The following is a 144179-nucleotide window of genomic DNA, read 5'->3' on the forward strand; positions in this document are numbered from 1 at the left end:
GGGGGATGTCAGCATGGATGGGACTGCAGCCTGCACCGGTCCATGAGAAGGGAGATGTCAGCATGGACAGGGCAGCTCCCCGGACTGGTCCATGAAAGGTGGGATGTCAGGTTGGATGGGACGGCAGCCAGCACTGGTCCATGAGAAACTAAATGTCAGCATGGATGGGACAGCAGCCTGCACTATTCTATGACAAGAGGGATGTCAGGATGGATGGTACAGAAAGCCCATTCTTGTCCATGAGAAGGGGCATGTCAGCATGGATGGGACACCAGCTTACACTGGCCCATGAGTAGGTGGATATCAGCATGGGTGAGACAGCAGCCTGCACTATTCAATGAGAAAGGGGATGTCAGCATGGAGCGGACACCAGCAGCGCTCTGGTCCATTGGTAAGATGATGGCATCACGGATAGGACAGTAGCCGGTGCCAGTTAAGGGGAAGGAGTTTATCAGTATGGATGAGACTGCAGTCTATGCTGGCCAATGAGAATGCAGATGTCTGCATGGATGGGACAGCAAGCCCGTTCTGGTCCATTGGTAGGAAGATATCAGCATGGGTGAGACAGCAGCCTGCACTATTCAATGGGAAAGGGGATGTCAGCATGGAGCGGACACCAGCAGCGCTCTGGTCCATTGGTAAGATGATGGCATCACGGATAGGACAGTAGCCAGTGCCATTTAAGGGGAAGGAGTTTATCAGCATGGATGAGACTGCAGTCTTTGCCGGCCAATGAGAATGCGGATGTCAGCATCGATGGGACAGCAAGCCTGTTTGGCCCATTGGTAGGAAGAGGTCAGCATGGATGGGAGAGCAGCTTGCACTAGCCCATGAGAAGGTGGATATCAGCACGGATGAGACAACAGCCTGCACTAGTCGATGAGAAAGGGGATGTCAGCATGGAAGGGACACCAACATCTCTCTGGTCCATTGGTAGGAATATGTCAGCATGGATGGGACAATAGCCAATGCTGTGTTATGGGAAGGAGTTGTTCAGCATGGATGGGACAGCAGGCCCATTCTGGTCCTTAAGAAGGGGTTTGTAAGCATGGATGGGACAGCAGCATGCACTAGTCCATGAGAAGGGGGATGTCAGCATTGTGCCTTGCAACATCTGAGCATGAGGTTCAGCGCCCCCTCTCTCCCTGCTGCTGCACCATGGGGACGGTGCCTGTCATCATGATACTCATTTAAGGTACTTTTGGTCTGTGGCGGTTCCGCTAAAACGGAATTTCTGCTGTTGTTTCAGCATTTCTTGGAGAAAAAAAATCAAACACTGCTTGGAACCAAATTGTGCCTTTTCAAACACATAAAATATTGCATAATCAGCACACAATTTGCAAATTGTTTTGCCTTGCTAACGAGACTCTGCATTGATCAGCAGCCTTTGAGACATTCTACAGCTAAATACTTTTCTGTCCATGAGCCATTTGCAATATGGCCAACGGTTTTGTTTGCTGGTGAGAGGCCACTTCAGTGCCCTCCTTCTGTGCCTCCTGCCTTCCCCATTGGCTAACTGACCTTTAAACTCAGGATTCCGTGACTGGCAGGCTTTAGCCAGCCCATATCCAAGGCCCAATTCTAAGGCCCCTGTCTGCTTCCCTGTCCATTACTGGGACGCTACATGAAGTTACCACTACAACCCGAACCTCCCTGGCGCTGCCAGTTCACTCAGCCATGACTTTGGACTACCAAAACTCTTGTACTTCCCTCTCCATGGGTTAGTTTCCCTCCTTCTGCCTACCCTTCCTTTTTCCCTTCATTTTCTTCCCTCTGCTCGCTCCAACTGGTCACCCTGTATGCTATCAAATTTCCACGTCTCAGCTCCTGCCTCTAACTCATACCTCATCCCTTTTCCCATGTTGCCTTACCATTGCCTTTGTTATTGAAAAGTGGGTGTGTTTTGTAATTGAAATGTGGGTTGTTTTTCAAAGTCAAATCTGGGTGTGTTTTGTAATAGAAATTTGGTTTGTTTTTGAAAGTCAAATCTGAGTGTGTTTTGTAATTGAAATTTGGGTTGTTTTTGAAAGACAAATCGGGGTGTGTTTTATAATTGAAATTTGGGTGTGTTTTTGACAGTCAAATCTGGGTGTGTGTTGTAATTGAAATTTGGGATGTTTCTGAAAGTCAAATCTGGGTGTGTTTTGAAATTGAATTTTGGGTGTATTTTTCACATTACTTTGGCCCTCAATTGTAACCTGCTAGCCCAGTCACTGCTACTTACCACTGTTCTTGCATATTTCTCCTACTGCCTCTGCTCTTTATTTGTTCATGGCATTATCTGTTTCTCCTATCTACTCTAACTGCTTCTCTATTCACTATCCTTCTCTTCTCACTAAGTCTGGTAAGGAGAAATTCAAAAAGGATATATTGGCTTCCAACCTAGGTCTCCCCATCACTGATACCTATTACAGCACCTCTGCCAGACACACCCTCACTGACATCCTCTTTTTCGTTCATTCGGAAGATCTCTGGAGCCCTTATATGATCTTTGTGCTCTGTCCTGTCTCTTCCTCTCCCATTAATGGTGGCAGCCACTGGGAAGTCCTCATGGATTTAGTTGACTCCTCCAGAGTCATTATTAATGTCTACCTGAATGGCACTATCATGGTGCAAGGCCCTCAGGCTGATCTCCTCCTCTTTGGTAGACGGTTCCCTCACCTCATGAACTTTCTCTCATCTCCAGCTGTCCCCTACTCTCCTCCCTTGGCTACCTTGGCCGCCTTTCCTTCAGCCTCTGCCCCATCTCAAGCTCCCTCCACACCACCGCAGGGCATACCTCTGATTTGTAACCCTCCCCAGAAGGTCTTTAAGGCTGCCAACCTTCTTCATCTGGCCACTCCCAACTCTCGCTCTTCTTTCAAAAACTCCTCTGACATCTGCCACCTCCTGGAAGAACTTGACCTTGATGTCCTCGGTCTTACCGAGACTTGGTTCACAGCCAGCTCTGTCCCGAATGTTGACACTCTCCTCCCTGATGGCTACAAAAGCCTCTCCACGCCCAGATCCAATCAGCCTGGAGGAGGTGTAGCCCTGATCTTCCCTGAGTGGATTCCTGCCTCTATCATCTACACCCAGTCTTACTCTTCTTTCAAATGCCTTGTCTGCAGGCTCTCTCTCTCTCCTAAACAATCTCTCACTGTTACTACTCTCTACCGGCCCCCTGGTCAAATTACCTCTTTTCTCTCCAAGTGGGCAAGTTGCCAGCATGGATGGGACAGCAGCCTGCACTGTTCCATAAGAAGGGGGATGTCAGCATGGATGAGACAGCAGCCTGCACTAGTCCATAAGAAAGGGGTGTCAGCATGGATGAGACAGCAGCCTGCACTAGTCCATTAGATGGAGGATGTCAGCATGGATGGGACAGCAGCCTGCACTGGTCCATGAGAAGAGGAATGTCAGCATGGATGAGACATAAGCCCATCCTGGTTCATGGGAAGGAGGATGTCCGCAAGGATGGGAAAGCAGCCCCTGCCAGTCCTTAAAAAGCAGGAGTTCAACCTTTTCAATTTGAAGTCAGGAGTTAGTTTAAAGGAGACATTTCAGTGATTTCAAATTCTCTTTTATTCGCAGTTCTTGCATGAGCACAGCAGTAAGATTTCTCCACAAGGTCATCATATAGAAATACAGAAAAGTGAATCATCGGGTTCATTAGAAGACATTTCGTCCGAACTGAACAGGAACTCACGGGGAGACACGTTATTAATGGGGAACTAGGGAATAATAGGTTGTACACAATAAAAGACAGACACCAAGCAACATACAAATAACTACCAAAAAGGCCTGTGCTGTTACCTCTAAGTAAATACATTATATGACGTCATTGTGACAGTGGAGGGTGTGGGTAAAACAGTAATATCAACAATACCTTTAAGCATTCAATACACATGCACATATGTAGAATAATGTGCCAACTACACATGATGGTTTAGTGAGCCCCAACTACTTCTGCAGGGCATTGCGACTCTTCCTGGTTCTTGAGTGTACAGAAGTGAGAGAAGCATCCAGAGAGAGGCCGGCAGTGATGGCGAGGATAGGCCCCCAGGAGGAGAAGCAGCCAGAGAGAGGCAGGAAGTGATGGCGAGGATAGGCCCCCAGGAGGAGAAGCATCCAGAGAGAGGCCGGAAGTGATGGCGAGGATAGGCCCCCAGGAGGAGAAGCATCCAGAGAGAGGCCGGAAGTGATGGCGAGGATAGGCCCCCAGGAGGAGAAGCATCCAGAGAGAGGCCGGAGGTGATGGCGAGGATAGGCCCCCAGGAGGAGAAGCAGCCAGAGAGAGGCCGGAGGTGATGGCTAGGATTAGCCCCCAGGAGGAGAAGCAGCCAGAGAGAGGCCGGAGGTGATGGCGAGGATAGGCCCCCAGGAGGAGAAGCATCCAGAGAGAGGCCGGAGGTGATGGCGAGGATAGGCCCCCAAGAGGAGAAGCATCCAGAGAGAGGCAGGAAGTGATGGCGAGGATAAACCCCCAGGAGCAGGTGCATCCAGCAAGAGGATGGAGGTGATGGCTAGGATAGGCCCCCAGGAGGAGAAGCAGCCAGAGAGAGGCAGGAAGTGATGGCGAGGATAGGCCCCCAGGAGGAGAACCATCCAGCGAGAGGCCGGAGGTCATGGCGAGGATAGGCCCCCAGGAGGAGAAGCATGCAGAGAGAGGCCGGCAGTGATGGCGAGGATAGGCCCCCAGGAGGAGAAGCAGCCAGAGAGAGGCCGGAGGTGATGGCGAAGATTAGCCCCCAAGAGGAGAAGCAGCCAGAGAGAGGCCGGAGGTGATGGCTAGGATTAGCCCCCAGGAGGAGAAGCATCCAGAGAGGCCGGAGGTGAATGGCTAGGATAAGCCCCCAGGAGCAGGTGCATCCAGCAAGAGGATGGAGGTGATGGCTAGGATAGGCCCCCAAGAGGACTCAGTGCCATCTGTCATTGTTGATAACAATGCACCCCTATTTCTCCCACATGCCTCCTATAGTTAGGTGCTGGGTAACCAGATGGTGCGTGGGAGAGCTAGAAAACCACAATCATCCGGTTTGTTAAAGGGATCTGTCTGACTCTGGACCTTTTCTCCCTCCTAGGGGGCCTGCCAGCAACCCTAGTATGTCCAGAGAAGGGTCACCATAGCAAGCATAGTATGTCCAGGGAAGGGTCGCCATAGGACTCTATGGGGAAACACAGTGAGCAGGAAAGGTGTTCATTACTCACCATCAGTTGACAGGCATGTCCACTCTGTATTACCACATCATTATGCCTGGACAATCAGCTATTACCGAGATAATCACGATTTCTGGGCAGGCCTGGGAAGGGTCTCCCATGAAGTTTGGCTTGCATTGATTCAGTCTGATTTGTAGGAAGGGAATTGCAGCCTCACAGGAGCTGATTTGTAGGAAGGGACTTTGCAGCCTCACGGGAGCTGATTTGTAGGAAGCGACTTTGCAGCCTCCTGGGAGCTGATTTGTAGGAAGGGTCTTTGCAGCCTCACAGGAGCTGATTTGTAGGAAGAGGCTTTGCACCCTCACAGGAGCTGATTTGTAGGAAGGAACTTTGCAGCCTCGCGGGAGCTGATTTGTAATAAGGGGTTTTGCAGCCTCACGGGAGCTGATCTGTAGGAAGAGGCTTTGCACCCTCACAAGAGCTGATTTGAAGGAAGGAGCTTTGCAGCATCGCAGGAGCTGATTTGTAGGAAGGGGCTTTGCAGCCTCACGGGAGCTGATTTGTAGGAAGGGGCTTTGCAGCCTCGTGGGAGCTGATTTGTAGGAAGGGGATTTGCAGCCCCACAGGAGCTGATTTGTAGGAAGGGGCTTTGCAGCCTCACAGGAGCTGATTTGTAGGAAGGGGCTTTGCAGCCTCACGAGAGCTGATCTGTAGGAAGTGGCTTTGCACCCTCACAGGAGCTGATTTGTAGGAAGGAGCTTTGCGAGCCTCGCAGGAGCTGATCTGTAGGAAGGGGCTTTGCAGCTTCACGGGAGCTGATTTGTAGGAAGGGGCTTTGCAGCCTCGTGGGAGCTGATTTGTAGGAAGGGGCTTTGCAGCCTCGCAGGAGCTGATTTGTAGGAAGGGGCTTTGCAGCCTCGCAGGAGCTGATTTGTAGAAAGCAGCTTTGCAGCCTCACGGGAGCTGATTTTTCTAGGAAGGAGCTTTGCAGCCTCACGGGAGCTGATTTTTCTAGGAAGGAGCTTTGCAGCCTCACAGGAGCTTTGGGCTGTGGACCTGCGGGGGTTGAAGTCATCTTGGTGAGTCTCTGTGAGTTGGGTTAGTCCTCAGAGTTTTGGGAGCTGAAAGGAATGGACTTATTCCAGGATTACACATTAACGGACAGGCTCTTTATTAGCACTGCATACTTGGAAGCTCATTGGTTGGCCTCAACAGATATGCTGGGTGTGTCACTTGGGCGAGGTGTGTCTTTAAATGGCGGATGCTGTCTCAACATGGCTCACATTATAAGAGTCAGGAAGCAAACCGGAAGTGGATTGTGCTCATGGCGCATCTGGCAGCCCTGGCCACAGCACAGCATTCATCCTCTCTGCTTTTAGACAAACTGCTACTCTGATGGCCATTGGAAAGAAGAGCAAATGAAGAAGAAAGAGAGGAACACATGAAAGGGGAGTAGAGAGAGGGGGGTGGTATCGGATTAGGGAAGAGAAGAGAGTTGGCACAATGAGAAATCAAAAAAGGGTGGATCAATAGTTGAGGGTAAGATTAGGGTAGCTGTAAGAAGAGGGGTCGGCTACCTGCACCTCACCATATATTTTCGGGTATGACTCCCATAGCCCCTGACGGTTGACTATGCTAGCTAGTAGGGCTGATGGTAGCTGTAGTCCAAAACATACAGGGAGCCCCATATTGAGCAAGAGCAGGCATCAAGTAAAACAAAAGTGGGGAAGAATTGCAATACAAGGAGTTACTGGTAAGGAGGTGCTGTCCAGTCATTAAAACAAGGCCGGATGACAATGCATCTGGTAGGAAGTCACTTTAAAGGAGCTGTGACTTTTTGCTATATAACGACCTGTAAACTGTGGGGGGGATCATGAGAAGGGACGGATGCAATTTCTGAGACTTTGAGGGAGGCTTTGGGGGGATGCAGGTAATGCATTTTTGAGGGTACAGCTGAGTGGAAGAGATGATAAGGTTTTGAGAGTGTGTGTAGGATGTGGCTGAGGAGGCTACGAGGCTGACACTATGAGGGTGCAGTTACAGTGTTTGTGAGGGTAAAGCTGATTGGAAGGGATGATAAGGTTTTGAGATTGTGTGTTGTATGTGACCTGGGAGGCAACTTGGCTGAGATTGTGAGGAGCATTTAATGCGTTGTTGAGGGTAAAGTTGAGTGGTAGAGATGATGAGGTTTTGAGAGTGTGTGTAGGATGTGGCTGAGGAGGCTACGTGGCTGACACTATGAGGGTGCAGTTACAGTGTTTGTGAGGGTAAAGCTGATTGGAAGGGATGATAAGGTTTTGAGATTGTGTGTTGTATGTGACTGGGGAGGCAACCTGGCTGAGATTGTGAGGAGCATTTAATGCGTTGTTGAGGGTAAAGTTGAGTGGTAGAGATGATGAGGTTTTGAGAGTGTGTGTGGATGTGCTTGAGGATGCGATGTGGCTGACATTTTAAGGATGCAGTTGATGTTCTGAGTTTGAAGCTAAGAGGATGTCTGATAGGGCTGTGGGGTAATTTGAGGAAGTGGGCGAGAAGACTTAATGGGTGACATTATGAGGATGCCCACGAGGATCCTGATTTGAAGATGAGAGGATATCTGATAAGGTTTTGAGGGAGACTCGAGGATGAGACTGATAAGTCTTTATAGGTGACAGAGATGATCATCCTGAGTTTGAAGCTGTGAGGAGGTCTGATAAGGTTTTGAGGATGATTTAAAGGTGTGGGTGGTGTTGACTTCTATGTTAGGCTGTCATGAAGGGCTTCTGACAGAAACATGTCTTTTTATGGAGAGGTGATGGACTAGGTAACAGCGAGATGGGAAAAGGTTACATGGTGGTGGGATCCAATCTTCACACGGCATTTACCACTAAGGATGCCTGCACTCAGGGCAGTAACTACACACACAGCTATTCGCAGTAATGTTGTGATCATTAATTTTAGTGTTATTATTAGTGCTGTCATACACCCGCAGTGTGCATGAAATGAGAGGGATTGCAGAAGCAAGTGGCAGAAGAGCCTGAAGCGAGAGGGGCCACTTCCGTCGCTCCTAATCAGGTCAGAGCGACACAAGAACCTCGCAGAGGCGTGGGGTTCGTGGCCAGGAGCCGTGCACAGCTGGGGGGTGGGGTGGGAGGTGGCCTCCGTCACCCTCTCGCCTATGCCAGCCCCGCCCCCGAGCTCCCTGCTCACGGTTTGGGATAAAACTTATAGTAATTGTTGATGGTATCATTGATGTAGCCGCACGTGTAGCCCCAGTTCTCGGTTGGCACCATCATTTCTGGGTGTGCCGTGATTATCACGAATGGGAATATAGCGTCCCAGGGGTGGCAGCCCGAGATGTTGTTTGCGGGGAAGTCGGTGCTATTTTTGTTGTGAATCTTCATCCAGGCGGCGAAGGCGCTGCAGAGAAAAGAGTAGAACAAGATGAGGGTGTATCACTGTCCACCCCCCCGCTCAGCCACCCTGCCACCCCAATGAACCCGCCATGCTCGCCCCCAGTCCTCCTCAGCCCCCCCGGACTGGGTAATTGTGTACTTGTTCTGCTAACAGCACCATGTGGTGCTCATGACCCGGGTCAATGCTTCGATTTAAACAGCAGGCGGCGCCAATATCAGGCTGGTAGCCCCCCTGCGCGCGAGGGACCCCTTAAGAGAAGGAGGCCTCCTGCGCGTGAGGGACCCCTTAAGAGAAGGAGGCCCTCCTGCGTGTGAGGGACCCCTTAAGAGAAGGAAGCCCTCCTCCGTGTGAGAGGCCCCTTAAGAGAAGGAGACCCTCCTGCGTGTAAGGGACCCCTTAAGAGAAGGAAGCCCTCCTGCGTGTGAGGGACCCCTTAAGAGAAGGAAGCCCTCCTGCGTGTGAGAGACCCTTAAGAGAAGGAAGCCCTCCTGCGTGTGAGGGACCCCTTAAGAGAAGGAGGCCTCCTGCGTGTGAGGGACCACTTAAGAGAAGAGAAGGAGGCCTCCTGCGTGTGAGGGACCCCTTAAGAGAAGGAAGCCCTCCTGCGTGTGAGGGACACCTTAAGAGAAGGAGGCCTCCTGCGCGTGAGGGACCACTTAAGAGAAGGAAGCCTTCCTGCATGTGAGGGACCCCTTAAGAGAAGGAGGCCTCCTGCGTGTGAGAGACCCTTAAGAGAAGGAAGCCCTCCTGCGTGTGAGGGACCCCTTAAGAGAAGGAGGCCCTCCTGCGTGTGAGGGACCCCTTAAAAGAAGGAGGCCCTCCTGCGTGTGAGGGACCCCTTGAGAGAAGGAAGCCCTCCTGCGTGTGAGGGACCCCTTAAGAGAAGGAGGCCTCCTGCGTGTGAGGGACCACTTAAGAGAAGAGAAGGAGGCCTCCTGCATGTGAGGGACCCCTTAAGAGAAGGAGGCCTCCTGCGTGTGAGGGACCCCTTAAGAGAAGGAGGCCTTCCTGCGCGTGAGGGACCCCTTGAGAGAAGGAAGCCCTCCTGCGTGTGAGGGACCCCTTAAGAGAAGGAGGCCTCCTGCGCGTGAGGGACCACTTAAGAGAAGGAAGCCCTCCTGCATGTGAGGGACCCCTTAAGAGAAGGAGGCCTCCTGCGTGTGAGGGACCCCTTAAGAGAAGGAGGCCCTCCTGCGTGTGAGGGACCCTTTAAGAGAAGGAGGCCTCCTGCGTCTGAGGGACCACTTAAGAGAAGGAGGCCTCCTGCGTGTGAGGGACCCCTTAAGAGATGTAAGCCCTCCTGCGTGTGAGGGACCCCTTAAGAGAAGGAGGCCCTCCTGCGTGTGAGGGACCCTTTAAGAGAAGGAGGCCACCTGCGTGTGAGGGACCCCTTAAGAGAAGGAGACCCTCCTGCGTGTAAGGGACCCCTTAAGAGAAGGAAGCCCCCCTGCGTGTGAGGGACCCCTTAAGAGAAGGAGGCCTCCTGCATGTGAGGGACCCCTTAAGAGAAGGAGGCCCTCCTGCACGTGAGGGACACCTTAAGAGAAGGAAGCCCTCCTGCGCGTGAGAGACCCCTTAAGAGAAGGAGACCCTCCTGTGCGTGAGGGACCCCTTACGAGAAGGAAGCCCTCCTGCATGTGAGGGACCCCTTAAGAGAAGGAGGCCTCCTGCGTGTGAGGGACCCCTTAAGAGAAGGAGGCCCTCCTGCGTGTGAGGGACCCTTTAAGAGAAGGAGGCCTCCTGCGTCTGAGGGACCACTTAAGAGAAGGAGGCCTCCTGCGTGTGAGGGACCCCTTAAGAGATGTAAGCCCTCCTGCGTGTGAGGGACCCCTTAAGAGAAGGAGGCCCTCCTGCGTGTGAGGGACCCTTTAAGAGAAGGAGGCCACCTGCGTGTGAGGGACCCCTTAAGAGAAGGAGACCCTCCTGCGTGTAAGGGACCCCTTAAGAGAAGGAAGCCCCCCTGCGTGTGAGGGACCCCTTAAGAGAAGGAGGCCTCCTGCGTGTGAGGGACCACTTAAGAGAAGGAAGCTCTCCTTCGTGTGAGGGACCCCTTAAGAGAAGGAGGCCTCCTGCTTGTGAGGGACCACTTAAGAGAAGGAAGCCCTCCTGCGTGTGAGGGACCCCTTAAGAGAAGGAGGAAGCCCTCCTGCGTGTGAGGGACCCCTTAAGAGAAGGAAGCCCTCCTGCGTGTGACGGTCCCCTTAAGAGAAGGAAGCCCTCCTGCGTGTGAGGGACCCCTTAAGAGAAGGAGGCCTCCTGCGTGTGAGGGACCCCTTAAGACAAGGAGGAAGTCCTCCTGCGTGTGAAGGACTCCTTAAGAGTTGGAGGCCTCCTGCGTTTGAGGGACCACTTAAGAGAAGGAAGCCCTCCTGCGTGTGAGGGACCCCTTAAGAGAAGGAGGAAGCCCTCCTGTGTGTGAGGGACCCCTTAAGAGAAGGAGGCCCTCCTGCATGTGAGGGACCCCTTAAGAGAAGGATGTTTCCTGCGTGTGAGGGACCACTTAAGAGAAGGAAGCCCTCCTGCATGTGAGGGACCCCTTAAGAGAAGGAGGCCTCCTGCGTGTGAGGGCCCACTTAAGAGAAGGAAGCCCTCCTGCATGTGAGGGACCCCTTAAGAGAAGGAGGCCTCCTGCGTGTGAGGGACCCCTTAAGAGAAGGAGGAAGCCCTCCTGCGTGTGAGAGACCCCTTAAGAGAAGGAGGCCTCCTGCGTGTGAGGGACCACTTAAGAGAAGGAAGCCCTCCTGCGTGTGAGGGACCCCTTAAGAGAAGGAGGCCCCCCTGCGTGTGAGGGACCCCTTAAGAGAAGGAGGCCTCCTGCGTGTGAGGGACCCCTTAAGAGAAGGAGGAAGCCCTCCTGCGTGTGAGGGACCCCTTAAGAGAAGGAAGCACTCCTGCATGTGAGGGACCCCTTAAGAGAAGGAAGCCCTCCTATGTGTGAGGGACCCCTTAAGAAAAGGAGGCCTCCTGCGTGTGAGGGACCCCTTAAGAGAAGGAAGCCCTCCTGCGTGTGAGGGACCCCTTAAGAGATGTAAGCCCTCCTACGTATGAGGGACCCCTTAAGAGAAGGAGGCCTCCTGCGTGTGAGGGACCCCTTAAGAGAAGGAAGCCCTCCTGCGTGTGAGGGACCCCTTAAGAGAAGGAGGCCCTCCTGCGTGTGAGGGACCCCTTAAGAGAAGGAGGAAGCCCTCCTGCGTGTGAGGAACCCCTTAAGAGAAGGAGGCCTCCTTCGTGTGAGGGACCCCTTAAGAGAAAGAGGCCTACTGCGTTTGAGGGACCCCTTAAGAGAAGGAGGTCTCCTGCGTGTGAGCTACCCCTTAAGAGCAGGAGGGTGCACCCACGCATCCGACGCCCCCCCCCCCAAGCCTCTCGGCTTGTATAAGGGTGCTGTCAGATGTGCCCCCAATCTCACAGCCTGGGCTCCCTGGAACACACACTCAGGATGCCTCTGTCGCCTGAACGTCCACGCGCCCGCCCCCCAACGTTCGGCCATCAGGATGAAGAGGCCCCCTCTTCTGGGTGAGCCTTCAAAGGTGCTCCAATTATTGCCTGGAACTCTGGGTGTCCTGTACTGGTGGGGCCAGGAGCAGAACAGCCAGGCGCAGGTCTGGGAAACTAGAATATACATATAGGCAATAAAGCAGCCGCTCCCACAAGGGACATTGCATGTTTCCAAGCAGTTCCTTCCTGGGGTCACCCGCACTCTCTTTGCAAAAGCACACTAGGGGGTATATTCCACGCCTTGTGTCACGTGGCCACCCACTTGAATAGCAGGGCTCTGGCTTCATGCAAATGAAGAGGTCTTCAATAGCCGATACATATCATCAATGTGCAACCTAAATGGCTGCACACACATGTGCATCAGCCGCTGTGCTGCACAAAAAGTACTTTAGGCGCTTTAATAACATGCATCTACACACTGTTTCCATGGCAACTGAATCCTAATAACAGATTACAAAGCACTGATTACAGACCAGTACTGATGTCACAACTACCCTGTAATATGAAACCTATTTACAGTCTTTTGTGGGGGGTGCAGGGGCCCACATAATGCGTGCCTCTATAATGCTCACTGCAGGATTCCTCCGGCTTCTAAGCTCTTTAATACGCATTATTATTACCCTGTTTTGGTGCTCCCGTGAGGTAAAACTAAGAAGAAAACTTATTGAAAAATCAACAGCGTTCTGCAGGTTGTGTAGAAATAAGGACCAAATCGAATCTGTCAAGCATGTGATGCTAACATGTCCAGCCTTGGCATCGAAACGCCACTCAGATATGGGAAGTTATACAAGTAATATCTGCATGGAAACTGAAGAGGAACACTGGGAGCGTCTACTAACAGTAGAAAGAGTTGGGCGGACACTTGACGCTCTAAAGTTTGTCGAATCCCTAAAGCTGGATCAGGAGGGAAGTGACACAGTAGGGATTCAGGACAGTATAGTCTGAAGGATTATCCTAGGGAATCCTGTTGAAGACCCTTCTAGGGATGAATGTTAAAGGTTTAACGTTGATTAACCAATAAAACATAATTAAAAAAAAAAAAAAAATACCCTGTTTTATTGTCATTCCAATTTTTGACCTCAGAAGGATGAACGGCTCAGTTGGCCCTGCCGCGGCATACAAACTTGACAACTAGAGGCTGAGCTCTGCACAAAGACTCCTTAACTCATGGGCGATCCACCCAGATGTGTGAGCAAGCCACCTAACATCTGGCGCTCGAGGGACTGATTACACGTAGCTGCTATGTCTCCAGAGTATTTGAAAGAGAGGTTGGCTAATGCCAAATAATGTAAACAGTCTGATGTGTACATACTTGGCAAATAAGCACCCAGTGAAGTGTGCGGAGCTATAAGCACCGGACTATTAACCTTTTGATCTGCTGTTGATTTCCTAAGCAACTCATGTTCCTCATTACATGTTCCTCCATTCTGCGATAAATGGTGATACTGAATGATCCCAAGACCTAGCCTGCAATACATGCCGAGCCTATATCATCCCCAGATCTAGCCTGCGATACATGTTGAGCCTGTATCATCCCCAGACCTAGCCTGCGATACATGCTGAGCCTGTATCATCCCAGATGTAGCCTGCGGTACATGGAGGGCCTGTATCAACATGGTGAGCCTGTATCATCCCCAAATCTAGCCTGCGATACATGGTGAGCCTGTATCATCCCAAGACGTATCCTGCAATACATGCTGAGCCTGTATCATCCCAGATGTAGCCTGCGGTACATGGAGGGCCTGTATCATCCCCATATCTAGCCTGTGGTACATGGTGAGTCTGTATCATCCCCAAATCTAGCCTGCGATACATGGTGAGCCTGTATCATCCCAAGACGTATCCTGCAATACATGCTGTGCCTGTATCATCCCAGATGTAGCCTGCAGTACATGGTGGGCCTGTATCACCCCCAGAACTAGCCTGCAATACATGATGAGCCTGTGTCATCCCAAGATGTAGCCTGCGGTACATGGAGGGCCTGTATCACCCCCAGATATAGCCTGTGGTACGTGGTGAGCCTGTATCATCCCCAAATCTAGCCTGCGATACATGGTTGAGCCTGTATCATCTGAAGATGTAGCCTGTGATACATGGTGAGCTTGTATCATCCCAAGACCTAGCTTGCAATACATGATGAGCCTGTGTCATCCCAAGATGTAGCCTGCGGTACATGGAGGGCCTGTATCACCCCCAGATATAGCCTGTGGTACATGGTGAGCCTGTATCATCCCCAAATCTAGCCTGCGATACATGGTGAGCCTGTCTCATCCCAAGATGTAGCCTGAGGTACATGGTGAGCCTGTATCATCCCCAGATATAGCCTGTGATACATGGTGAACCTGTACCATCCACAGATCTAGCCTGCGATACATGTTGAGCCTGTATCATCCCCAGATCTAGCCTGTGATACATGGCGAGCCTGTCTCATTCCAAGATGGAGCCTGTGGTACATGGTGAGCCTGTATCATCCCCAGATCTAGGCTGTGATACATGGTGAAACTGTATCATCCCCAGATCTAGCCTGCGATCCATGGTGAGCCTGTATCACCCCAAGAACTAGCCTGTGATACATGCTGACCCTGTATCATCCCCAGATCTAGCCTGCGATACATGGTGAGCCTGTATCATCCCAAGATGTAGCCTGTGATACATGGTGAGTCTGTATCATTCCAAGAACTAGCCTGCAATACACGATTAGCATGTATCATCCCAAGATATAGCCTGCAATACATGGTGAGCCTGCATCACCCCAAGGTCTAGCCTGCAGTACAGGGTTAGCATGTATAATACCCGGATCAAGCCTGCAATACATAGTGAGACATTTATCATCCCACAGTATAGCCTGAAATACACAATGAGCCTGTACCAGCCCACGACAGAGCCTGCAATTCATGGTGAGCCTGTATCAATCCAAGAAATAGCCTGCAATATATGGTGAGCCTGTATCTCTCACAATAGAGCCTGCAATACATGGTGAGCCTGTATAATCCCCAGATCTATCCTGCCATACATGGTAAGCCTGTATCATCCCAAGGAATAGCCAGTAATACATGGTGAACCTGTGTCATCCCCCTATAGAGCCTGCAATACACAGTGAGTCAGATGAATCCCATGAAATAGCTTGCAATACATGGTGAGCCTGTATCATCCCAAGAAATATCCTGCAATACATGGTGAGCCTGTACCATCACCAGGTATATCCTGTGATACATGATGAGCCTGAATCATCCCAAGACAAAGCCTGCAATACATGGTGAGCCTGTATCATCACCAGGTATATCCTGTGATACATGGTGTGCCTGTATCACCCCAGAACTAGCCTCCAATACATGGTGAGCCTGTATCATTCCAAGGAATAGTCTGCAATACATGGTGAGACTGCATCATCCGAAGATATAGCCTGCAATACATGGTGAGCCTGTATCATCACCAGGTATATCCTGTGATACATGGTGTGCCTGTATCACCCCAGAACTAGCCTCCAATACATGGTGAGCCTGTATCATTCCAAGGAATAGTCTGCAATACATGGTGAGACTGCATCATCCCAAGACATAGCCTGCAATACATGGTGAGCCTGTATCAACACCAGGTATATCCTGTGATACATGGTGTGCCTGTATCGCCCCAGAACTAGCCTCCAATACATGGTGAGCCTGTATCATTTCAGGGAATAGTCTGCAATACATGGTGAGCCTGTACCATCCCAAAATATACAGCCTGCATTATATGGTGAGCCTGTATCATCCTAAACATATCCACTCTAATGCTTGGGAATCCCACCTCTGCCTCTGATATACCACCCAATGCCTGGTGGTCCTCCCCCACCCTGGCGATATAGTCTTCAATATCTGGGGATTCTGATACACCCCATGAGATAGCATCATATGCCTTGTGATCATGAACCACCACATTTTAAAGCCTTCAATACATAACAATCTTGACCCACTCAATGACAAAGGCCTCACATACCTAGTGTTCCTGCCCCACCCTATGATTTAGCCTCCAATATCTAGAAATCTTGCCCCAATCGATGACGGATCATCCAATTACTAATGATTCGCAACCACTACATGACATAGTCTCCAGCATCCAGTGATCCTGTCCCATCTCATTATATAGCCCTTAACAACTGGTCATCCTATGCCACACCATGATATAGTCTCTCATATCCAGTGATCCTGTCCCATCTCATTATATAGCCCTTAACAAATGGTCATCCTATGCCACACCATGATATAGTCTCTCATATCCAGTGATCCTGTCCCATCTCATTATATAGCCCTTAACAACTGGTCATCCTATGCCACACCATGATATAGTCTCTCGTATCCAGTGATCCTGTCCCATCTCATTATATAGCCCTTAACAAATGGTCATCCTATGCCACACCATGATATAGTCTCTCGTATCCAGTGATCCTGTCCCATCTCATTATATAGCCCTTAACAACTGGTCATCCTATGCCACACCATGATATAGTCTCTCATATCCAGTGATCCTGTCCCATCTCATTATATAGCCCTTAACAACTGGTCATCCTATGCCACACCATGATATAGTCTCTCATATCCAGTGATCCTGTCCCATCTCATTATATAGCCCTTAACAACTGGTCATCCTATGCCACACCATGATATAGTCTCTCATATCCAGTGATCCTGTCCCATCTCATTATATAGCCCTTAACAACTGGTCATCCTATGCCACACCATGATATAGTCTCTCATATCCAGTGATCCTGTCCCATCTCATTATATAGCCCTTAACAACTGGTCATCCTATGCCACACCATGATATAGTCTCTCGTATCCAGTGATCCTGTCCCATCTCATTATATAGCCCTTAACAACTGGTCATCCTATGCCACACCATGATATAGTCTCTCGTATCCAGTGATCCTGTCCCATCTCATTATATAGCCCTTAACAACTGGTCATCCTATGCCACACCATGATATAGTCTCTCATATCCAGTGATCCTGTCCCATCTCATTATATAGCCCTTAACAAATGGTCATCCTATGCCACACCATGATATAGTCTCTCATATCCAGTGATCCTGTCCCATCTCATTATATAGCCCTTAACAACTGGTCATCCTATGCCACACCATGATATAGTCTCTCATATCCAGTGATCCTGTCCCATCTCATTATATAGCCCTTAACAACTGGTCATCCTATGCCACACCATGATATAGTCTCTCGTATCCAGTGATCTTGTCCCATCTCATTATATAGCCCTTAACAACTGGTCATCCTATGCCACACCATGATATAGTCTCTCGTATCCAGTGATCCTGTCCCATCTCATTATATAGCCCTTAACAACTGGTCATCCTATGCCACACCATGATATAGTCTCTCATATCCAGTGATCCTGTCCCATCTCATTATATAGCCCTTAACAACTGGTCATCCTATGCCACACCATGATATAGTCTCTCATATCCAGTGATCCTGTCCCATCTCATTGTATAGCCCTTAACAACTGGTCATCCTATGCCACACCATGATATAGTCTCTCGTATCCAGTGATCCTGTCCCATCTCATTATATAGCCCTTAACAACTGGTCATCCTATGCCACACCATGATATAGTCTCTCATATCCAGTGATCCTGTCCCATCTCATTATATAGCCCTTAACAACTGGTCATCCTATGCCACACCATGATATAGTCTCTCATATCCAGTGATCCTGTCCCATCTCATTATATAGCCCTTAACAACTGGTCATCCTATGCCACACCATGATATAGTCTCTCATATCCAGTGATCCTGTCCCATCTCATTATATAGCCCTTAACAACTGGTCATCCTATGCCACACCATGATATAGTCTCTCGTATCCAGTGATCCTGTCCCATCTCATTATATAGCCCTTAACAACTGGTCATCCTATGCCACACCATGATATAGTCTCCCGTATCCAGTTATCCTGTCCCATCTCATTATATAGCCCTTAACAACTGGTCATCCTATGCCACACCATGATATAGTCTCTCATATCCAGTGATCCTGTCCCATCTCATTATATAGCCCTTAACAACTGGTCATCCTATGCCACACCATGATATAGTCTCTCATATCCAGTGATCCTGTCCCATCTCATTATATAGCCCTTAACAACTGGTCATCCTATGCCACACCATGATATAGTCTCTCATATCCAGTGATCCTGTCCCATCTCATTATATAGCCCTTAACAACTGGTCATCCTATGCCACACCATGATATAGTCTCTCGTATCCAGTGATCCTGTCCCATCTCATTATATAGCCATTAACAACTGGTCATCCTATGCCACACCATGATATAGTCTCTCATATCCAGTGATCCTGTCCCATCTCATTATATAGCCCTTAACAACTGGTCATCCTATGCCACACCATGATATAGTCTCTCATATCCAGTGATCCTGTCCCATCTCATTATATAGCCCTTAACAACTGGTCATCCTATGCCACACCATGATATAGTCTCTCATATCCCGTGATCCTGTCCCATCTCATTATATAGCCCTTAACAACTGGTCATCCTATGCCACACCATGATATAGTCTCTCATATCCAGTGATCCTGTCCCATCTCATTATATAGCCCTTAACAACTGGTCATCCTATGCCACACCATGATATAGTCTCCCGTATCCAGTTATCCTGTCCCATCTCATTATATAGCCCTTAACAACTGGTCATCCTATGCCACACCATGATATAGTCTCTCGTATCCAGTGATCCTGTCCCATCTCATTATATAGCCCTTAACAACTGGTCATCCTATGCCACACCATGATATAGTCTCTCGTATCCAGTTATCCTGTCCCATCTCATTATATAGCCCTTAACAACTGGTCATCCTATGCCACACCATGATATAGTCTCTCATATCCAGTGATCCTGTCCCATCTCATTATATAGCCCTTAACAACTGGTCATCCTATGCCACACCATGATATAGTCTCTCATATCCAGTGATCCTGTCCCATCTCATTATATAGCCCTTAACAACTGGTCATCCTATGCCACACCATGATATAGTCTCTCATATCCAGTGATCCTGTCCCATCTCATTATATAGCCCTTAACAACTGGTCATCCTATGCCACACCATGATATAGTCTCTCGTATCCAGTGATCCTGTCCCATCTCATTATATAGCCCTTAACAACTGGTCATCCTATGCCACACCATGATATAGTCTCTCGTATCCAGTGATCCTGTCCCATCTCATTATATAGCCCTTAACAACTGGTCATCCTATGCCACACCATGATATAGTCTCTCGTATCCAGTGATCCTGTCCCATCTCATTATATAGCCCTTAACAACTGGTCATCCTATGCCACACCATGATATAGTCTCTCGTATCCAGTGATCCTGTCCCATCTCATTATATAGCCCTTAACAACTGGTCATCCTATACCACACCATGATATAGTCTCTCATATCCAGTGATCCTGTCCCATCTCATTATATAGCCCTTAACAACTGGTCATCCTATGCCACACCATGATATAGTCTCTCATATCCAGTGATCCTGTCCCATCTCATTATATAGCCCTTAACAACTGGTCATCCTATGCCACACCATGATATAGTCTCTCATATCCAGTGATCCTGTCCCATCTCATTATATAGCCCTTAACAACTGGTCATCCTATACCACACCATGATATAGTCTCTCATATCCAGTGATCCTGTCCCATCTCATTATATAGCCCTTAACAACTGGTCATCCTATGCCACACCATGATATAGTCTCCCGTATCCAGTTATCCTGTCCTATCTCATTATATAGCCCTTAACAACTGGTCATCCTATGCCACACCATGATATAGTCTCTCATATCCAGTGATCCTGTCCCATCTCATTATATAGCCCTTAACAACTGGTCATCCTATGCCACACCATGATATAGTCTCTCATATCCAGTGATCCTGTCCCATCTCATTATATAGCCCTTAACAACTGGTCATCCTATGCCACACCATGATATAGTCTCTCATATCCAGTGATCCTGTCCCATCTCATTATATAGCCCTTAACAACTGGTCATCCTATGCCACACCATGATATAGTCTCTCATATCCAGTGATCCTGTCCCATCTCATTATATAGCCCTTAACAACTGGTCATCCTATGCCACACCATGATATAGTCTCTCATATCCAGTGATCCTGTCCCATCTCATTATATAGCCCTTAACAACTGGTCATCCTATGCCACACCATGATATAGTCTCTCGTATCCAGTGATCCTGTCCCATCTCATTATATAGCCCTTAACAAATGGTCATCCTATGCCACACCATGATATAGTCTCTCGTATCCAGTGATCCTGTCCCATCTCATTATATAGCCCTTAACAACTGGTCATCCTATGCCACACCATGATATAGTCTCTCATATCCAGTGATCCTGTCCCATCTCATTATATAGCCCTTAACAACTGGTCATCCTATGCCACACCATGATATAGTCTCTCGTATCCAGTGATCCTGTCCCATCTCATTATATAGCCCTTAACAACTGGTCATCCTATGCCACACCATGATATAGTCTCTCGTATCCAGTGATCCTGTCCCATCTCATTATATAGCCCTTAACAACTGGTCATCCTATGCCACACCATGATATAGTCTCTCGTATCCAGTGATCTTGTCCCATCTCATTATATAGCCCTTAACAACTGGTCATCCTATGCCACACCATGATATAGTCTCTCGTATCCAGTGATCCTGTCCCATCTCATTATATAGCCCTTAACAACTGGTCATCCTATGCCACACCATGATATAGTCTCTCATATCCAGTGATCCTGTCCCATCTCATTATATAGCCCTTAACAACTGGTCATCCTATGCCACACCATGATATTGTCTCTCGTATCCAGTGATCCTGTCCCATCTCATTATATAGCCCTTAACAACTGGTCATCCTATGCCACACCATGATATAGTCTCTCGTATCCAGTGATCCTGTCCCATCTCATTATATAGCCCTTAACAACTGGTCATCCTATGCCACACCATGATATAGTCTCTCGTATCCAGTGATCCTGTCCCATCTCATTATATAGCCCTTAACAACTGGTCATCCTATGCCACACCATGATATAGTCTCTCATATCCAGTGATCCTGTCCCATCTCATTATATAGCCCTTAACAACTGGTCATCCTATGCCACACCATGATATAGTCTCTCATATCCAGTGATCCTGTCCCATCTCATTATATAGCCCTTAACAACTGGTCATCCTATGCCACACCATGATATAGTCTCTCATATCCAGTGATCCTGTCCCATCTCATTATATAGCCCTTAACAACTGGTCATCCTATGCCACACCATGATATAGTCTCTCGTATCCAGTGATCCTGTCCCATCTCATTATATAGCCCTTAACAACTGGTCATCCTATGCCACACCATGATATAGTCTCTCGTATCCAGTGATCCTGTCCCATCTCATTATATAGCCCTTAACAACTGGTCATCCTATGCCACACCATGATATAGTCTCTCGTATCCAGTGATCCTGTCCCATCTCATTATATAGCCCTTAACAACTGGTCATCCGATGCCACACCATGATATAGTCTCTCACATCCAGTGATCCTGTCCCATCTCATTATATAGCCCTTAACAACTGGTCATCCTATACCACACCATGATATAGTCTCTCATATCCAGTGATCCTGTCCCATCTCATTATATAGCCCTTAACAACTGGTCATCCTATGCCACACCATGATATAGTCTCTCATATCCAGTGATCCTGTCCCATCTCATTATATAGCCCTTAACAACTGGTCATCCTATGCCACACCATGATATAGTCTCTCATATCCAGTGATCCTGTCCCATCTCATTATATAGCCCTTAACAACTGGTCATCCTATGCCACACCATGATATAGTCTCTCATATCCAGTGATCCTGTCCCATCTCATTATATAGCCCTTAACAACTGGTCATCCTATGCCACACCATGATATAGTCTCTCGTATCCAGTGATCCTGTCCCATCTCATTATATAGCCCTTAACAACTGGTCATCCTATGCCACACCATGATATAGTCTCCCGTATCCAGTTATCCTGTCCTATCTCATTATATAGCCCTTAACAACTGGTCATCCTATGCCACATCATGATATAGTCTCTCGTATCCAGTGATCCTGTCCCATCTCATTATATAGCCCTTAACAACTGGTCATCCTATGCCACACCATGATATAGTCTCTCGTATCCAGTGATCCTGTCCCATCTCATTATATAGCCCTTAACAACTGGTCATCCTATGCCACACCATGATATAGTCTCTCATATCCAGTGATCCTGTCCCATCTCATTATATAGCCCTTAACAACTGGTCATCCTATGCCACACCATGATATAGTCTCTCGTATCCAGTGATCCTGTCCCATCTCATTATATAGCCCTTAACAACTGGTCATCCTATGCCACACCATGATATAGTCTCCCGTATCCAGTTATCCTGTCCTATCTCATTATATAGCCCTTAACAACTGGTCATCCTATGCCACACCATGATATAGTCTCTCATATCCAGTGATCCTGTCCCATCTCATTATATAGCCCTTAACAACTGGTCATCCTATGCCACACCATGATATAGTCTCTCATATCCAGTGATCCTGTCCCATCTCATTATATAGCCCTTAACAACTGGTCATCCTATGCCACACCATGATATAGTCTCTCGTATCCAGTGATCCTGTCCCATCTCATTATATAGCCCTTAACAACTGGTCATCCTATGCCACACCATGATATAGTCTCTCGTATCCAGTGATCCTGACTCTTCCTCATGATAAGCCTCCAATGCCAAGAAATCCTGCAGTCGATAACATAGCCTCCAAAAACGCCGCTTCACCCCGAGCACATGACAGAACCTCCAGCATCCAGTGATCCTGCCCCATTCTATGGCATATCCTCCAATATGTGGTGATCCTGCCCACCCACTTACATTGCCTCCGATTCCTAGTCATTTTGCCCCACCTGATGATATAGACTGAAATACCTGAATGTCCCGCCTCAACACAAGATAATGTTTGTCTAACAAAATGGTGATCCTGCCTAGACTATGATATAGCTTCCCATGCCTAGTGGTCCTGCCCCAGCCCAAGCAGTGTGCTCCAACACCTGCTGATCGTGTTCCAATCTATCATATCACCCCTGGTTCCTGTTGATCCATCCAGCCCTACCCCATAATACAGCCTCTAATATCTAGCAACAGTTTTACACCATATGATACACTCTCCAAACACAGGCACTCCTGCTCTACCACATAATAGCCTCCAGTGCCTGTTGATCCAGCCCCACCCCATGATAGAGCCTCTAATATCTGGCAACCATTTTGCACCAGTTTAAGGTAATGCCTTTTGGTTTAAAGAATGCACCTGCAACATTCCAAATGATGGTTAATCAAGTTCTGACCGGGATGGAGGGCTTCTGCATGGCATACTTGGATGACATTGAAGTGTTCCGCCCTACATGGAAAGAATATATTGATCACTTAGGATATGTATTGCAGGCTCTGGAACAGGCCCGTCTGACCATAAAGGCAAGTAAATGTCAAACTGGTCAGAGCAAAGTTGTCTACCTTGGACATGAGGTAGGAGGAGGTGAAATAAGGCCAATGCCTAGCAAAGTACAGGCCGTACAAGAATGGGCCACCCCTACTACTCAGACCCACGTTAGAGCCTTCCTAGGTCTCACTGGGTACTACAGGAACTTCATTGAGAACTATGGGTCCATAGCTTCTCCCTTGAATGTAGTCTCCTCACCCAAATTTCCTGAGAAGGTCATATGGAATGAGGAATGCAACAAGGCCTTTGATGGATTTAAGAAAGTCCCTTGTCAAGCTCCAGTCCTCAGAGCTCCTGACTACAACCAAACCTTCATTATGCAAACAGATGCTTCCAATACAGGTATAGGTGCAGTTCTGAGTCTGCTGGACGAGAAAGGTAGGGAGCACCCCATCTGCTTCATCAGCAGGAAGCTGAAGGAAAGAGAAACACGGTAGGCAACCATTGAACGTGAATGCTTTGCTATTGTGTGGTCACTGAAGAAGTTTAGACCATGCTTGTATGGATCTACTTTTGTGATTCAGACTGACCACCAACCCTTGAGATGGTTAATGCAGAAGAAGGGGGAGAATCCTAAATTGTTAAGATGGTCAGTCAGCCTACATGGGTTCAATTTTACCATTGAACACAGTTCAAGGTGTAATCACCAAAATGCTGATGGTCTCTCCAGAATGTTTGACCGACTGGAGTAAGGAGATTCATCCAGGGGTGGATTAAATACCTCTGTCCCTTAGTCTTGGGGGGGACGTGTGTTAGGGAGAATTCTCAAGAATGTGCTAATGTCCCTTACCTTTTGAGACCCCCAGCAACTTTTCTGGATTTCTAGGATTTTAATTTTCACCTGGAAAGAGTGTGAGCCTTTATTCACACTCTTCCATGTATTTTGATGTGTGTTTTACTTTTCTGTTCGTTGGATATGAAGTTTTAAAACAACTCCATAGGCATCATCTTTTTCTTGTGTGTCACGCAACACCTTCAGTGCAGTGGCACAGGGGTGTCTTTCAGACTCCCCAAGGTTTAAATACCTTCTCTGGAACTCACTACTGTCTCCCAGAGCATGTAAAGTTAAATTGACTTTACTAGTCTCTTTAAATTTACTGACCCAGCACACACTATCTTCTTATAGAGTGCTGGAGGGGTTGCCTAGCTTCCCCTGAGTCAAACACTCATGTAACAGTCAGAAAATAGCCTTTCCTACTTTAAATGGCTGGTGGATGTGGTTTAGATCAACTACTGGGATTTTTCCCAACCGCTAACAACGGTTGCCAAAAATTGGGTCAGCCATGTTTTTCAATATGGCGCCCAAGACCTATCTGTAAAAACAGACTCCGGTCAACTTTTTTCTCTGTTTCTTTAAGGAAAGGGCCTTCTAGTGTTTGTCTCTGTGCGCCAAACCAAATTTGGTCCCTTTGCTCATTGGCCTTTGGTGTGCTTCAGTGCTGAAGCCCTCCTCTGCCGCCTGAGTGCCTGGGGTGGACAGGATGTGAGGGAGTTGCCCGAAACTACCTGTGCCTAGTCTCCTAGGAGACCTGAATGCACTCTGGCGTGATTGGTCGGCTGGCTGTCCGGCAAGGACAGCCACCCTGCTAGGTGAGTGAAAGCTAGGCTGAAATGAATGGGGGAAAACTGTTCAAAAGCAGGCCTCTGGGACATGGAAAGCGGATTCGACCACTGGAACGAAAGAACCGAAGATGAGCTGAAGGAAAAGGACTGTTGCAACACCTGGACAACTGGTGAAGCCCTGCTGCAGGTCTGAATTGCCTGAAACTCCATGGACAGAGAAGCCCTTCAAGGTTACCTTCTGCCCTTGAGTTTGGTGGGAACAACCAACTCACAAGTCACCTGGACACCGTCTCTATACTGGTGTGCCTTTATTCCCAGTAAAAATCGCTTGGTGAAAGGAACATTTCTTGTGGAAGGAGTGTCTTCCAGCCTGCTGCTGCTGCATGCAAACCAGCGCTTGGAGTCACTAAGAACTACGCCGAACAACGCTCGCTTCCAGGAGGAGGCGGAGCTGCGATCACGTGACGCATCACGTGAATTTCCCTCGGCATAAAGCACTGCGCAATCCAGCCGAGAGGCGTGTGCCTTTATTCCCAGTAAAAATCGCTTGGTGAAAGGAACATTTCTTGTGGAAGGAGTGTCTTCCAGCCTGCTGCTGCTGCATGCAAACCAGCGCTTGGAGTCACTAAGAACTACGCCGAACAACGCTCGCTTCCAGGAGGAGGCGGAGCTGCGATCACGTGACGCATCACGTGAATTTCCCTCGGCATAAAGCACTGCGCAATCCAGCCGAGAGGCGTGTGCCTTTATTCCCAGTAAAAATCGCTTGGTGAAAGGAACATTTCTTGTGGAAGGAGTGTCTTCCAGCCTGCTGCTGCTGCATGCAAACCAGCGCTTGGAGTCACTAAGAACTACGCCGAACAACGCTCGCTTCCAGGAGGAGGCGGAGCTGCGATCACGTGACGCATCACGTGAATTTCCCTCGGCATAAAGCACTGCGCAATCCAGCCGAGAGGCGTGTGCCTTTATTCCCAGTAAAAATCGCTTGGTGAAAGGAACATTTCTTGTGGAAGGAGTGTCTTCCAGCCTGCTGCTGCTGCATGCAAACCAGCGCTTGGAGTCACTAAGAACTACGCCGAACAACGCTCGCTTCCAGGAGGAGGCGGAGCTGCGATCACGTGACGCATCACGTGAATTTCCCTCGGCATAAAGCACTGCGCAATCCACCCTTGCGGCGTTAAGCCCGACGGGGTAAAGGGCGCCGGCTGTTGTGCGGCTGTTGGGTGCTGGGGTGCACCATCCAAACTCGGGGAGACTGCGGAGATTTTATCTCTTTGATCCCCGCTTGAACGTTTAACAGTGCTATTCCAGGTAAACACACCAACAGTAAAGGTAACGAAATTCCAACAACAGAGACAAGAGATACCTTACGGTTCGACCTCAATTAGGCAACCACAAAGAGAGGCGGAGAAAAATGGCCTCGATAGTTTCATTATCGATTGACAACAGCAATACCTCAATCGGAGGGGCAACAGCCCGCCCACTAACAAGAGCTAACTCAAGACTTCCACTACAACAAAGAGATAAGCTGCGACACAGTCAAGAAACTCACAAAGAAAGAGGTAAGATTGGTGCCTTTCCTATACTCGCAAACATCGAATCGCCCAGAAACCTAGAAACCACAGAGATGGGAGGGAGTGAACAGAGGAGGCTTGCAACCAAACAAGACTTGAAAATCTTCCCACTCAAACCGACATCTTCATCTGCACTCACAAATACATTCACCCAAAATCAGGACGAAGGAAAGACTGTTTGTGAGAATTTAGATAAAGAAAGGTCAACTTCAGAGCGTGTAGATAAAACACAACCTTTATCCATAGGCAAAAACGCAGCAGCACTACAGTGTATAATTGTAAAGGAATCACACTGCGAAGACCCTGATCCAACAACACCAATGACAGTAGAACTTCTAAACGTAACAGACGCCGAACTAACAGATCTAGGTTTGCTGCTGGAAGCTCAGCAAAATGAAATAGAATTAAGAACGGAAGACGATGAAACGAGAGCAAACCTGCCCGTGGAAGAAAGGAATGAGGGCAGTCAAACATCAACAATCAGTGAACATGAGGGAGTACAGCCTGCAGAAACTCTGTTAGAGCAATATCCAAAAAATAACAAACAACTGATTATCAGAGAAACACATTGCACCAGTGCAAACAACACTGAATTAGTCACACAAGCGACCTGGACGAATCAGTGTATTCAGACGCGTCCGAAATACTATCAACAAGTGAAAAAGGAGAGAACCAGAAGAACGACAACAGCACAATCTCACATGATGTCTTGATTGTCGCTGAAGAACAATCAAACAACAAGACTCAAACGGAAGCCGGACCTAACGAGAATGATTACAAAAAACTGGAATCATTAATCAAGCAAAGCCTACTGAACAGTGGACCTAGTCAGAAAGAAGGGTTTGACCCACACAGACTGACAAATCAGTTTCTTCAGTCAGCAAAAAAAAAACTACATTCACCCTTAATTGGGAAAAGACCCTTTGTTAAAAATGGTGGTCAGGAAAACTCAATTGCTGAAGAGATCGGAGAACACGAATGGAGAGAACACTTTATTAAAACAATGGAAGGAAACACACCGAAGAGAACAACATCAGGTGTTAGATTAAAACATTGCCAGGAAAGCAGTCCCTCTCCTGGGAGATGCGAACCGAAAGACCTAGGATCAATAGCCAAAATAACGACCGGCGCCTATGGACTGCGACCTGAGAAGACCCCGTGTAGGGCTTTAAGAACTCAGTATTTTCTTAATTTTGTTGACGCTGACCTATCGACTTATTCACCAACCGACAAAAGATCATTGCATTCAACATTCGAAAAAAGGCGCCGTGTCCTTGACGCCCAAATGAAACAAGGGGACAAGATGGGCGAAAATCCCACGATGAGATGTAGCGCAACACAAACAGACGAACGCTCACCACAAAGAAAGACTCAAGCTACCACTAGCGCGCAGAGTAATGAAAAAAAAACAGGAAATACTAAAGAGAGCACAAACACCAACGAGGAAGTGGTTGTAGGTCAAACCTCATTCCCACATATAGGAACACAACTGCAGAATAATATAATGGCCGCACTAACAATCTCTCTAGCCCCATACATGAAACTGTACGAGTCCATCAGCGAAAACGTAAAGGACAACAACACTCTTGTAGCCTTAATGCTCACCAAGCTAACTGCTCAGGAAATAACAGCGTTGAAACTGGAAGCGAGGTTAAATCAAGAAGCAGAAACCTCAGCAGCATGGCAAAGGAGACTGTTCGATCTGGCAAGTGGAGACAGGCACGAAAAAGACATCTTGACTAATGCCTTATTAGACTCATTAAAATGGATGCGGAAATCCACTGAGTCTGCAGAGAGGAATAAAAATCTACCGAGCCCGGTAGATACCTCTAAACAAACAACCACGGCAGAAAATAGACACAACATAAGAAATATCGAGAGTATCGACAAAGAAAATCAAGAAGACCGCCCAGCTCTAACTCACAGTGTAAAATTGAATAAAGTTACGTCATCAAAAACAAGTGTGCTTGAACCAGATGAGGCAAGAATTCGACCAAGCAGCACCAGTGAAAACACGAAGCGAAAGGAATCAATAGCTGACGATCCCGTTGAAGATCCGAGAAACGACAACATGTCTAAACGAGACGTTGAGCTCTTAGTTGAAACAAGAGACATTGATCCTTGTAAGAAAAACAAATTTAACAAACTTGTACACTTTCCCGTGTTTGGGCCAAAACAAAGGCAGGTGAACCAACGCAAAATCACGGTCGAAGCCACAAATACATCAAAAAACATACTTGGAATAACCAAAACTGTAGAGGCCAAAGACAAGAGAACTCGGAAAAGCTCAAAAAAAGGAGAGGGATCTATAAAAGGCACACGGCCAATATTCAGGAATATAAATCAAAAAAGTGAAAAGGAAAACGTAACCTTAAGCAGCGAATCTGAACCTACATCTCGACCGTCTCCCAAACAAATGGGAAGGCATGTAGTGTTGATCACCGAGGATGAAGAAAGCAGCCTAGAGTCGGAAGACAACTCAAGAGATCTGATCGAGGATGTCTCCTTCTATATTGAAGAGGTGGAGGCAAAATACAGGCAAAACATATCGGAAGTGGGTGAGTCTCCATGTCAAGTGTTAAACGAAGTTAGTCCACTACGCAGGGGAGATAAAAAAAAGAACGATGAAAGTTCAAACTGGGACTCGGACGATGACGATTACCACGACAGCCCAGGATTTCTAACTCTCGATGAAAAAAGAAACAGAATGAATAGGGAAAAAATCTTGATTGGAAAAGCAAAGACCAAGAGCGATCTCACGGGAGAATCGCATAACTCATGGAACCCTAAGCACCCGAGACACAAACAGTTAAGTGATCAGGATTGCAAGCATACAAAAAATCAGCAAAACGAAAGAGTCCAGTCTCCAATAAAGGTGCTGGTGGAAAATTTGCTTGAGGAAAACGAAGGAAAAAATCTAAATCGGAAAAACGTGATTGCCCTGCTTCATTGTGTGGACAAATTGAGAAAGGTAAGAAACGAAGATATAGCGGTGGTCGAATACATTGACGAAGATCGTGTGGACAAAGTCGCTTTACACCTGAAATCAAGAACTCTCAAAGATTCAATCCTAAAAGACGGCAAAGAGTTGTTGAAACGAGGTTACGAGATTCGAGAAGTCTTAAATAACCTAAAACAAGTTGACAATATCGCAAAAGAGCAAATACATCGTGATCACAAAAGAGCCTCAAAAACTCCAGTACCACAAAAGGGAACAAACAGAATGTCAAAAGAAAATTTCAAAATAACAGTGACAAACAGGAAGAGAGAACTCGAAGAACTGGCGAAAAACGACGTCAGCATAAGAGGAAAAACAAACAAAGACAGAAAAGACAGTTTGAAAAGGAATGTTGAGCTACAAGAAGACTGGACTTGGCTAGCAGGCTCCCTATCCTCAGAGGGAAACGAACGATAGCCAAGACAGTTGGATGCAAAAATCGAGGAATCACTGTTATCTTGGAATACGAGGGGATTCAAGCACCTGATGACGAAGGAGAATCCACATCTGAACAATGCCACATTAATATGTTTACAGGAGACCTGGTTACGCGAATTGCCAGCATGCAGAAACTTTGAGATCGCCATGAACCCCGCAAAAAAAGAAAGAAACGGGAGACCCTATGCCGGCCTAATCACACTAATAAGATAAGGAAGTGGCTGGCGGATCAAGGAAAAAGGTAATGTAACCCACCTAATACAATGGACTCTGCTAGAAACCGTCAATGACTCCAAGGATGTGGAAACGGCCTCCTTATTAATGATAAACGTCTATTGGAATTCAAAAGGAATATCAACCTCCCAGTTCCTTCAAGCAATTACAGACATAATAATCAAAAGAAGGGAACAGAATTCCATCTGCCAAATAATCCTATGTGGTGATCTAAATATAAAATGTCTGACAAATAACGGACTCCCGCGGATAGATGATCTGCAGACGGGAAATTCCAATGTAGCCAGATGGGCACAGACGGCAAAAGGCCTCAACCTGCATATGTTAAATGGTCAAACGCGTGGCGATATTCCAGGGAAACACACGTGGTCGAATGGACAAGCATCTACAACAATTGATTACATTTGGGTCTCGCTGCCCCTGATGTTGGAAATAGAAAATTTTGAAATCCTACAACAAAATGTCAGTGACCATAACATCCTTAAAACTTCATGGAGGAGAGAGAAAATTACAAAATCTCAGGGAAACAGCTCAACTCTGGACTTAAATCCATCGGCAAATCGATTAAAGCTAACAACGAAAAATATCCTAAAGCTGAAAGAGAACTTCGTAGAAGCTGATAACAATGTGACGGGCCATCTCAACTACGAAACACTATTAGAAGCCTATAAAACAGCAAGGTCAGGTCTTAAATCCGATGCTTTAACATATAAGCATAAGTACAGTAGTGAACTAGTGGAAAGGAGGAAACAACTAAGAAAAGAAATAAGAGCTAGCAAAAAAAGCAAAAAAAATTCAAAAATAGATAAGCAAAGGAATATCAAAATACACCGAAATCAATATAAAAACTGGCTCACTGACTTTAAAACAAGACGACTTCAAGAACAAGGGGAATTAATGGTGAACTCCCTACAAAAGTCCAACACCAGAGAAACATGGGACCTAATAAATAACTGCACCCTGAACCATCGAAGTAGACTTATATGTGGGGTCTCCGAGAACGATTGGATTAAACATTATACTGAAGTCTTCTCTGCCAGAGCTGACGATGTAGATTTACCAGACGAGATCTCAACACTTCCTTGGAGGAACATGATGGATGAAGGGGAAATTGAAACTGCAATTCGGAAATTAAAAGATTCCTCCGCGGCAGGACCAGACGGGCTGACGAATATCCATTTGAAGAAAGATCCAAAATCATGGGCAGTGATAATAAACATCTTATTCACTAGCATTGTACTAAAAAGAAAGATTCCAGAAACATGGACAAAAAGTATAACAGTGCCTATATATAAAAAGGGTCAACGTGATTTGCCTTCAAACTATCGACCTATCTCGCTACTAGCAACAACAGGAAAACTGTTTGCAGCAGACTTACAGAAAAATCTGACAAAATGGGCAGAGACGAACAACATCATCGACCCGCGCCAAACAGGGTTCACAAAGCATACAGGAACGGATTTAAACCTATTTATAATATCCATGCTAAAAACCAACGCAATAGAATTTAAAAAAGAACTACACTTGGCTTTTATTGATCTAAGTCAGGCATTTGACTCTGTCAACAGAAGAAAGTTATGGGAAAAACTAAAATCCTGGTCTTGTCCTGCGGACTTACTGAACCCGATAAGGGCGTTACATCAAAACACGACTACCCAAATCAGAGTAAACGATCGAGGAGATTTGACGGCCAACATCAGTATTAACAAGGGAGTGAAGCAAGGCTGTCCGCTTGCAGCAACACTGTTCAAATTGTTCATAGCCGATATTCCAGAAATCACTTCATGTATAAGACACTTCAGTCCAAAAATTAATAATCAGGAAGTGGCGATAATATGCTATGCTGACGACATAGTATTACTAGATGAAACAAGAATAGGGCTGCAACGACTTATAAACAACCTACAAACCTACATGCAAAAAAATGATTTGACGATCAATGTGGGAAAATCAAAGATCCTGACTATAAACGGCAAGAACAACGCCATAAGAAAAAAATTTAAATGGCATATAGAAGGAGAACCTCTCGAACGAATACAGATGATAAAATACTTAGGAATTGGACTCAACTCCTCGACAGTGGAAAAGAGTTGGATAGAAACTCTGCTAGTAAAAGTCAGAAATCTAAGTGCACAAGGAAGGGTTCTGGACGGCAAATACGGAAAATTTTCACTGGTACCAGTAAGATTGTTCTATGTTCAAAAAGTCCTGCCCTCCTTAGCATACGGAAGTGAAGCTGGTCTGAATCTAACACACAAACTATGGTCGAAACTGGAAAGTGGGTTTTGGAAACCAGTATTGAAGCTTCCAAGGTGTACTCCGATAGTGGCGATTAGAGCAGAACTGGGCCTCGAGTCACTCGAAGCTACAATGAAATGGAAATCATTATGCTTATTGAGGAAAATATGTGAAACCAGTCCGGCCGATAGCTACAAACTACTGGCAACTAAAGGAGTAGACAAAAGCTCAATCTACCTTAATCATTGGAAAAGAGAATGGTCCCAGGTACTAACAAAAATGGACTCCTCGAAAGAAGAACTGATTACCAATCCCAGCAAAGTAAAAGAAAAGCTCATGAGACAGGACTGGATTGCTACAAGAGAAGCCAAAATGAAGCTATCGAATATAAACACCATAGCAGTCGAACATAGAAAAAGAAATATGCTTCCTGAGTACCTAGTAAAATTTCCATCATATACACATAGAGCAACACTACTAAAAATTCGATTAGGAGTCTATCCAACAAATGAATATAAACACAGAACTGGAGGAAGAGGCGTTAACGAGGGTCGCTGCAGGTTCTGCCAAGTAGAGTCGCAACTAGAGACTCCGGTACATCTCTTGATGAACTGCACCGCCGTTTCAAAGGACAGAAAGCGTTTGTTATCTAAATATATGTCAACAACAACCCAATGCAACGATGAGGAACGATGGGATTATTTTATCCAAGGACACAATCCACGTTTCTCATGTGCGGGTATAAACTTTCTGGATAAAATACTCAATGATAAAAAATAACGACCTAGCAGAGGGAATCCGCAATTCACCCGGTTGCATCAAGAGAGGAAAAGAAAGGAAAAGAGACGGACTGAAGTGAATTGGAAAGTGTGTTAAAAGTTTTAAATGAAACTAAAAAAACTACACTCTAAATAAAAAAAAAAAAAAAAAAAAAAAAAAAAATACTGGTTGAATTTTCTTCAGAGTGCTGTTGAAAACCGGATAGCCAGTGAGAAGGATACCAGTTTGTGGTCTTTAAGGCACTCACACCTTAACCCGACATTTAGCCAAGCTTGTGGCCTCTTCCCTGGGCAATGCAGAAACCTCCCGGCGTCCTTCTTCTTGTCCCCATGACTGAAGCTCAGGAACAGCAACATCTGCAGGAACTGCCAGAAACAACTGCCTCTGCTACAGCTCTTCTTCATTTAAAAGGTACTGTGCAAGTGCGGTCAAGAAATCCTTTCTGCCACGGTGAAAATTTGTGAAACTTTCCCAACTTTGAAGGCTTGTCCTTCCCTAAACTGACATATAACTTTTCGTCTGACCAACTACTTTTAAAACCATGGCAAAGACTTAACCGTTTACTACCAGAACTATGCTATCCTATCTAAGACTCTGAACGATTGACTTTGGCCCAGGCCTATTGAATTTAATTACTAGTTTTAGTGAACTGAAACTATTTGCCCTACCTCTGAAAGTATTTGTGCTTAAATTCTTTTAACCTTGTTTTTTTACCCATTTTTAAAGTAACAGAAGTGCCATTTTGCTCCCACTTCAGGGGAGCTGAACTTGTTCAGAAACTGATTGGTTGTGTATTGTAGTATATTAGATTGTGATATTGAGCTGCTCTTACTAGTGGAATGTTTTCCAACTGACTGTGTAAATAAATGTATATTCTTTTACCAAGAAACCTTGAGCAAGTGTTTGTTTGAATCACTGTGCTTGCTCTCCCTTTGTGTAACCTCCTGTTTCTGCTCACTTTACTCTTGAGATAAACTTGGCTGCTCAGCCACTGCTACCACATTACTGTGTAGTACAGTCTTGTACCAAAGGTGAAATTGTACTTACACTTGTGGTCTTAATTGTGTGTAGTGTTCCCGAGGGTACTGCATGTGATTCTGCCTAACACCTGCTGATCCAGTTCTAAATGCAAATATTTGACACAGGCTCTGCAGAGCTCACACTGATTTCAACACATTATTTACACATTAGTTTGTTGTAACAGGTCATAGCGTGAGAAGCCCACACTGTTCTGTACCAGTAGAATGTAGAATCATTGGCTTTATCTGTGTTTGGTTGTAAAAAGAGAATGTTCACAGAATAAAAACAAAACTGTACACATTTATATGACCATGACTTGAAAATCTACATAAAAAAGGACCTGCTGGCTACTTCCGCTTTGGAATATTTGTGGCTTGAGCTTTGCTTTGGGATGGCTCAGCTCTGGAAGCAGACCATATTTTCAGTGTTAGACAGGAGACACAAATAGCATCACTAATATTACTTTGCTCAATGTCAATGTTTTAGAACAATGTAAAATCTATGGTTAAGTGGCCAGCCAGCTGCTTTCAAAAGATCAGAACGATGATTAAGATACTGTTGCTCCCAGCTCAGCAATGGCAATTAGAAACATTGGCAGAGCTTAGATAAATCTTAGTCAGCCTATTAAGCAAAGCACAAAAGGAAAGCGCACCTTCTTCTTGAGGTTTCCTGTGAGAGGGTGCTACGTGGGCCAGCAGAGCTGGCAAGAAGAGATGAACCATAGAACTCAATAGATGTGTGACTGGCATAAACTATTTGGATGCATTTGCCACAGTAGATTACATTTGTTTTCTGGGAATAAAATAAGCACTTTGAAATGTTATCAATATTTTTATTATAGCTAGGGACTAAGATGTATTCCTGTTGGGTATGTCTCCAACTGTTCCCGAAGCCTGGGAAGACACAGAGTTGTGTGTGTGGCAAGGCTGGCCAAAGAGCTTTTAGAGACCTCTGCCCCTACTTGCAGTTTCATGGCCAGGGTACGTAGACTTACATATGGAATAGTGGAACCCAGCAGGCAGATTTCAACTACTTTAACCTGCATGTTTAATCCATCACTTTAAGTTGTTTTTTGGTGTTTGGCCTTATAAGCCAATGGCTTTTGATAGCATTTTTAAGCCCCTTTCCATTTAATGTGTTTACAGTGATTGGCATAGCCTCAACTGTCTTCTGTCTCGTCAATCCTGACCGCACTACTGTGAGTATAATTTAAGTAATACTGTGCCCTTTTTGAGATTGTTGTACACATTGTTGATTGGTTGTTGGTTTTTGATTCCTAAAAGTGAATAGAAGAGTAGGATGCAATGACTATATCCATGTACGATTCAATGTTTATATATCATCGCTACTCGAGAATAAGTATGCATAAATGTTAAACAAAAGAGTGAGAACATTATTTGTGATTTATATGCAGCACACTACATGATCTACGAGGAAGCTTTGACATGCTCCACTTGTCACACTCAACCCCCGATCCTACCCGTTTGTCCTTCGCCACTCTCTTCTTTGTGTGTTTCTCTGATTTCCGAGAAGTCCTGGACTTGAACAGGTACGGCCGGTGGTCCTCTATTTCCAGCGTGGAACGTGGATGGAGACAGAGGAAGAGTTCAGGATTCCAGGAAGCAAGGGTAGACTACGTTCAGGAATAAGCTTGGAACCAGGAAGGAAGTTACTGCTAGTAAGCTAAACAAGCAGGGTGTATGCATGGAGCAAGGAAGGGAGCCAGGAAGGTATGGGTGAGAGGCCTGGAAGAGGAGTAACCGCTCCAGGGTCCAGGAATGAAGGGAAGAAGGGTTAAGTATCGGAAAGCTGATACGAGGAAGGAACGCAAGGCACACTACCCGCTAACTAGTACAGGAGCGTTGAGACACGGAGCACCGCGGGGGTGTGTCCTTTTTGTAGGAGTCCATCGCACCGGCGTAAATGCTGGAGCGCAGAATGACTGATGTGGCGGCCATGTTGGGAGGAACACCGCCCGGTGGTATGATGCATCGTGGAGCAGGAGTTCCATAAGGGGCACGAGTGGCGGTTCATGACAGCATGCCCCCTCCTAAACCCCGATACACCGGGCTTGCCTGGGTGAGTCAAATGGAATTTCTGCACTAGGCGAGGGGCATTCATGTTGGAGACAGGTTCCCAAGTTCATTCGCTGGGAGGATATCCTTTCCATTCCACTAGGTACTGAAGTCAACCTCTTCTATATCTAGAGTCGCAGATCCTGGAGACCTCGAATTCAGTCTGCTCGTTGACTAGCACTGGATTGGGTCGGCGAGTTGACCTAGTGGATGAAAGGTAAGGTTTGAGCAGGGAGGTGTGAAAGACATGATGAATCCTTCTCCAGGAGTCTGGTAACTGGAGTCGATACACCACTTGATTGATGACCTCCTTGATAGGAAATGGCCCATAGAATTTGGGGGCCAATTTATTAGGATGTAGCTGTTGAGGTAGTAGTTTTTATGACAGCCAGACCTTGTCACCGATTCCATAGACAGGGGCAGGTCTCCGTCTGGCATCAGCATGTCTTTTGACATCCATCCTGGCCTTTTTCAAATGTTCTTTAGCATCCCTGTGCAAGGTGACCAACCTTTCAATCCAGGAATCAACCAACGGAACTGGGGTGGCATGAGGTAGAATGGATGGTAGCACCGATGGATGAAATCCTTAGCTACAGAAGAAGGGGATTGTTTTAATGGCTGAGTGATCAGAATTGTTATAAGCGAATTGTGCCACTGGAAGCAAGATTGACCAATCATCCTGGACTTTGGCTGAAAAGCAGCGCAAATATTGTTCTAAGGTCTGATTAACCCGCTCTGTAATCCCATTGGTTTGAGGGTGGTAACCTGAAGACAAGGCACGTTGGATGCCCAGCATGTGGCATAGGTGTGTCCAGAACTGAGAGACGTATGGAGGACCACGGTCTGAAATGATCTTGGAGGGTAGTCCATGTAATCTGAAGATGTGTTTCAGAAATATACTTGATAATTTATGTAATGGGGTGAAATTAGCCATGTGGGTGAATAGGTCGATGGTAAACATTATGGTGGTAAATCCTTTGGAAGGGGGCAGCTCTACGATAAAATCGGTAGCGATTATTTCCCAAGGACGATCTGGCAATGTAGGTTGATGGAGAAGACCAGCAGGTTTCCTATTATCTGACTTATTCTGACTGCAGACTGGGCAGGCTTGTACATACGCCTTTATGTCATCCTTCATGTTAGGCCACCAGAATTGTCTCTGAATATGATGAAGGGTGGAAGTAATGCCTCGATGCCCGGAATGGAAGGTGTCATGACAAAGGTTTATGATCTTGGTTCTCAACTTATTCGTGGGTACTGCCAACCTATTATCTTTGAAGAGGTAACCATCTTTTGTAATTAAAGACCATTGGTTCTTTCCGACGTAGCACTTCCACAATTCAGAGGATGGGGTTTCCGCTCTAAACCTTTCCAGCAGGGAGTTGGCTTGGGTGACAAACACTGTGTCAGGGAACATTTTTGGAAAGGCACGAGCATCCAAAGGCTCATAATCCAGGTGCCTAGAAAAGGCGTCAGCAATTACATTGTGAGTTCCAGGAACGTGATGAATGTGGAACTGATACTGTGCAAAGAAGTAAGCCCAACGAGCTTGATGACTGTTCCTGCATTCCAGGGATTGTAGAACCTGTAGATTTCTATGGTCAGTTTGCACCTGGACAGGAAATTTGGCACCTAGGAGTAAATTGCGCCAATCTGTAAAGGCTTTCCAGATGGCAAGCAACTCTTTCTCCAGTACCGAATAGTGGGTCTCACTGGGAGTTAAAATTTGAGATAAATAGGCAATAGGGTGTTCCAAGTTGTCCTCGAATTCTTGTTTCAGGACGGCTCCCATTGCGTGATCTGAGGCATCATTTTCTACCAGGAAGGGTCTGTCAATATCCGGTTGGGCCAGGATAGGACCATGAGTAAATCTTCATTTTAATTCCTGGAAGGCCGCTTCTTGAGCTTCGGACCAAAGGAAGGGAATGTCTTTCTTCAACAATACAACTATTGGCTGTACAACATCAGAGAAAGTGGGAATGAATTTCCGGTAAAAGTTGGCATGTCCCAGGAAGGATTGAATCTGTTTTACTGTGGTAGGGGCTGGCCAAGATAGGATAGACTGCACCTTGGAGGGATCCATTTCGATTCCCTTTGCACTCAGGACGAACCCGAGGTAATGGACTGTTTGGGTGTGGAATATACATTTCTCAGGTTTGACCAACAATTTATTCTCACGTAAACGTTGCAATACCGATGTCACATGTTTCTGATGTAGCTGAGGATCCTTGGAGTAAATCAAGATGTCATCCAAATATACTATGACAAAGAGGAACAACATATCCGAAAAGACACTGTCAATGAATCACTGAAACACGGCAGGGGCGTTTGCAAGGCCAAATGTCATTACCAAAATGCCCAAAGGGGGTCCGGAAGGCCGTCTTCCATTCATCGCCTTCCCTTATCCGGATGAGATGGTAGCCGCCTCTAAGGTCTAGTTTAGTAAAGATTACAGCTCCCCTGACTGCTTCCAATATGTCGGATAGCAGTGGTAGGGGATAGCAATCCTTGAGGGTGCATTGGTTGAATCCCCGAAATTCTAGGCAGGGCCGAAGTTCCTTAGTGTCTTTCTTGGGCACAAAAAACAAGGAGGCACCAGCTGGAGATTTGGAAGGTCGAATGGTTCCATTGGCAAGATTGGTATCCAGATAATCCCGCAAAGCCCTCTTTTCCGGCTCGATAGCACAATCTTGTGGTCGATGTGGTGGTAGTGATTGAACTGTAGCTGTGGAAAACACGTCAGAGAAGTCATGATAAATTTCCGGAACCTGGGAAATATTGGAGACACCGATAGATGGTCGTTGGGAAACCTGGGGTTCCATATCCACATTCTGAATCATGTTCTGGGGTAAACCATGGGACAGATAGTATTCATATCCTAGGAATAAGGACCCTGCCACCCAATTGATATATGGGTTGTGTTTTTGTAGCCAGGGCATTCCCAGAACCAAGGGGTAATGAGCTGCCTTGATGATATTGTAGAGGAGGTCCCAGAAATGGCCTGCACCTCTGCCCTCCATTTTGGGGTACCAGGAGTGTACTAGCCAAGGTATGTGTTACGCTCACCTGGACTCCACAGGGGCGTTGAACGAAGCTGGACTGCTGCGGTCTCCACCAGTGTGACTCGTAGTGAAGTGATGATCGACTGCACTTGTCCACTCAGTTTCGTCTGCCTGGCATGCAGGAATATTTTCCTAAAATCAGTAAATGGGATTAGCCACCTGTGGTAGAGAGGTTACACTAACACTATTTTCCATGAAAACTTCCAGTATTCCCCTTCATAAAGTCTCACCGTATTGTTTGGAAGGATGAACTCTCCATCCTGCCTGGGGGGGGTTGCACGGGTCCGTAGAAGTTCAGTTACTTCACTGATCCTAAGGATTTGGCAGAGTTCCGGACAACAATGACTCCGAGGTAAGTAGTGTGTAAACCGAATGTATAGTTCATTTAGAGTTCAAATGTCTGTTAATTCACTCTTGCTCCTTTCATACCTTTTCCCTTGCAGCGTGATCCAAGGAGTGAGTTTGCCTCGATGGATGAAGGTAGCGCTTAAGTAAGAGTCAGTTTGTACCAAGCACTGTCTAGCAAGTAATATTGTTCCAAATGTAATTAACCAATAGTTCTCTATCTTCTTTTCAGGTGCGGCGCCTTGCCTGAAATGTCTCACGTAGGATGGTGACCAGCACTGCATCCAACGGTAAAATTACGAGTAAGTATCTGGCGGTAAGTAAAAGAATGTCTTTGGCGGAACCCCGCTCACATTTTGTTTGTTCTTGTCTTTTCAGATGCTGATGTTTCGGGCGGCGATTCAACGGGTGCTGCGCCAATGATCTCCCTGTTTATGTTAAGTATAAGCCCGTGGCCCAATCCTTTGATTGGGCCACAGGCTTACAATTGGTTTGCTGCTGGCACAGATAAATAAATACACCTTTGAGAGACTGCATAAATGCAATAGATCATGTGACGATTGGGTGGCGAACCTGACGGGTCTAAAAACTGCATTGATGCATATGGACTGGATAGAAACCATAAATCAAATGCGGGGACTAGTCACAGCAAAACCCCTGTCACAATATAACAAACCATGTGGTTACCTTCCAAGATACCTGACATGCTTTCCCAACAGAAAAACATAGGTGGGGGGAGGGGGGGACTTCCTAAGGTTTCGATTAAAACTGATCATCACAGGGGAAATCCAAGCCATTAGGTACAAGTCCATAATCAGAGACAGCCTTACTGTGGGATGTGCAAGGAAATGGCCCTCCAATCCTTAAGGCATACATTGACCCACTTTAACAGTACCTTTGATCTGAGATGTTATATCTTGGACATATTTGTGCACAGTCCATGATGGTTGAATACGGATAGTTTTTGGGACAGGTTATCAGCGTGCCACGAAACTTGATTGACAATGCAGGTATTGGAGGTTCCAGGAATTTGGGAGGGCGGGGGGGGGTGTCTGAAAAGCAGTTTTCTTAATCATCCCCATTTCTTTTTAATTGTATTGTATATTGGTTGCAGAAACGTATTTTAAAGAATTGTATATTTTTTCATATGTTTTTGATGTGTGAAAAGTCGATTATCGGCTATGACACAATAAACAAAAAAATAAAAAAACAATGAACAAAAATAATCAAGCACTATGATACCTCCAAGTCTTGACGCTACATAAATGAAATAAATATATAACATTAATTAAAGATAAGGAATTCCACAGCGCTACACTTGCCAAGAGTTGGGAGGGGAGTGGGAGAAGGTAGTCAAGTTCATGTGGAGAGCTGCAAGCGTAACAGAGTTGTGAGGAGAGATGTAGGTTTCTGGGACAGTAAGAAGTGAATGTTGAGGAAGATGAGAGTCTAAGTGCTCAGGGGTGTAGGAAGACCTGATGCAGAGGGATCGTGCATTCCTGAGGCCAAGTGAAAGAGTGATAGGAAATGGGGCAGAGGAGTGGCTATGGGTCCCATCATGACTGTTAAAGAAAGAAACGGCCAGCCAGTGTGCTGTGAAAGCCATGCAGACAATTCTCTGCCCAGTGGTCTACATGTCCATGGATAAGTGGACTTCTTTTTGCTTCATGGACTGCTGTACTAGCCACCCTACTTTAGCCATAACCTCATTGAATCATTCCTGAACTACTTTGTGAGAGAAAAAACATCAACAGATACGTCCCAATGGAGATTGACTTTTGCCATAAGACACAGGAATCCAACTGCGTAGGGTCACATTAGGGTCAAGCTGGAATCGAGAAGGTGCTGCCTGCGATGGGACGTGTGATAACTTTTCACACGCTGTCCTGAACAAGCTTTGGAATGCCCTATGGGGGCTCAGATGGAAATGGGGAAGGTCCGGGCCTGGGTTCCTGGAGGGAGGAATTACCGGGCTCCAAACTCAGAATGGCCCGGTAATTCCCCATTCTGGGAACCCAGACCCGATTTCGGCAGCAGCCATGCGCCAATAGCGGCATGGCTGCTGCCGAAGTCGTAATGAGTCCCCTACTCGTTCTTCTCTCCAGTGAATGAATGCTTACGAGAAGGTTCTCCCAGGCCCACCTGGAAAGCACTGACTTATTACAAGATTGTTCTTAGCGTCTTGTTTACCTGGCATGGAAATACGTATACATGTGATTTGTGTTTTATTTGAAATGTCTTACCAATCAACGTTGCAATGGTGGTGCGTGAAGATGGGGTCGTTGAACGCGATGGTAGTCCAGTCCATGTTCCCTCCAATGCAAGAATGTACTGCAACATGCATGAAATTCCCAGCCCTATTTCCGTCTGGGCTGACATAACCTAAATGAAAGGTGGAAAACAAATGGAGAACACATCACCTGACAGAATCAGAACCACTGCACGGCTAAAAGGGTTACGCTTCTTTGCGTACAACTAGCATTCTGTTTTCTGTTTCATTATCTTTGAAAATCACCATATTGAAGTTTATTACCTTACACATGTATGCATTGCGTCATATTCAAAAGCAAGCATGTATGTCTGACATCCATTTTTTTTTCCTAAAACGTACTTTATCAAAGTTTTCACACGTTAACAGTAAAATCACAAACAAAGCGCCTAACAAAAATTCCCCACTAAACCTAGCCCTCCCCCAAACCCTACAAAAATATCAAATTAAGATGCGTGGGTGATCACATGACAATGGAAGCTAAACATCAACAATTTCTTGGTAGAGTAGCAGCAGAGTCTAAAACAAACAAATGGAACCACATCATCTGATCCCCGAGTCCCTTTTCTATACAGGGGTGGTTATCCTAAGCTAGGACTCCCCTCTCATTCTCCATTTAGTTTCTTTCAGTATTACTTCAAACGGGTCCTGATTTCACCTCCCCATCTCCTCTCCCCCCCCTTATGCCAGCCCATTCTCCCAAGTTCCCGAAGGTTCACACGCTCCAACCTCTCCCCGCCCCCTGTTGTATCGAGATTCCATTTCCTTATCAACAGGTCCCAGGTGAACATACACAATGGCAGCTCAGAGAGTGCACTCCCAATCAGGCCTGCCTGGCATTTCCTGTATTCTCTATTCCTGTGCACAACAATTCTGCCCGCCCTTATCATAGCCTCCTACATTCCTGGGGTCCTAAATGGTTCCCTATTCGCTGGGGGGGGGGGGGGCCTAATAACAACTGGAGGGTGTCCATTGCTAGTTCTTCTCCCATTAACTCTTTGATCCAACTCAGGGGTTTGCCCCAGTAGATTAGAATTGCTGTGCACTACCATCACCGATGCAAACGAGAAACAACATTCTGACCACACGCTCGCTCTCGGACATAGCTGGGATGTTCTTTGAAACATATTAAGCAGCGTCCCTGTGCTCTCCGTGCAACATTTAAAAATGATGCTCCATGACATATGTGAATAGGTTGACATGGAAGCTAACACCAAAAATCCTGCTCCATGTCTCCTCATGATATCGTCACCCACCAAATCGACCCGAGATTACTTAAATATTGACCTATTTCCGATCTAGGAGTGGCTTGTAGAGTTTACAAAGAATTCCTTTCCTATTGTCAGCATTGGCAATTACTTTCTCGAATCCAGTCATGTCGCTAGTCAGATTGTCGGCCAATTTCAGATCTATTAAACTCCCTTTGAATAATAAATAATCAAAAATAGAAAACGCTCCTCGGCCCAAACCCTCATGAAGGACTTCATAATCACTAAAGGAACCGTGGAAAATGAGCTATATAACCCTTTCCAGACCTCTATCCGACCATTCCTGGGCGTGAGGGTAAGCCTGGCGTGTAATGTCTAATGTAGGACACCATACTGAGGAAGGGGAGAGGGCCGTGTTGAAATGGACTTCTTCCAGAGGGACCACAATACTCCCAATTCCGGGTGGTCCTTCAACCTCTTGGGTATTGACCGCGATGGTTCCCAAAGTAGATCACTAATTGTTTGCGGGGGTGCTTTCAGATCTTCTTGGTAAGTCCAGAAATTACGTAAGTCAAACCTCATATGTTCCAAACAGACTCTCAACCAGGAGGCCTTCGAATACAAGTAAACCAAACCACCCGCCGCAGTCCCTCGGAAGTGTAAGTGTAGAGTGTTTGATTCTGCGGACCTTCTTTTGCCAAATAAATCTGCTTAAAGCTCCTTGGACCGCTCTAAAAAAGCTCATTGGAAGGATAGTGGGTAAAGCAAAGATAGGATATGAGTCTGGGAACAAGTTCATTTTTGCAGTTGTCATTTGGCCGTACCAGGAAAGAATCACTGGTGCCCATCTACTGAGCTCTCGTTTAATAAACTCTAGTATGGGTTGAAAGTTGATAGGCGCCAAGTCGGGGAGCTTCCTCAGTAGGCTGATCCCCAGATATCCAATCAATCGTTTCTCCACCATCATGCCCCAAAAAGTCTCACCCAAATGTAATTCTGTTCCCATTCCTTGAATACTATGATTGGATATATTTATCTTTAGCCCAGAGAAGAGCCCAAAAGTAGAGCTTGGAGAGAGTAGTGCTGGAAGCGAGCTGCGGATATCATCTTTGTAAGCTAGAATGGCAACTCACTTTCTCCACAATGGATCGCCTTATTCCCCTTGTTGGCATGAACGTCCATTGCCAATGTATCCAAAGATAGGGCATAGACCAGCGGGGAGAGGGGAGAGCCCTGTCTCTTTCCCCTCATCAGCGCTATAGGGGATAATAATGTCCCAATAACTTGAACACTCACGGTGAGGGAGCTGTAAAGGGCAGCTATCCAGCATTGAAAAATCTTTCCATACCCTATTTTTTCAAGACCTCCTGCCATATATCACCACTCCACCCTAGCAAAGACCTTCTCTGAGTCTGGCAAGACCAGTGCCACCTCTAGAACCCTCCTTTGTACAACATGCATAAGGTCGATGGTTCTCCTTATTTTGTCTGTGCTTTGCCTCCCTCTTATGAAGCCTATTTGGTCCCTGTGAATTAACGCTGGAGGAAACTCTCTATTCTGTTTCCCAACAGTTTGGCCAACATTTCAACATTAGTGTTTAGGAGGAAGATGGGTCTGTATGAGGCGCAGGAGTAGGGGACCTCACATGCCTTGTGAATAACCACTATGATGGTCCCTAACATTGTGTCCGGGAGAGATCCCCTCTCCAAGATATCATTAACAGAAAACCCATTGTCACCTTGCGTAGTACCCCCATTCATTCATTTGATTGTTTGAACTACCTCCGTCACAGGCCCATCGATCACATCTGCGTAGACCCAGGGTAGGGTGGGCACAGGAATCGAGTTGAGAAGCTCATGTATATGTGACCCATCGACATCGTATTGTGACGTGTAAAGTTGTTTGTAGAAGGTTCGAACAACATTGACTATGTTTTCTGGATTGTGAACTTGATCAACCCCCTTCCTTTTGATGCTTGCTACAAGGCTAGATTTGTATTCCCTACTCAACCTCCAAAGCCAATATTTTTTGCGGCTTTTCACCTTTCTAATGGTATCTTCGTTTTAAGAAGAGGAGCTTTTTCTCTGTGTCTCATAAATCATCCGAAGCTCACCAGAGGTTCACAGTTAGATCATCAAGAGAACATCAGAGAATCACCAGAAAATCATCAAAAGATCGCCAGAAGGTTACTGGAGGATCATCAGAAGCTCACCAGAGGTTCACAGTTAGATCATCAAGAGAACATCAGAGAATCACCAGAAAATCATCAGAAAATCGCCAGAAGGTTACTGGAGGATCATCAGAAGCTCACCAGAGGTTCACAGTTAGATCATCAAGAGAACATCAGAGAATCACCAGAAAATCATCAAAAGATCGCCAGAAGGTTACTGGAGGATCATCAGAAGCTCACCAGAGGTTCACAGTTAGATCATCAAGAGAACATCAGAGAATCACCAGAAAATCATCAAAAGATCGCCAGAAGGTTACTGGAGGATCATCAGAAGCTCACCAGAGGTTCACAGTTAGATCATCAAGAGAACATCAGAGAATCACCAGAAAATCATCAGAAAATCGCCAGAAGGTTACTGGAGGATAATCAGAAGCTCACCAGAGGTTCACAGTTAGATCATCAAGAGAACATCAGAGAATCACCAGAAAATCATCAAAAGATCGCCAGAAGGTTACTGGAGGATCATCAGAAGCTCACCAGAGGTTCACAGTTAGATCATCAAGAGAACATCAGGGAATCACCAGAAAATCATCAAAAGATCGCCAGAAGGTTACTGGAGGATCATCAGAAGCTCACCAGAGGTTCACAGTTAGATCATCAAGAGAACATCAGAGAATCACCAGAAAATCATCAAAAGATCGCCAGAAGGTTACTGGAGGATCATCAGAAGCTCACCAGAGGTTCACAGTTAGATCATCAAGAGAACATCAGAGAATCACCAGAAAATCATCAAAAGATCGCCAGAAGGTTACTGGAGGATCATCAGAAGCTCAACAGAGGTTCACAGTTAGATCATCAAGAGAACATCAGAGAATCACCAGAAAATCATCAGAAGATCGCCAGAAGGTTACTGGAGGTTCATCAGAAGCTCACCAGAGGTTCACAGTTAGATCATCAAGAGAACATCAGAGAATCACCAGAAAATCATCAAAAGATCGCCAGAAGGTTACTGGAGGATCATCAGAAGCTCACCGGAGGTTCACAGTTAGATCATCAAGAGAACATCAGAGAATCACCAGAAAATCATCAAAAGATCGCCAGAAGGTTACTGGAGGATCATCAGAAGCTCACCAGAGGTTCACAGTTAGATCATCAAGAGAACCTCAGAGAATCACCAGAAAATCATCAAAAGATCGCCAGAAGGTTATTGGAGGATCATCAGAAGCTCACCAGAGGTTCACAGTTAGATCATCAAGAGAACATCAGAGAATCACCAGAAAATCATCAAAAGGTCGCCAGAAGGTTACTGGAGGATCATCAGAAGCTCACCAGAGGTTCACAGTTAGATCATCAAGAGAACATCAGAGAATCACCAGAAAATCATCAAAAGATCGCCAGAAGGTTACTGGAGGATCATCAGAAGCTCACCAGAGGTTCACAGTTAGATCATCAAGAGAACATCAGAGAATCACCAGAAAATCATCAAAAGATCGCCAGAAGGTTACTGGAGGATCATCAGAAGCTCACCAGAGGTTCACAGTTAGATCATCAAGAGAACATCAGAGAATCACCAGAAAATCATCAAAAGATCGCCAGAAGGTTACTGGAGGATCATCAGAAGCTCAACAGAGGTTCACAGTTAGATCATCAAGAGAACATCAGAGAATCACCAGAAAATCATCAGAAAATCGCCAGAAGGTTACTGGAGGTTCATCAGAAGTTCACCAGAGGTTCACAGTTAGATCATCAAGAGAACATCAGAGAATCACCAGAAAATCAGCAAAAGATCGCCAGAAGGTTACTGGAGGATCATCAGAAGCTCACCGGAGGTTCACAGTTAGATCATCAAGAGAACATCAGAGAATCACCAGAAAATCATCAAAAGATCGCCAGAAGGTTACTGGAGGATCATCAGAAGCTCACCAGAGGTTCACAGTTAGATCATCAAGAGAACATCAGAGAATCACCAGAAAATCATCAAAAGATCGCCAGAAGGTTACTGGAGGATCATCAGAAGCTCACCAGAGGTTCACAGTTAGATCATCAAGAGAACATCAGAGAATCACCAGAAAATCATCAAAAGATCGCCAGAAGGTTACTGGAGGATCATCAGAAGCTCAACAGAGGTTCACAGTTAGATCATCAAGAGAACATCAGAGAATCACCAGAAAATCATCAGAAAATCGCCAGAAGGTTACTGGAGGTTCATCAGAAGCTCACCAGAGGTTCACAGTTAGATCATCAAGAGAACATCAGAGAATCACCAGAAAATCAGCAAAAGATCGCCAGAAGGTTACTGGAGGATCATCAGAAGCTCACCGGAGGTTCACAGTTAGATCATCAAGAGAACATCAGAGAATCACCAGAAAATCATCAAAAGATCGCCAGAAGGTTACTGGAGGATCATCAGAAGCTCACCAGAGGTTCACAGTTAGATCATCAAGAGAACATCAGAGAATCACCAGAAAATCATCAAAAGATCGCCAGAAGGTTACTGGAGGATCATCCGAGGCTCACCAGAGGTTCACAGTTAGATCATCAAGAGAACATCAGAGAATCACCAGAAAATCATCAAAAGATCACCAGAAGGTTACTGGAGGATCATCAGAAGCTCAACAGAGGTTCACAGTTAGATCATCAAGAGAACATCAGAGAATCACCAGAAAATCATCAGATAATCGCCAGAAGGTTACTGGAGGTTCATCAGAAGTTCACCGGAGGTTCACAGTTAGATCATCAAGAGAACATCAGAGAATCACCAGAAAATCATCAAAAGATCGCCAGAAGGTTACTGGAGGATCATCAGAAGCTCACCGGAGGTTCACATTTAGATCATCAAGAGAACATCAGAGAAACACCAGAAAATCATCAAAAGATCGCCAGAAGGTTACTGGAGGATCATCCGAAGCTCACCAGAGGTTCACAGTTAGATCATCAAGAGAACATCAGAGAATCACCAGAAAATCATCAAAAGATCGCCAGAAGGTTACTGGAGGATCATCAGAAGCTCACCAGAGGTTCACAGTTAGATCATCAAGAGAACATCAGAGAATCACCAGAAAATCATCAAAAGATCGCCAGAAGGTTACTGGAGGATCATCCGAAGCTCACCAGAGGTTCACAGTTAGATCATCAAGAGAACATCAGAGAATCACCAGAAAATCATCAAAAGATCGCCAGAAGGTTACTGGAGGATCATCAGAAGCTCACCAGAGGTTCACAGTTAGATCATCAAGAGAACATCAGAGAATCACCAGAAAATCATCAAAAGATCACCAGAAGGTTACTGGAGGATCATCCGAAGCTCACCAGAGGTTCACAGTTAGATCATCAAGAGAACATCAGAGAATCACCAGAAAATCATCAAAAGATCGCCAGAAGGTTACTGGAGGATCATCCGAAGCTCACCAGAGGTTCACAGTTAGATCATCAAGAGAACATCAGAGAATCACCTGAAAATCATCAACGGATCGCCAGAAGGTTACTGGAGGATCATCAGAAGCTCACCAGAGGTTCACAGTTAGATCATCAAGTGACCAGCCAAAGAAATCTCATGGGCTAACTGTAGGAACTGCTGTCTTGTCTCTAGAGGCACTACAGGTCTTCTGTAGTCCCCTGGGATAGACTCAGTTTTTCCCTGTAGAAGAGGCCATCTTCACAGTATAACCTGTGCTTCCCTGGCTCTTGCCTTTCCAACTGGGAAGCTGCCTGTTGGCGAAGATCTTTAAGAGTAAGACACTCCCTCTGACCTCTGCTGAAGTCTGCCCTACAGTGGCCACCTTCTGCCAGTAAAGACTGCAGCTCAGGATGATCTTTAGGATCCAGATCTCCAACAGGGGTAAGGTCTTCTTCCAGCTCTGAATCCTCAGCAGCTGATTCAACCTTTCCTGTGGCGGAGCAGTCAGAGGTGTGACTGGGGCCAGTCCTCTCGGGGATGTCCCTCTTGGTAGCACAGGAGTGCTTTCTGACTTTTTTCTTTGAGAGCTTGGGTTTCCCCTTTGTCTCAGTCTTCTTTGAAATTGCACTTAGTTGCTCCTCTGGGCTAGGTGTTATATATTCTTCTGTAACATCCTCTGGAGAGCCATCTAAGGTACTCTCCCTGGCCCTCCTTGTCTGCTCCTGTTTCCTTTTGCTGGGAGGCCTGGGGGTGCTTGATACAACTCCAAGAGTTTTTAAGTCATTCCCCAACAGGACTCTCCCAGGCACCTCAGTTTTTTACACTAACGGGCATCTTGATTGTCATGTTGTTGCACTGGATGAGAGCTGGTAGTCTAGGAAGCATTTGGACAGGGCCTCCAGCAAGCTTGGAGAGGCTTTTGGGTGCCTTAGCAACATCCTCAGCCTTGAAAGATTATTCATCCACTACAGTAAGGCTGGACCCATTGTCTCTAATGGCAGGGGCCTCCTGACTAGTTACAAGTACACTGTCCTTGTAATATTCTGGAATAGAGTTATACGTATCTAAATTCTGCTGTTCCCACAGATCCAGGGACACTAAAGAAACACTGGCAGAGACTCCAATGGGGTCTTCAGTCAGTACTTGAAAGTTACCACTGGTCACATGTACTTCTTCCTCTGGGGAGAAGGCTAAGGAGACAGTGTGGACCCCTGGAGGTTTGCCCTTGAATACAGGATCCCCGTTCACATGGCCAGTAGACCCACAAGCATACCATTTTTCAAATGTTTTGACAAATAGGGGCCTCTGCTGACCTCCCTCTGGTTTGGCACCAGGAGTTTCACTAGCCTGATTTGGTTTCCCTTGTGGCTTACCCTTCTTATGTTTGGGGCCCTCTTTTGGATGGAGGTATTGTAACGCTCACCTGGTTCCCACGGAGGCGCAGATCCTGGCTGGACAGTTACCGTGTCTTCAATTGAGAAGCGCAGGACTCGGATGGTTCTCTGGACCGGACCTCCTCTTATGGAATGTCTAACTTGTAGAGTAAGGTGTCTGCAGGCGGAGGAAAAAGGGATTAATGGCTGGTTGGTGGTTGAGCTTCTCCTCCTTATTCGTTCTACTCCCTGAGGCCCAAAGTCTGAATGAGCTCTCACCTTAGATATGTAAATGCTGGGCTCTCCATCCTGCGACTGATGCAGGGGCGCTGGGTTCCAGTTACTTCACTGGGACTGCTTTAAGTCTCTTGTAGCCTCGGAGGTTTAAAGCTGCTCAAGAAGCGATGCCGTCGTTTCTGCACGAGCGGATGCTGGTCGGTTTGAAAGTTCGAGAGCACCTTTTAATGAAGTCTTTGCCTTTATTTCTTAGGTGCCGAAATGCTATATGCTGAGCATACGGAAGCACGTAAGTATGAAGGTCCGTGCACGTGGAGGAGCACGTAAGTAATGTGCTTGCTGACAAGTTTATTCGCAAATGTCTTTTTTCTTGATTTGCAGGTGCGGAGATGCAGCAGAAGAGGAGATGGCGAGGAGCGCACAGCTCCGGTAAGTGAAAATATAATTGCGTCCAATTCCCCCCTTTTCTGCACTAACCGGAGTTCTTTGTCTTGCAGGTAGAGGCCGCGGGATTCGGAAGCTGCCGTGGGTTCAGGTAAGTAAGCGCGGCTGCTAAAACGTTGACCGGAGTTCTTTGTCTTGCAGGTGAAGGCCGCGGGATTCGGAAAATGCCGTGGTTTCAGGTAAGTAAGCGCGGCTGCTAAAGCGTTGCCTTTTGCTAACCTGATGTTCCTTTGCTGACAGGTGCAGCCGGAGACTGGATCCCTGGATGGTAAGTGAAGATCTGACTTGTTTTCACAGGCTGGAGCAGAAGATATCACCAGAAGACTGGAGCTGACTCGGTGAGCTTCCTGCTGCAGATGCAGAATAACGCGAAGCACATTCTTCCAATCGGGTGTGGTTTAAATAGTGTTGAGGTGATTAGGTGTCTTCCTCCTCAGCCTCGCCCAAGAGAAAAAGAGTTCCTGTGTTCCAGAGTCAAGGAGTGATGCCAGCCCCACCCAGGTAAGAAAGTAGTTCCAGATTCGGAAAAATAGTCCCACCCAGCAGAAGGCTGGGGCTTCATTTTGCCAGGACTTGTGAAGGTGAGTATGCAGCATGGTCTGCTACAGGTAAGTCCACCCAAGCACCTTTATCCAAAGTATGAGCCCGGCACCTCTGGCGCCGGGACTGGTGATTCTTATGAGCCTGGCGCCAACGGCGCCAGGACATGGTCCAGAGGGCCCCGATAGGGGTCGGTTGGGACCAGGGACGGGGGTTGTGAGCCTGCTTCCGGGGATGTTGGGCTTGTTCTGTCTCCTTGGAAACAGTGCTCATGACAGGTATTAGAATTCTCTTTGTCATATTTCTTTTGCTGCTTCCCATCATCCTTTTTCTGAGTTTCCCAGAATCCTTGTGAGTAGCCCTGTTGGCAACCCACAAGTCAGAAGTCTTTGCTAACTTCTTTGGATCAGGTTCCTTAGAGTCAGCCAAGTGATGCCTCAGCTCAGGAGAGCAGGCATCAAAAATTGATTCCAACAAAAATTGATTTCTCATTCCTTCAAAAGTGTTAACTCTGTAACCCTTTACCCAACCATCTATGTTTTTCAAACATTCACACACCAAGGTAGCCCAAGGGGTACCATCATACTTTTTGAGGGTCTTAAACCTGTTAACGTACTGGGAAGAAGTTTTCCCAAATCTAGCTATCAATGCTAGCTTCACATTTTCATACTCCAATCTTTCAAGTTCCCCCACCTCCATTACAGAATCAGTTGCTACCTGGGGGAGCATAGACAAAAGCCAAGGAATCAACTGATTACATTTGAAACCCTGAATCCAATAGTTATATTCAAAAGCAGCCAACCAATCCAGAATATCAAGTCGCTTACATACTCACAGCTTTTTTAGGCATGTGAGGCCTCTTAGAACTGGAAGACCTAGAAGACTCTGGGATAGAATTATTTTCAAGAGACATTTTCTTCAATTCAAGGGCATGATTGAACTCCATTTCTCTGAGCCTGAGCTCTTGATGTTTACTTTAAGTTTGCATTTTTAGCCTTTTGAACTCTAACTCAAGTCTCATTTTTTCAAGAGAGACACATTCTGGACCTGGTAGGGTCCCTGTGGTTATAGCTTGAGGACCTCAAGCAGGTCGAGGTGCAGTGGGGCTCACATCCTGAGACTCCTCTGACTCTCCTGACTCATCAATAACATCTGAGCCTTTGCTTAGAAACATTATCGTCCACATCAACATCATCCACATATGCTGAGGGGGTCGGGTTTACAACTCTACCACTCAGACGTTGATGATTCAGCAATTGCTCAATCAATTCAGTTATTTTGCCTTTAACAGAGAGATACCTGACTTTACACATATCTTTCAGTTGATCTACTGTAAGAATGATCAGGGATTCCTGTCTGAAGTTATCCATATATGGCATTATAAAACAATTGCTTATCTAGTGGTGTTTGAGTTAGAGCAGCACTCTCAATGTAACAACTATACTTTATCCTCACTGCTGTACACCAGTGTTATACAGAATTGCATGCAGTTCCCTCTGGGACCAACACATACAAGTAGGGCTACAGGTGTAAGCAAAAACCAGCCTTTGGTATAAGTCTGTACCACACAGTTTAGTGGTAGCAGGGCTGAGCAGTCAGGCTTATCTCAAGAGGGAATGTGAGCAGGACAAGATATTACACAGAGGACTTAAAATCACAGTGGTTCAAGTAGACATTTGTACTCAAGGTTTCTTGGTAAAACACGTATTAATTTATTTACACAATCATTTATAAAACATTCACTAGTGTTAGACAACATAATAATATACACAGATATACTTCAGTACTAAACCAATATGTTTCTGAACAAGTTAGGCTCCCCTGAAGAGGGAGCAAAATGGCACTTCAGTAACTTTCAAAAGGAGTAAAAAGGCACAAGGTAGCAAAATAAATTACATATACTTGGTAGATAATGCAAATAGTTTCAGTTCACCAGAACAGTTCAATTCAAGTCAATACGCTAGGCCAAAATCCATTGGCTAGTGTTCTGGATAGGAAAGAGAAGTTCTGGTATCAAACAGTAAAGTCTTTGCAAAAGTTCTTAGAAGTAGTTTTGGCGAAAAAGAATCATATGTCGGGTCACAAGCTGATTAGGCCTGCAAGTTGGGGAAGTTCCAAGAACTTTCACCAAGAGAGAGAGGTTTTCTCAATCGAATGAGCACAGTACCTTAGTTTGAAGAAACAAATGCTGCTGAAGTCATGGTTTCCTGGCAGTTCCTGCAGATCTCACTGTTCCTGAGCCTCTGTTATGGGGACAAGAGGGCGGACGTCGGGGGACTCCTGCACTGCACAGAATCATCGAAGAAAGCAAACAAGATGGAGTCACTTCAGTTTCCAATAGATGTAGATATAAGAACACAAGCTGGTGTCCCTCTCCCTGGTTAATCCTAACCAGCCCTGAGAATGGTGTCCAGGTGTCTTACGAGTTGATTGATCCCACCAACTCAACAGAAGAAGCCGTCCTTGAAGGAACTTCTCTGTCGAATGGAGCTTTGGCAATTCGCACCTGCAGCAGGGCTTCACCGGGCAAACCAAGGTCCAGGAGTTGCAGCAGCCATCCTCTTCCAGCTCGTCTTCGGTTCTTTCATTCCAGTGGTTGAACCTGCCTCCCAGTCCAGGAGACTCACCATTTAAACAGTTTTCTCCCATTCATTCCAGCCTAGCTGTCACTCACCCAGCAGGGTGGCTGTCCTTGCCGGACAGTCAGCCACCCAATCACGCCAGAGTGCATTTGGGTCTCCAAGGATACTAAGCACAGAGAGTTTCAGGCACCTTCCTCACTTCCTGCCCACCCCAGACACTCAAACGCCAGAGGTGGTCTTCACTCCTGAATCCCGCCAAAGGCACACGAACAAAGGGAACAAACCTGGTTTGGCACGCAGAGACAAACTCTAGAAGGACCTTTCCAAAAATGTCATGGTCACGGGACCCAAGTGACAAAACCACACAGGGGGCCTGGATGGACACAGTCCTGGCGCTTTTGGCGCCAGACTCATGAACAACAATGAACAGGAACACTTCATTTGGGCGCAAGAGTGCTTTTATTATTGGAACTTTCCATGTACTTTACTTTAGGAGCAGCCCCACGTGTATAACATGGGTGTGGCTGCTTCTCTGGGTTGCCTTGCACTTGCTGACTCAGGGAGTGGCAAGGTGTGGCAGGCAAGCCAGGCCTGGTGGGTATGTTCCACAAGCTCAGCTATATAAGGTGCTCCAATCCTAGAGGCCGGAACTTTGCGTTATTCTGCACTTGCATGCAGCGTAACGCTAACCGCCGCCTGGGTGCAGACTTACATCTTGCAATCCAGCTTCCTGCCTTCGCACTTACCTTTGGGGACCTGCTCTCATCTGCATGCATCTTCTGCTGAACCCGGCACTATTATTCCATCTTCATACCTTCCGGAACGCAGAATCTTGACCTCAACACCGCCGCACAACGCGCTCCTCATCCATGAAGACAACTTCTGCAAGGAAGACAAAGACAAGGTTAGACATTAAAAAAACATTCAGTTTGAGGTTGCGCTACCATCGGACCTCGCGCTCATCCTTAAACCACCACTTACCTGTTGTCAGATCATCACGGATTCATTCCTCTTCCATCCGGCTTCGTCTCGGGCTCCGAAGCTGCCGCTTGGTCGCAACTTCTCCTATTCGGAAGAAATCAAAAGAAAGACATTATTTAATGAGCGGATGACAGTTTTTGAAACAAGATTGGAATGAACAATACACTTTAAGAAAATAGCCGAAGAACAAAAGGCTAGAAGGGACAAGGGAAAGAACAAAGACACTCACCAACACGAAGTCGCATAGTCGCAGCTGGACTGGACTACCACATGCAAGGGGCCAGGGAAGGAACTTGGTCTTGTTGTGCAAGCGCCCCTGCCAGAAGAAGCAGGACGGAGAGCTCATCATCAATACTTACCAGGTGAGCTTCTGTGGGTCGGCGCATGCTCACACAAACCACACTTTGGGAAGAAGGGTTTGAGAGGGGAAGCAGTCACAGATTGGCAAACTCACCTCCTCTCACATTTCCTCAGGAGCAGTGCTACCACTTAGCGCAACCCACAGAATACTCACAGGGGGAGAAGCCGGACAGGGTGATCACATTCCAGAGAGGGCTGCAACTGTGCCCCAACGTCCCCGCAGAGACCAGGTGAGCGTAACAAAAAAGAAACAGCAAAAAAAGAAGACCGGGACCCGTTTAAACAAAGGGCCTTAAGGTGCCATCTTGACAAACATGGCTCCCGTGATTTTTAGCTACCGGTGTTTGTGGTAGGGAAATATTGTAGTTAGTTGTAAAACCATTGCCCCCAGCCTTTTCAATAGTAGAGGGTAGCATTTGACTGCTACATGAGTATTTAGACACAGGGGAAACTAGGTAACCCCTCGAGCACTCAATTGTAAGATGGTGTGTGCTGGGTCTATGAATTTGCAAAGACTAGTAAAGTCATTTTAACTTTACATTCTCTGGGAAACAGTAGTTTATCCCAGAGAAGGTATTTAAACCTTTGGGAAGTCTCAAAAGACATCCCTGTGTCACTGCACAGAAGGTGCTGTGTAACACATGAAAAGATGCCTATGGAGTTATCTAAAACCCCATATTCAAAGAACACAAGTTTAAAACATACATCAAAACACATGAAAGAGTGGGAAAAAAGGCTCACCTCTTTCCAGGTAAGAAAATCAAGTCCTCAAAATCCAGCAAAGTTCCTGGGGGTCTCTAAGGTGAAGGGAATTAGCACATTTTTGTGAATTCTCCCTAACAACATCTATAGCTGGTCTTCTGCAACATCACGCTTTGACGGGCAACAAAATGACATAAATCCAAGGAAAGACACATGTGAGAGGATGGATGCTGGGGCCAAAGCCTTATAAAAGTCAGGGACTTTAGCAGAAGCCCATGGGATTTAGGAGAAAGACTTCTTTTGGAGACTGATGGGAGGTTATGATGCTGGAAATGCATCGGGAGGACAGGGCCTCCATATCCTTGTCCTTTACTGCCTTTTATTGTGTGTTCTGACGTGTTTTCCGCACAGGAGTTCATGTGGGACTCCTGATGGTGCAGCTCTCTCCTTTGGTTTTGGTGAACAGACCCATGGGATACCCTTATGGCACCGATGGGTAGGGGTACAACCCTGTGCCCCTAGTGTATGTTTTTGGGCGAGATTTATTTATTGGCTACCACATGTCTGGTCTTCACGAGTGAAGGTGTGGCCTATGTGGGTGGAAGCAGGCTCACACGTGTTAACTGTTTTCAGGGAGCACATGTGGCTGGTCCTCACGAGTAAAGGTGTGGCCTCTGTGGGTGGAAGTGGGCTCCCACGTGTTCACTGTTTTCAGGGAGCACATGTGCCTGGTCCTCACGAGTGAAGTTGCAGCCTCTGTGGGTGGAAGGGGGCTCCCACGTGTTCACTGTTTTCAGAGAGCACATGTGTCTGGAGCTCATGAGTGCAGGTGTGGCCTGTGTGGGTGGAAGCGGGCTCCCACATATTCACTGATTTCAGGGAGCGCATGTGTCTGGTCCTCATGAGTGAAGGTGTGGCCTGTGCGGGTGGAGGCGGGCTCCCACGTATTCACTATTTTCAGGGAGCACATGTGTCTGGACCTCATGAGTGAAGGTGTGGCCTGTGTGGGTGGAAGCGGGCTCCCACATATTCACTGATTTCAGGGAGCGCATGTGTCTGGTCCTCATGAGTGAAGGTGTGGCCTGTGCGGGTGGAGGCGGGCTCCCACGTATTCACTGTTTTCAGGGAGCACATGTGTCCGGTCCTCATGAGTGAAGGTGTGGCCTGTGTGGGTGGAGACAGGTTCCTACGTATTCACTGTTTTCAGGGAGCGCATGTGTCTGGTCCTCATGAGTGAAGGTGTGGCCTGTGTGAGTGGAGGCGGGCTACCACGTATTCACTGTTTTTAGGGAGCACATGTGTCTAGTCCTCATGAGTGAAGGTGTAGTCTGTGCGGGTGGAGGCGGGCTCCCACGTATTCACTGTTTTCAAGGAGCACATGTGTCCGGTCCTCATGAGTGAAGGTGTGGCCTGTTTAGGTGGAGGCGGGCTCCCACGTATTCACTGTTTTCAGGGAGCGCATGTGTCTGGTCTTCATGAGTGAAGGTGTGGCCTGTGTGGGTGCAGGCGGGCTCCCACGTATTCACTGTTGTCAGGGAGCGCATGTGTCTGGTCCTCATGAGTGAAGGTGTGGCCAGTATGGGTGGAGGCGGGCTCCCACGTATTCACTGTTTTCAGGGAGCACATGTGTCCAGTCCTCATGAGTGAAGGTGTAGTCTGTGCGGGTGGAGGCGGGCTCCCACGTATTCACTGTTTTCAGGGAGCGCATGTGTCTGGTCCTCATGAGTGAAGGTGTGGCCTGTGTGGGTGGAGGCGGGCTCCCACGTATTCACTGTTTTCAGGGAGCACATGTGTCCGGTCCCCATGATTGAATGTGTAGCCTGTGCGGGTGGAGGCGGACTCCCACATATTCACTGTTTTCAGGGAGCACATGTGTCTGGACCTCATGAGTGAAGGTGTGGCCTGTGCGGGTGGAAGCGGGCTCCCACGTATTCACTGTTTTCAGGGAGCACATGTGTCCGGTCCCCAAGATTGAATGTGTGGCCTGTGTGGGTGGAGGCGGGCTCCCACGTATTCACTGTTTTCAGGGAGCACATGTGTCCGGTCCTCATGTGTGAAGGTGTAGTCTGTGCGGGTGGAGGCGGGCTCCCACGTATTCACTGTTTTCAGGGAGCACATGTGTCCGGTCCTCATGTGTGAAGGTGTAGCCTGTGCGGGTGGAGGCGGGCTCCCACATATTCACTGTTTTGAGGGAGCACATGTGTCTGGTCCTCACGAGTGAAGGTGCAGCCTCTGTGGGTGGCAGCAGGCTCCCACGTATTCACTGTTTTCAGGGAGCACATGTGACTGGTCCTCATGCGTGAAGGTGCAGCCTCTGTGGGTGGAAGCGGGCTCCCACGTATTCACTGTTTTCAGGGAGCGCATGTGTCCGGTCCTCATGAATGAAGGTGTGGCCTGTGCGGGTAGAGGCGGGCTCCCACATACTCACTGTTTTCAGGGAGCACATGTGTCTGGTCCTCACAAGTGAAGTTGCGGCCTGTGCGGGTGGAGGCAGGCTCCCATGTATTCACTGTTTTCAGGGAGCGCATGTGTCCGGTCCTCATGAGTGAAGGTGTGGCCTGTGCGGATGGAGGCGGGCTCACACATATTCACTGTTTTCAGGGAGCACATGTGTCTGGTCCTCATGAGTGAAGGTGTGGGTTGTGCGGGTGGAGGCGGGCTCCCACATATTCACTGTTTTCAGGGAGCGCATGTGTCTGGTCCTCACGAGTGAAGTTGCGGCCTGTGCGGGTGGAGGCAGGCTCACACATATTCACTGTCTTCAGGGAGCACATGTGTCTGGTTGTCATGAGTGAAGGTGTGGCCTGTGCAGGTGGAGGCGGACTCCCATGTACTCACTGTTTTCAGGGAGCACATGTGTCCAGTCCTCATGAGTGAAGGTGTGGCCTGTGCGGGTGGAGGCGGGCTCCCACATATGCACTGTTTTAAGGGAGCGCATCTGTCCCGTTCTCATGAGTGAAGGTGTGGCCTGTGCGGGTGGAGGCGGGCTCCCGTGTACTCACTGTTTTCAGGGAGCGCATGTGTCTGGTTCTCATGAGTGAAGGTGTGGACTGTGTGGGTGGCAGCAGGCTCCCACGTCTTCACTGTTTTCAGGGAGCACATGTGTCTGGTCCTCTGCTTCTCTGTAGGGGGTGCTCTCATCATTGAGAATAAAAGGAGAGTACCCTATGCTTCCTTGAGCTTTCAACCTAAAGCACTGAAACCAGTGCTGCTCTGGGCCCCTCTGTCATAGGCTGAATGCTCCTCTTTGGAGCATAGAACATTCCGGGGGTGTCTACCGCAGGATGTCATGCGCGCCTGTATCGAGCTCATTGTCTGTCTTAGCTGCAAGAAAGAAAGAGACATGCATTATCATGACATGGAATTCACACAGGACTGGGCTAAAGGTTGCACAAGCCAAACCGTTATAAGCCCTCTAGAATAACCAACCAGACGGAAGGGAGAATGGCTCTGGACTCCTGGCCTCCAGTCATAATATTCCCGATCACCTGACAGTGGACCCGTGTAGCCTACCATTTCCATTCACGCCCAGTAAAATTGCCATGCCACATTATTTATTTATTTATTTATTGATAATATGTATATAACAGTTTAGTTTTACATATTTTGCGTCAAAACATCACATAAAATCACATTGCTGAAATCTATCATCTCTTAGGTGTATCTTTTTAAAATACATATCACAAATTCTATACGCGGTTAATAATATAAAATGTCCTGAGACAGTTCTTTTAAAATTACTAAAATCATCACATAAAATTTCATTAAGTAGAACATCACATTTACGTCATGACCTTCCATTAGCTTCACCCATATGTTATTCATACTGCACATGAACATCAAGTTATCGTATTTCATTAAAAATTGGATACGTATTGTTTGTACACTTTCACACTCACATAAAATATGGTATGCTGATTCGATAACGTTAACACCACAGAATCGGCAGAATCTAAGATTGCGCGGTATTCCCAGTCGCGCCCCAAGGATTTCTAAAACCTCACATGAATTGAATTTAAACAACAAATACCATTGAATGGTGGAGCAATTAGGGTAGGATATCTGGTACCATGCCACATTAAGAAAACAGGGCCATATTGGCTGCAGTGCCTAATGAGACCCCCTCCCCCTGTGCCAAATCAGTGCCCTCGGGCTCGGCAAAAACTGCAAAACACACACACACACACACACACACACATACACAGCATTCCCTCGCACATATATACAGCATTAACTCACTCATTCACGCGGGTACCCACCCATACCATCTCTCATTCACAAACAAACAGACACGAACCCATGCACACATGCAAACACACATACATCCACACTTTCTCTGCTCTTCAGTCCACACAACGCTTGCCTAGGAGGGCCTCAAGCTCCTGCACAGCAAGAAACAGAAACCAGGAAGCAGGGAGAGCTTCATGGATCTGCAGAAGCGCAGAGGCAGAGGAACTGGAGCGCTCTATGCGTAATGCCCCATTTAGACTGAACGTGCCTCTTCAGGCATGTAGTTCCCTAGCCTGCATCCCCAATGGGCATGGGAAGGCTGGGGATGCAAAACACCCCTGGCCTTGTGTGACAAATCAACTTCCGGGGCACCAGTGGTTCAGGGATGAATATCGTTTTCTAAACCATCAATCAGCCCCACACCTCTAGTACACCATAAGGGATCCAAACTGATTGCAAACACAAGTCAATTACAAACCTCCTTGTCCCATTTTTGGTAACATGGGTGGAATGGCAGGCTTATCTCGGAAAGGTTGTCGACCTTTGGTTAGTTGCAAAACAGCGAAAATATAAATATTAGGCAATGATAAAAAGGACTGTCCAGTCAATGTTGTAAACAAATATCTAATTAAGTATTATCACAACAGACAGTTCTAGCAACACTACAAAATACAACCCACCCTGTAAAGGAATGCTGAGGACAGACAGTTTCAAAGGAGGAAAAGGGATGCACTCTGGATACTGATAGGAGTGTAGTCGGTATAGTAATTAATCACAATAGTTTAAGGATACTTGGTTTCAACACAAAGAGAGCAATGGGTCGTACAATTTCACTAGGGGCCTTCGGAGACATAACCGTAATGCACGTTGTGCATGTAGAAGTTCTTGGTGTTTGACAGTGTCGGTTTCAGGGCGCTTTGCAGCTTCTGCAACAGAGTTTAAGATGGGAGACAGCTGTGGCGATCAGGTGGCAGGCAGTTTGGCGAGCAATGTTGGACGGACGGCTGCAGGCTGGCCTACACGGCTGCTCGGAGTCAAGTGCTTGACAGTGGTTCTGAAGCACTGGTCAAGGCATCTAAGACGGCTTTAGCGACTGCAGCATAACAACCGTCAGCGGTGCAGTCAGTTACAGCTTGAGGGGCTCGACTCCCTCAAAAATGACCTTTAAGGCAAACGTCGGTATATGCTTGCCGATGCACTCCTCCTAGCTTCTTTCCTGGGCATGTGCCGTTCTTTAAGGCGGACTGCCCAAAGCTGAGGAGTGTTGCAGGCAGTGGACTTGCAGTTGGTTTGGTTCAGAGACTCCGTGGCACTTCCCACATAGGAAGCTTGCTGCAGAACATAGCAGGGCACGCTGTGTGCTGGCTGGGTACCAGTTCTGGAGCTGCTGGAGGGTCCTCTGGATTCAGTATCTCCCTCTGTTCCCTAGGAGAGATGTTTAGGGGAGGGATCTTGTTTCCCTCTTGGAGGTCATGGCCTTCCTTCACTGGAAGAAGATGTAAAGCAGACTGTACCTTCAGTCAGGGTCCAATGCAGAGTTCTTCTTTCTTGCTTCCGGTGAAGCCTTCAAATGATCTGCTGAAAAGCGGGGCTAAGCCCTCTTTTAAAGCCAAATGGGCCACTGTGACTGGTGTAGGCTAAGCCTACCTTAATTAACCAATCTTGTCTAGTCTCCTCCAGCTATCTCCTGTATGCATAGTGTTTTGCAACAGAAAAGCTAAAGGGATGAAAGCAAGCCCCACCCATCTTCCTGTCTGTTGTGGATCAAAGGGTTTCTCCGGTTAATTGAGCTCTCTGTGGTTTCTGATTAAAGTGGCAGGTCTCCCTTGAAGCTGCGGCATGACCAGACTTTCTGGCTTCTGGACAACACATTCTTCTACCTTCGAAATGGGCTCCCCCTGTGGGGATGACTACTGTAAACAGTTGTCCCAGACATGACAGTTCACTGCCCTTGATAGTGAGAGGTGGGAGCTGGCTTCAGGTTGACACAGTGCATATCAAAGGTTGTTGGGGTTTCCTTCCCCCTTTGTTAACCTCTGCAGCCAAGCCCCATGTGGGCCTGTATGAAGTGTACTCTATTTGTATGTTGACTATGTTAATTACTGCCACCATCTGCGGTGCTACGCAAAAGGCCAGGGCAGATACACAGAGCCGTTGCCCTCCCCCTTTTGAGATGCCTTGATGTACTCCTGGGTGTCATTTCCAACTAAATGTGACAGAGAGGACTGCACCTGTCGGCTGTGTCCACCCAGAGTACACAGGTCTACGTGAGCTGAGCATAGGAAAAACTGTGTGGATTAGCCCCAAACATTTTCGGGATATTGATCTACCATCATTCGATTTCACATAAAATTTGAAAAACGCCCGGGTGAGCGCACACCACCATGCGGATGGTCGAATTCCTCACACCTTGCATGGCTCAATTGGCAGGTGCGCTGTGGAAGCAAAACTCTCCAAGGAAAGCCTGTTTGCTGTTATCTGGAATAAAGCTCAAGCCCCATCAAGGCGCCGGACCTAAAAGGCCTGGCCAAGAACACTGACTGCACCCACTGAACACCAACTGAACACATTCGGCTGTGCTGTGTTAGACGCCATCTATGTGCAGATCGTCTTATCAGGTGGCACTTTGAACGCTCCCTAGTAATCGAACACTATTGTAATGAGGTGAAGATTGGAGCGGTCTGGGATGGGTGGAGGAACACAGTGTGTGGGTTCTGTTAGGTATGTTTACCAACCCATTGACCTCCCCTAGCTGTCCAAAAGCACACCCCAGTGGCTCTGTTGTGTGTGTGTGGTTGCACACTTCGCAAAGTTTTAAAAGCACATCGTTTGCGCACAATGCAAATGTGGCACCGGCGTGTGCAGTCCTGTCAGCATGGCTAACAAGACACGCACCTCCAACCGCAAGGGGCACCACAAGCACAGAGATGGACACACGGACTGAATGAGCGCCCCCCATATGCTGGGGGGAGCTGGAGTTGACTTACCCTCCACGGAGGACCTGAAGCCATTTAGGGCGGAGGCGGTGAAGGGCTCCCTGTCGTAGACTGGCCGGTTCAGTGCATCCGCCATGTCTTTTGGTGTGGGGTAGGCACAGGTGGAGTCCCCACGTCTCGAAATGTTGGCTCGCGAACAGTAGGGTCCTGTCTCCTGGCACCCCGAGGAGCTGGTGGAGCCGCTGCATGCCACCTGAAAGAAAAGCACACACACACACACACACATAAGACATGGCATGATGGAGCCCACGCGATCAAGCAAACCCCCCCCCCCCGGATTCCTTCTCCGGTCAGTAGAGAGATGGCGGAGGGGGGTGGGCGGGGGTAGACTGCAGCAGGAGGTCATCCAGTCTGACCAAATTTGAGTAAAGTGCGAATCTTTGGTTGTGCCGCTGATTCGACCCAAATCTACCTTCCCAGGGGCTCCCCGGGGGTGGGGGGGCGGCTTTTCACTGGTTTATAGGTTTTAGACTCAGTTTAGTAGGGCTAATGCAAGGACTATTTACGGTGTTTTTTTCTTTTTGGTTGATGGAGGAAATTGGCGTCTAGGCAAGCAATCATGGGGGTGTGGAGGAGGGGGGGGGGATACGGCAGAGTGTCATGAAAGGATTCGCCAGGGGTTTCTATATGTTCTGCTTTGGTTTTAGCTGTACACGTGATGAGAAACACACAACAATCAGTGGTGCCAGGCTGGGGGTGTATTTTCTTTTCTTCCTGTGGCTAAAACAGACGGGTAAAGGGAAGGAATAAAAAAAAATATATCTATAATCCCAAACCGTTTAAGAAAGAGATAGTATGACAGTAAGGGGCGCATTTCTGCGACTGAACTTCCCATGATAAGGAACCGGAAGTCAGTAACATGCAAGAAAGGCTGTAAATGGCTGAGGCGCCGTCTCCCTTGGCTTTACCTCGCCGGGAAAGACCCTATTCCTCCCTCTAACTGCAAAGCACGACCCAAAGAGAACCAGCACAGCTAGGCCACGAAGCCCCCCTAGAGAGTGCTGGGCTCTGATATGGGGGGGGGGGGGGGTTAAGGAACAGGGAAGGAGAAGGAAGCAGTGGCTGCCCACGCTCTTGGCTCCTCCGGAGGCCAGTGCCTAGACCCTCAAGATATACCCGTCTACGCGCTTTCCTGTAGCTATGAAAGGCGGCCTGGGTGCAAGCTTTCCCTCAAGTAAAGCCGCACGTAGTTAAATGTGTAAAGTTCACAAGGGCGCACATCCTTCAATAAACTGAAGTTTGCTAAGACCTTGGAGCGTACATGCCACTTCAGGTTATGCCAGAACACGTACGTGGCAGACGCCACACTGGCCATCTACCAATCGTTGCATGGTACAGGACAGTCTGGAAATGGGCCCCGAGAAGCATGGGATTTTCTTGGTGAGGAGCACATTTCAAAAACCAGGCAGCAAACATAAAGACAACCCAGAGTCCGCAGAGTTCAGCAGGCTCCTCAGGACACTGCCCATTTCCCGTACTGCCCATTTCCAGCACTGCCCATTTCCCACACTGCCCATTTCCCGCACTGCCCATTTCCTGCACTGCCCATTTCCTGCACAGTCCATTTCCCTCACTGCCCATTTCCCACACTGTCCATGTACTGCACTACCCATTTCCCGCACTGCCCAATTCCCGCACTGCCCATTTACTGTACTGTCCATTTCCCGCACTATCCCTTTCCCACACTGCCCATTTCCCGCACTGCCCATTTCCCACACTGCCCATTTCCCACACTGTCCATTCCCACACTGTCCATTCCCCACACTGCCCATTTCCCCAACTGCCCATTTCCCGCACTGCCCTTTTCCCATGCTGCCCATTTCCCACACTGTCCATTTCCTGCACTACCCATTTCCCACACTGCCCATTTCCCACACAGTATGTTTTCCACACTGTGCATTTCCCGCACTGCCCATCTCCCGCACTGCCCATCTCCCACACTGCCCATTTCTGACACTGCCCATTTCCCGCACTGCCAATTTCCTGCACTGCCCATTTCCAGCACTGCCCATTTCCAGCACTGCCCATTTCCCGCACTGCCCATTTCACACACAGCCCATTTCCTGCACTGCCCATTTCTCACACTGCCCATTTCCCACACTGCCAATTTCCCGCACTGCCCTTTTCCCATGCTGCCCATTTCCCACACTGTCCATTTCCTGCACTGCCCATTTCCCACACTGCCCATTTCCTACACTGCCCATTTCCCACACTGCCCATTTCCCGAACTGCCCATTTCTCACACTGCCCATTTCCCACACTGCCCATTTCCCAGGCCACTCCAGATGGTCAGCCCAAGCTGAACTTGCCAGTCTGTCAGTAAGCGGGTGGCATAACTCGGTCCGTAAATTATAAAAAATCCACTTTATACCGTCCTACAAAAGTGTACAAGTCGGTAGCATCTGTACAAGGCGATTTACTGATGTTAGACCAGAGGCAATGCCAGCCGAGTGGATGGGCGTTCAGCTGTCTGCCTGGCCAGAGGCGTCACTAGGCGAGGGCAGGACGGCTATAGCCCCGGGACTTTTGGTTGTATCCCTGGAAGATCAGGGGCTGCAACCAACAGACTAGCTAGCCCCGAGTCCCGACAGTCCTGACCTTAGCCTAGCCCCAGATTTTTTCCAGACCTAGCAACAAACCTGCGGCCCCCCATCTGTCTCCTTGCAATGTCTTCTGCAGAGAGTGTGGAACCCACATTACGACACCCAGTGTCCCAAGCCCGCCTGCTCCGGCGATTGTAACCTTTCTGCAAGGAATGGGAGCGTCAGGGCCAATACTAGTTCTGGGGGCCCTGTCTGCAGGTCCTGGTCCTGCTTATGCCAGCTTCCACGTGCCCCCCGTTGGCTCATGAGCCCGGGGTTAGTGCCCTTGCTCAGAACCTTGTTAATGTTAATGATGGCACTGAGATGAGCAAGACAAGAAGAGTTCCGCAGAGTGCCCCAGAGGGACCAGTGCCTCAGTGGACCCTTCTGAATTGCTCAACTTGCTAAGACATCCACCTGCACTGTTAACTCGCCTGAACCTCACATTTGCATCGGTAGAGTCTTTCATTTAAGGGGAGGTTCCTCATGAGGGTTTGGGGGTGAATGGAGCAGATTAGACGGATGACTGTTTGCTTCATTTGGTTGAAGATGTCTTGGAACTGTGGATTGTTGGTGACTGAGACAAAGAGGATTTCTCACTGCGTTCTGTCCCACACGTAAACTTGAGCTTTGTTGATGACCGACGAGCGAACCCTGTCGTGTCGTCTCCCTTGATGAGTGTGGTGCAGGGCGCTGAGGGGCCCATGGCTGAGAGAGGTGTGCTGTGGAGGAAAGAGCTATCAGAAGAAACAAAGGAAGGATAAACAAGGTGTCACCGATAAATCAAAAAAGACCAAAAACAAAATGGTGGGAAGGAAGAGTGTCTCTAAGGGTTCGAGAGAATTCAGACGCCGCCAGCGTTCAATGTTGTCCCTGTCTGCAGCTTCCCTGAACCCCTTTTGACTTCCAATGAAGAGCAAACTCCCTTGGTTTCTCCTCTTTTGCAGTTGCCGGGTTCCTCTACTGGGGGATCAGTTACTCGGGATGTCGGAATCGAAATAATATTATACCTCGTATTGCATTGTTTGAATGTGTGTTGGCCTACGCCAAGTTGTCTAAAACATTGTGTAAATAGATTCCGCGGCAAGGTCTTGACCTTAATGTACTGTGTAAATCGCCATCTTGGATTTAGCCGCTATTTTAGGTTCTCTTGTAATGTGGAAGTCACCCTGAACATCAAAATGGAGGCCGAATGACATTTCGAGTGGGATTCTGGCTGTTGTGACCTCCACACACATGAATAAGTAATATGCCTGCAGGCCACTTGTTGGGGTCGCGAACTGAGACCTTGTCCTATCCCTGACCTATGTGTAAATGAACAACTGTATCAGTGGAACTGATCAAAATGCATACATTATGGGATTGACCTGGCAAGGAACCCTAGGCCTGGTCCTAAGAATGGTAACCCGCGAAAGGGTTGGCCAGAGCTGGATAAAGAGTATAAAACACAAGTATTCCAATGTACGGTCTCTCACACTAACGCAGTGAACTCTCGTTGAAGTTCGTTCTGTTACTCTGAGAGCCGAATAGCTATCCGTTTGTCAATTGACTTTTTGGTAATTGTTGTAGCTTTTGAATAAAGCACTTTGTATGTTCTTTGTAACCTGTGTTGGTGTGTTTCCTTTGGGCTTCCTGGCCTCATATCAATTTCTCTGTTTTCACAGGAAGGCTGTAGCTGGGGGGCAGGGGGTGCTGTGCCTTCTGGTGTAGTGGTGTCTTACAGAGTGACCCATCCATCGTTGAATCCCCCTTCACAGGCTATGTTTGTTTCATCTCAGGTAGTTCTATCATCCCAAGCTCCTTTGGACGCTAGGCATGGGTAACCTTTCATGGTTAGTGCTCGAAGGGGTAGTGGAGGGCATGGTGCCTGTCTTAATGGCTCCGATGAGCCACCCTGGCAAACTGCGCAGCGTCAACCCAAAGCCATGGCACCAGTATTCAAAAGGCGGTCAAGACATTAATAAACCTCGAGGAACTGACGAGGTGTGTACGAACCATTGTTCTTTTAACTCCCTAATCCTTGAGAAGTTACCTTTAGATCAGGGAAAAAAAAAAGTTTTGAGCATGGCAAATGTTTTACGCCTTTTGAAGGAGGAGCCAGTCCTTCCGCATGTCAACACCAGAGACATTTCCCGGGTGGAATTCTGGAATGGTTACTGCTAAGATAAGCTTATCCTTCACCGTCATTCTTGTTCAGTTCCGGAGCAAATAATAATGGCCTAACACCAATTAAGGACATGGGCCTTTTATATCGCCATATTTGTTCCAAAACCGGCTATGACGATTAACCACAGAGCAGAACCTAATCAACTACTAGGGGCCTGCCTTGAACCTGCAACTTCATCCCTGATTAAATGCTTTAATGATAAGGGTGCAAAACGGCAGGTAGCGAATTCCACTGAGGCTTGCATTATCTAAATGAGAATTTGAGCTGGAGTGGGTTTCCACCCTCCATGGGCAATAGCTCTCGTCAATTGAAGAGTCTCGGCACACTGGGCAAAGAACTCATACTTATTTCTTGCAATTGCAAAGGTTTTGCCCATTGATTCCAAAAGCAAAGAGTGGACTTAAGAGACAGCGAGAGACTTGGCTCCAGGAAGCACCTGCCTTAGATGGCTTCTGCCTTACACTTAGACCGTCATATAAGGGGGGCAAAGGGTCTCCTGCTTCTGCTCTGTTATTGGGGATGTGCAATGACCTTTTTGTTTCATCCACATTCATTTGCACAGGCAGTGGAACTAAAGTGGGATGTTTCTGTTTAGCCCCTCTTACACTATTGATACTTATATTGGAACTCAGTGAAGGTGTTACAGCAAGACTATTTTGATGCAATTGAAAACGTGATCTTTACCTGGCAAATTTAAAGAAATTCTAATTCAATTCTCATTTGGGTTGACCTGAATCCCTGGTGTGTCCCAACTAAGTGGAGGAGGTCGGCGACCTCGTGATAACGGTGTACAAGGGCACGGATGTGTGGAGGTTTTGCATTTCAAACTGAAAAGTGTTGGGTGACAATGTCCATCATCTCACTTGGGTTAGCGGACCTCAGTCCAAAGTTTTGGACTGCTTCTTTGTTTCAGAAGAGATGTTCTTAAGTGTTATGTCTTTGACCATTGTGTAGATCACAGTTCGTGGCCATTTTCTATTTGAAATTGAAGATGGAGACAAACATCCCATAGTCTTGGACACAAACCAAGGTGGGAACTGTATATCCTGGAATGGCAAAAACACAGGGACTTTCAATAACATCTAGTCTAACATGTACCCCGAAGACGATTTCAATGTATTGCTGGAAAAACTCCTGTATCATTTTTTGTTTGAAAGGTTTATGATCAAATGCAGTGCCCCAAACAGATAGTGGTTGCTCATAAACATTCCTACAACCCAGAGGTGCAACATAAGAAAAGGGAATTGCGTTGATCTTTGCGGAGCATTTAGGTAGCCGGTGCAGTCCCGTGTAATACCATCAGGAACGTGTAAAACAATTGGATTTGTCATCATGAATATAAACAGCTGATAAAAGATTCGCAGACAATGATCCAAGTTTTAGTCACTAAGGACAGTCAGCAATGAATGTTTGTGTCTAATAACTGCTGACATTTCATTCCAATCTCACGCCCAAGTAAATTCTATTTCTGAAAATAAGCGGACCGAGCAATTTCGAAAAATATACGATAATAAAACAGGCGAGTGTTAGGAGAGGACCCAACCTCATACTAGGGGGAGAGATCAGGGTGCAAAGGATGCCTTCATATTAGGGGGTGGAAAAGGGTGCATGTGAAGCCTTCATATTAGGGGGTGGATAAGGGTGCATGTGAAGCCTTCATATTAGGGGGTGGATAAGGGTGCATGTGAAGCCTTCATATTAGGGGGGAGATAAGGGTGCATATGAAGCCTTCATATTAGGGGGTGGATAAGGGTGCATAGGAAGCCTTCATATTAGGGGGGAGATAAGGGTGCATGTGAAGCCTTCATATTAGGGGGGAGATAAGGGTGCATGTGAAGCCTTCATATTAGGGGGGAGATAAGGGTGCATATTAAGCCTTCATATTAGGGGGTGGATAAGGGTGCATAGGAAGCCTTCATATTAGGGGGGACTGATAAGGGTGCATGTGAAGCCTTCATATTAGGGGGGACTGATAAGGGTGCATAGGAAGCCTTCATATTAGGGGGTGGATAAGGGTGCATGTGAAGCCTTCATATTAAGGGGTGGATAAGGGTGCATAGGAAGCCTTCATATTAGGGGGTGGATAAGGGTGCATGTGAAGCCTTCATATTAGGGGGTGGATAAGGGTGCATAGGAAGCCTTCATATTAGGGGGTGGATAAGGGTGCATGTGAAGCCTTCATATTAAGGGGTGGATAAGGGTGCATAGGAAGCCTTCATATTAGGGGGTTTTAAGGGTGCATAGGAAGCCTTTATATTAGGGGGAGATAAGGGTGCATGTGAAGCCTTCATATTAGGGAGGGGATAAGGGTGCATGTGAAGCCTTCATATTAGGGAGGGGGGTAAGGGTGCATAGGAAGCCTTCATATTAGGGGGAGATAAGGGTGCATGTGAAGCCTTCATATTAGGGGTTATAAGGGTGCATAGGAAACCTTCATATTAGGGGGAGATAAGGGTGCATAGGAACCCTTCATATTAGGGGGGAGATAAGGGTGCATATGAAGCCTTCATATTAGGGGGGAGATAAGGGTGCATAGGAAGCCTTCATATTAGGTGGGGTAAGGGTGCATATGAAGCCTTCATATTAGGGGGGGATAAGGGTGCATGTGAAGCCTTCATATTAGGGGTGAGATAAGGGTGCATGTGAAGCCTTCATATTAGGGGGGAGATAAGGGTGCATATGAAGCCTTCCTATTAGAGAGGAGATAAGGGTGCATGTGAAGCCTTCATATTAGGGGGGATAAGGGTGCATAGGAAGCCTTCATATTAGGGGGGAGATAAGGGTGCATATGAAGCCTTCCTATTAGAGAGGAGATAAGGGTGCATGTGAAGCCTTCATATTAGGGGGGATAAGGGTGCATAGGAAGCCTTCATTTTAGGGGGGAGATAAGGGTGCATAGGGAGCCTTCATATTAGGGGGGAGATAAGGGTGCATATGAAGCCTTCATATTAGGGGGGTATAAGGGTGCATAGGAAGCCTTCATATTAGGGGGAGATAAGGGTGCATATGAAGCCTTCATATTAGGGGGCGGATAAGGGTGCATGTGAAGCCTTCATATTAGGGGGCGGATAAGGGTGCATGTGAAGCCTTCATATTAGGGGCGAGATAAGGGTGCATAGGAAGCCTTCATATTAGGGGGGGGGTAAGGGTGCATGTGAATCCTTCATATTAGGGGGGATAAGGGTGCATGTGAAGCCTTCCTAATAGGGGGGGAGATAAGGGTGCATAGGAAGCCTTCATATTAGGGGGGAGATAAGGGTGCATGTGAAGCCTTCATATTAGGGGGGGTTAAGGGTGCATGTGAAGCCTTCATATTAGGGGGGGTAAGGGTGCATAGGAAGCCTTCATATTAGGGGGAGATAAGGGTGCATGTGAAGCCTTCATATTAGGGGTTATAAGGGTGCATAGGAAACCTTCATATTAGGGGAGATAAGGGTGCATATGAAGCCTTCATATTAGGGGGGTATAAGGGTGTATAGGAAGCCTTCATATTAGGGGGAGATAAGGGTGCATGTGAAGCCTTCATATTAGGGGGGACTGATAAGGGTGCATGTGAATCCTTCATATTAGGGGGGAGATAAGGGTGCATGTGAAGCCTTCATATTAGGGGGGGTTAAGGGTGCATGTGAAGCCTTCATATTAGGGGGGGGTAAGGGTGCATAGGAAGCCTTCATATTAGGGGGAGATAAGGGTGCATGTGAAGCCTTCATATTAGGGGTTATAAGGGTGCATAGGAAACCTTCATATTAGGGGAGATAAGGGTGCATATGAAGCCTTCATATTAGGGGGGTATAAGGGTGCATAGGAAGCCTTCATATTAGGGGGAGATAAGGGTGCATGTGAAGCCTTCATATTAGGGGGGGATAAGGGTGCATGTGAAGCCTTCCTAATAGGGGGGGAGATAAGGGTGCATAGGAAGCCTTCATATTAGGGGGGAGATAAGGGTGCATGTGAAGCCTTCATATTAGGGGGGACTGATAAGGGTGCATGTGAATCCTTCATATTAGGGGGGAGATAAGGGTGCATGTGAAGCCTTCATATTAGGGGGGGTTAAGGGTGCATGTGAAGCCTTCATATTAGGGGGGGGTAAGGGTGCATAGGAAGCCTTCATATTAGGGGGAGATAAGGGTGCATGTGAAGCCTTCATATTAGGGGTTATAAGGGTGCATAGGAAACCTTCATATTAGGGGAGATAAGGGTGCATATGAAGCCTTCATATTAGGGGGGTATAAGGGTGCATAGGAAGCCTTCATATTAGGGGGGAGATAAGGGTGCATGTGAAGCCTTCATATTAGGGGGGACTGATAAGGGTGCATGTGAATCCTTCATATTAGGGGGGAGATAAGGGTGCATGTGAAGCCTTCATATTAGGGGGGGTTAAGGGTGCATGTGAAGCCTTCATATTAGGGGGGGGTAAGGGTGCATAGGAAGCCTTCATATTAGGGGGAGATAAGGGTGCATGTGAAGCCTTCATATTAGGGGTTATAAGGGTGCATATGAAGCCTTCATATTAGGGGGGTATAAGGGTGCATGTGAAGCCTTCATATTAGGGGTTATAAGGGTGCATAGGAAACCTTCATATTAGGGGAGATAAGGGTGCATATGAAGCCTTCATATTAGGGGGGTATAAGGGTGCATAGGAAGCCTTCATATTAGGGGGAGATAAGGGTGCATGTGAAGCCTTCATATTAGGGGGTGGATAAGGGTGCATAGGAAGCCTTCATATTAGGGGGGAGATAAGGGTGCATGTGAAGCCTTCATATTAGGGGGGACTGATAAGGGTGCATGTGAATCCTTCATATTAGGGGGGAGATAAGGGTGCATGTGAAGCCTTCATATTAGGGGGGGTTAAGGGTGCATGTGAAGCCTTCATATTAGGGGGGGTAAGGGTGCATAGGAAGCCTTCATATTAGGGGTTATAAGGGTGCATAGGAAACCTTCATATTAGGGGGAGATAAGGGTGCATGTGAAGCCTTCATATTAGGGGGGGATAAGGGTGCATGTGAAGCCTTCCTAATAGGGGGGGAGATAAGGGTGCATAGGAAGCCTTCATATTAGGGGGGGATAAGGGTGCATGTGAAGCCTTCATATTAGGGGGGAGATAAGCGTGAAATGGATGCATTGATATTGGGGTGAGTAAATAGGAGGCATCATGGTAGGAGGGGGCAGTGTGGATAGGCGGGGTGAGCACATGATCTCAGAGGGGAGCAAAGGGCAAAGGGTCCATAGGAGTGGTGTAAGTTAGGAGCTTAGGGATGAGCGAATGGGAAGTTCTGATGTTAGGAGGTGCCAGAGAGGATTATAAGGCATCAATTGCAGTGGGGGGAGGGGAGCGACGTGTGAATATAAAGCGCTGATGTGATTGGAGGGAACGGCTGATATGTTGGGAGTGAAGGAAGGCCTGGGGGGCAATCTTCGATGTTGGGGGTGAGTGGAGTCTGGCGTCCATGGCCTCATGGCGCTACAGGGCGAACACAAGGAGTGCACGTGCTGTTACGGTGCGTGGCGGCTAGCAGGGAGCAGGGTGTGGGGCTGCATGAGAGGAGAGGAAGTCTGGGGGCTGGGGGGCACGGGGCCTACCTTCCAGTAGGAGAAGGGGCTCTCAGGGCTGTAGGAGCCATCGGGCATGGTCTTCCCCGCCATCGTGTCGTTGCAGACGCCACACGTGTTGGTGTCCATGGTCCAGTTCCAGCAGCAGATGGCCCAGTTGGGGTTGCAGGTCAGACTCTGCATCTCGGCCTGGTAGTAGAGCAGGAACATGCGATGGAAGGTCAAGAAGCAGGGGGACTCGTGGGCCAGGTCGGTCCGGGACTGGCCGGCCATGCGCGGGCTGCTGCGGGACGCCTGGTTGTGCATGGCCACGTAGCAGTCGTGCACGGTGGCGCGGGAGTAGACGAAGCTGGAGGTGTTGGTGTAGTCGCCCTTCTCCAGCTTGCAGCACCAGGTGCTCAGCGTGTACTTGGAGAGCACCACGTCGGCCAGGTAGCGCGCCCGCTCCGTGCAGTTCTGCTGCCGACACTCGCGCCGCACCACCGTGCGCTCCTGGCTGCAGGTGGGCCCCGTGCGTCTGGGGTGGCACCAGTCGCACGCCGGGCCCCAGTAGGGGAAGTTGCACCGGCACACCTGGTTCCAGAGCCCGGAGGGCCAGCGCAGCCGGCGGTCCATCGTGTTGTCGTTGTAGGGGGTCGTGCCAGGGGTGTATGTCAGGCAGCTCCCTCGGCCCGAATTGCTGTTGCACGGAGAGTTGTCGGCCCCTACGGGGCAGCAGGTCTTGCTGTCCAGGGCGGTCTTGGTCAGGCACTGGCACGGGAACTGGCAGGACACGAGAGTCAGGCCGCAGAGCAGCAGGAGGTGCATGGACAGCAGCATGGCTGGGCGCAGGGACCTGCAGGCAGAGACAAGACAGCAGGGGTCAGAGACATCCCCCGAGTGCTCCCCCCACCTGGCAGCAGAGAGGCTGCAGTGTACACCCTAGGACCCCATGCCAAGCCTTGACTGGCTAGCGGGCCATACTTGCCAACATTCTGAAATAATAACACTATGCATAACACTGGGCCTCATTACGAGTATGGAGTTAGCCATACTGCTTCTAGCGCCATGGCTATGCCCAGAATGGGTACCGGGCACTGGGCCTGGGTTCCATAAATAGGGAATTAACAGGCCATTCCAACCTCGGAGGGCCTGGTATTTCCCCATTCAGGGAACCCGGACACGGTACATCCCCATTCGAGCCCCCATAGGGCTCGATGGGAATGAGGAAGACGCTAACAACAGGCCCGTTAATGACGGGCCGTTGTTAGCATCCTGGTCTGCTAGTGGGTACCGCTAAGGACACCTGGTTTTACCAGATGTCCTTTGCGGGACCCACAAGCAGACCTCGTAATGGGGCGGTAGATGGATAACGTGGCTGGCAGCTCTACCGGCGCCATTATCCCTTTACCGCCTTCCTTGTAATGAGGCCCAACGACATCACAGAAAATACAAAACATACATTGATGGCACCACTGGAGCATTCTAAAATACACAACCCTTCACACAGCAGAGCATGGAAAGATGTTCCAATGTTTAAAATGAATAATTCTGAATGGGAAGTTAACACTGAATTCAATGACCTAACTTCACAGAAGGTAATCACACAGAGCTGGCAGGCAACGCTTGCCACTGCTCTGTAGCTGGAGTCCAGGCAGTACATGTGTATTCCTGCAGTGCAAGATGAAAAACTGAACAACATGGAGACCGATACCCTCCTCAGTCTGATAGGCAGATGCTGTGTGATAGTGGTACGCTCTGCCAATTGCCTTCACTGGTGGTTCTACTAAGGTAGGGCAGTCATGTAGCTGTCCGGTCACTGGATTGGTCTGAGCCCATCACTCAAAGTAACCACTTACCCGCGCAGCCCACAGTCAGACTAATGTATTGCATCCTTCGTCCTGGCCCAGTCTCAAGCAGCCTGCCTTAGACTCACAGAAATTACCGGCCCCTGTAAAAAGCGGTAGGATCTGTCACCCAAAGCTGTAGGTGGTAGGAATGCTTAAAAAGCAGTAGCCTACTGCCTAAATCTGTAGGTTTGGCAAGTATGCTGCCCACCTCTGAGCTGCCAGCTGTGCACCTGCTGTGAGCAAGGACGTGTGTGCTACTCACATAGTGCCCACGTGTCCTGCGCCTTCAGCCTCGGATGCCCTTCTTATCGGAGGACATGGCGCGGCCCATGAGAAGGAGCACCCAAGGAGCCTCCAGGCTGCCCCTCTGCAGAGCGCCTGCTTTGTTTGGGACAGTGGCTTGGATTGGTCGGGGTCTAGCCAGCCTCTAATTGAGGCGCCTCAATGCAGGCATAAGAAGAGGCACTCGGAGGCTACTGCCCATGTGTGGCAGGAGCAAGGCCCTGCACACAGAGAGCATCTGCACCAGCATGGCAGGGGCTGCACTTTGCTCTACCACTCCGCATAGTTTATTTCCTAATGTCCACTTCTTCATTTGGTATCAAGGTAAGCATAGGTGCGTATAATGTACATATGGACGTTCAGACAATATCCCCCCAGGCGCAGTGTGCATACGTGGCTCTGGTTCACATATGGGTAGGGCAGAGAGGGCACTCAAGGAAAGGGGGCCCGGGGGGGGGGCAGTAAGGAGAAGATGTGGGAGCAGGAGTTGGCAGGGGCAAGAGGAGGATATGAGATAGAAAGGCTCCCAGCAAAGGAAGCGGACATGGAGACCAGGGGTGCAGACCGGAAGTGGGTGCACCTTTGTATTTAAAGCCATTAACTATAAAGTCCGCATTTCGCAAAAGTAAGAACTCTCTTAAGAGGAGGAAAAGTAATACAGTAAAAGGTCTAGATTGCTCACCTTTGCTGGGGACAGGCTACATGTAAGCGCTTTGATTGAGTGAAGTGTGAGGGGAAGTCCGTTTTTCCGGATATGGATACATGCGCAGTGATGAAGTGATTGGGTCTGTGTTCATTGTCAAAGTGGATCCATAAATTGTAGGCCTTGGCTCTTGGAGTAAAGCACTCTTATTTCCATAGGAAACTGAATCAGGGAAGGGGAGTGACGTTGGACTTGGACTGTGGAAAAAGGCGACTTGGAGGGTGTCAGCATCAGGCAACAAAGAGGCATCTCCTGGCGGGTGGCAGAGAGATAGTTAAATATGCCCCCCTCCCACCCCACTCCCGCATGTCCAGGGTGAGGGAAGAAAAAGGAAATATGATCTGGGTGTCTTTGTCAAGGATGACATGACTTTACTCAGATCAGTGAATCTGGGCCCAGCCCTTGAGGGACACCCACTGGAAGGAGTATTAGAGTTCCACAAGATGGAGAAGCAGTGGCTGGAAAGCTAGGCTGCCACCCCATCGGGCAGTGTATCCTTGAAGTAAAGAGAGGATACGCTTAGGCGTGAGGAGGCATGATCCGCAGTATTGAAGGCAGAAGAGCGAGTGAATAGAATCCAGGTGGAGAAGCAGTGGCTGGAAAGCTAGGCTGCCACCCCATCGGGCAGTGTATCCTTGAAGTAAAGAGAGGATACGCTTAGGCGTGAGGAGGCATGATCCGCAGTATTGAAGGCAGAAGAACGAGTAAATAGAATCCAGATGGAGAAGCAGTGGCTGGAAAGTTAGGCTGCCACCCCATCGGGCAGTGTATCCTTGAAGTAAAGAGAGGATACGCTTAGGCGTGAGGAGGCATGATCCACAGTATTGAAGGCAGAAGAACGAGTAAATAGAATCCAGATGGAGAAGCAGTGGCTGGAAAGCTAGGCTGCCACCCCATCGGGCAGTGTATCCTTGAAGTAAAGAGAGGATACGCTTAGGCGTCAGGAGGCATGATCCGCAGTATTGAAGGCAGTAGAGCGAGTGAATAGAATCCAGGTGGAAAAGCAGTGGCTGGAAAGCTAGGCTGCCACCCCATCGGGCAGTGTATCCTTGAAGTAAAGAGAGGATACGCTTAGGCGTCAGGAGGCATGATCCGCAGTATTGAAGGCAGTAGAGCGAGTGAATAGAATCCAGGTGGAGAAGCAGTGGCTGGAAAGCTAGGCTGCCACCCCATCGGGCAGTGTATCCTTGAAGTAAAGAGAGGATACGCTTAGGCGTCAGGAGGCATGATCCGCAGTATTGAAGGCAGAAGAACGAGTAAATAGAATCCAGGTGGAGAAGCAGTGGCTGGAAAGCTAGGCTGCCACCCCATCGGGCAGTGTATCCTTGAAGTAAAGAGAGGATACGCTTAGGCGTGAGGAGGCATGATCCGCAGTATTGAAGGCAGAAGAACGAGTAAATAGAATCCAGGTGGAGAAGCAGTGGCTGGAAAGCTAGGCTGCCACCCCATCGGGCAGTGTATCCTTGAAGTAAAGAGAGGATACGCTTAGGCGTCAGGAGGCATGATCCGCAGTATTGAAGGCAGAAGAATGAGTAAATAGAATCCAGATGGAGAAGCAGTGGCTGGAAAGCTAGGCTGCCACCCCATCGGGCAGTGTATCCTTGAAGTAAAGAGAGGATACGCTTAGGCGTGAGGAGGCATGATCCACAGTATTGAAGGCAGAAGAACGAGTAAATAGAATCCAGATGGAGAAGCAGTGGCTGGAAAGCTAGGCTGCCACCCCATCGGGCAGTGTATCCTTGAAGTAAAGAGAGGATACGCTTAGGCGTCAGGAGGCATGATCCGCAGTATTGAAGGCAGTAGAGCGAGTGAATAGAATCCAGGTGGAGAAGCAGTGGCTGGAAAGCTAGGCTGCCACCCCATCGGGCAGTGTATCCTTGAAGTAAAGAGAGGATACGCTTAGGCGTCAGGAGGCATGATCCGCAGTATTGAAGGCAGAAGAACGAGTAAATAGAATCCAGGTGGAGAAGCAGTGGCTGGAAAGCTAGGCTGCCACCCCATCGGGCAGTGTATCCTTGAAGTAAAGAGAGGATATGCTTAGGCGTGAGGAGGCATGATCCGCAGTATTGAAGGCAGCAGAGCGAGTGAATAGAATCCAGGTGGAGAAGCAGTGGCTGGAAAGCTAGGCTGCCACCCCATCGGGCAGTGTATCCTTGAAGTAAAGAGAGGATACGCTTAGGCGTCAGGAGGCACGATCCACAGTATTGAAGGCAGAAGAACGAGTAAATAGAATCCAGGTGGAGAAGCAGTGGCTGGAAAGCTAGGCTGCCACCCCATCGGGCAATGTATCCTTGAAGTAAAGAGAGGATACGCTTAGGCGTCAGGAGGCACGATCTACAGTATTGAAGGCAGAAGAACGAGTAAATAGAATCCAGGTGGAGAAGCAGTGGCTGGAAAGCTAGGCTGCCACCCCATCAGGCAGTGTATCCTTGAAGTAAAGAGAGGATACGCTTAGGCATCAGGAGGCACGATCTGCAGTATTGAAGGCAGCAGAGCGAGTGAATAGAATCCAGGTGGAGAAGCAGTGGCTGGAAAGCTAGGCTGCCACCCCATCGGGCAGTGTATGCTTGAAGTAAAGAGAGGATACGCTTAGGCGTCAGGAGGCATGATCCGCAGTATTGAAGGCAGCAGAGCGAGTGAATAGAATCCAGGTGGAGAAGCAGTAGCTGGAAAGCTAGGCTGCCACCCCATCGGGCAGTGTATCCTTGAAGTAAAGAGAGGATACGCTTGGGCGTGAGGAGGCATGATCTGCAGTATTGAAGGCAGCAGAGCGAGTGAATAGAATCCAGGTGGAGAAGCAGTAGCTGGAAAGCTAGGCTGCCACCCCATCGGGCAGTGTATCCTTGAAGTAAAGAGAGGATACGCTTAGGCGTGAGGAGGCATGATCCGCAGTATTGAAGGCAGAAGAACGAGTAAATAGAATCGAGGTGGAGAAGCAGTGGCTGGAAAGCTAGGCTGCCACCCCATCGGGCAGTGTATCCTTGAAGTAAAGAGAGGATACGCTTAGGCGTCAGGAGGCATGATCCGCAGTATTGAAGGCAGCAGAGCGAGTGAATAGAATCCAGGTGGAGAAGCAGTGGCTGGAAAGCTAGGCTGCCACCCCATCGGGCAGTGTATCCTTGAAGTAAAGAGAGGATACGCTTAGGCGTCAGGAGGCACGATCCACAGTATTGAAGGCAGACGAACGAGTAAATAGAATCCAGGTGGAGAAGCAGTGGCTGGAAAGCTAGGCTGCCACCCCATCGGGCAATGTATCCTTGAAGTAAAGAGAGGATACGCTTAGGCGTCAGGAGGCACGATCTACAGTATTGAAGGCAGAAGAACGAGTAAATAGAATCCAGGTGGAGAAGCAGTGGCTGGAAAGCTAGGCTGCCACCCCATCGGGCAGTGTATCCTTGAAGTAAAGAGAGGATACGCTTAGGCGTCAGGAGGCACGATCTGCAGTATTGAAGGCAGCAGAGCGAGTGAATAGAATCCAGGTGGAGAAGCAGTGGCTGGAAAGCTAGGCTGCCACCCCATCGGGCAGTGTATGCTTGAAGTAAAGAGAGGATACGCTTAGGCGTCAGGAGGCATGATCCGCAGTATTGAAGGCAGCAGAGCGAGTGAATAGAATCCAAGTGGAGAAGCAGTAGCTGGAAAGCTAGGCTGCCACCCCATCGGGCAGTGTATCCTTGAAGTAAAGAGAGGATACGCTTAGGCGTGAGGAGGCATGATCTGCAGTATTGAAGGCAGCAGAGCGAGTGAATAGAATCCAGGTGGAGAAGCAGTAGCTGGAAAGCTAGGCTGCCACCCCATCGGGCAGTGTATCCTTGAAGTAAAGAGAGGATACGCTTAGGCGTGAGGAGGCATGATCCGCAGTATTGAAGGCAGAAGAACGAGTAAATAGAATCGAGGTGGAGAAGCAGTGGCTGGAAAGCTAGGCTGCCACCCCATCGGGCAGTGTATCCTTGAAGTAAAGAGAGGATACGCTTAGGCGTCAGGAGGCATGATCCGCAGTATCGAAGGCAGCAGAGCGAGTGAACAGAATCAAGATTTGGTAGAGGTGGGAGAATTGTTAGGGAGTATTCTCCAGAATGGCTAATTTCCCTTACTTACTGAGTCCCTCAGCAGCTTTGCTGGATTTCTAGGATTTTTTTTTTTTACCTGGTAAGAGTGTGAGCCTTTTTTTTCCCACTCTTACATGTGTTTTGCTGTGTGTGTTTTAACATTCTTGTGTTCATAGACTGTGGAGCCTCACCTACTCCACAGGCACCATCTTGTTACTGTGTGTTACACAGCACCTTCAGTGCAGTGACACAGGCTTGTCTTTTAGACTTCCCAACTCAGACACAATTTTCTGGGACTGACTGCTGTCTCCCAGAACATGTAAAGTTGCCATTGACTTTATTAGTCTCTTTAAAAAACCACATCCCAGTGCAAACTATCTTACATATAGTACTGGAAGGTTTAATACTTATCCCTTTTTGTCTGTTTCTCTTGGAGCATTGTTTCGCTCCCTTTTCATCAAGACTCAGCTGGTGGCAGTGATAACTACCCTATTTTTCCTACCGCGGTTATCTTAAATAACCTCGGTATTGTTTTAGGCTACCTTGGTAGCCTCGAACTTAAACCCGCTGGACCATATACGTTTTTATATGGTTCCGGCTGGGTTTATTTGCCATTTCTTTTTGAAAATTTCGTTCTCGTGTTTTACTCCGCGTGCCAAACCAGGTTTGGTTCCTTTGTTCACCGTCTTTTCACGGGCTTCTCCTTGGAAGCCCTCCTTAGGCACCTGAAAGTCTGGGTAGCAAGATGTGAGGGAGGGACTCAGTCCTGTTTGATTGGCTAGGTGACTGTCCCGCCAGGACAACCACCCTGTTGTGTGATTGACAGCCAGGCTGTGTGAATGGGGGAAAACTGCATAAAAAGCTGGTCTCTGGGATTGGAAAGGCAGAGTCGCCAATGGAACGAAAGAACCGACGAGTATGTGACAGAAGAGGACCCCTACAATGACTGAACCGCCCGGTGAAGCCCTGCTGCAGGTCCGAATCTTCAGACTCCAACAACAGCGAAGATCTACCAGGAATCTTCTTCCCCTGAGCTGGTGGGACCAACCAGTTCGCCCAAACTGCAAGCCAGGACTCCCTCCTCTCGTCGAATTTGCTGTACAGAGAGAGTGGGCCAGATAGCCAGGAAGGTCGGACCATGCTTGGGTTTTAAGGAGCGCACCTTTTATTTTTTGCTTTGCTCTGCTGCTGGTTTCTTCCCTGGGTAGTGCAGGACCCTCCAGTCTTCCTACTTCATGTCAGTCCGACAGTCGCTTCAGGAACCGTGAGCCTGCAGGACCTGCCAGGAACGTCCACTTCAACTACAGCTTCTTCTCCATTCAAAGGTACTGTGCAAATCTGGTTGTTTGTTTCGTCCAGCTGCAGTGAAGGTCTGTGAAACCTTTTGCCAATCCGAGGGCTTGCCCTTCTCTACTCTCTAAACTAACTTTTCTGCCGATCAACTTCATCCGGAACTCTTGGCGAAGACTTAACCGCAAACTCCCCTGAACTGTGTGATCTTGAGCAAAAGACTTTTGTCCTATTGACATTGGCCCTAAGCCTTTTTTATTTGATTCCATCACTGTAGTTCCTCTTTCTAGATTGCCCTGCTTACTTAACTGTTAGTGCTGCTTAATTTTAGTCTAACTTTGTTTTTCCCTCCCTTTTTAAAATGTTGGAGTGCCATTTTGCTTACACTTCATTTTTTAACTCAACTTCTCCATAATCTATTGGGAGAGGTGTGGTGTATTAAGAGTGTGATTTTTCAACTGCTTTACTTTAGTGAGATGTTATACAACTGATGTGTAAATAAATGTATATTCTTTTACTCAGAAACCGTGAGACAGTGTTTATTTGAACCATAGTGTTTGATGTCCTTTGTGTAACTATTGATACTGCTCACTTACTCTTGAGATAAGTCTGGCTGCTCAGCCATCACTACCACTTTACTGTATAGTATAGGCTTGTACCAAAGGTGAATTTGTACTGTCATTTGTACTCTTAATTGTGTGTGGTGTTCCCAAAGGGTACTGCATATGATTCTGCCTAACAAGTATCTGCTGCAACATCCAGATGGCGGGCCAGACAATGAGTGTTCCTCAATGTAGAGGAAAGCATTTAAATTACATCTTCTGAAGCATTTTAGTGTGAGGGTGAAGAAGAGAGACAGGCCAATGGAGGGCTAATTAGCTCCACCAGTAGGTTTTTGGATGGTGCATATGACCATGGCCAGGCAGGGTGGAGGATGGACGGACAGGGTGGAGGATGGACGGACAGGGTGTAGGATGTACAGGCAGGGTGGAGGATGTACGGACAGGGTGGAGGATGGACGGACAGGGTGGAGGATGTACAGAAAGGGTGGAGGATGGAAGGGTAGGGTGGAGGATGAACAGACAGGGTGGAGGATGGACGGGAAGGGTGGAGGATGGATGGACAGGGTGGAGGATGGACGGGCAGGGTGGAGGATGGAAAGACAGGGTGGAGTATGTACAGAGAGGGTGGAGGATGGACGGGCAGGGTGGAGGATGTAGAGACAGGGTGGAAGATGTACAGACAGGGTGGAGGATGGATGGACAGTGTGGAGGATGGACGGACAGGGTGGAGGATGAACAGACAGGGTGGAGGAGGACGGGCAGGGTGGAGGATGGACAGGCAGGGTGGAGCATGTACAGACAGGGCAGACAGGATGGAGGATGTACAGACAGGGTGGAGGATGGATGGACAGTGTGGAGGATGGACGGACAGGGTGGAGGATGAACAGACAGGGTGGAGGAGGACGGGCAGGGTGGAGGATGGACAGGCAGGGTGGAGGATGGACGTGCAGGGTGGAGGGTGGACAGGCAGGGTGGAGGATGTACAGACAGGGTGGAGGATGTACGGACAGGGTGGAGAATGGACGGACAGGGTGTAGGATGTACAGACAGGGTGGAGGATGGACAGGCAGAGTGGAGGATGTCCAGGCAGGGTGGAGGATCTACAGACAGAGTGGAGGATGGACAGACACGGTGGAGGATGTACAGACAGGGTGGAGGATGGACGGGTAGGGTGGAGGTTGTACAGGCAGGGTGGAGGATGTACAGACAGGCTGGAGGATGTACAGGCAGGGTGGAGGATGGATGGGCACGGTGGAGGATGTACAGGCAGGGTGGAGGCTGGAAGGACAGGGTGGAGGATGGACGGGCACGGTGGAGGATGTACATACAGGTTGGAGGATGTACAGACAGGGTGGAGGATAGATGGACAGGGTGGAGGATGGACGGACAGGGTGGAGGATGAACAGACAGGGTGGAGGAGGACGGGCAGGGTGGAGGATGGACAGGCAGGGTGGAGGATGGACAGGCAGAGTGGAGGATGGACGGCCAGCGTGGAGGATGGACAGACACGGTGGAGGATGTACAGACAGGGTGGAGGATGGACGGGTAGGGTGTAGGTTGTACAGGCAGGGTGGAGGATGTACAGACAGGGTGGAGGATGTACAGGCAGGGTGGAGGATGGATGGGCACGGTGGAGGATGTACAGGCAGGGTGGAGGCTGGATGGACAGGGTGGAGGATGGACGGGCACGGTGGAGGATGTACATACAGGTTGGAGGATGTACAGACAGGGTGGAGGATGGATGGACAGGGTGGAGGATGTACGGACAGGTTGGAGGATGTACAGACAGGGTGGAGGATGGACGGACAGGGTGGAGGATGGACGGACAGGGTGGAGGATGTACAGACAGGGTGGAGGATGGACGGGCAGGGTGGAGGATGGACGGACAGGGTGGAGGATGGACGGGCAGGGTGGAGGATGGATGGGCAGGGTGGAGGATGTACAGACAGGGTGGAGGATGGACGGGCAGGGTGGAGGATGTACAGACAGGGTGGAGGATGTACAGGCAGGGTGGAGGATGTACGGACAGCGTGGAGGATGTACAGACAGGGTGGAGGATGTATGGGCAGGGTGGAGGATGTACAGACAGGGTGGAGGATGAACGGGCAGGGTTGAGGATGTACGGGCAGGGTGGAGGATGTACAGACAGGGTGGAGGATGTACAGACAGGGTGGAGGCTGGACGGGCATGGTGGAGGATGTACAGGCAGGGTGGAGGATGGATGGCAAGCGTGGAGGATGTACGGACAGGGTGGAGGATGGACGGGCAGGGTGGAGGGTGTACAGGCAGGGTGGCAGATGTACAGACAGAGTGGAGGATGTACAGACAGGGTGGAGGATGGACAGACAGGGTGGAGAATGGACAGGCAGGGTGGAGGATGTACAGACAGGGTGGAGGATGTACAGACAGGGTGGAGGATGGACAGACAGGGTGGAGGATGGACAGGAACGGTGGAGGATTTACAGACAGGGTGGAGGTTGTACGGACAGGGTGGAGGATGTACGGGCAGGTTGGAGCATGTACAGACAGGGCGGACAGGGTGGAGGATGTACAGACAGGGTTGAAGACGGACGGACAGGGTGGAGGATGTACAGACAGGGTGGAGGATGTACAGACAGGGTGGAGGATGGACGGACAAGGTGGAGGATGTACAGACAAGGTGGAGGATGAACAGGCAGGGTGGAGGATGTACAGACAGGGCGGACAGGGTGGAGGATGTACAGACAGGGTGGAGGGTGGAGGATGGACGGGCAGGGTGGAGGATGTACAGACAGGGTGGAGGGTGGACGGACAGGGTGGAGGATGAACGGGCAGGGTGGAGGATGGACGGACAGGGTGGAGGGTGTACAGACAGGGCGGAGGATGAACGGGCAGGGTGGAGGATGGACGGACAGGGTGGAGGGTGTACAGACAGGGCGGACAGGATGGAGGATGTACAGACAGGGTGGAGGATGGACGGACAGGGTGGAGGATGAACGGGCAGGGTGGAGGGTGTACAGACAGGGTGGAGGATGTACAGAGAGTGTGGAGGATGGACGGGCAGGGTGGAGCATGTACAGACAGGGCGGACAGGGTGGAGGATGTACAGACAGGGTTGAAGACGGACGGACAGGGTGGAGGATGAACGGGCAGGGTGGAGGGTGTACAGACAGGGTGGAGGATGTACAGAGAGTGTGGAGGATGGACGGGCAGGGTGGAGCATGTACAGACAGGGCGGACAGGGTGGAGGATGTACAGACAGGGTTGAAGACGGACGGACAGGGTGGTTGATGTACAGACAGGGTGGAGGATGGACAGGCAGGGTGGAGGATGTACAGACAGGGTGGAGGATGGACGGACAGGGTGGTTGATGTACAGACAGGGTGGAGGATGGACAGGCAGGGTGGATGATGTACAGACAGGGTGGAGGATGTACAGACAGGGCGGACAGGGTGGAGGATGTACAGACAGGGTGGAGGGTGGAGGATGGACGGGCAGGGTGGAGGATGTACAGACAGGGTGGAGGGTGGACGGACAGGGTGGAGGATGAACGGGCAGGGTGGAGGATGGACGGACAGGGTGGAGGGTGTACAGACAGGGCGGAGGATGAACGGGCAGGGTGGAGGATGGACGGACAGGGTGGAGGGTGTACAGACAGGGCGGACAGGATGGAGGATGTACAGACAGGGTGGAGGATGGACGGACAGGGTGGAGGATGAACGGGCAGGGTGGAGGGTGTACAGACAGGGTGGAGGATGTACAGAGATTGTGGAGGATGGACGGGCAGGGTGGAGCATGTACAGACAGGGCGGACAGGGTGGAGGATGTACAGACAGGGTGGAGGATGGACGGACAGGGTGGAGGATGAACGGGCAGGGTGGAGGGTGTACAGACAGGGTGGAGGATGTACAGAGAGTGTGGAGGATGGACGGGCAGGGTGGAGCATGTACAGACAGGGCGGACAGGGTGGAGGATGTACAGACAGGGTTGAAGACGGACGGACAGGGTGGTTGATGTACAGACAGGGTGGAGGATGGACAGGCAGGGTGGAGGATGTACAGACAGGGTGGAGGATGGACGGACAGGGTGGTTGATGTACAGACAGGGTGGAGGATGGACAGGCAGGGTGGATGATGTACAGACAGGGTGGAGGATGGACGGACAGGGTGGTTGATGTACAGACAGGGTGGAGGATGGACAGGCAGGGTGGATGATGTACAGACAGGGTGGAGGATGGACGGACAGGGTGGAGGATGTACAGACAAGGTGGAGGATGGACAGGCAGGGTGGAGGATGTACAGACAGGGTGGAGGATGGACGGACAGGGTGGAGGATGGACGGGCAGGGTGGAGGATGTACAGACAGGGTGGAGGATGGACGGGAAGAGTGGAGGATGGATGGACGGGCAGGGTGGAGGATGGACGGGCAGGGAGGAGGATGGACGGGCAGTGTGGAGGATGGAAGGGCAGAGAGGAGGATGGACGGGCACTGTGGAGGATGGACGGGCAGGGTGGAGGATGGACGGGCACGGAGGAGGATGTACAGGCAGGGTGGAGGGTGGAAGGGCAGTGTGGAGGATGGACAGGCAGTGTGGAGGATGGACGGGCAGGGTGGAGGATGGAAGGGCAGGGAGGAGGAGGTACAGGCAGGGTGGAGGATGTACAGGCAGGGTGGAGGATGGACGGGCACGGTGGAGGATGTACAGGCAGGGTGCAGGATGTACAGGCAGGGTGGAGGATTGAAGGGCAGGGAGGAGGATTGACGGGCAGTGTGGAGGATGGACGGGAAGGGTGGAGGATGGACGGGCAGGGAGGAGGATTGACGGGCAGTGTGGAGGATGGACGGTCAGGGTGGAGGATGGCTGGGTGGAGAGGAGCGTAGATAGTTGTCAGTTCCTCAGGGCACATGGGAACAACTTGATATAGCGAAGAGTAGAGTGAGAACAGGACAGCAGGAAGATATATTAAGTAGGGATGTGAGTGTGGGCAGTGTGCGACATAGGTTGAGAGAAGACAAATGCAAAGTCATTGGACAATAGGGAGGAACATATGAAGGGGAGTTTGTGGGGGAAGCAATGCCTTAAGGGTTATGCACAGCGTGCTAGGGCGTGATAGAAGATCAGGGTGCTAGGAGGATCTGGCTCCAGGAGCAATGATCAAGGCAAGCGGAGAGTCCTTAAGTCCTTGGATGCTGTGAGGAGAGATGGGGAGGGAGGGGCTCAGTGTCAGTGGCGTGGGGGTAGAAGCATGCTTCACTTCAACTGCTGGATTCCTGGCGAGATTCGTGCATTGGGGCGGGGAAGGAGTTGCTGAAGGAGGGGCAAGCTTGGAAACGTCAAAAGGGAAGCCAGTGCAATCTTGAACACAGTAAAAGTAAGTGTGATTTCTTGCACAAGCATAAGAGTGCAATCTTGAGCACAGTAAAAGTGTGAGAGCTTGCACACGCATACGAGTGCAATCCTGAACACAGTAAAAGTACGTGTGAGAGCTTGCACAAACATTAAAGTGCAATCCTGAACACAGTAAAAGTACGTGTGAGAGCTTGCACAAACATTAAAGTGCAATCCTGAACACAGTAAAAGTAAGTGTGAGGGCATGCACAAACAATAGAGTACACCCTTGAACACAGTAAAAGTAAGTGTGAGAGCTTGCTCAAGCATAAGAGTGCAATTGCAGATGGGTCTTTATAATATTTGAGGCGGCTTGGTACATGGAAGCTATCTCATGTTAGTGAGAGGGGCTGGACCATGGTAGGTGGAAGCTATCTCATGTTAGTGAGAGGGGCTGGACCATGGTAGGTGGTAGCTATCTCATGATAGTGAGAGGGGCTGGACCATGGTAGGTGGTAGCTATCTCATGTTAGTGAGAGGGGCTGGACCATGGTCAGTGGTAACTATCTCATGATAGTGAGAGGGGCTGGACCATGGCCAGTGGTAGCTATCTCATGTTAGTGAGAGGGGCTGGACCATGGTAGGTGGTAGCTATCTCATGTTAGTGAGAGGGGCTGGACCATGGTCGGTGGTAGCTATCTCATGTTAGTGAGAGGGGTTGGACCATGGTAGGTGGTAGCTATCGCATGATAGTGAGAGGGGCTGGACCATGGTCGGTGGTAGCTATCTCATGTTAGTGAGAGGGGCTGGACCATGGTCAGTGGTAGCTATCTCATGTTAGTGAGAGGGGCTGGACCATGGTCGGTGGTAGCTATCTCATGTTAGTGAGAGGGGTTGGACCATGGTAGGTGGTAGCTATCGCATGATAGTGAGAGGGGCTGGACCATGGTCGGTGGTAGCTATCTCATGTTAGTGAGAGGGGCTGGACCATGGTCGGTGGTAGCTATCTCATGTTAGTGAGAGGGGCTGGGCCATGGTAGGTGGTAGCTATCTCATGTTAGTGAGAGGGGCTGGACCATGGTCGGTGGTAGCTATCTCATGTTAGTGAGAGGGGCTGGACCATGGTCGGTGGTAGCTATCGCATGATAGTGAGAGGGGCTGGACCATGGTCGGTGGTAGCTATCTCATGTTAGTGAGAGGGGTTGGACCATGGTAGGTGGTAGCTATCGCATGATAGTGAGAGGGGCTGGACCATGGTCGGTGGTAGCTATCTCATGATAGTGAGAGGGGCTGGACCATGGTAGGTGGTAGCTATCTCATGTTAGTGAGAGGGGCTGGGCCATGGTTGGTGGTAGCTATCTCATGTTAGTGAGAGGGGCTGGACCATGGTAGGTGGTAGCTATCTCATGTTAGTGAGAGGGGCTGGGCCATGGTTGGTGGTAGCTATCTCATGTTAGTGAGAGGGGCTGGGCCATGGTTGGTGGTAGCTATCTCATGTTAGTGAGAGGGGCTGGACCATGGTCGGTGGTAACTATCTCATGATAGTGATAGGGGCTGGACCATGGTAGGTGGTAGCTATCGCATGATAGTGAGAGGGGCTGGACCATGGTCGGTGGTAGCTATCTCATGATAGTGAGAGGGGCTGGACCATGGTCAGTGGTAACTATCTCATGATAGTGAGAGGGGCTGGACCATGGTCAGTGGTAACTATCTCATGTTAGTGAGAGGGGCTGGACCATGGTAGGTGGTAGCTATCTCATGATAGTGAGAGGGGTTGGCCATGGTCGGTGGTAGCTATCTCATGATAGTGAGAGGGGCTGGGCCATGGTAGGTGGTAGCTATCTCATGTTAGTGAGAGGGGCTGGGCCATGGTCGGTGGTAGCTATCTCATGATAGTGAGAGGGGCTGGGCCATGGTCGGTGGTAGCTATCGCATGATAGTGAGAGGGGCTGGACCATGGTCAGTGGTAGCTATCTCATGTTAGTGAGAGGGGCTGGGCCATGGTCGGTGGTAACTATCTCATGATAGTGAGAGGGGCTGGACCATGGTAGGTGGTAGCTATCTCATGTTAGTGAGAGGGGCTGGACCATGGTAGGTGGAAGCTATCTCATGTTAGTGAGAGGGGCTGGACCATGGTAGGTGGTAGCTATCTCATGTTAGTGAGAGGGGCTGGACCATGGCCAGTGGTAGCTATCTCATGATAGTGAGAGGGGCTGGACCATGGTAGGTGGTAGCTATCTCATTATAGTGAGAGAGGATGGGCCATGGTCGGTGGTAGCTATCTCATGTTAGTGAGAGGGGCTGGACCATGGTCAGTGGTAACTATCTCATGATAGTGAGAGGGGCCGGACCATGGTCGGTGGTAGCTATCTCATGTTAGTGAGAGAGGTTGGACCATGGTCGGTGGTAGCTATCTCATGTTAGTGAGAGGGGTTGGACCATGGTAGGTGGTAGCTATCTCATGTTAGTGAGAGGGGCTGGACCATGGTAGGTGGTAGCTATCTCATGTTAGTGAGAGGGGTTGGCCATGGTCGGTGGTAGCTATCTCATGATAGTGAGAGGGGCTGGACCATGGTAGGTGGTAGCTATCTCATGTTAGTGAGAGGGGCTGGGCCATGGTCGGTGGTAACTATCTCATGATAGTGAGAGGGGCTGGACCATGGTAGGTGGTAGCTATCTCATGTTAGTGAGAGGGGCTGGACCATGGTAGGTGGTAACTATCTCATGATAGTGAGAGGGGCTGGACCATGGTAGGTGGTAGCTATCTCATGATAGTGAGAGGGGCTGGACCATGGTAGGTGGTAGCTATCTCATGTTAGTGAGAGGGGCTGGGCCATGGTCGGTGGTAGCTATCTCATGTTAGTGAGAGGGGCTGGGCCATGGTCGGTGGTAGCTATCTCATGTTAGTGAGAGGGGCTGGACCATGGTCAGTGGTAGCTATCTCATGTTAGTGAGAGGGGCTGGGCCATGGTCGGTGGTAACTATCTCATGATAGTGATAGGGGCTGGACCATGGTTGGTGGTAGCTATCTCATGATAGTGAGAGGGGCTGGACCATGGTCGGTGGTAACTATCTCATGATAGTGATAGGGGCTGGACCATGGTAGGTGGTAGCTATCTCATGATAGTGAGAGGGGCTGGACCATGGTCAGTGGTAACTATCTCATGATAGTGAGAGGGGTTGGACCATGGTAGGTGGTAGCTATCGCATGATAGTGAGAGGGGCTGGACCATGGTCGGTGGTAGCTATCTCATGTTAGTGAGAGAGGATGGACCATGGTAGGTGGTAGCTATCGCATGATAGTGAGAGGGGCTGGACCATGGTCGGTGGTAGCTATCTCATGATAGTGAGAGGGGCCGGGCCATGGTCGGTGGTAACTATCTCATGATAGTGAGAGGGGCTGGACCATGGTCAGTGGTAACTATCTCATGATAGTGAGAGGGGCTGGACCATGGTCAGTGGTAGCTATCTCATGTTAGTGAGAGGGGTTGGACCATGGTAGGTGGTAGCTATCGCATGATAGTGAGAGGGGCTGGACCATGGTCAGTGGTAGCTATCTCATGTTAGTGAGAGGGGTTGGACCATGGTAGGTGGTAGCTATCGCATGATAGTGAGAGGGGCTGGACCATGGTCGGTGGTAGCTATCTCATGTTAGTGAGAGGGGTTGGACCATGGTAGGTGGTAGCTATCGCATGATAGTGAGAGGGGCTGGACCATGGTTGGTGGTAGCTATCTCATGATAGTGAGAGGGGCTGGACCATGGTCAGTGGTAACTATCTCATGATAGTGAGAGGGGCTGGACCATGGCCAGTGGTAGCTATCTCATGTTAGTGAGAGGGGCTGGACCATGGTAGGTGGTAGCTATCTCATGATAGTGAGAGGGGCCGGGCCATGGTCGGTGGTAGCTATCTCATGATAGTGAGAGGGGCTGGACCATGGCCAGTGGTAGCTATCTCATGTTAGTGAGAGGGGCTGGACCATGGTAGGTGGTAGCTATCTCATGTTAGTGAGAGGGGCTGGGCCATGGTCGGTGGTAGCTATCTCATGTTAGTGAGAGGGGCTGGGCCATGGTCGGTGGTAGCTATCTCATGTTAGTGAGAGGGGCTGGACCATGGTCAGTGGTAGCTATCTCATGTTAGTGAGAGGGGCTGGGCCATGGTCGGTGGTAACTATCTCATGATAGTGATAGGGGCTGGACCATGGTTGGTGGTAGCTATCTCATGATAGTGAGAGGGGCTGGACCATGGTAGGTGGTAGCTATCTCATGTTAGTGAGAGGGGTTGGACCATGGTAGGTGGTAGCTATCTCATGTTAGTGAGAGGGGTTGGACCATGGTAGGTGGTAGCTATCTCATGATAGTGAGAGGGGCTGGACCATGGTCGGTGGTAACTATCTCATGATAGTGATAGGGGCTGGACCATGGTAGGTGGTAGCTATCTCATGATAGTGAGAGGGGCTGGACCATGGTCAGTGGTAACTATCTCATGATAGTGAGAGGGGTTGGACCATGGTAGGTGGTAGCTATCGCATGATAGTGAGAGGGGCTGGACCATGGTCGGTGGTAGCTATCTCATGTTAGTGAGAGAGGATGGACCATGGTAGGTGGTAGCTATCGCATGATAGTGAGAGGGGCTGGACCATGGTCGGTGGTAGCTATCTCATGTTAGTGAGAGAGGATGGACCATGGTAGGTGGTAGCTATCGCATGATAGTGAGAGGGGCTGGACCATGGTCGGTGGTAGCTATCTCATGATAGTGAGAGGGGCTGGACCATGGTCGGTGGTAGCTATCTCATGATAGTGAGAGGGGCTGGACCATGGTAGGTGGTAGCTATCTCATGATAGTGAGAGGGGCCGGGCCATGGTCGGTGGTAACTATCTCATGATAGTGAGAGGGGCTGGACCATGGTCAGTGGTAACTATCTCATGATAGTGAGAGGGGCTGGACCATGGTCAGTGGTAGCTATCTCATGTTAGTGAGAGGGGTTGGACCATGGTAGGTGGTAGCTATCGCATGATAGTGAGAGGGGCTGGACCATGGTCAGTGGTAGCTATCTCATGTTAGTGAGAGGGGTTGGACCATGGTAGGTGGTAGCTATCGCATGATAGTGAGAGGGGCTGGACCATGGTCGGTGGTAGCTATCTCATGTTAGTGAGAGGGGTTGGACCATGGTAGGTGGTAGCTATCGCATGATAGTGAGAGGGGCTGGACCATGGTTGGTGGTAGCTATCTCATGATAGTGAGAGGGGCTGGACCATGGTCAGTGGTAACTATCTCATGATAGTGAGAGGGGCTGGACCATGGCCAGTGGTAGCTATCTCATGTTAGTGAGAGGGGCTGGACCATGGTAGGTGGTAGCTATCTCATGATAGTGAGAGGGGCCGGGCCATGGTCGGTGGTAGCTATCTCATGATAGTGAGAGGGGCTGGACCATGGCCAGTGGTAGCTATCTCATGTTAGTGAGAGGGGCTGGACCATGGTAGGTGGTAGCTATCTCATGTTAGTGAGAGGGGCTGGGCCATGGTCGGTGGTAGCTATCTCATGTTAGTGAGAGGGGCTGGGCCATGGTCGGTGGTAGCTATCTCATGTTAGTGAGAGGGGCTGGACCATGGTCAGTGGTAGCTATCTCATGTTAGTGAGAGGGGCTGGGCCATGGTCGGTGGTAACTATCTCATGATAGTGATAGGGGCTGGACCATGGTTGGTGGTAGCTATCTCATGATAGTGATAGGGGCTGGACCATGGTCGGTGGTAACTATCTCATGATAGTGATAGGGGCTGGACCATGGTAGGTGGTAGCTATCTCATGATAGTGAGAGGGGCTGGACCATGGTCAGTGGTAACTATCTCATGATAGTGAGAGGGGTTGGACCATGGTAGGTGGTAGCTATCTCATGTTAGTGAGAGGGGTTGGACCATGGTAGGTGGTAGCTATCGCATGATAGTGAGAGGGGCTGGACCATGGTCGGTGGTAGCTATCTCATGTTAGTGAGAGAGGATGGACCATGGTAGGTGGTAGCTATCGCATGATAGTGAGAGGGGCTGGACCATGGTCGGTGGTAGCTATCTCATGATAGTGAGAGGGGCCGGGCCATGGTCGGTGGTAACTATCTCATGATAGTGAGAGGGGCTGGACCATGGTCAGTGGTAACTATCTCATGATAGTGAGAGGGGCTGGACCATGGTCAGTGGTAACTATCTCATGATAGTGAGAGGGGTTGGACCATGGTAGGTGGTAGCTATCGCATGATAGTGAGAGGGGCTGGACCATGGTCAGTGGTAGCTATCTCATGTTAGTGAGAGGGGTTGGACCATGGTAGGTGGTAGCTATCGCATGATAGTGAGAGGGGCTGGACCATGGTCGGTGGTAGCTATCTCATGTTAGTGAGAGGGGTTGGACCATGGTAGGTGGTAGCTATCGCATGATAGTGAGAGGGGCTGGACCATGGTAGGTGGTAGCTATCTCATGATAGTGAGAGGGGTTGGCCATGGTCGGTGGTAGCTATCTCATGATAGTGATAGGGGCTGGACCATGGTAGGTGGTAGCTATCTCATGATAGTGAGAGGGGTTGGCCATGGTCGGTGGTAGCTATCTCATGATAGTGATAGGGGCTGGACCATGGTAGGTGGTAGCTATCTCATGTTAGTGAGAGAGGATGGACCATGGTAGGTGGTAGCTATCGCATGATAGTGAGAGGGGCCGGACCATGGTAGGTGGTAGCTATCTCATGATAGTGAGAGGGGTTGGCCATGGTCGGTGGTAGCTATCTCATGATAGTGATAGGGGCTGGACCATGGTAGGTGGTAGCTATCTCATGATAGTGATAGGGGCTGGACCATGGTAGGTGGTAGCTATCTCATGTTAGTGAGAGGGGTTGGACCATGGTAGGTGGTAGCTATCTCATGTTAGTGAGAGGGGCTGGACCATGGTTGGTGGTAGCTATCTCATGATAGTGAGAGGGGTTGGCCATGGTCGGTGGTAGCTATCTCATGATAGTGAGAGGGGCTGGGCCATGGTAGGTGGTAGCTATCTCATGTTAGTGAGAGGGGCTGGACCATGGTCAGTGGTAACTATCTCATGTTAGTGAGAGGGGCTGGACCATGGTCGGTGGTAGCTATCTCATGATAGTGAGAGGGGCTGGACCATGGTCGGTGGTAGCTATCTCATGTTAGTGAGAGGGGTTGGACCATGGTAGGTGGTAGCTATCGCATGATAGTGAGAGGGGCTGGACCATGGTCGGTGGTAGCTATCTCATGTTAGTGAGAGGGGTTGGACCATGGTAGGTGGTAGCTATCGCATGATAGTGAGAGGGGCTGGACCATGGTCGGTGGTAGCTATCTCATGTTAGTGAGAGGGGCTGGACCATGGTAGGTGGTAGCTATCTCATGATAGCGAGAGGGGTTGGCCATGGTCGGTGGTAGCTATCTCATGTTAGTGAGAGGGGCTGGACCATGGTCGGTGGTAGCTATCTCATGATAGCGAGAGGGGCTGGACCATGGTCGGTGGTAGCTATCTCATGTTAGTGAGAGGGGCTGGACCATGGTAGGTGGTAGCTATCGCATGATAGTGATAGGGGCTGGACCATGGTCGGTGGTAGCTATCTCATGATAGTGAGAGGGGTTGGACCATGGTAGGTGGTAGCTATCGCATGATAGTGATAGGGGCTGGACCATGGTTGGTGGTAGCTATCTCATGATAGTGAGAGGGGCTGGGCCATGGTCGGTGGTAGCTATCTCATGATAGTGAGAGGGGCTGGACCATGGTAGGTGGTAGCTATCGCATGATAGTGAGAGGGGCTGGACCATGGTCGGTGGTAGCTATCTCATGTTAGTGAGAGGGGCTGGACCATGGTTGGTGGTAGCTATCTCATGATAGTGAGAGGGGCTGGACCATGGTCGGTGGTAGCTATCTCATGTTAGTGAGAGGGGCTGGACCATGGTAGGTGGTAGCTATCGCATGATAGTGATAGGGGCTGGACCATGGTAGGTGGTAGCTATCGCATGATAGTGAGAGGGGCTGGACCATGGTCAGTGGTAGCTATCTCATGTTAGTGAGAGGGGCTGGACCATGGTAGGTGGTAGCTATCGCATGATAGTGAGAGGGGCTGGACCATGGTCAGTGGTAGCTATCTCATGTTAGTGAGAGGGGCTGGACCATGGTAGGTGGTAGCTATCTCATGATAGTGAGAGGGGCTGGGCCATGGTCGGTGGTAGCTATCTCATGTTAGTGAGAGAGGTTGGACCATGGTAGGTGGTAGCTATCTCATGTTAGTGAGAGGGGCTGGGCCATGGTCGGTGGTAGCTATCTCATGTTAGTGAGAGGGGTGGACCATGGTTGGTGGTAGCTATCTCATGATAGTGAGATGGGCTGGACCATCGTTGGTGGTAACTATCTCATGATAGTGAGAGGGGCTGGACCATGGTCGGTGGTAGCTATCTCATGATAGTGAGAGGGGCTGGACCATGGTCAGTGGTAGCTATCGCATGATAGTGAGAGGGGCTGGACCATGGTAGGTGGTAGCTATCGCATGATAGTGAGAGGGGCTGGACCATGGTAGGTGGTAGCTATCTCATGTTAGTGAGAGGGGCTGGACCATGGTCGGTGGTAGCTATCTCATGTTAGTGAGAGAGGTTGGACCATGGTCGGTGGTAACTATCTCATGATAGTGATAGGGGCTGGACCATGGTAGGTGGTAGCTATCTCATGATAGTGAGAGGGGCTGGACCATGGTCAGTGGTAACTATCTCATGATAGTGAGAGGGGTTGGACCATGGTAGGTGGTAGCTATCGCATGATAGTGAGAGGGGCTGGACCATGGTCGGTGGTAACTATCTCATGATAGTGAGAGGGGCTGGACCATGGCCAGTGGTAGCTATCTCATGTTAGTGAGAGGGGCTGGACCATGGTAGGTGGTAGCTATCTCATGATAGTGAGAGGGGCCGGACCATGGTCGGTGGTAGCTATCTCATGTTAGTGAGAGAGGTTGGACCATGGTCGGTGGTAGCTATCTCATGTTAGTGAGAGGGGTTGGACCATGGTAGGTGGTAGCTATCTCATGTTAGTGAGAGGGGCTGGACCATGGTAGGTGGTAGCTATCTCATGTTAGTGAGAGGGGCTGGACCATGGTCAGTGGTAGCTATCTCATGATAGTGAGAGGGGCTGGACCATGGTCAGTGGTAACTATCTCATGATAGTGAGAGGGGCTGGACCATGGTCAGTGGTAGCTATCTCATGATAGTGAGAGGGGCTGGACCATGGTCAGTGGTAACTATCTCATGATAGTGAGAGGGGCTGGACCATGGTCGGTGGTAGCTCTCTCATGTTAGTGAGAGGGGCTGGGCCATGGTAGGTGGTAGCTATCTCATGTTAGTGAGAGGGGCTGGACCAGCTATCTCATGATAGTGAGAGGGGCTGGGCCATGGTCAGTGGTAGCTATCTCATGTTAGTGAGAGGGGCTGGACCATGGTTGGTGGTAGCTATCTCATGATAGTGAGAGGGGCTGGACCATGGTCGGTGGTAGCTATCTCATGATAGTGAGAGGGGCCGGGCCATGGTCGGTGGTAGCTATCTCATGATAGTGAGAGGGGCTGGACCATGGTAGGTGGTAGCTATCGCATGATAGTGAGAGGGGCTGGACCATGGTAGGTGGTAGCTATCTCATGATAGTGAGAGGGGCCCGGCCATGGTCGGTGGTAGCTATCTCATGATAGTGAGAGGGGCTGGACCATGGTCGGTGGTAGCTATCGCATGATAGTGATAGGGGCTGGACCATGGTTGGTGGTAGCTATCTCATGTTAGTGAGAGGGGCTGGACCATGGTAGGTGGTAGCTATCTCATGATAGTGAGAGGGGCTGGACCATGGTCGGTGGTAGCTATCTCATGTTAGTGAGAGGGGCTGGACCATGGTTGGTGGTAGCTATCTCATGTTAGTGAGAGGGGCTGGACCATGGTAGGTGGTAGCTATCTCATGTTAGTGAGAGGGGCTGGACCATGGTAGGTGGTAGCTATCTCATGATAGTGAGAGGGGCTGGACCATGGTCAGTGGTAACTATCTCATGTTAGTGAGAGGGGCTGGACCATGGTAGTTGGTAGCTATCTCATGTTAGTGAGAGGGGTTGGGCCATGGTCAGTGGTAGCTATCTCATGTTAGTGAGAGGGGCTGGACCAGCTATCTAATGTTAGTGAGAGGGGCTGGACCATGGTCGGTGGTAGCTATCTCATGTTAGTGAGAGGGGCTGGGCCATGGTAGGTGGTAGCTATCTCATGTTAGTGAGAGGGGCTGGGCCATGGTAGGTGGTAGCTATCTCATGATAGTGAGAGGGGTTGGCCATGGTCGGTGGTAGCTATCTCATGATAGTGATAGGGGCTGGACCATGGTTGGTGGTAGCTATCTCATGTTAGTGAGAGGGGCTGGGCCATGGTCGGTGGTAGCTATCTCATGTTAGTGAGAGGGGCTGGACCATGGTCGGTGGTAGCTATCTCATGATAGTGAGAGGGGCTGGGCCATGGTCGGTGGTAACTATCTCATGTTAGTGAGAGGGGCTGGGCCATGGTAGGTGGTAGCTATCTCATGTTAGTGAGAGGGGCTGGACCATGGTAGGTGGTAGCTATCTCATGTTAGTGAGAGGGGCTGGGCCATGGTAGGTGGTAGCTATCTCATGTTAGTGAGAGGGGCTGGACCATGGTCGGTGGTAGCTATCGCATGATAGTGAGAGGGGCTGGACCATGGTCAGTGGTAACTATCTCATGATAGTGAGAGGGGTTGGACCATGGTAGGTGGTAGCTATCTCATGATAGTGAGAGGGGTGGACCATGGTTGGTGGTAGCTATCTCATGATAGTGAGAGGGGTGGACCATGGTTGGTGGTAGCTATCTCATGATAGTGAGAGGGGCCGGGCCATGGTAGGTGGTAGCTATCTCATGATAGTGAGAGGGGCTGGACCATGGTAGGTGGTAGCTATCTCATGATAGTGAGAGGGGCTGGACCATGGTCGGTGGTAGCTATCTCATGATAGTGAGAGGGGCCGGGCCATGGTCGGTGGTAACTATCTCATGATAGTGAGAGGGGCTGGACCATGGTCAGTGGTAACTATCTCATGATAGTGAGAGGGGCTGGACCATGGTCAGTGGTAACTATCTCATGATAGTGAGAGGGGCTGGGCCATGGTCGGTGGTAGCTATCTCATGTTAGTGAGAGAGGTTGGACCATGGTAGGTGGTAGCTATCTCATGTTAGTGAGAGGGGCTGGGCCATGGTTGGTGGTAGCTATCTCATGTTAGTGAGAGGGGTGGACCATGGTTGGTGGTAGCTATCTCATGTTAGTGAGAGGGGCTGGGCCATGGTTGGTGGTAGCTATCTCATGTTAGTGAGAGGGGCTGGACCATCGTTGGTGGTAACTATCTCATGATAGTGAGAGGGGCTGGACCATGGTCGGTGGTAGCTATCTCATAATCTGGGCACTCCCCTAGCACGCCATTTGGGTGCTCTACTAGCTTGCTATCTGGGCACTCCACTAGCTTGCCATCAGGGCATTCCACTTTCTTGCCACTTGCGTTTTCCCCTCACTTCCAGGGCAGCTGAAAGAGAGATCACCCACTGTGGCAACTGAAGGCTGGTCACTGCATCACTGCCACATTCTCGTCCGCTGGCCACCTCCATCTTCCTGCCCTCGAGGTAGGCACACCATGCCCACACATCTCCCATGTTCAAGAAACAAACAAAACTGTGTACACCCCTGTCACTAGTGGGTCTGTAGACTTTGATTTGTTTTTTGGCCAGACCTCTCGCAGCCTGGAAAGGAAGTCGACAGGTACAGTAGAACCCACATCAGAGGGAGGAGACTTGCGAGAGTTGGGCAGTGTGGCAGAGAGAAGTGCAGTGACAGTGAAGTGCAGTATCAGTGAAGTGCAGTGTCCGTGAAATGCAGTGACAGAGAAGTGCAGTGACAGTGAAGTGCAGTGTCATTGAAGTGAAGTGGCAAAGAGAAGTGCAGTGACAGTGAAGTGCAATGTCAGTGAAGTGCAGTGTCCGTGAAGTGCAGTGATAGAGAGAAGAGCAGTGACAGTGAAGTGCAGTGTCAGTGAAGTGCAGTGGCAGAGAGAAGTGCAGTGACAGTGAAGTGCAGTGTCAGTGAAGTGCAGTGCCATTGAAGTGCAGTGGAAGAGAGAAGTGCAGTGACAGTGAAGTGCAGTGTCAGTGAAGTTCAGTGTCAGAGAGAAGTGCAGTGACAGTGAAGTGCAGTGTCAGTGAAGTGCAGTGTCAGTGAAGTGCAGTGCCAGAGAGAAGTGCAGTGACAGTGAAGTGCAGTGTCAGTGAAGTGCGATGGAGTGCGGGGATATCAGCAAAGCTCTGGGAACCTGCTGCCCCCACAAGTTGAAAAAGCCCCGTCCCAGCATCATATCACTAAGAAGCACTACTAATCATTTTCGTGCAGGTTTTGTAATGTTTTTTTGTAAACATTGCATTCGAGTAAAAAGCTGCAATTTACTAATGCCAAGCTCTCAGAGGCAGTTCTATTGGTTCCTGCCAAGGTTTCAGAGGCAGTTCTATTGGTTCCTGGCTTGCCCAAGCTCTCAGAGGCAGTTCTATTGGTTCCTGGCTTGCCCAAGCTCTCAGAGGCAGTTCTTTTGGTTCCTGCCTTGCTCTCAGAGGCAGTTCTATTGGTTCCTGCCTTGCTCTCAGAGGCAGTTCTATTGGTTCCTGACAAGCTCTCAGAGCAGTTCTGTTGGTTCGTGGCTTGCCCAAGCTCTCAGAGGCAGTTCTATTGGTTCCTGCCTTGCTCTCAGAGGCAGTTCTTTTGGTTCCTGCCTTGCTCTCAGAGGCAGTTCTATTGGTTCCTGCCTTGCTCTCAGAGGCAGTTCTGTTGGTTCGTGGCTTGCCCAAGCTCTCAGAGGCAGCTCTATTGGTTCCTGCCTTGCTCTCAGAGGCAGTTCTTTTGGTTCCTGCCTTGCTCTCAGAGGCAGTTCTATTGGTTCCTGGCTTGCCCAAGCTCTCAGAGGCAGTTCTATTGGTTCCTGCCAAGCTCTCAGAGGCAGTTCTATTGGTTCCTGCCAAGCTCTCAGAGGCAGTTCTTTTGGTTCCTGCCTTGCTCTCAGAGGCAGTTCTATTGGTTCCTGCCTTGCTCTCAGAGGCAGTTCTATTGGTTCCTGCCTTGCTCTCAGAGGCAGTTCTGTTGGTTCGTGGCTTGCCCAAGCTCTCAGAGGCAGTTCTATTGGTTCCTGCCTTGCTCTCAGAGGCAGTTCTTTTGGTTCCTGCCTTGCTCTCAGATGCAGTTCTATTGGTTCCTGGCTTGCCCAAGCTCTCAGAGGCAGTTCTATTGGTTCCTGCCAAGCTCTCAGAGGCAGTTCTATTGGTTCCTGCCTTGCTCTCAGAGGCAGTTCTTTTGGTTCCTGCCTTGCTCTCAGAGGCAGTTCTATTGGTTCCTGGCTTGCCCAAGCTCTCAGAGGCAGTTCTTTTGGTTCCTGCCTTGCTCTCAGAGGCAGTTCTATTGGTTCCTGCCTTGCTCTCAGAGGCAGTTCTATTGGTTCCTGACAAGCTCTCAGAGGCAGTTCTGTTGGTTCGTGGCTTGCCCAAGCTCTCAGAGGCAGTTCTATTGGTTCCTGCCTTGCTCTCAGAGGCAGTTCTTTTGGTTCCTGCCTTGCTCTCAGAGGCAGTTCTCTATTGGTTCCTGCCTTGCTCTCAGAGGCAGTTCTGTTGGTTCGTGGCTTGCCCAAGCTCTCAGAGGCAGTTCTATTGGTTCCTGCCTTGCTCGCAGAGGCAGTTCTTTTGGTTCCTGCCTTGCTCTCAGAGGCAGTTCTATTGGTTCCTGGCTTGCCCAAGCTCTCAGAGGCAGTTCTATTGCTTCCTGCCAAGCTCTCAGAGGCAGTTCTATTGGTTCCTGCCAAGCTCTCAGAGGCAGTTCTTTTGGTTCCTGCCTTGCTCTCAGAGGCAGTTCTATTGGTTCCTGCCTTGCTCTCAGAGGCAGTTCTATTGGTTCCTGACAAGCTCTCAGAGGCAGTTCTGTTGGTTCGTGGCTTGCCCAAGCTCTCAGAGGCAGTTCTATTGGTTCCTGCCTTGCTCTCAGAGGCAGTTCTTTTGGTTCCTGCCTTGCTCTCAGAGGCAGTTCTGTTGGTTCGTGGCTTGCCCAAGCTCTCAGAGGCAGTTCTATTGGTTCCTGCCTTGCTCTCAGAGGCAGTTCTTTTGGTTCCTGCCTTGCTCTCAGAGGCAGTTCTATTGGTTCCTGGCTTGCCCACGCTCTCAGAGGCAGTTCTATTGGTTCCTGCCAAGCTCTCAGAGGCAGTTCTATTGGTTCCTGCCAAGCTCTCAGAGGCAGTTCTATTGGTTCCTGCATTGCTCTCAGAGGCAGTTCTATTGGTTCCTGCCAAGCTCTCAGAGGCAGTTCTATTGGTTCCTGCATTGCTCTCAGAGGCAGTTCTATTGGTTCCTGCCAAGCTCTCAGAGGCAGTTCTGTTGGTTCCTGCATTGCTCTCAGAGGCAGTTCTATTGGTTCCTGCCAAGCTCTCAGAGGCAGTTCTATTGGTTCCTGCCTTGCTCTCAGAGGCAGTTCTGTTGGTTCCTGCATTGCTCTCAGAGACAGTTCTATTGGTTCCTGCCAAGCTCTCAGAGGCAATTCTATTGGTTCCTGCCTTGCTCTCAGAGGCAGTTCTATTGGTTCCTGCCAAGCTCTCAGAGGCAGTTCTGTAAGTTCCTGCCAAGCTCTCAGAGGCAGTTCTGTTGGTTCGTGGCTTGCCCAAGCTCTCAGAGGCAGTTCTATTGGTTCCTGCCAAGCTCTCAGAGGCAGTTCTATTGGTTCCTGACAAGCTCTCAGAGGCAGTTCTATTGGTTCCTGCCAAGCTCTCAGAGGCAGTTCTATTGGTTCCTGCCAAGCTCTCAGAGGCAGTTCTATTGGTTCCTGCCAAGCTCTCAGAGGCAGTTCTATTGGTTCCTGCCTTGCTCTCAGAGGCAGTTCTATTGGTTCCTGCCAAGCTCTCAGAGGCAGTTCTATTGGTTCCTGCCAAGCTCTCAGAGACAGTTCTATTGGTTCCTGCCAAGCTCTCAGAGGCAGTTCTATTGGTTCCTGCCAAGCTCTCAGAGGCAGTTCTATTGGTTCCTGCCAAGCTCTCAGAGGCAGTTCTATTGGTTCCTGCCTTGCTCTCAGAGGCAGTTCTATTGGTTCCTGCATTGCTCTCAGAGGCAGTTCTATTGGTTCCTGCATTGCTCCCAGAGGCAGTTCTGTTGGTTCCTGCATTGCTCTCAGAGACAGTTCTATTGGTTCCTGCCAAGCTCTCAGAGGCAGTTCTATTGGTTCCTGCCAAGCTCTCAGAGGCAGTTCTATTGGTTCCTGCCAAGCTCTCAGAGGCAGTTCTATTGGTTCCTGCCAAGCTCTCAGAGGCAGTTCTATTGGTTCCTGCCAAGCTCTCAGAGGCAGTTCTATTGGTTCCTGCATTGCTCTCAGAGGCAGTTCTATTGGTTCCTGCCAAGCTCTCAGAGGCAGTTCTGTTGGTTCCTGCATTGCTCTCAGAGGCAGTTCTATTGGTTCCTGCCAAGCTCTCAGAGGCAGTTCTATTGGTTCGTGGCTTGCCCAAGCTCTCAGAGGCAGTTCTATTGGTTCCTGCCAAGCTCTCAGAGGCAGTTCTATTGGTTCCTGCCAAGCTCTCAGAGGCAGTTCTATTGGTTCCTGCCTTGCTCTCAGAGGCAGTTCTATTGGTTCCTGCATTGCTCTCAGAGGCAGTTCTATTGGTTCCTGCATTGCTCCCAGAGGCAGTTCTGTTGGTTCCTGCCAAGCTCTCAGAGGCAGTTCTATTGGTTCCTGCCTTGCTCTCAGAGGCAGTTCTATTGGTTCCTGCCAAGCTCTCAGAGGCAGTTCTCTTGGTTCCTGCATTGCTCTCAGAGGCAGTTCTATTGGTTCCTGCCAAGCTCTCAGAGCCAGTTCTGTTGGTTCCTGCCTTGCTCTCAGAGGCAGTTCTATTGGTTCCTGCCAAGCTCTCAGAGGCAGTTCTGTTGGTTCCTGCATTGCTCTCAGAGGCAGTTCTATTGGTTCCTGCCAAGCTCTCAGAGCCAGTTCTGTAAGTTCCTGCATTGCTCTCAGAGGCAGTTCTGTTGGTTCCTGCATTGCTCTCAGAGGCAGTTCTATTGGTTCCTGCCAAGCTCTCAGAGGCAGTTCTATTGGTTCCTGCCAAGCTCTCAGAGGCAGTTCTATTGGTTCCTGCCAAGCTCTCAGAGGCAGTTCTATTGGTTCCTGCCAAGCTCTCAGAGGCAGTTCTATTGGTTCCTGGCTTGCCCAAGCTCTCAGAGGCAGTTCTATTGGTTCCTACCTTGCTCTCAGAGGCAGTTCTATTGGTTCCTGCCTTGCTCTCAGAGGCAGTTCTATTGGTTCCTGCCAAGCTCTCAGAGGCAGTTCTATTGGTTCCTGCCAAGCTCTCAGAGGCAGTTCTATTGGTTCCTGCCTTGCTCTCAGAGGCAGTTCTGTTGGTTCCTGCCTTGCTCTCAGAGGCAGTTCTGTTGGTTCCTGCCTTGCTCTCAGAGGCAGTTCTATTGGTTCCTGCCAAGCTCTCAGAGGCAGTTCTTGTGGTTCCTGCCAAGCTCTCAGAGGCAGTTCTATTGGTTCCTGCCTTGCTCTCAGAGGCAGTTCTATTGGTTCCTGCCTTGCTCTCAGAGGCAGTTCTATTGGTTCCTGCCAAGCTCTCCAAGACAGTTCTATTGGTTCCTGCCAAGCTCTCAGAGGCAGTTCTGTTGGTTCCTGCCAAGCTCCCAGAGGCAGTTCTATTGGTTCCTGCCAAGCTCTCAGAGGCAGTTCTATTGGTTCCTGCCAAGCTCTCAGAGGCAGTTCTATTGGTTCCTGCCTTGCTCTCAGAGGCAGTTCTATTGGTTCCTGGCTTGCCCAAGCTCTCAGAGGCAGTTCTATTGGTTCCTGCCAAGCTCTCAGAGGCAGTTCTATTGGTTCCTGCATTGCTCTCAGAGGCAGTTCTATTGGTTCCTGCCAAGCTCTCAGAGGCAGTTCTATTGGTTCCTGCCTTGCTCCCAGAGGCAGTTCTATTGGTTCCTGGCTTGCCCAAGCTCTCAGAGGCAGTTCTATTGGTTCCTGCCAAGCTCTCAGAGGCAGTTCTATTGGTTCCTGCATTGCTCTCAGGGGCAGTTCTATTGGGTCCTGCCAAGCTCCCAGAGGCAGTTCTGTTGGTTCCTGTATTGCTCTCAGAGGCAGTTCTATTGGTTCCTGCATTGCTCTCAGAGGCAGTTCTATTGGTTCCTGCCAAGCTCTCAGAGGCAGTTCTATTGGTTCCTGCCTTGCTCTCAGTGTCTGACCCCAGCGGGCGCTCTGCACAGCTGACGCTGCAAGGAGCACTGTATGACACGCCATTGATGGAATACACCGAGAGACGCATACACCCAAATAGATGAACGCCCCTCTTATGCACACAACTGTTCAGAACACCCAACTACAACAGAGAGGGGCTGCCTGTGATTTCCTGAGCACCCCCTGCCCAGCAGTTAGACTCAGCCTCCCACACCTACTGCAGCTCCCTTGAAGCACTGGCCTTGAGTGAATGCTGTCCTACATGTGCATGACAGTTCAGAGCATACCACTGCATCAGAAAGAGAGGGGCTGTCTGTGATTTCCTGAGCACCCCCTGCCCAGCAATACGATCCAGCCTTCCACACCTACTGCAGCTCCCTTGAAGCACTGGCCTTGAGTGAATGCTGTCCTACATGTACATGACAGTTCAGAGCATACCACTGCATCAGAAAGAGAGGGGCTGCCTGTGATTTCCCGAGCAGCCCCTGCCCAGCAATACGATCCAGCCTTTCACACCTACTGCAGCTTTTATGAAGCACTGGCCTTGAGTGAATGCTGTCCTACATGTGCATGACAGTTCAGAGCATACCACTGCATCAGAAAGAGAGGGGCTGCCTGTGATTTCCTGAGCAGCCCCTGCCCAGCAATACGATCCAGCCTTTCACACCTACTGCAGCTTTTATGAAGCACTGGCCTTGAGTGAATGCTGTCCTACATGTGCATGACAGTTCAGAGCATACCACTGCATCAGAAAGAGAGGGGCTGGTGTGATTTCCTGAGCACCCCCTGCCCAGCAATACGATCCAGCCTTCCACACCTACTGCAGCTCCCTTGGAGCACTGGCCTTGAGTGAATGCTGTCCTACATGTACATGACAGTTCAGAGCATACCACTGCATCAGAAAGAGAGGGGCCGTCTGTGATTTCCTGAGCACCCCCTGCCCAGCAGTCAGATCCAGCCTTTCACACCTACTGCAGCTACCTTGAAGCACTGGCCTTGAGTGAATGCTGTCCTACATGTGCATGACAGTTCAGAGCATACCACTGCATCAGAAAGAGAGGGGCTGTCTGTGATTTCCTGAGCACCCCCTGCCCAGCAATCAGATCCAGCCTCCCACACCTACTGCAGCTCCCTTGAAGCACTGGCCTTGAGTGAATGCTGTCCTACATGTACATGACAGTTCAGAGCATACCACTGCATCAGAAAGAGAGGGGCAGTCTGTGATTTCCTGAGCACCCCCTGCCCAGCAATACGATCCAGCCTTCCACACCTACTGCAGCTCCCTTGAAGCACTGACCTTGAGTGAATGCTGTCCTACATGTACATGACAGTTCAGAGCATACCACTGCATCAGAAAGAGAGGGGCTGCCTGTGATTTCCTGAGCACCCCCTGCCCAGCAATACGATCCAGCCTTTCACACCTACTGCAGCTTTTATGAAGCACTGGCCTTGAGTGAATGCTGTCCTACATGTGCATGACAGTTCAGAGCATACCACTGCATCAGAAAGAGAGGGGCTGTCTGTGATTTCCTGAGCACCCCCTGCCCAGCAATACGATCCAGCCTTCCACACCTACTGCAGCTCCCTTGAAGCACTGGCCTTGAGTGAATGCTGTCCTACATGTACATGACAGTTCAGAGCATACCACTGCATCAGAAAGAGAGGGGCTGTCTGTGATTTCCTGAGCACCCCCTGCCCAGCAGTCAGATCCAGCCTTTCACACCTACTGCAGCTACCTTGAAGCACTGGCCTTGAGTGAATGCTGTCCTACATGTGCATGACAGTTCAGAGCATACCACTGCATCAGAAAGAGAGGGGCTGTCTGTGATTTCCTGAGCACCCCCTGCCCAGCAATCAGATCCAGCCTTTCACACCTACTGCAGCTACCTTGAAGCACTGGCCTTGAGTGAATGCTGTCCTACATGTACATGACAGTTCAGAGCATACCACTGCATCAGAAAGAGAGGGGCTGTCTGTGATTTCCTGAGCACCCCCTGCCCAGCAGTCAGATCCAGCCTTTCACACCTACTGCAGCTACCTTGAAGCACTGGCCTTGAGTGAATGCTGTCCTACATGTGCATGACAGTTCAGAGCAACCACTGCATCAGAAAGAGAGGGGCTGTCTGTGATTTCCTGAGCACCCCCTGCCCAGCAATCAGATCCAGCCTCCCACACCTACTGCAGCTCCCTTGAAGCACTGGCCTTGAGTGAATGCTGTCCTACATGTACATGACAGTTCAGAGCATACCACTGCATCAGAAAGAGAGGGGCAGTCTGTGATTTCCTGAGCACCCCCTGCCCAGCAATACGATCCAGCCTTCCACACCTACTGCAGCTCCCTTGAAGCAATGGCCTTGAGTGAATGCTGTCCTACATGTGCATGACAGTTCAGAGCATACCACTGCATCAGAAAGAGAGGGGCTGTCTGTGATTTCCTGAGCACCCCGTGCCCAGCAATACGATCCAGTCTTCCACACCTACTGCAGCTCCCTTGAAGCACTGGCCTTGAGTGAATGCTGTCCTACATGTACATGACAGTTCAGAGCATACCACTGCATCAGAAAGAGAGGGGCTGTCTGTGATTTCCTGAGCACCCCCTGCCCAGCAATACGATCCAGCCTTCCACACCTACTGCAGCTCCCTTGAAGCACTGGCCTTGAGTGAATTCTGTCCTACATGTACATGACAGTTCAGAGCATACCACTGCATCAGGAAGAGAGGGGCTGCCTGTGATTTCCTGAGCACCCCCTGCCCAGCAATCAGATCCAGCCTCCCACACCTACTGCAGCTCCCTTGAAGCACTGGCCTTGAGTGAATGCTGTCCTACATGTACATGACAGTTCAGAGCATACCACTGCATCAGAAAGAGAGGGGCAGTCTGTGATTTCCTGAGCACCCCCTGCCCAGCAATACGATCCAGCCTTCCACACCTACTGCAGCTCCCTTGAAGCACTGGCCTTGAGTGAATGCTGTCCTACATGTACATGACAGTTCAGAGCATACCACTGCATCAGGAAGAGAGGGGCTGCCTGTGATTTCCTGAGCACCCCCTGCAAAGCAGTCAGATCCAGCCCTCCCCACTTACTGCAGCTTCTATGAAGCACTGGCCTTGAGTGAATGCTGTCCTACATGTGCATGACAGTTCAGAGCATACCACTGCATCAGAAAGAGAGGGGCTGCCTGTGATTTCCTGAGCACCCCCTGCCCAGCAGTTAGACTCAGCCTCCCACACCTACTGCAGCTTTTATGAAGCACTGGCCTTGTATATGACAGTTCAGAGCATACCACTGCACCAGAAAGAGAGGGGCTGCCTGTGATTTCCTGAGCACCCCCTGCCCAGCAATCAGATCCAGCCTTTCACACCTACTGCAGCTCCCTTGAAGCACTGGCCTTGAGTGAATGCTGTCCTACATGTACATGACAGTTCAGAGCATACCACTGCATCAGAAAGAGAGGGGCTGTCTGTGATTTCCTGAGCACCCCCTGCCCAGCAGTCAGATCCAGCCTTTCACACCTACTGCAGCTACCTTGAAGCACTGGCCTTGAGTGAATGCTGTCCTACATGTGCATGACAGTTCAGAGCAACCACTGCATCAGAAAGAGAGGGGCTGTCTGTGATTTCCTGAGCACCCCCTGCCCAGCAATCAGATCCAGCCTTTCACACCTACTGCAGCTCCCTTGAAGCACTGGCTCCGAGTGAATGCTGTCCTACATGTGCATGACAGTTCAGAGCATACCACTGCATCAGAAAGAGAGGGGCTGCCTGTGATTTCCTGAGCACCCCCTGCCCAGCAGTCAGATCCAGCCTTTCACACCTACTGCAGCTACCTTGAAGCACTGGCCTTGAGTGAATGCTGTCCTACATGTGCATGACAGTTCAGAGCAACCACTGCATCAGAAAGAGAGGGGCTGTCTGTGATTTCCTGAGCACCCCCTGCCCAGCAATCAGATCCAGCCCTCCACACCTACTGCAGCTTATATGAAGCACTGGCTCTGAGTGAATACTGGCCTACATGTGCATAACAGTTCAGAGCATACCACTGCATCAGAAAGAGAGGGGCTGCCTGTGATTTCCTGAGCACCCCCTGCCCAGCAGTTAGACTCAGCCTCCCACACCTACTGCAGCTTATATGAAGCACTGGCTCTGAGTGAATACTGGCCTACATGTGCATAACAGCTCAGAGCATACCACTGCAACAGGAAGAGAGGGGCTGCCTGTGGTTTCCTGAGCACCCCCTGCCCAGCAGTTAGACTCAGCCTCCCACACCTACTGCAGCTCCCTTGAAGCACTGGCCTTGAGTGAATGCTGTCCTACATGTGCATAACAGCTCAGAGCATACCACTGCATCAGAAAGAGAGGGGCTGTCTGTGATTTCCTGAGCACCCCCTGCCCAGCAGTTAGACTCAGCCTCCCACACCTACTGCAGCTCCCTTGAAGCACTGGCCTTGAGTGAATGCTGTCCTACATGTGCATAACAGCTCAGAGCATACCACTGCATCAGAAAGAGAGGGGCAGTCTGTGATTTCCTGAGCACCCCCTGCAAAGCAGTCAGATCCAGCCCTCCCCACTTACTGCAGCTCCCTTGAAGCACTGGCCTTGAGTGAATGCTGTCCTACATGTGCATAACAGCTCAGAGCATACCACTGCATCAGAAAGAGAGGGGCTGTCTGTGATTTCCTGAGCACCCCCTGCCCAGCAGTTAGACTCAGCCTCCCACACCTACTGCAGCTCCCTTGAAGCACTGGCCTTGAGTGAATGCTGTCCTACATGTGCATAACAGCTCAGAGCATACCACTGCATCAGAAAGAGAGGGGCAGTCTGTGATTTCCTGAGCACCCCCTGCAAAGCAGTCAGATCCAGCCCTCCCCACTTACTGCAGCTCCCTTGAAGCACTGGCCTTGAGTGAATGCTGTCCTACATGTGCATAACAGCTCAGAGCATACCACTGCAACAGGAAGAGAGGGGCTGCCTGTGATTTCCTGAGCACCCCCTGTCCAGCAATACGATCCAGCCTTCCACACCTACTGCAGCTCCCTTGAAGCACTGGCCTTGAGTGAATACTGGCCTACATGTGCATAACAGCTCAGAGCATACCACTGCAACAGGAAGAGAGGGGCTGCCTAGCAATCAGATCCAGCCTCCCACACCTGCTGGAGGTCCTTTGAAGCACTGACCTTGTGCGGTAGCTGTGCTGTGGCTGGAATCTCCCTCAGACCTCCCTCGGAAGATCTGATTTTCTGGAGGGAGGGCTGCGTATTTATACATTTTGCTTGGATGGCTCTAATGGGCAGGCCAGAGAGGGTGGGGTCATTGTTGCGCCTCCTCCCAGGAAGAGGTCGCGAGAAGGTGGAGTCAAGACAACAGGCCACAGGTGCATCGGGACAAACGACAATGGCTATGTCATCAGACCTCCGTGGCCAGAGGCAACTTTCGCAACTATTGGGAAGATTAATATACACACAGAACTGCAATCCGTGCCTTTTCTGACATATTATAATGTATGGAAAGAGTTTCGTTTTCTCAGGAATTGGAAGCCCACCAGCCACCCCAGCAACTGGTGCTCTCACTATGTGACGTGCAGCGCCAAGTGTCTTCTGTGCTAAAGCCTCAAGCATGTGAAATGGGGGTGGCCTTCTAACAGCAGGAGATGCAGGCCTGGTCCCCTAAGTTCTCTAAGGCACTGGCCCCCCGACTTCGGTGACATGTAGAATGGCCCCCTGCTGTGAGGTGAACCCACTTATCAAGTGCGATCGATTCGGGCGGGGGGAGGGTTACAGATGCAAGAAGGCAGTGCATGTCCTCAGCGTTGAGGTGGTGAACGGCGGCTGAACTCACCAATATACGTCCCTGCTTGAAAGTGACACGACACACACAGATTTGCACTCGAGCAAATGAGAAGACGCCCTGAGCACTGTAGTTCCGCGCCTGCCACCTTACTCCCCTGCACCGCATTCTGGAAGCCTGAAAGCCGAGCACGTCTGGAGCTGCCTGTTGCATCACTGAGGTGCCCCCGTGTAAATCTGTGTGAATCACTCTCACACGAGCGTCTCACAGACCAGGAATGAGGGAGCGTGTGGCGTTGCCCCTTTAAGGGTACGCACGCGACGGAGTGACGTTCACTCCGTCGCGTGCGCTGTTAAATAAACGGGGCGGTTCCTGGTGAAGTCAGTTCACCGGGGAGCCCACACCGACAACATCACTGTCTCCGTGTATCATTGCCACGGGAGTGGGGGGCTCACGGAGGCGGCCCATCGGAGACCGCCAACAGTGGCGACGAGACCGGGATCGTTTCCTGGGACACGCGTGGAGTTTCATCGAAGCGCAGATGATCGCATTGTGAGCGCTCCGACGAACTCCGACCGCAGAGAAGGAAGCGACGCACGCGGCCGGCGGCCATTTTGATCAACAGGCCTCGGAGACTCACGGCTTCATAACGAAGCGTCGGTGAGCCATCCGGACATAATTTTGGAAACCTCAGCGGCGGATGGACGCTGATCACAGCACATGTCAATTTCAAAAGGAGATGTTGACAATTTTCACTGTTATTGTCGAGCAGAGGCAGGGAGACTCCAGGGAAAGCCTGCTGTTGCACTAGGGGTCTCTTCCTCTACTCAATTTTTGGACACCTCGATGTCTGCATGCCGGCTGGAGTGACACCTTCACGAAGATCACAGCTGGTGGTGAGTTGCGGCCCCTTTCCTACCAACCTTTTGGGGTGCCTGTGCGCTTTCCACCATGAATCAGGCTGCTGCTGCTGCTCCTGCTGCTCTGGCTCCTGTACCACCTGTCCCTCCGCCTGCTCCTTCGCCGAAGCCACCAGGGTCCCTACAGCCAATGCCTGAGTTTGATATCTCAGGTGCGCCGTCGGGCCTGGGACAGAGGTGGAAGATGTGGATGGATAGGCTGGAGATGTACTTCAGGGCCACAATGGAAACAACGGACGACGGCAAGCTGGCCACCCTCCTATACTCTGCTGGCCCTGCGGTGCATGAGGTATTTATGTCCCTGCAGCCGGTGGACGGATCGTTTGCGGCGGCAAAGGAGGCACTCCACAATCATTTCCTGCCAATGGCCAATGCGGACTATGAACGTTTTCTTATGGGAACGGCTCGACAAAAAGATGATGAGACTCTGGATGTGTTCTGTGGGCGGCTGCGGCGCTTGGCAGCACCTTGTGCCTGGACTGACCCTGAGGTTATGATTAGGAACCAACTCATTCAGGGGTGCAGCTCTGGGAAACTGAGACGCCAGATACTGCGAGAGCCGGGCATCACCCTCCCTCGCATCCTAGAACTGGGTAGGTGCCACAAGGTCTCGGAGCTGCGGGCAACCAGGATGGAAGCGGGTGCTCGCCCAGCCAAGATGGAAGAGGTCTGCGCGGTCGGTAGAGGCCGCGGGTTAAGGCGCCCCATGAACACTCAGAGCCAGCGAGCGCAGGGGTCGAATGCCTCGTGCCCGAAGTGTGGCTACGATCTCCCGCACCCCGCGGAATGCCCTGCAACGGGAGTCAAGTGTGGCAGATGCGGAGGCCCTGACCACTTCGCCAGAATGTGCAGGTCTGCCGCCCCCAAAATTGTGCCGAAGGGACCAGTTCGAGCCGGCTTCTTCCGGCCCCAGAGGACCTCCAATGTTGCCCAAGTGGACCAAGGTGACGAAGGGGCCCCTCAGGAGGAGGAGGAGGAGGAAGAGGACGAGGAGAACGTGTTTTTCGTGTCCAGTGTGAGCGTGCTCAAGTCCTGCTCCAAAAGGCAGCCCCGGTGCAACGTGCTGGTCAATGGAGACTCTGTGCCGATGCTAGTGGACACTGGCACATCTGTAAATGTAATGGCCGGCCAGCATTACAAGACCATGCTGGCTCCGCCTGCGCTGGCTGCGCCGAGGGCACGCATATTCGCCTTCGGCGGGGACCGGCCTCTGCCTCTAGACGGGGTATTCGTGGCTGGTGTGCAGTATGGGGACTCACACATACGGGCTAGATTCTATGTCACACCGGTGAGCGACAACACCCTGCTCTGCTGTACCGCGGTGGAGGCACTGGGTATCGTCACGTTCGCCTATGCAGTGTACTTAGATGACATCCAAGTCCTCCTGGCCAAACATGGGTCCCTGTTTGAGGGCATTGGACATCTGGTGGGTGAGCCGGTCCGGCTCCATATCGATGAATCCATACAACCAGTGGTGCTGAAGCACCGACGGGTTCCTTTCCATCTCAGGGATCTGGTGGATCGCGAACTTGACAACCTCGTGGGGCTGGACATAATTGAGAAAGTTGAAGGACCCACCCCCTGGGTGTCCCCCATCGTCATCGCCCGCAAACCCAAGCAACCTGATGCTGTGCGAATCTGTGTGGACATGCGGCTCCCCAACAAGGCCATAAAGAGGGAGCGACACCTCACCCCTACCATCGATGACATTATTGCAGAGCTGCAGGGCGCGAGATTTTTCTCCAAGCTCGACCTGAGATCGGGTTATCATCAGGTGGTCTTGCACCCAGAGTCCCGGTACATTACTACGTTCACCACACATCGGGGTCTCTATCGATACAAAAGACTAAGCTTTGGGGTGTCCTCCGCAGCGGAGGTCTTTCAAAACATCATAAGGGGTGCACTGGCGGATCTCGATGGCGTCCTTAATATCAGCGATGATATCCTAGTGTACGCCAAATCGGAGACGGGGCATCTATCACGCCTGTCCAAGACTTTTGAACGGCTACGCTCGCTGGGCCTCACCTTGCACAAGGACAAGTGCGAATTCCTGAAGACGACGATCGAATTCTTTGGGTTCGTATTTAAGGCGGATGGGGTATCACCAGATCCCCGCAAGGTGAAGGACATTAAGGAGGCGCGCCCGCCCGAGAATGTTGCGGAGGTGAGAAGCTTCCTGGGGATGGTCACTTACTGCGGCCGCTTCATCAGAAATCTCGCATCCCGCTCTGAACCCCTGAGGTCGCTCACCAAGAAGGACACCACCTGGCAGTGGGGCCCCCTGGAACAGGCGGCATTTGACGACATCCGAGGGGCTTTGGCGGCGCATGACACCATGGCATTTTTCGACCCGACCCTACAGACGGAAATCGTGGTGGACGCCAGCCCGTATGGGCTAGGGGCGGTGCTCACGCAAGTGGGAAAAGACCAGGAGGTCCGACCAATAGCCTACGCCAGCAAGGCCCTGTCCGACACTGAGCAACGATACTCTCAAATCGAGAGGGAAGCCCTGGCGGTGCTGTGGGGCTGTCGGCACTTCCGCCTCTATATTCTGGGGCGTCCCGTGACCGTGGTCACGGACCACAAGCCGCTGCTGCCGATCATGGCGGGCTCGTCATCTCGCCCGCCAGTGAGAATTGAGCGCTGGATGCTCGCCCTGCTGGAGTATGGGGTGTCATTGCAGGAGTCGGCATCGGCGGAGGAAGCCGACGAGCACGTCTGCCTGGTCGTGGAGACTGCGACACCCAACTCCATGCAGGTGGAAGAACTTGAGGCTGCCTCGAGAGGCGACGAATGCTTCGCCATCCTGAAGGAGGCCATGCAGAAGGGAGCCTGGAAGACAGTGCGGGAGGCTGTGGAGCGAAGGACATGTGAGGCCAGGGTCACCCTCGAGCAATTGTGGAGAGTGAGAGAGGAACTAACATTCTCCGAGTCGGGGCTACTGCTGAGAGGAGAACGGATCGTAGTGCCCCAGACTAAAGTGGCACAGGTCATCGCACTGGCGCACCAGGGCCATCAAGGGGCCCCCAAGACCAAAGCTCGCCTTCGTCAGAAGGTGTGGTTCCCTGAGCTGGAGCGGAAGGTGGAGGCGTTCGTGGCCTCTTGCGTATGGTGCCAGGCGGCGGCCCCGGCCCAGAAGGAACCATCCATTGAAGCAATGCCCCGAAGGACTCGACCCTGGGAAGTGGTGCACACCGACTCTGGATCTACGTCCAGAGGCACGCATTTTCTGGTGGTGGTAGACGAGTGGTCGAGGTACCCGGAAGTGGAGTTCATAGACTCAGTGGCGTTTGAGAATGTGGTGGTGGCGCTGGAAAAGATCTTCGCCACTCATGGACTCCCCTCTGTGCTGTGCTCTGACAACGGAGCCCCATTCCAGGGTGAGAGTTTTGCCGAGCTCATGAAAGAGTATGGAATTCAACACCGGCGGGTCACCCCGCTGTGGCCCCGCGCCAACGGGGAGGCTGAGCGCATGATGCGCACTCTCAACAAGGTATTCAGGATTGCCCACGGAAAAGGGGAGTGTTTACAGAGGGCTTTGTACGTCTTCCTACGAGGTTACCGAACCACCCCTCACTCGTCAACGGGGGTGGCTCCGGCAGAGGCACTCTTCCAGCGGTGCCCGAGAGATGTCATACCGGAGGTGGGGGACAGGGACCCTGCCATCATCGACAATGAGCAGGTGGAAGAGGACAGACAGGTCAGGACACAGATGGAGAATATCAGGAGGGGGCTCAGACCCCCACACATCGCGCTGGGGGATGAGGTGCTGGTGAGAAATCGTCACCCCCATGGAAAACTGTCTCTCACGTACGAACCCGCACCCCTAGATGTGGTGGCCGTCAAGGGGTCGATGGTGACTGCCTCGGATGGAACTTCATCGGTAACCAGGAATGCGTCGTTCTTCAGAAAGATTGGGGACCCCGGAGTGGACAGCCCGGACAGCCGAGAAAGTGACGGCGCTCTGGATGAAGGTGGGGGAGAAAGCTCTGCAGTGGAAACTCCGGCTCGAGGCGGACCCAGTCCAGGGACACCAGTCAGGGACGGTGGCAGGAGGTACCCCCTGAGATCAGGGCGTGGGAAACCTGCCCGCCTCAATGACTATGTTACGGACTGAGCTGGGGAGGCTGACCGGGGACTAATGGTCAGGCCAGGACAGGTACCCACGGGGGATCCGGGGTGGCTGTCAATAAATGGGGGATTTTGTTGAAACTTATAGAGTCATATGTGTTATAGATGTGTGCTAGTTAGGTACTCCTGTTTCCAATTTGTTGTTATGGAAAAGGAGGAGTGTGGTGTTGCCCCTTTAAGGGTACGCACGCGACGGAGTGACGTTCACTCCATCGCGTGCGCTGTTAAATAAACGGGGCGGTTCCTGGTGAAGTCAGTTCACCGGGGAGCCCACACCGACAACATCACTGTCTCCGTGTATCATTGCCACGGGGGTGGGGGGCTCACGGAGGCGGCCCATCGGAGACCGCCAACAGAGCGGGGGGGGGGCAACTATCAGAGATAGTTGCTAAATAAAAAGATAGAAACTATCTCTCCTGATTTGCTCCGGGTAAATAAGGCGACCCAGCAGGTTCAGAGCCCGATTTCCTTCTCTTTGTAGAATATTTGGGCCAAGCACACCCACAACTTGAACACAGGGCATTCCCGGTTCTACCCACATTGTGAGACCCCTCAGTAAAACAGGTCTGGGAAGAGGTCTTTGCCTTTTCCATCAGCGATTATTTAGTTTGCGGAGCTTGGGAATACTGACATCTACTAAAACAATACCGTTTTTCTTTGCGAATTTCAGGAGGGCAACTTTATCTTCAAATCTTCAGGCTGCAAGGATCAAGCAGTGTAAGTGGTCGTGAAAGAAACAATAAAGAACATTATCACCATGGTGTGTTTAGTAATCCCCAGTGGTGCAATGGGAATTGCGTTTTGGCAGCTTGATATGGCTGTGAGCACCGCCGCTGTACCCCCTACTAAAATTCCCCAGACCCAGGCAGGAGGGACGACCATGTCATGTGTACGACACTGCTGATAAGGTAAGGAGAGGTAAGCGCAGTATTGACACAGACATGAAGGGAGTTGACATGTATCTCACTGGCATAGCAAGGGTATCTAACAACATGTGGTATAAACACATGACCACAGTAGGTAAGGAAACCACCAGGGAGAGCTGGTATGTCTCTTCTTTTATCCCCTACAAGATGAGCGCTTCTCGAATGTTCATAGCAACTGAAACACCCACAGCAAGAGCAGCAGGTCTGGGGCAAAAATGGTGCCCTGGTCTTGAGCCGCCCAGAACTGGACTTTTACTCATGCTATTGACAGAACCTGCATTCTAAACTTGTGAGGCCGTGCACTAGAGTGTTAACCAGATATAAGATATAGGCTTGGCATTCTAATCTATGCCAGCTACAGATCTGGTGAACTAGTCGCACGAGATACATAACTGCATTAGAACCACGGGGGAGTGGGCGACGGTTCTGTTTTTCCCTTCTTTTTATTCTTCGTTTCTAGTCTTAAAATGGCTTGGCTTCTGGGGGTGGCGGACCTCCGGAGATGGTGAGATAGAGTGGTCTCTTGGCTGTGACTGCTTTGTAGGTGACGCAGGCTGTCTTGAAGTTGATGCATGCTTGAATGGTTAGCTGGTTCAGCTTCCTCGGGATGGGGGTCATGTTATTTTCCTAATGCTGTCATGGGGGGTGCTTTCAAAGGGGCCAGCATGACATCTGGGACTTCTGTGTGGCGGGAATTGCCACTGTCAAAGTGGGAGATGACCAGGAGTTGAACATCTTTTCTGCAACTGTGGAAAGGAATGAAAGGCTTGCCTTTGCAGAGACCCACAGGGCTTGCACTGAGCTTTTGTATTCCTGGCAATGTGTATTTTGAACAACGGGTCACACTTGATTATGAATCCAAGTGACTTTGCTCTGGGTGAAGGTCGGGGCATGACTCTATCAGCTGCACATCAGTTAGCCAATCCTGGAAGTTGGCATGCCTGGTCGGTGTTCCTGGGAGAGTGAATTCAGTCTTTATTGGGTTCAGCTTCAGGCATGCACTTGACATCCAGGCTAGCATATCGTACAGACCCCGCTAGAGTCGAGGTATTGTTCATGCAATTGAACTTTAGAGGAAACTGTATCCAGCTGCATATCGTTGCCAGTGATGGCGAAAAGTCACTCCAGAGGTTCCAGGTGGAGGTTGAAGATGACAGGACAACTCTGCAGTCTACTGGGTGGCTTTGGAATCTGAGCTACGAGGTGAAGCACTGCAGGACTGCTCCATCAAGGCCCATGTGCATGGTGGGGAGAGGTTCAGGAGGTTCCTGGTGACCGGGATCAGAGGCAGCGGAGAGGTCTACGAGGATGAGTAAGCAGCCTTCCTCTCTGGCTAGAATGTGCAGGGCACCATCAATAACTGGTTTGGTGAGAGTTTCTGTGCTGCATCATGGTTGGAAACAGGACATTTGTGATCCCAAGTCAGCCTGCCATTCTGCTGGACATCCACAGTCTTGTCCATTGCTTTGTCAAGTTATGGAGGTTTTTGCACAACCCCCTGGAGGGTGCTGTGGAACCATCTTATCTAAAGGTCAACACACTCTTCTTGGATACTCTGAAGTGGCAGATCTAGCTGAGAAGTGAGGAGGGGGAGGGCTGCTTAGTGAAGTACTGTTATTCCATACACATAACCAAAGAAAATATGGATACTGGCATACTGAAACATAGCAACTTTACCAGTGTATTACGCAAGGAATCCTTATCTGTAAATATAGGTCAAAGAACCAGGACCATAATAAAAACAGCCCAGTAATGGTCAGTTGAGACCTAACCCATTCCCAATGCTTAGCTGTAAGTGATAGATCACGTATAGGCATACATCTGTGAAAACTCCCTCCTAATCAGAACCCCTCGTGGAAACATGGACATGCAGTCTCTGTATTCTAAGGCCCAGAGGAAGGCACAGCAGCGCATACTTTAGATCACCAAGCCAGAGACCACCACATATTAGATAGAAGCAACTGATTACACCCCTAGAAAAACAGTTACAGTAAGACTTCGCAGAGACACAAGCTAAGTAGGAGCTATTCATAGGCATGTAAAAGCCGCAATGATACTTGCTCAAATCTAGTCTTTGGCCTAAAGGGAGCACCATGAAATGTTCAGATGACTGTATCTCAAAAGTCACCTTAGGAGAATTCAAAAGTTTCCCATAAAAATGTATGGGAAAAAGGCAGTGGGAACATCCAGGGTTAACTGCAAAAAGTACGTTATAGCCCACAGGTGCGAATTAGACAGTAAGCAACCCGAGGGGAACCCACAGGAGGCCATCTTGAAGAGCTTCAGTGCCAGGTTTGAGACCTAGGAGCCTGAATAGAAGTTGCAGGCAAAATGCAGAGGAAGAGGACCTGCAGTGACCATCTACCACCGACCACGCAGACCCACGAGTACACGTGTCGCAGTTAACCCACCAACACAGGGCCCAGTGGTATGTGCACAGTTATGGTCCCCAAAATGGTGCTTCAGAAAAAGGCAAAACAAACCATTGGGTATAGCTCTTCTTTTGCAGGTGCGGTGCCCAGGACTCGGTCACTCAGGGACTTGAACACGAGACCATCTGAAACCTTGATAGTTCAAATGTAGACAATCCAGTCTTTCCTGGAATAGGACTCGCCATCCAGAAGTGAGCACAATGGAGGTGATGGCTCCTAGGAGGCTGCATAACACGACCAATCAAATTTGTTGAGTTTGGAAGCCAAAGAGAGGCAGGCAACCAGCATCAAATGGTTCCATGAGGAAGACTATTTATTTTATTTTTATTTTATTTAATTGAGCAGTTGTTAGGCGCCTATAGAACAGAATTGTGTTTCAAAGTGACTATGGTGGAGGGGACCAAGGACAGCTCAAACAAACAGGAGAGATGTCTTTTGGGGGTCCGAAAACTCTTCTGGGTGATGCTGGCTTCCTACACCGATGCAGATGACTGAGGTGGTAAAATGGCCAAGCAGTGATAATACGCACCAGGAGATGGTCCCAGCAAGGAAGTTCTAGCCCACCAGTGAAGTAAGTAAATCTTCATTCTTCTAAGACAAATTCAGTGCAGAAGTGGGGGCAGGGTAAGGGTTGCCACTAGATATTCCCACACCTTCATGGGCTGGTCTAAGCCAACACTTCAATTATACAACAGGTCACCTAATAAAAGGCTTTGGAAGTCAGCCAATCATGTTGACCCTATAAACCACCAAATGTTCTTGAGATCCTACACAGAATCTGTAATGGACGGTCCAGGGCTATGCAATGGTCTAAACCAGTCCAAACCACATTAGACAGTTCAGGATTGGGTATAAAAGGAGCCCATTTATACAATAGCCACTATAGGCATTCTTTCTAGTTGATGAAGACTGTGGCTACCAATAAGGTACTAATGCAGTAAACCATCTTCCACACCTAATGACGCCAAAAGTAAATTACTGCTGTCACCAGCCTACTCTCTAAACCAAATTGGGGTGATTTAGTGACCTAAGGACAAAAATCGAGTGCTTAAAAAGCACCCCTCTCCTAGGAACCATATCGGATACAATGGAACCATAAACGTAAAGGGTTGCAGTGGTGGGGAGACTTCAGTAAATGACAATCTGAACACAGGAAGAGGCCAGAGAGCCTACAAACCAAAGGGGAAAGAGCAAAAGGTTTCTGGGTCCCTTGAAAGGGACACCAGAACCGCCAAAAATAGAAGTGTGCCCCAAGTCTCGACAATAACAGACCTTAACCAGCAGTTACTTACATGTTACGGGCTAAAACACTTGGGACTAGTCAGTTAAACTGCACAGTAAGGTCAGAATACCTCTTGCCTCCTTGTTCAGGGCCAGTTTGTGCAGGTTATAGGGCCCCACAGCACCTTTTTAGAATTTAATTTTCATTTGTGAAAGGGACCTTTCCAATCGAATTGCTGGGGGTTTGCCACCCCGCTGAATCTACACCATGTTTTTATGCAGGACCCTCAGTATAATCTCCTAATGGCCCGGTGGGATCTCTGTTACAGGGGCCCATGGGGATCTCCAGTACAACGACTTTGGCAGTAATTCAGCAGATGTACCACCCAATTACCGATAAACTGGTGATTAGATCCATTGCATCTCGTTATAGAAGTATGTCTATCTATGTGAAGGATCATGTAAAATATGCAACACAATGTATTTCAATCCAGTGATCCAGTCCTAGAACCATGTAAAATGGGATGAAATCATGGAAAGTAAAACGTGTCATCATTGATCTAGATTTAAATTTCAAGTTTTGCATCAAAAGCAAATGGATTATTTCAGAGAATGTGTATAATGCATATACAACTTATAGCCAATGCACTTATACACGGACCAGAAATATCTAGATAAAAAGAGTATATGTCACAAAGAAATAGCTTGTTCTAATGACGAACTGTCGTTTTTGCTGTGCAACTCATAATTATTTTGTAGTTTGATTAGTGAGGAATATAATGTCCTATGTTGCAGAATCGTTTAAGTCATGAGAAATATATTGACTATGGCCTGAGCGTAGTGCCATCCTATGCTAATATTCAGCAACATCACATCTGCATGCCACCCACTCTACACACACAAGGACAGGAGCAAGACCACTCTACTAAACAAGGCTTTGAATATCTAAATGTTGACTATCCTAATACACCTTCATTTTATGCACTACCTGAGAAGCTTGAACAACCCTCCAGGCAGACCCAAAGTGTCTGGACGTGGCTCTGTTCCTGAGCCCTGATCAAGTAACTGGATGTCTATTGGCAACCTTTCAGTTAGACAAGCACCACTTACTACATGGAAGACAAGCACCATTAACTACATGGAACTACTTCAGTCACTCAATTACTAGAAGATACATCCTTTGACAGAGAATAACAACTGTCTGTCACTCAGTCTATTTCAGCACTGTACACAGTACGACGTAATAGATTACCTTATGTGCACATTGTACAACGCAGAATTTGAATGAGAGATTCCAATTGCATTACTCAATGAGCTAGCATTATAGTGCCACTGCTAAGATTCAAGGAACAGCTATGGTGGCTGGCTTTGCCCCCTGTTTGGCCATAACATTCATAACTAGATGCATATGAAGAGATTATCAGGCCAGAACCTCTACTAGCTTCCCATAACCACATGGTCATTACACACACGATGTAGGTATGGTTATATTCCATATGGAGAATGCTTACAGGTCAGATAAAGCTGCAGCTGATTGGAGGACTATTGTGAACATTTCTTTGAAACACTTTTCAGTTGTATAAGTGCCTAACAAATGCGCAATAAAAAACAATAACAATAAACAGACTGATGGCTGATGCCCCTAATCAATGCCTGAGAGAAACAGGTTACCTATAAAGAATGATCAGCAACTCTTACAAGAGACCAGATTTACTCTGAAAGAGAACCTACTGAACCAATCAGAATAGAAGATAAATGATCACAGTCAGGTGTATGTGACCACATTTCAGCCAAATACCTAGAGCTTAAGACACATTGTGAAAACACATTGCCTACTGGTTTAACTGATTATACCCAGCACTGAAGACATCTTAAAATGGTTAAAGACCCATTAGCCATTATAAAGGTCAATTGGGCGTGATAGATATTTTCTGTCTGCAAATTCACTAAGGAAAGTTCTCACTTTGATTTTGGAACAACCAGCTGGCATTCTAGGAGCCTCGTAAACCGCAGCAAGTAGGCTGTCACCTATTGTATTGAATGTGCATGTGGGTAAGGATATATTGGTAAGAAAATCAGATTATTAAAATTCGTATAATTGACCCCACATACATTGTCCAAACATTACTGCACCTTTGGTACAACATCGTCTTGAATTTATTCATAGTGAATATGCCATCTTGTGACAGATCATAGACATTATATGGTAAAATACCTGGCAAAACAAACAACCGCATCTGACATTCATAGAACTACATTGGATACACTTGCATTGTACACTAACTCATGGTTTGAATGATCCATTTGAGTGGACTACTTTATTGGAGTTAGAATTGTAATTGTAATTGTAATTGTTTATTCAGGCATTCGACACAGTGCCTCACGAGATTCTATGGTCAAACCTTTTATCCGCTGTATGCCCTTTTTATATTATTTATTGGATCCAGCAATTTTATTCTAATACTTCAATTAAAATCAAACTCTCATCCGAAAGTCTTTCATCAAAAGCCATTCCAATAGAATCACGTGTAAAGCAGGCATGTGCATTTGCATCATATCTATTTAATGTTTATATTAGTGATATATATAAAGTCCTGAGCTCGGTTCGCTCATTTCCTCCTTCGTTACGCAGATTTGAAATTCCATATATAGTTTATGCGGATTATTTAGTTCTATGAGATAGGAGCCCTATTGGCCTTCAGAGAAAGCTGACAGCCCTAGGAGCCTAGGCAGAAGTGAACCGCCTACTTATTAATGTCACTAAATCCAATATACTTATTATACACCATCGCCTCCCGAAAAAGGGTTATCAGTTCAAGTGAATGATCTCTAGAACGGTTGTCACACAAACTATGCAATATAAGTATCTTGGGCTAAATCTAAATTCAAGTCCATTAGATCAACATTGCAAAATAGAGCTGAGACAAAGAATGAAATTCTTAGCAATCTAAGGCAAAGCCTTGCAAAACAAATATGGAACATTTTCAATAAAACTATCAATCATATTCTACAACTAAAAAGTGGTTCCTATTATCATCTACTGAAGCCAATCTAAACACTTGCTAACTTGCCAAATTGGGAGGGTTTGGAGGGTATGTATTGGAAAGAAATGTTACCCGTCCCAACGAGCACTCCTATTGAGATAATGCAATTTGAGCTAGGTCTGTTCTCACTATGCGCAATTGCCGTTTGGCAAATGCTTGCCACTTTTAGGAAATGCATCATATTCCCTACCGCTGCTAATAATCTGTTCATGGCTATGAAGTTTCTACTAGAGTCATATGATTCTGGGCCCCTACAAACTTGGAAGATCGCATGCCAAACGTCATTAGACAAAGCAGATATAATAGTAGAACTTCTAATACACAATCCTGAAAAGGCTGAAGCAAAACTCTTCTCCTGGGATTGGATTAATACCTGGGAAATATGTAACACATATTTAATCTTCAAATCGGGAGCTTATATCCAGAAAGCTGTGCAAAAGCACACGCCGTACCTTGAAAAATTCCCTGATCAAGATTATGCCCATAATATACTCAGGGTGAGATTTAATCTGTGCAACACTAAGGTAAAATTAGCCTTGTACTCAAAATCTGCTAATTAAGATACCTCCTGTCAATTCTGTAAGAATAAACACCTCCAAGAAGCAACCCAACATATAATCGCAGAATGCTGGTCACTAAGTGATGTACGGCAACAATTTTTTAAGAAATTCTTTATAGATAACATGATGATGACTAAGGAGAGATTGTGGGTTGAGATTTTAAATGACTCTAAAGTCTCATTGAACATAGCGACGGTGCAGTTTTTAAATCATACAAATTTAATCGCTGACCTATAACTTGATATATGTTAATAATATGTAAGTAAAACTAAAAAATATTATGTATTATTTAAACACACTCTAGGCGAGTAACCCATTTTAAATATTGTTTTTACTGTCTTAAGATGCTTTAACTCATGTGTAGTGAAAAAAAACAATAACAAACTACTATTTTTAATGATGTTAAAAGAAATGATCTTAATATTGTTATCTTTGTTTAATTATGAATGTACTGCAATTGAGATGTGGTTTTATTGGTACCCTTGTATTAAGATATTAAGATCTCTGTTACTGTGTTGGCTTTTTAGAGTATGTTACGAATTGGTGTAATTTTACTTTTTATGATGTAGCTATTGCAATGTGTATTAATCTTTGGCTGTATGTATATGCTTTTAAGTCTACCAAGATTACCAGTATTTTATTGTTTTTTATATATGAATAGTATGAACTGATCCAATTGATTTTTTATGAGTAATTTTTTGACATTGTGGATTTATTTTTAACTGAGATCAACATCACAGGTTGGATGAGCTTGTGTAGCAAAGCATGCATTGGAAAGAAATTAACGTTAAGCATGGATCTGTTGATAGCATTTACTGTAGTACTACTGATATTACTAAATTGTTATTTCAGTACTGCTTTGCTAACCCCAGGAAATCTGAGAAAGAGGAGGGAATTGTGGCTAAAATGTTCAAATGAACCTTATATAATTCGCAATCTGTAATGTAATTTAAGTGACCCCAACTGTTCAAAGAAAGCTGACTATGAATGTAATGACTTTGATGCTAACAGTATGTGTTGAAAAAGTTGTAATTACAACTAATAACATTATAATTGTTTATTTGTAAAGCACTTACACACAAGTGAAGTGCTTCAAAGTGCTTCAAGGTGGAAAAGGGAAGTCATCATTCTTAGCCCTTGAAGATTCCGAATGATCTAACAATAGCTAGCACACTAGGCCAGAGGCATATCTACTAGTATAAGTGCGTGACAGAGAGTGGCGGGAGTGGGGGGCTGGAAAAGGACATACAGAAACAATAAACTAACAAACTAAGCAGTGAAGTGCACAGACAGGTAGTGCGAGGGAGGGGGAAGGGACATAAATGCCCCCATCCAGCAGGGGCCTGGGTTAAGTGCATAGTGGTTGCCCCTCTCATGGAACATATTCTAAGTGCAGTAGTGCCAAGCAAATTGCAGCGCCCGGAGACAAGTGCAGGACTGGCGGGGGAGCGTAGGACCTGTGAGGCTCTGGAGGTGCACCATGCTACCAGCCACGGGGAGCCAGTGGAGAGATTTCAGCACCAGAGAGATGAGGTCCATGGGCTTAAGGCCAAGGATAAGTCTTGCGGTTCAGTTCTGGATAAGGTGAAGAGGTCGGAGAGTGTAGGTAGGAAGATTAAGAAAGAGACTGTTGCAGTAGTCCAGTCTGAGCCTCTGGGGGAAAGTCAGAAAAGGTAGAAGACCTCTGAGGAGGTGCAGCTCGTAGGGGGACGTTTTGGACATGTCCGAGATGTGGGATGAGAAGGAGACAGTGGTGTTGAAAATGACCCCCACAATTTTTTGCCTCACTGGTGGGTGGGGGCGCAGGACCAATGGAGGCCCGGCCAGAGAGAGTGGGAAAATGGGAGCAGGGGTCCCAATGAGGATGATCTCTGTCTCGCTGGCATTAAGCCAAAATGATTGACGATTGACTGCACACCAGGACTGATTTGTGGACAGACAGTCAGGAATGAATGAGGATGAGGAAACTGGCTAAGGGTAGCATGGAAAAGTGCTGGGTGTCTTCCGCATAACACTGAAAAATTGACGTGAAGGCAGAGATCTTGTGGGCCAAAGGGGCCATGTTGACATTGTGGAACCAGGGAGATAGATTAGATCCTGGAGAGACACCACTAGTAGCTAGTGTAATAGCAGAGAGAAATGAACCGAGTACCACCTGGGAAGGACGGTCAGAGGAAAAGGACACCAGAGCCCGATCTGTGATGGCCAGGGTATCATGGAGATGGGATATCAGGATGTTGTAGTTTACTGTATCGCAAGCAGAGGAGAGGTCAAGGAGAATGAGAGGATGTATCAAGATTTGAGAGCAGGTCTTCACAGGTTTTCAGAAGAGCAGTTTCCGTGCTTCTGGCTGCTCTAAAGCCAGACTGATGGTCATGGAGACAGCGACCAGATTCAGTGTGGAGGGTAACTTGAGAGATAGTCAACTCCCCCAGGAGTTTGCCAAGGAAAGGAGTGATGGATATCGGGTGATGGTTTGCTGGAATAGAAGTGTCGACAGGGGTTTTTCTGAGCAGAGGGTGCAGAAGTGAATGCTTGAGAGAAGTGGGGAATACTCCAGTGGTGAAGGAGAGGTTGCAGAGGTCTGTCATGGCTGGATCTAGAGAGTCAATGTTGTCCTTGATGGTTTTGGGGGTGCAAGGGTCCACCTGTTTGGAAGAGGCTTTCATAGACCAGACTTGTATAGAATCCTCAGGTCTGACAGGGGAGAGGGGGGAGAGAAGAGGGGCTGTGGAGGAGAGAGAGGAGGGATTTGGTGTTGCATGTTACCACATTCTCTTAAGATAAGACTTTTTAAGAAGTCCCTGGACTGCTTTGTATTAGGCATGCTTATTAAAATGTTGAGTTTCCAAGGTGTGTGAAATACAACCATTTGGTTAATGCAGACAAAAGCTTAAATGGCACCAATTGATGGGCAAGGAGATTGGCACTAGGGTGGGAGACACCCACCAAAAGCAGGGGGGGTTTAAAATATATTTTGTGTTTGTGAATTTTTCTGACATTGTATTTGACCCATTAAAGATCTGTGGGGTCATTTTAATGTGCTACAGATTATACTCCACACGGAGCAAAGAAGGCTTAGAAATTCCAATCTTTCTGCACTCATTGATAGTTCTACAGCCCTATGCATGCACATGTGACTGGTGGTCTGCTTGTCAATGCAGTACACGTCATGTTTGTACCAAGTTAAGCATTCATTCGGGTCCCCAAGCACTGCTCATGTGCTACTGGTGTCATGAAATAAACCCTCCTCACTCCTCCTCACTAACAAATGCTCACCCAGGAGACCTTATTCTGAAATAAAGTCTCCCCGCGGAATTGAATTCTGAAATAGAAAATACCCCAGAGAAATATTATCTCCCCCATGATGAGAACTCACTTCCTTCATGTTAAATCCTCCTCCCTATGGCATTTATTAAAACAGAGGCTCTACTCTTGTAGGGAGCATGTTGGAAACGTCCAGTCAGGAAAAGGAGTCTCTACATTCAAATATTGGAGACACCCTCCCCCCCGCTCTGTTTGTACCTACTGTATACGATTCAAGTTATCCTGTTGTCTGGCAAGTTGTGGTGATTTGAACTGCCATGTATTCCCTTTGTATGCAACGTGTGCTGATTACTAAGCAAAAGCGCCTAGAAACCCTTGGCTTAGGTGCGCTCTATAAATACATTTCTACCAGCCTAAACTCTTCCCTTGATGGGTGATAGAAGACACGCTATCTGAATACACTGTCCTCCTTCCTCCCTGATGAGGGGGGGGGGGGGGCTCTGTGGTGAAATAGACTCTCCCCAACAAACCATATCAAAAGGACTGATTTACTACAATCAAATTCTAATCAAATTAACCTCGCTCAGCTCAGGGCCCCCTCTTTTCGAGCAGTTTTGCACCCACAGGAGGGTGCAGACGCTGCTGGTGCCGCAGGACTTCCATTCCTCAATCCTCTTCAATGGGCAGAAACACCCTTCCCCAAGTATCTGCAGGTACACTGTGCCCTGCCCCAACCATCTACAGGTACACTGTGCCCTGCCCCAAGTATCTGCGGGTACACTGTACCCTGCCCCAACCATCTACAGGTACACTGTGCCCTGCCCCAACCATCTACAGGTACACTGTGCCCTGCCCCAACCATCTACAGGTACACTGTGCCCTGCCCCAAGTATCTGCGGGTACACTGTACCCTGCCCCAACCATCTACAGGTACACTGTGCCCTGCCCCAACCATCTACAGGTACACTGTGCCCTGCCCCAACCATCTACAGGTACACTGTGCCCTGCCCCAAGTATCTGCGGGTACACTGTACCCTGCCCCAACCATCTACAGGTACACTGTGCCCTGCCCCAACCATCTACAGGTACACTGTGCCCTGCCCCAAGTATCTGCGGGTACACTGTACCCTGCCCCAACCATCTACAGGTACACTGTGCCCTGCACCAAGTATATGCGGGTACTCTGTGCCCTGCCCCAACCATCTACAGGTACACTGCACCTTTGCCCCAAGCATCTGCAGGTACACTGCACCCTGCCCCAACCGTCTCCAGGTAGACTACGCCCTGGCCCGACCATCTATAGGTAAACTGCACCCTGCCCCAACCATCTACAGGTACACATTGCCTTGCCTCAAGCATCTGCAGGTACACTGCACCCTACCCCAAACATCTGCAGGTACACTGCACCCTGCCCTGACCATCTGCAGGTACACTACGCCCTAGCCCAACCATCTGCAGGTATGCTGTGCCCTGCCCCAACCATCTGCAGTAACACTGTCCCCTGCCCCAACCATCTACAGGTGCACTGCACCCTGGCCCAAACATCTGCAGGTACGCTGCGCCCTGCCCCAACCATCTGCAGTAACACTGCGCCCTGCCCCAACCATCTGCAGGTACACTGCGCCCTGCCCCAACCATCTACAGGTTCCCTGCACCCTGCCCCAAACATCTGCAGGTACACTGCACCCTACCCAACCATCTGCAGGTACACTGCACCCTGCCCCAACCATCTATAGGTACACTGCACCCTGCCCCAACCATCTGCAGGTACACTGCGCCCTGCCCCTACCATCTGAAGGTGCACTACGCCCTGCCCCAACCATCTACAGGTACACTGTGCCCTGCCCCAACCATCTACAGGTACACTGTGCCCTGCCCCAAGTATCTGCGGGTACACTGCACCCTGCCCCAACCATCTGCAGGTACACTACGCCCTAGCCCAACCATCTGCAGGTATGCTGTGCCCTGCCCCAACCATCTGCAGTAACACTGCACCCTGCCCCAACCATCTACAGGTGCACTGCACCCTGCCCCAAACATCTGCAGGTACGCTGCGCCCTGCCCCAACCCTTTGCAGTAACACTGCGCCCTGCCCCAACCATCTGCAGGTACACTGCGCCCTGCCCCAACCATCTACAGGTTCCCTGCACCCTGCCCCAAACATCTGCAGGTACACTGCACCCTGCCCCAACCATCTGCAGGTACACTACGCCCTAGCCCAACCATCTGCAGGTATGCTATGCCCTGCCCCAACAATCTGCAGTAACACTGCACCCTGCCCCAACCATCTACAGGAGCACTGCACCCTGCCCCAAACATCTGCAGGTACGCTGCGCCCTGCCCCAACCCTCTGCAGTAACACTGCGCCCTGCCCCAACCATCTGCAGGTACACTGCGCCCTGCCCCAACCATCTACAGGTTCCCTGCACCCTGCCCCAACCATCTATAGGTACACTGCACCCTGCCCCAACCATCTGCAGGTACACTGCGCCCTGCCCCTACCATCTGAAGGTGCACTACGCCCTGCCCCAACCATCTGCAGGTACGCTGTGCCCTGCCCCAACCATCTGCAGCAACACTGAACCTTGCCAAAACCATCTGCAGGTACACTGTGCTCTGTCACAAGCATCTGCAGGTGCACTGCGCCCGCACCAATCATCTGCAGGTACACTGTTCCCTGCCCCAACCATCTGCAGATACACTGTGCCCTGCCCCAGCCATCTGCAGGTACACTGTGCCCTACTCTGACCATCTGTCCCGGGAGGATAGCTCAGCGGCAACGTTCTCGCCTTGGAAGCAAGGCGACACGAAGCAACACAGGTTCGATCCCCAGGTCCTAAACTAATAAAAAAACGATTCCTGTAACAGCGCCTTGATGCCCGCGGGCTGTGTGAGCGCTTTAAAAATGCTAAAAAATAAAAATGAAATAAATAAATCTGCAGGTACACTGCACCCTGCCCCAACCGTCTGCAAGTACACTGTTCTCTGCCCCAACCATCTGCAGATACACTGTGCCCTGCCCCAGCCATCTGCAGGTACACTGCACCCTGCCCCTACCATCTGCAGGTGCACTACACCCTGCCCCAACCATCTGCAGGTACATTGCACCCAGCAACAAGCATCTGCAGGTACACTGCACCCTGCCCCAACCATCTACATGTACACTGAACCCTGCACCAAGCATCTGCAGGTACACTGTGCCCTGCCCCAAGTATCTGCAGGTACACTGCTCCCTTCACCAAGCATCTGCAGGTACACTACGCCCTGCCCCAACATCTACAGGTACACTGCGCCCTGCTTCAACCATCTACAGGTACACTGTGCCCTGTCCCAACCATCTGCATGTACACTATGCCCTGCCCCAACATCTACAGGTACACTGTGCCCTGCTTCAACCATCTACAGGTACACTGCACCCTGCCCAAACCATCTGCAGGTACGCTGTGCACTGCCAAAACCATCTGCAGTAACACTGCGCCCTGCCCCAAACATCTACAGGTACACTGCACCCTGCCCAAACCACCTGGAGGTACATTACACCCTGTCCTAACCATCTGAAGTAACACTGCACCCTGTCCCAACCATGTGTAGGTACACTGCGCCCTGTCACAAGCATCTGCAGGTGCACTGCGCCCGCACCAACCATCTGCAGGTGCACTGTGCCCTGCCCTGATCATCTGCTGGTACACTGTGCCCTACCCTGACCATCTACAGGTACACTATGCCATGCCCCAACCATCTACAGGTACACTGCGCCCTGCCCCAACCATCTGCAGGTACACTACGCCCTGCCCCAATCATCTACAGGTACACTGCGCCCTGCCCCAACCATCTACAGGTGCACTGCACCCTGCCCCAAATATCTGCAGGTACGCTGCGCCCTGCCCCAACCATCTGCAGTAACACTGCACCCTGCCCAAACCATCTGCAGGTACACAGCGCCCTATCCCAACCATCTACAGGTACACTGCGACCTGCCCCAACCACCTGCAGGTACATTACACCCTGCCCCAAGCATCTGCAGGTACACTGCGCCCTGCCCCAACCATCTACAGGTTCCCTGCACCCTGCCCCAAACATCTGCAGGTACACTGCACTCTACCCCAACCATCTGCAGGTACACTGCACCCTGCCCCAACCATCTACAGGTACACTGCACTCTGCACCGGGCATCTGCAGGTACACTGCACCCTGCTCCAACCATATGCAGGTACACTGCACCCTGGCCCAACCATCTGCCGGTACACTGTGCCCTGCCCCAACCATCTACAGGTACACTGTGCCCTGCCCCAAGTATCTGCGGGTACACTGTACCCTGCACCAAGTATCTGCGGGTACTCTGTGCCCTGCCCCAACCATCTACAGGTACACTGCACCTTTGCCCCAAGCATCTACAGGTACACTGCGCCCTGCCCCAACCATCTGCAGGTACACTGCACCCTGCCCCAACCGTCTCCAGGTAGACTACGCCCTGGCCCGACCATCTATAGGTAAACTGCACCCTGCCCCAACCATCTACAGGTACACTATGCCTTGCCTCAAGCATCTGCAGGTACACTGCACCCTACCCCAAACATCTGCAGGTACACTGCACCCTGCCCTGACCATCTGCAGGTACACTACGCCCTAGCCCAACCATCTGCAGGTATGCTGTGCCCTGCCCCAACCATCTGCAGTAACACTGCACCCTGCCCCAACCATCTACAGGTGCACTGCACCCTGCCCCAAACATCTGCAAGTACGCTGCACCCTGCCCCAACCATCTGCAGTAACACTGCGCCCTGCCCCAACCATCTGCAGGTACACTGCACCCTGCCCCAACCATCTACAGGTTCCCTGCACCCTGCCCCAAACATCTGCAGGTACACTGCACCCTACCCAACCATCTGCAGGTACACTGCACCCTGCCCCAACCATCTATAGGTACACTGCACCCTGCCCCAACCATCTGCAGGTACACTGCGCCCTGCCCCTACCATCTGAAGGTGCACTACGCCCTGCCCCAACCATCTGCAGGTGCGCTGTACCCTGCCCCAACCATCTGCAGCAACACTGAACCTTGCCAAAACCATCTGCAGGTACACTGTGCTCTGTCACAAGCATCTGCAGGTGCACTGCGCCCGCACCAATCATCTGCAGGTGCACTGCACCCTGCCCTGATCATCAGCTGGTACACTGTGCCCTACTCTGACCATCTGTCCCGGGAGGATAGCTCAGCGGCAACGTTCTCGCCTTGGAAGCAAGGCGACACAAAGCAACACAGGTTCGATCCCCAGGTCCTAAACTAATAAAAAAACGATTCCTGTAACAGCGCCTCGATGCCTGCGGGCTGTGTGAGCGCTTTAAAAATGCTAAAAAATAAAAATGAAATAAATAAATCTGCAGGTACACTGCACCCTGCCCCAACCGTCTGCAAGTACACTGTTCCCTGCCCCAACCATCTGCAGATACACTGTGCCCTGCCCCAGCCATCTGCAGGTACACTGCACCCTGCCCCTACCATCTGCAGGTGCACTACACCCTGCCCCAACCATCTGCAGGTACATTGCACCCAGCAACAAGCATCTGCAGGTACACTGCACCCTGCCCCAACCATCTACATGTACACTGAACCCTGCACCAAGCATCTGCAGGTACACTGTGCCCTGCCCCAAGTATCTGCAGGTACACTGCTCCCTTCACCAAGCATCTGCAGGTACACTACGCCCTGCCCCAACATCTACAGGTACACTGCGCCCTGCTTCAACCATCTACAGGTACACTGTGCCCTGTCCCAACCATCTGCATGTACACTATGCCCTGCCCCAACATCTACAGGTACACTGTGCCCTGCTTCAACCATCTACAGGTACACTGCACCCTGCCCAAACCATCTGCAGGTACGCTGTGCACTGCCGAAACCATCTGCAGTAACACTGCGCCCTGCCCCAAACATCTACAGGTACACTGCACCCTGCCCAAACCACCTGGAGGTACATTACACCCTGTCCTAACCATCTGAAGTAACACTGCACCCTGTCCCAACCATGTATAGGTACACTGCGCCCTGTCAAAAGCATCTGCAGGTGCACTGCGCCCTGCCCTGATCATCTGCTGGTACACTGTGCCCTACCCTGACCATCTACAGGTACACTATGCCATGCCCCAACCATCTGCAGGTACACTACGCCCTGCACCAATCATCTACAGGTACACTGCGCCCCTCCCCCAACCATCTACAGGTGCACTGCACCCTGCCCCAAACATCTGCAGGTACGCTGCGCCCTGCCCCAACCATCTGCAGTAACACTGCACCCTGCCCAAACCATCTGCAGGTACACAGCGCCCTATCCCAACCATCTACAGGTACACTGCGACCTGCCCCAACCACCTGCAGGTACATTACACCCTGCCCCAAGCATCTGCAGGTACACTGCGCACTGCCCCAACCATCTACAGGTTCCCTGCACCCTGCCCCAAACATCTGCAGGTACACTGCACTCTACCCCAACCATCTGCAGGTACACTGCACCCTGCCCCAACCATCTACAGGTACACTGCACCCTGCCCCAACCATCTACAGGTGCACTGCACCCTGCCCCAAACATCTGCAGGTACGCTGCACCCTGCCCCAACCATCTGCAGTAACACTGCGCCCTGCCCCAACCATCTGCAGGTACACTGCACCCTGCCCCAACCATCTACAGGTTCCCTGCACCCTGCCCCAAACATCTGCAGGTACACTGCACCCTACCCAACCATCTGCAGGTACACTGCACCCTGCCCCAACCATCTATAGGTACACTGCACCCTGCCCCAACCATCTGCAGGTACACTGCGCCCTGCCCCTACCATCTGAAGGTGCACTACGCCCTGCCCCAACCATCTGCAGGTACGCTGTACCCTGCCCCAACCATCTGCAGCAACACTGAACCTTGCCAAAACCATCTGCAGGTACACTGTGCTCTGTCACAAGCATCTGCAGGTGCACTGCGCCCGCACCAATCATCTGCAGGTGCACTGCACCCTGCCCTGATCATCAGCTGGTACACTGTGCCCTACTTTGACCATCTGTCCCGGGAGGATAGCTCAGCGGCAACGTTCTCGCCTTGGAAGCAAGGCGACACAAAGCAACACAGGTTCGATCCCCAGGTCCTAAACTAATAAAAAAACGATTCCTGTAACAGCGCCTCGATGCCTGCGGGCTGTGTGAGCGCTTTAAAAATGCTAAAAAATAAAAATGAAATAAATAAATCTGCAGGTACACTGCACCCTGCCCCAACCGTCTGCAAGTACACTGTTCCCTGCCCCAACCATCTGCAGATACACTGTGCCCTGCCCCAGCCATCTGCAGGTACACTGCACCCTGCCCCTACCATCTGCAGGTGCACTACACCCTGCCCCAACCATCTGCAGGTACATTGCACCCAGCAACAAGCATCTGCAGGTACACTGCACCCTGCCCCAACCATCTACATGTACACTGAACCCTGCACCAAGCATCTGCAGGTACACTGTGCCCTGCCCCAAGTATCTGCAGGTACACTGCTCCCTTCACCAAGCATCTGCAGGTACACTACGCCCTGCCCCAACATCTACAGGTACACTGCGCCCTGCTTCAACCATCTACAGGTACACTGTGCCCTGTCCCAACCATCTGCATGTACACTATGCCCTGCCCCAACATCTACAGGTACACTGTGCCCTGCTTCAACCATCTACAGGTACACTGCACCCTGCCCAAACCATCTGCAGGTACGCTGTGCACTGCCGAAACCATCTGCAGTAACACTGCGCCCTGCCCCAAACATCTACAGGTACACTGCACCCTGCCCAAACCACCTGGAGGTACATTACACCCTGTCCTAACCATCTGAAGTAACACTGCACCCTGTCCCAACCATGTGTAGGTACACTGCGCCCTGTCACAAGCATCTGCAGGTGCACTGCGCCCTGCCCTGATCATCTGCTGGTACACTGTGCCCTACCCTGACCATCTACAGGTACACTATGCCATGCCCCAACCATCTGCAGGTACACTACGCCCTGCCCCAATCATCTACAGGTACACTGCGCCCCTCCCCCAACCATCTACAGGTGCACTGCACCCTGCCCCAAACATCTGCAGGTACGCTGCGCCCTGCCCCAACCATCTGCAGTAACACTGCACCCTGCCCAAACCATCTGCAGGTACACAGCGCCCTATCCCAACCATCTACAGGTACACTGCGACCTGCCCCAACCACCTGCAGGTACATTACACCCTGCCCCAAGCATCTGCAGGTACACTGCGCACTGCCCCAACCATCTACAGGTTCCCTGCACCCTGCCCCAAACATCTGCAGGTACACTGCACTCTACCCCAACCATCTGCAGGTACACTGCACCCTGCCCCAACCATCTACAGGTACACTGCACTCTGCACCGGGCATCTGCAGGTATACTGCACCCTGCTCCAACCATATGCAGGTACACTGCACCCTGGCCCAACCATCTGCCGGTACACTGTGCCCTGCCCCAACCATCTACAGGTACACTGTGCCCTGCCCCAAGAATCTGCGGGTACACTGTACCCTGCACCAAGTATCTGCGGGTACTCTGTGCCCTGCCCCAACCATCTACAGGTGCACTGCACCTTTGCCCCAAGCATCTGCAGGTACACTGCGCCCTGCCCCAACCATCTGCAGGTACATTGCACCCTGCCCCAACCGTCTCCAGGTAGACTACGCCCTGGCCCGACCATCTATAGGTAAACTTCACCCTGCCCCAAACATCTACAGGTACACTATGCCTTGCCTCAAGCATCTGCAGGTACACTGCACCCTACCCCAAACATCTGCAGGTACACTGCACCCTGCCCTGACCATCTGCAGGTACACTACGCCCTAGCCCAACCATCTGCAGGTATGCTGTGCCCTGCCCCAACCATCTGCAGTAACACTGCACCCTGCCCCAACCATCTACAGGTGCACTGCACCCTGCCCCAAACATCTGCAGGTACGCTGCGCCCTGCCCCAACCATCTGCAGTAACACTGCGCCCTGCCCCAACCATCTGCAGGTACACTGCGCCCTGCCCCAACCATCTACAGGTTCCCTGCACCCTGCCCCAAACATCTGCAGGTACACTGCACCCTACCCAACCATCTGCAGGTACACTGCACCCTGCCCCAACCATCTATAGGTACACTGAACCCTGCACCAAGCATCTGCAGGTACACTGTGCACTTCCCAAGTATCTGTAGGTACACTGCTCCCTTCACCAAGCATCTGCAGGTACACTACGCCCTGCCCCAACATCTACAGGTACACTGCGCCCTGCTTCAACCATCTACAGGTACACTGTGCCCTGTCCCAACCATCTGCATGTACACTATGCCCTGCCCCAACATCTACAGGTACACTGTGCCCTGCTTCAACCATCTACAGGTACACTGCACCCTGCCCAAACCATCTGCAGGTACGCTGTGCACTGCCGAAACCATCTGCAGTAACACTGCGCCCTGCCCCAAACATCTACAGGTACACTGCACCCTGCCCAAACCACCTGGAGGTACATTACACCCTGTCCTAACCATCTGAAGTAACACTGCACCCTGTCCCAACCATGTGTAGGTACACTGCGCCCTGTCACAAGCATCTGCAGGTGCACTGCGCACGCACCAACCATCTGCAGGTGCACTGCGGCCTGCCCTGATCATCTGCTGGTACACTGTGCCCTACCCTGACCATCTACAGGTACACTATGCCATGCCCCAACCATCTACAGGTACACTGCGCCCTGCCCCAACCATCTGCAGGTACACTACACCCTGCCCCAATCATCTACAGGTACACTGCGCCCTGCCCCAACCATCTACAGGTGCACTGCACCCTGCCCCAAACATCTGCAGGTACGCTGCGCCCCGCCCCAACCATCTGCAGTAACACTGCACCCTGCCCAAACCATCTGCAGGTACACAGCGCCCTATCCCAACCATCTACAGGTACACTGCGTCCTGCCCCAACCACCTGCAGGTACATTACACCCTGCCCCAAGCATCTGCAGGTACACTGCGCCCTGCCCCAATCATCTACAGGTTCCCTGCACCCTGCCCCAAACATCTGCAGGTACACTGCACTCTACCCCAACCATCTGCAGGTACACTGCACCCTGCCCCAACCATCTACAGGTACACTGCACTCTGCACCGGGCATCTGCATGTACACTGCACCCTGCTCCAACCATATGCAGGTACACTGCACCCTGGCCCAACCATCTGCCGGTACACTGTGCCCTGCCCCAACCATCTACAGGTACACTGTGCCCTGCCCCAAGTATCTGCGGGTACACTGTACCCTGCCCCAAGTATCTGCGGGTACTCTGTGCCCTGCCCCAACCATCTACAGGTACACTGCACCTTTGCCCCAAGCATCTGCAGGTACACTGCGCCCTGCCCCAACCATCTGCAGGTACACTGCACCCTGCCCCAACCATCTCCAGGTAGACTACGCCCTGGCCCGACCATCTATAGGTAAACTGCACCCTGCCCCAACCATCTACAGGTACACTATGCCTTGCCTCAAGCATCTGCAGGTACACTGCACCCTACCCCAAACATCTGCAGGTACACTGCACCCTGCCCTGACCATCTACAGGTACACTGCACCCTCCCCAAACCATCTGCAGTAACACTGCACCCTGCCCAAAACATCTGCATGTACACTGTGCCCTGTCCCAACCATCTACAGATACACTGCACCCTGCCCCAACCATCTGCAGGTACACTGTGCCCTGTCCCAACCATCTCCAGGTACACTACCCCCTTCCTCAACCAACTGCAGGTATGCTGTGCCCTGCCCCAACCATCTGAGGGTACACTGTGCCCTGTCCCAACCATCTACAGGTACACTGTACTCTGCCTCAAATCTCTACAGGTACACTGTGCCCTGCCCCAACCATCTACAGGTACACTGCACTCTGCACCGGGCATCTGCAGGTACACTGCACCCTGCTCCAACCATATGCAGGTACACTGCACCCTGGCCCAACCATCTGCCGGTACACTGTGCCCTGCCCTACCATCTACAGGTACACTGTGCCCTGCCCCAAGAATCTGCGGGTACACTGTACCCTGCCCCAAGTATCTGCGTGTACTCTGTGCCCTGCCCCAACCATCTACAGGTACACTGCACCTTTGCCCCAAGCATCTGCAGGTACGCTGCACCCTACCCCAACAGTCTGCAGGTACACTGCGCCCTGCCCCAACCATCTGCAGGTACACTGCACCCTGCCCCAACCGTCTCCAGGTAGACTACGCCCTGGCCCGACCATCTATAGGTAAACTGCACCCTGCCCCAACCATCTACAGGTACACTATGCCTTGCCTCAAGCATCTGTAGGTACACTGCACCCTACCCCAAACATCTGCAGGTACACTGCACCCTGCCCTGACCATCTACAGGTACACTGCACCCTCCCCATACCATCTGCAGTAACACTGCACCCTGCCCAAAACATCTGCATGTACACTGTGCCCTGTCCCAACCATCTACAGATACACTGCACCCTGCCCCAACCATCTGCAGGTACACTGTGCCCTGTCCCAACCATCTCCAGGTACACTACCCCCTTCCTCAACCAACTGCAGGTATGCTGTGCCCTGCCCCAACCATCTGAGGGTACACTGTGCCCTGTCCCAACCATCTACAGGTACACTGTACTCTGCCTCAAATCTCTACAGGTACACTGTGCCCTGCCCCAACCATCTACAGGTACACTGCACTCTGCACCGGGCATCTGCAGGTACACTGCACCCTGCTCCAACCATATGCAGGTACACTGCACCCTGGCCCAACCATCTGCCGGTACACTGTGCCCTGCCCTACCATCTACAGGTACACTGTGCCCTGCCCCAAGAATCTGCGGGTACACTGTACCCTGCCCCAAGTATCTGCGTGTACTCTGTGCCCTGCCCCAACCATCTACAGGTACACTGCACCTTTGCCCCAAGCATCTGCAGGTACGCTGCACCCTACCCCAACAGTCTGCAGGTACACTGCGCCCTGCCCCAACCATCTGCAGGTACACTGCACCCTGCCCCAACCGTCTCCAGGTAGACTACGCCCTGGCCCAACCATTTATAGGTAAACTGCACCCTGCCCCAACCATCTACAGGTACACTATGCCTTGCCTCAAGCATCTGCAGGTACACTGCACCCTACCCCAAACATCTGCAGGTACACTGCACCCTGCCCTGACCATCTACAGGTACACTGCATCCTCCCCAAACCATCTGCAGTAACACTGCACCCTGCCCAAAACATCTGCATGTACACTGTGCCCTGTCCCAACCATCTACAGATACACTGCACCCTGCCCCAACCATCTGCAGGTACGCTGCACCCTACCCCAACAGTCTGCAGGTACACTGCGCCCTGCCCCAACCATCTGCAGGTACACTGCACCCTGCCCCAACCGTCTCCAGGTAGACTACGCCCTGGCCCGACCATCTATAGGTAAACTGCACCCTGCCCCAACCATCTACAGGTACACTATGCCTTGCCTCAAGCATCTGCAGGTACACTGCACCCTACCCCAAACATCTGCAGGTACACTGCACCCTGCCCTGACCATCTACAGGTACACTGCATCCTCCCCAAACCATCTGCAGTAACACTGCACCCTGCCCAAAACATCTGCATGTACACTGTGCCCTGTCCCAACCATCTACAGATACACTGCACCCTGCCCCAACCATCTGCAGGTACACTGTGCCCTGTCCCAACCATCTCCAGGTACACTACCCCCTTCCTCAACCACCTGCAGGTATGCTGTGCCCTGCCCCAACCATCTGAGGGTACACTGTGCCCTGTCCCAACCATCTACAGGTACACTGTACTCTGCCTCAAATCTCTACAGGTACACTGTGCCCTGCCCCAACCATCTACAGGTACACTGCACTCTGCACCAGGCATCTGCAGGTACACTGCACCCTGCTCCAACCATATGCAGGTACACTGCACCCTGGCCCAACCATCTGCCTGTACACTGTGCCCTGCCCCAACCATCTACAGGTACACTGTGCCCTGCCCCAAGTATCTGCGGGTACACTGTACCTTGCCCCAAGTATCTGCGGGTACTCTGTGCCCTGCCCCAACCATCTACAGGTACACTGCACCTTTGACCCAAGCATCTGCAGGTACGCTGCACCCTACCCCAACAGTCTGCAGGTACACTGCACCCTGCCCCAACCATCTGCAGGTAGACTACGCCCTGGCCCGACCATCTATGGGTAAACTGCACCCTGCCCCAACCATCTACAGGTACACTATGCCTTGCCTCAAGCATCTGCAGGTACACTGCACCCTACCCCAAACATCTGCAGGTACACTGCACCCTGCCCTGACCATCTACAGGTACACTGCACCCTCCCCAAACCATCTGCAGTAACACTGCACCCTGCCCAAAACATCTGCATGTACACTGTGCCCTGTCCCAACCATCTACAGATACACTGCACCCTGCCCCAACCATCTGCAGGTACACTGTGCCCTGTCCCAACCATCTCCAGGTACACTACCCCCTTCCTCAACCAACTGCAGGTATGCTGTGCCCTGCCCCAACCATCTGAGGGTACACTGTGCCCTGTCCCAACCATCTACAGGTACACTGTACTCTGCCTCAAATCTCTACAGGTACACTGTGCCCTGCCCCAACCATCTGCAGGTACACTACACCCTACCCCAACCATCTGCAGGTACACTGCACCCTGCCCCAACCATCTATAGGTAAACTACACCCTGCCACAAGCATCTGCAGGTACACTGTGCCCTGCCCCAACCATCTACAGGTACACTGCACCTTGCCTCAAGCATCTGCAGGTACACGGTGCCCTACCCCAGACATCTGCAGGTACACTGCACCCTGCCCCAACCATCTACAGATACACTGCACTCTGCACCAAGCATCTGCAGGTACACTGCGCCCTACCACAACCATCTGCAGGTACACTGTGCCCTGCCCCAACCATATGCAGGTATACTGCACCCTGGCCCAACCATCTGCAGGTACACTGTGCCCTGCCCCACGTATCTGCAGGTACACTGCACCCTGCTCCAACCATTTGCTGGTACATTGCACCCTGGCCCAAACATCTGCCGGTACACTGTGCCATGCCTCAACCATCTACAGGTACACTGTGCCCTGCCCCAACCATCTGCAGTAACACTACACCCTGCCCCAACAATCTGCAGATACACTGCGCCCTGTCACAAGCATCTGCAGGTGCACTGCACCCGTACCAACCATCTGCAGGTGCACTGTGCCCTGCCCTGATCATCTGCTGGTACACTGTGCCCTACCCTGACTATCTGCAGGTACACTGCACCCTGCTCCAACCATCTGCAGGTACACTGCACCCTTCCCCAACCATCTACAGGTACACTGATGGTTATCTGCAGGTACACTGCGCCCTGCCCTGACCATGTGCCGGTACACTGCATCCTGCCCCAACCATCTACAGGTACACTGCACTCGGCACCAAGCATCTGGAGGTACACTGCACCCTTCCCCAACCATATGCAGGTACACTGTGCCCTGTCACAAGCATCTACAGGTGCACTGCACCCGCACCAACCATCTGCAGGTGCACTGTGACTTGCCCTGATCATCGGCTGGTCTGCTATGCCCTACCCTGACTATCTGCATTTACACTGCACCCTGCCCCAACCATCTGCAGGTACACTGTACCCTGCCCCAACCATCTACAGGTACACTGCACCCTACCCCAACCATCTGCAGGTACACTGCGCCCTGCCCCAACCATCTACAGGTACACTGCACTCTGCACCAAGCATCTGCAGGTACACTGCGCCCTGCCCCAACCATCTGCAGGTACACTGCACCCTGTCCCAACCATCTGCAGGTATACTGTTCCCTGCCACACATATCTGCAGGTACCCTGCACCCTGATTCAACCATATGCAGGTACACTGCACCCTGGCCCAACCATCTGCCGGTACACTGTGCCCTGCCCCAACCATCTACATGTACACTGTGACCTGCCCCAAGTATCTGCAGGTACACTGCACCCTGCTCCAACCATATGCAGGTACACTGCACCCTGGCACAACCATCTGCCAGTACACTGTGCCCTGCCCCAACCATCTACAGGTACACTTCAGCCTGCCCCAAGCATCTGCAAGTACACTGTGCCCTACCCCAGCCATCTGCAGGTACACTGCGCCCTGCCCCAACCATCTGCAGGTACACTGCACCCTGCCCCAACCATCTGCAGGTACGTTACACCCTGCCCCAACCATCTGCAGTGACAGTGCACCCTGCCCCCAACCATCTGTAGGTACACTGCACCCTGTCACAAGAATGTGCAGGTGCACTGCACCCGCACCAACCATCTGCAGGTGCACTGCACCCTGCTCTGATCAAATGCTGGTACACTGTGCCTTAGCCTGACCATCTACAGGTACACTATGCCATGCCCCAAGAATTGGCAGGTACACTGTGCCCTGGCCCAACCATCTACCGGTACACTTCGCCCTGCCCCAACCATCTGCAGGTACACTATGCCCTGCTCCAACCATCTACAGGTATACTGCACCCTGCCCCAAGCATCTGCAGGTACACTGTGCCCTCCCCCTACCATCTACATGTACACTGCACCCTGCCCCAAGCATCTGCAGGTGCACTGCACCCTACCCCAACCATCTGCAGGTACACTGCACCTTGCCCCAACTATCTACATGTATGCTGCACCCTCCCCAAACTATCTGCAGTAACATTGTGCCGTGCCCAAAACATCTGCAGGTACACACTGCCCTGTCCCAACCATCTACAGATACACTGCACACTGCTCCAACCATCTGCAGGTACACTGTACCCTGTTCCAACCATCTGCAGGTACACCAACCCCCGCCCCAACCATCTGCATGTATGCTGTGCCCTGCCCCAACCATCTGAGGGTACACTGCACCCTGCCCCAACCATCTACAGGTACGCTGCACACTCCCCAAACCATCTGCAGTAAGGATGCGTCCTGCCCCAAACATCTGCAGGTAAACTGCACCCTGGCCCAACCATCTGCCGGTACACTGTGCCCTGCCCCAACCATCTACAGGTACACTGTGCCCTGCCCCAAGTATCTGCGGGTACACTGTACCCTGCCCCAAGTATCTGCGGGTACTCCGTGCCCTGCCCCAACCATCTACAGGTACACTGCACCTTTGCCCCAAGCATCTGCAGGTACACTGCACCCTACCCCAACAGTCTGCAGGCACACTGTGCCCTGTCCCAACCATCTACAGATACACTGCACCCTGCCCCAACTATCTGCAGGTACACTGCGCCCTACCCTGACCATGTGCCGGTATACTGAAATCTACCCCAACCATCTGCAGGTACACTGCGCCCTGCCCCAACCATCTGCAGGTACACTGCACCCCGCCCTATCATGTAGCATGGTGGGGGTGCCTAGAGGACCCTCAGTAAGAGCTCTGGGCCCACCACCACACTGTTTGTGTTGGCAACGGGACCTCTTGGCGACACCACCATCCAGCAATGCAGTCAAACAGGATACTTTGCCACAGTGGGTAGATCCTAATTAGACCCCTTCTCATCTACTTCAGAAACCCAGTGTCTAGATGCCAGCAATGTTACATTGCAACACACACATGCACACAGAATCCCACTGACTGTACATTTGGCATACTGAAGTCATGCTTCAGGTGCCATGACCACTGGGCTTGGAGGACTCCACGTGCCCCACATGGCACTACACATCCCACATGATCCCGCGCAAATGCCACGCGCCCTACATGATGCCACACGTCCCACATGACACCACGCAAACGCCACATGCTG

The 144179-nt window shown here is 49.9% G+C and overlaps 1 protein-coding gene across 1 annotated transcript; it reads right to left on the bottom strand.

The window, feature by feature from the left end:
- Positions 1-3546: 3546 nt before the first annotated feature.
- LOC138528713 (tyrosinase-like) lies at positions 3547-110290 on the bottom strand. Its single transcript, XM_069640566.1, has 5 exons — positions 110234-110290; positions 73797-74601; positions 63459-63660; positions 42222-42360; positions 3547-8538 (listed from the first exon to the last, which is right to left on the bottom strand). The coding sequence occupies exons 2-5, from the start codon at positions 74583-74585 to the stop codon at positions 8325-8327; spliced, it is 1344 nt and encodes a 447-aa protein (XP_069496667.1). The 5' UTR covers positions 74586-74601; positions 110234-110290; the 3' UTR covers positions 3547-8324.
- Between the last annotated feature and the right edge of the window lie 33889 nt (positions 110291-144179).

This window comes from Ambystoma mexicanum, chromosome 7q (assembly GCF_040938575.1).
Source record: "Ambystoma mexicanum isolate Mex_15411 chromosome 7q, UKY_AmexF1_1, whole genome shotgun sequence".
NCBI classification, from domain to species: domain Eukaryota; kingdom Metazoa; phylum Chordata; class Amphibia; order Caudata; family Ambystomatidae; genus Ambystoma; species Ambystoma mexicanum.

What these genes read in the sequence shown, in the direction of transcription:
- LOC138528713 (XM_069640566.1), bottom strand. Translation starts at nt 74,585, where the DNA reads ATGCTGCTGTCCATGCACCTCCTGCTGCTCTGCGGCCTGACTCTCGTG. An exon ending in CTTCAGGTCCTCCGTGGAGG is followed by an intron (nt 42,361 to 63,458) that starts GTAAGTCAACTC and finishes CCTTTCATTTAG; the next exon opens with GTTATGTCAGCCCAGACGGA. An exon ending in CACCATTGCAACGTTGATTG is followed by an intron (nt 8,539 to 42,221) that starts GTAAGACATTTC and finishes TTTTCTCTGCAG; the next exon opens with CGCCTTCGCCGCCTGGATGA.